The sequence below is a fragment of the Scylla paramamosain genome, chromosome 35 (genome assembly GCF_035594125.1).
Source record: "Scylla paramamosain isolate STU-SP2022 chromosome 35, ASM3559412v1, whole genome shotgun sequence".
NCBI lineage: Eukaryota > Metazoa > Arthropoda > Malacostraca > Decapoda > Portunidae > Scylla > Scylla paramamosain.
In genome coordinates, this window is record NC_087185.1 from 9987991 (window position 1) to 10132169 (window position 144179).

Here is a 144179-nt window from a genome sequence, read left to right on the forward strand (position 1 = left end):
TGATACGTAACATTATACAAAAAAAAAAAAAGTAAAATAAATAAATAAATAAATAAATAAATAAAAATAGACATTTTTAGTAATGTTGTTCTGTTTCTCCATGTAAAGTGCTCTTCAAGCGTTTTAACGTTTTTGTATTTAAAAAGCTCAGAGACATTTGTAATATCGTTGTAATATCGTAATATCGTTTCGTACGTAAAAACCTCAAACACGGAAAAATATATGTTTTTGTTAATGTTATTCAATTTCTCCATAAATGGCGTTTGCATGGGTTTTTGTGTTTTCGTACGTAAGAAGCTCAAAAACACTCAAAAAGACGTTTTTGTTAAAGACACTCAAAAGACATGTTTTTGGTTATTTCTATACTTTTTACCATTTTGGTGGCTAAGACGATGAAAAACAGTAAAATAGCAAGTTTCTGGCAATGTCCTTTTCTTTCCACATTGAAAGTTCTTTTGCATGCATTTTGAAGTTTTGGTACCTATGTGAAAAAAAAAACACAAAAAAAAACGTTTTTGATAGTATTGCTATATTTCTACATATAGAGTGTTATTCACTCCGTTTACTGTTTTGTTACCTATGGTAACAAACTCATAATAAACGTTTCTGGTAATTACGGTTTGTTTGACTATATCGGGTATCTTGCATGCATTTTCACATTTTTGTACCTAAAAAACTCAAAATTAGTCAAAATACACATTTTCAGTAATGTTATTCTGGTTGTCCGTATTGGGTGTTTTCCATGCTTCCATACCTAAGAAGCTCAAAAAAGACCCAAAATATGCGCTTTTCGTAGAATTTTTTTTTTCCGTATAGAGTGTTATTCAGGCATTTTTGCGTTACTTTTTTTTCATTCCTAAGAACCTCAAAACAATAAAATAAGACCTTTGTGGAAATATCGTTTTATTTCACGATTTTTTTTTTCTTTTTTAGCGTTTTGGTACCTAACACTCTCAAAAGCATTTCCAATACTCATTTCTGATGGTGTCGTTTTGTTTCCCAACATAGGGTGCTTTTCGTGCATTTTTACTTTTTCGTGCCTAACATTATGAAAACTCAAAATACAAGTTTTTAGTAATTTTTTTTTTTTTTTCTACATGGGTATTCACCCATCTTTGCGTTTTGGTACCTAAGAAGCTCAAAAACAATTATTATACACAAGTCTCATAATGTCCCTTCGTTTCCTCATATAAAGTGGTTTGCATGCATTTTCGCGTTTTAATACACGTTTTTAGTAACGTGGTTCTGTTTAAATGGTGTGCTTTGCATGCATTTTGGTATTTTGTTACCTAACAAGATGAAAAAAAAACACTTTAAACGCACGTTTTTGGTATTATTGTTCTTTTTCTCCATATAAAGTGCTGTTCACTTACTTGTTTTAGCGTTTTGTTACTTGAGAAGCTCAAAAACAATCATTATACACGTTTCTTGTAAATTTTTTTTTTTTTTTGTTTCCCATCATAGGGTACTTTGCATGTGTTTCCGCGTTTTTTGTACGTAAGAAGTAAAAAAAAAAAAGAAAACATTCAAAATTCACGATTTCGGTAATGTTTTATATTATGTTTGTCCATAAAGGGTATTTTGCATGCATTTGAGTATTTTACTATGAAAGAAGCTTTAAAACACACACACACAAAAAAAAAAATCGTTTTTGTTAATAATTTTTATTCCTAAAAAGGTTCCACACTTTTATGTTAACCCACTTCATTTCCTACCTAGAATGCTTTCCATGCATTTTGTAGTTTTTGTTACCTAATAATAAAAAAAAAAAACAGCGAAAGTACACGTTTTTCGTAATGTTGTTTTGTTTCTTCTTATTGAATACCATTCATATTAAATGTATTAAAAACATTTATAATGTATGTTTCTGATATCGTTTTGTTTCATGATATAGGGTAATTTTAAAACATTTTGACGTTTTGGTTCCTAACAATGTGAAATACTCTCAAGTTTTTAAGCGTTTTGGTGCCTAAAACGCTCAAAAACAATCAAAATGCTCAATTCTACAAATCTCGATTCTTTTCCCGTATTGGGTGCTTTACATGCATTTTGGCGTTTTGGTACCTAACAATGTGTAATACTTTAAAAATACCTGTTTTTTTTTCATAATGTTTTCCTTCTCCATAATGAGTGTTTTTCATGATTTTTCGCATTTTGGTACCCAAGAATCTCAAAAACACTCGCAATACATGTTTCTCGTAATATCTTTTCGTTTCTCCATATAAGGTAATCTTTATGTACTTTTGCGTTTTTCTTTTTTTTCTATGCAACAAGGTCAAAAACTCTCAAAAACACTCTGTTTTGGTAAAATTATTTTGTTTTTCCATTAAGGGTGTTTTTAATGCGTTTTATAGTTTTGCTACGTAAGAAGCTGAAAAACACTCAAAAGACATGTTTTGGATAATATTGTTTTTCATAACCACATTGAGTGCTAGCCGTGCTTTTTTTAAACGTTCTGGTGCCTGTCATGCACAAATACACTCGAGAGACGATTTTTGCAATGTTTTGTTTCTCATATAAAGGGGGCTTTCCATGCATTTTAGCGCTTTGCTATCTAACAATGTGAAAATAATAAAATATCATATTTTTATCAATGCCATTTTTGTTTCACCATATAGAGTGGTATTAGCGTGTTTTCTCGTTTTGGTACCTAAGAAGCTCAAAAACACTTATAATATACGTTTCTCGAAATGCCTTTTCGTTTCTCCATATAACGTATGTTATATACGTAGTAAGTTCAAAACCAGTCAAAATCCTTTTTCTTTTTTTTTTTTTTTGTAATGTTATTCTCTCTCTTCATAAAAGGTGTTTAGCATGCATTTCAGTGTTTTGGTACGTATGATATTGAAAAACACTATTAAAACACATTTTTTTCGAGTTCTTGTTTAGTATTCCCATATAGGGTAATTTCCATGGTATATAGTGTTTGATGTCTATCAGTCTTAAAAACGCTTAAAAGAAATATTCCTCGTAATTCCGTTTCGTTTCCCCGTATAGGAGGCTTTGCATGTATTTTGGATTTTTGTAACTAACAATGTGAAAACACTATATATACACGATTTTGGTAAGTTGTTCTCTTTCTCCATATAGAGTTTTATTCATGCGACAGACAAAACAGTGAAAATACTCGTTTTTGGCAATGTTACGGTCTCCATAAAAGATGTTTTGCGTGCGTTTTAGCATTTTGTATGTAGCACAAAAAATATAAAATAAAATAAAATATATTCAAAAGACATGTTTTGTTTTTCCGTATAGAGTGCTTTCCTAACTTTCTTTTTAACGTTTTGTTGTCTTACATGCACAAAAATACTCAAAAGATACGTTTCTTTTAATGTCGTTTCTTTTTCCCATATAGGGCACATTGCATTTTGTTACTTAACAGTGTAAAAAGACATTCAAAATACACGTTTTTGGTAATATTGTTGTTTCTCCACATGGACTGTTATTCATCTCTTTTTTGCTTTTGAGTACCTAAGAAGCTCAAAAACACTACTAAACCACGTTTTTCGTAATTTCCTTTCGTTTTGCTATATAGGATACTTTGCAACCATTTTGGCGTTTATGTACGTAACAAGCTGAAAAACACTGAAAATCCTTGTTTTTGATAATGTTACTCTGTAACTCAGTAAAAGGAAGTTTTGCATCCTTTTTAGCGATTTGCTACGTAAGTACCTCAAAACACTCAAAAGGAACGTTTTTGGTAATGTTATTTTGTTTTTCAATGGCGGGTGTTTTCGATACATTTTAGCGTTTTGTTGTCAAACATGCACAACAACACTCAAAACGTTTCCTGCAATGTTGTTTTATATCATCATTAAAGTTATTTTGGATGCATTTTGGCGTTTTGTTATCTATCGGTCTGAAAACACAGAAAATACACATTTTTTGTATTGCTATTGTCTATTCATGCGTTTCAGCGTTTGGTACCTAAGAAGCTCAAAACACTCAAAATACACGTCTCTCGTAATGTTCTTTAGTTTCTCTATTTAGTGTACTTTCCATACATATTTTGTGGTTTTGTATTTTAAAAAGATGAAAACACTGAAATGGATGTTTTGTTAAAGTTATTATTGTTTCTCCATAAAAAGCTGTTTTGTAAATGTTTTAGCATTTCGGTAGGTAACTAGCTAAAAAAAAAAAATCTCAGACGTTTTGGTATTTTTTTTTTCACAAACACAGTTTTTTCCATGCTTTTTAGTGTTCTCATGCCTTCAAAGGGCACTCAAAAGACATGTTTCTGTAAATGAAATTTCAGTTCACAATTGAGGGTGATTTCTTTGCATTTTGGCGTTTTAGTACCTAAGAATGTGAAAAAAAACCCTCAAAATATAGTTTTTTATAATGTTCTTTTTCCGAGAAAGAGTGCTATTCATGCGTTTTAGCGTTTTGGTACCTAAGACAATCCAAAGGAATAATAATACGTATTTCTAGAAATGCTCTTTCATTACCTCAAATGGGGTTCTTTCCATGCATTTAGTCGTTTTTATATGTAACAAGCTAAAAAAAAAAAATCCTAATGGTAATGCTATTATTTCTCCATAAGGTGTGTTTTGCATGCATTTTAGCATTTTAGTACGTAAGAAGCTAAAATCACTCAAAAGATACGATTTTTTTTGTTTTTTTTTGAGTAATATATTCCCTTAATGCATGATTTCCCTTCATTTCAGCACTTTGGTGCATATCATGCTCACACACACTTCAAGGACATATTTTTGGAAATATCGTTTATTTTCCCCATGCATTTTTGGCTGTTTGGTACTGAACAATGCAAAAAACACTCAAAATACACGTTTTAGGTAAAGTTCTATTTCTCCACATATAGTGCATTTGAAGTATTTTTGCGTTTTGGGACGTAAAAAGCTCAAAAGCACTCTCAGTACAATTGTATCTTAATTTCCTTTCGTTATTCATATAAGATCACGTAAATAACTCAAAAACAGTGAAAATAGACTTTTTTTTTATAATATGTTTTCTTACATAGAGTGCTTTACTTGTTTTGTATTTTTACTTGTTTTTGAATCCCACAAGGTCATAAACACTCAAAGACACGTTTCTGAAAATCTCTTTCTTTCCTCATTTAGGGTGGTTTGCATACATTTTTGCATTTTGGCACCTAACAATGTGAAAAACACGCAAAATACACGCTTTTGATAATGTTCTTTTGTTTCTCTATAAAGTGCTATTCATTACTTTTAGCATTTTGCTATCTAATACGCTCATAAACACTCATAATGCACGTTTCTGGTAATGTTCTTACGTTTCCTATAATTTCCATGCATTTTGGCGTTACTTTACGTAAAAAGTTCAAAACACCCAAAATATTTTATTTTAGTATTGTTATTCTCTTTCTTCATAAACAGTGTTTTGCATGTGTTATAGTGTTTTGGTACGTAAGTAATAAAAATAAAAAAAAATTTAATGGTACGTTCTTTGTAAAATTTTGTTTCCCTACATAGGGTGCTTTACCTTCTTTTCACCATTTTGGTTCCTAACACGCTCATAAACACTAAAAAGATACGTATCTAGAAAAGTCGATTCTTTTAGCCATATAAGTGTTTTACTTGCATCTTGGCGTTTTTGCACCTAACAATGTGAAACACACTGAAAATATTCGTTTCCTATGTTATTTCTTTTTTCTCCATATTTTTTTTTTCAAACTTTTTAGAGTTTTAGTACCGAAGAATAATAAAAACCATAATACACGTTTCGCGTACTGTCTTTTCGTTTCCTAATTTGGGCACTTTGCATGCATTTTGGTGTTTTTATACATAACAAGCTCAAAAACGCTCAAAATACTTTTCTTATAATGTTGTTATGTTTCTCAATAAAGGGTGTTTTTGCGTGCGTTTTCCCGTTTTGGTGTGTAAACGAAGCTGAAAAAACTAAAAACACAAGTTTTTGGTAGTTTTTTTTTTTTCTACTTCCATATATATGGTGCTTTCCATGTTTTTTAGCGTTTTGGTTTCTAACATGCATTAAAACTCGCAAAATGTTGTTTCGTTTTTCCATATAAGCTGCCTTTTTGTTTTGGTATCTAACAATGGGAAAAACACTCAATTTACACTTTTTTTGGCAATGTTCCTTTGTTTCTAAATATAGAGCGGTATCAACGCAATTTTGCGTTTTGCTACAAAGATACTGAAAAACACTCATAATACACCTTAATCGTAGTCGCTTTTTTTTCTCATTATGGAGTATCTTGTATTAACGTCAATTTTATATGTAAGAAGCTGAATAAACACTCTAAATACTTCTTTTTTGGTAATGTTATTATATTTCTTTTATAAAATTTGTTTTCCATGCATTTTGTCGTTTTGGTACGTAAGAAGTTCGAAAACTCTCGAAAGATACGATTTTTTATTTTATTTTTTTTTATTTTAATGTTTTGTCCTCTCATACAAAGTGACTTCCATACTTTTTAGCATTTTGGTGCCTAACACGCTCAAAACACTCGAAGGACACGTTTCTTCTGGTAGTGCCGTTTCGTTTCGCAATATTGGAGGCTTTGAATCGATTTTGGCGTTTTGGTATCTAATAATGTGTAAACACTCAAAATACACGTTTTTCTTTACTTTATTCAGTTTTTTTTTTCGTATATAACGGTATTTATGAGTTTTAGCTTTTTGATACTTAAGAACCTTAAAAACTCTCACAATAAATGTTTTTCGTAATGTCTTTTCGTTTCCCTACGAAGAGTATTATGCATTGCATTTTGGGATTTTTCTACGTAACTCAAAAATAAAAATACTCGTTTGGTTGTTTCTCCATAAGGCTTTTCTTTTTAGAGTTTTGGTACATAAATAGCTGAAAAAAAAACATTAAAAAGTGACGTTTTTTGTAACATTGTTTTCTTTTTCCATATAGAGTGTTTTCCGTGCTTTTCATTGTTTTGGTGCCTAGAACGCACATAAGCATTCAAAAAATACGTTTCTGGAAATCTCGTTCCCTTTCCCCATATAGAGTGCTTTGCATGTATTTTGGCATTTGGATACCAAACTGTGAAATACACGTTTTTCGTCATGATAATATGTTTCTCCATATAGAGTTGTATTATTACTTTTTATCGATTTCGTACCTAAAAAAAAAGTTAAAAACACTCATAATAAACATTTCTCATAATGTCTTTCCTTTTCCTCACATAAGTCATTTTAGATTTTTTTTTCGTTTTTGTACGTAACAAGCATAAAAAGTCAAAATAGTTATTTTAGGTATTCTTGTTCTGTTAATCATATTCTCCATAAAGGTTTTTTTTTTTCTATGTATCAGCGTTTTAGTACGTAAGTACATCAAAAAGACATTGAAAACATATTTTTCTCTAGATTTTGTTTTCCATATGTTTTTCATGGATTTTGGCGTTTTGGTATCTAATTATTAGAAAAAAAAAACACTCAAAATACATGTTTTTCGTAATGCTGTTCTGTTCCTCTATATAATGTGCTATTAATGCGATTTATGATTTTTGTACCTAAGAGGCTAAATAAAAACATAATACACATCTCTCGTAATGTTGTTTCGTTACCACATATATGGTCCTTTCCCTCCATTTTAGCGTTTTTTGTACGTAAAAAAACTCAACAACAATCAAAATACCATTTTTTTTCTTTTTGGTAATGTTATTCTGTTTATCATAAAAGGTCTTTTAAATACGATTTAGCGTTTTGGTAGGTAAGAAGCAGAAAACAATCAAAAGACACGTTTTTGGTAATGTTTTCTTTTATCATATAGGGTGATATCCATGCTTTTTAGCGTTTTCGTGCTTAACATGTATAAAAACACACAAAATATGTCTTCTGGAAGGTTTCGTTTCCAAGTATTTTTCTTCGTAACAAGCTAAAAAAGTACTCGAAATACTTTTTTTTGGGGGGGCTAAAAAACCTCATCATAATGAGGTTTTTTACATGTTTTCAGTGTTTTGGTACATATCCAGCGCAAAAACACTAAAAAGACTAGTTTTTAGTAATATGGTTTTCTTTACCATATAAGGTTGTTTGCAGACTTTTTATCGTTTTGGTGCCTAGAACGTTCATAAACGCTCTATTTTAGGGTTTTCATACATAACTGTGATATATACTGAAAATACACGTTGTTGGTCATGATGTGTTTGTCCATATAGAGTGCTATTGATGCGTTTCTTTGTTTAGGTACCTAAGTAGCTTAAAAACACCCTTAATACACGTTTCTCGTAATGTCTTTTTGTTTCCCCTTATACTTTGGATGCATTTTGGCGTTTTTGCACGTAATAAGCAGAAAAAAACACAAAAATAATTGTTACTCCGTTTCTCCATAAATTGTTATTTGTATGCTTTTTAGCGATTTGGTAAGTAGATCAAAACACTTAAAAGACACGTTTTTTTTTTTTTTTCATATGGTTGGCTTTGCATGCATTTTTGGTGTTTTGGTACCTGATAATGGGAAAATACTCAAAATACGCGTTTTTTTTTATATTGTTTATTGATATAAATTGGTATTCATGTGTTTTACCATTTTGGTAACTAAGAAGCTCAAAAGTTCTCATGATACACTTTTTTTATTTTCGTTTTCCCATATAAAGTGCTTTGCATGTATTTTGTCATTTTTGTACGTAACATTCAAAATATACGTTTTAAGAAAAGTTATGATGTTTCTCCATAATCTTTTTTTTTTTTGCATGATTTACTGTTTTGGTACATAAGTACGTTGGGATATTGTTTTGTTAGAATATTGTTTTATTTTCGCATATAGGGTGTTTTTCATTTTTTTTTTTTTGTATCGTTTAGATGTCTAACACGCTTGTAATAACTCAAAGTACACGTTTCTGGAAATTTCGTTTTCTTTCCTTATATAGAGTGTTTTGCATGCAGTTTAGCATTTTTGTACTTAACAATGTGAAATACACTCAAAATACACGTTTTTGGTATTGTTGTTCTTTTTCTCTCTATAGAGAGCTATTCATCCATTATAGCATTTTGGTACCTAAGATCAAATTCTTTTTTGGTAATGTTATTCTGTTTCTCAATATAGAGTGCAATTCATGCGTTTTATCGTGCTGGTACCTAAGAAGCTCAAAAAGACTTATAATACATGTTTCAACTAAGGTCTTTTCGTTTTTCCATAGTTGATCATTTTGTCTTTTTTTCTACGTAACAAACTCAAAAGACCTCGAAACCTTTTTTTTTTTTTTCCTATTCTAGTTTTCTGTTAAGGGTGTTTTGCACGCGTTTTTTTTTTTCTGTTTTTATACGTAAGTTACTCAAAAGCACTGAAAAGAAACAATTTTTATTTATTTATTTTTTCTCACGAGGGATGCTTTCCATGAGTTTTTTACCGTTTTGGTCTTTAGCACGTTTATAAACACTCAAAAGAGAATTTTTTTGAAATATCGTTTCCTTACCCCATATAAAGTGTTTTCATGCATTTTGACGTTTTCTTACCTAATAATGTGAAATACACTCAAAATACACGTTTATGGTAATGTTGTTCTCATTCTTCATATATAGTTCTCGAGTTCTAGTACCTAACAAGCATAAAAACTCACGTTTCTATATGGAAAAAAAGAAACATTACCAAAAACATGTACTTTGAGATTGTTTTATATTGTTAGATGATATAACGCAAACGCAAAAACCAACCTATATGAAAAAAAAATAAAAATTCCAGAACCGTTTCTTTTTAATGCTTATGAGCATGATAGGCACCAAAACGTTAAAAAGCATCAGAAGCACCCTTTGTGGAAAAAAAAAAATATTGATTTTTTTTCCACCCTTTGTGGATAAAAAAAAAATATTGATTTTTTTTTTTTTCCACAAAGGGTGCTTCTGATGCTTTTTAACGTTTTGGTGCCTATCATGCTCATAAGCATTAAAAAGAAACGGTTCTGGAATTTTCTCTTTTTTTTCATATAGGTTGGTTTTTGCGTTTGCGTTATATCATCTAACAATATAAAACAATCATGTTTTATATTGTTTTTGGTAATGTTTCTTTTTTTCCATATAGACTGCTAGTTATACGTTTTAGCGTTTCGGTTCTTATGAAACTCAAAAAACACTCATAATACCTGTTTCTTGTAATGGTTACTGGGTACTTTGCATGCATTTTGGCTTTTTTTTTTTTGTACGTACAAAGATCAAAAACACCAAATAGGTGATAAACACTCAAAAGACATTTTTTTTTTAATATTGCTTTCTTTTTCCATATATGGTGCTTTTAATGCTTTTTAGCGTTTTGGCGTCTAACACGTTGTTGGTTAACTAATAATACGTTTGTTTGTTTTTAGTAATGTTACTGTATTTTCTCCGTAAAGAGTGTTTTAGAAAAGTTTTAGCGTTTTGGTAGGTAATAAATTCAAAAATACTGATTTTTTTTTTTTTTGTAATGATTTATATTCCTGTATGAGGCGATTTCCATGTTTTTTTAGTGTTTCGTCTTCTACCACGTTGTAAAACACTCAGAAGACTCGTTTCTGGTAATGTCGTTTACTTTACCCATGCATGCATTTTGGTGTTTTGATATATGATAATATGAATAACATTAAGAATACACTTTTTTTTTTTTATGTTTTGTTTCTCTATATAAAGTGCTATTAAAAGGTTTATCATTTTGGCACCTAAGAATCTCAAAAACTCTCGTAATACACGTTTCTCGTGATGCCTTTTCGTTTCCTCATATAGGGTAATCTGCATTCATTTTCCGTTTCTATAATACTCAAAATACACGTTTTAGGTGAAGTTATACTGTTCCTCCATAAATTTTTTTTTTTTTTTTTCTGCATGCGTTTAAAAATCACTAAAAAAAGACTTTTTTGGGTAATATTGTTTTGTTTTCTCAAAGAGTGTGCTCTCCATGATTTTTTGTCGTTTGTTGCCTATCTCGCTCTTAAACACACAAAAGTCACGTTTGTGGTCAAGTCTTTTAATTTCCGCATACAGGAGGCTTTACAAGCATTTTGGCGTTTTGATACCTAACAATATGAATTATACTAAAAAAAAAAAAAATAATAAAAAAGGTTTTTGATTTTATTCTTTTTGTCGATATAGACACCTATTCATGCGTTTTAGCATTTTCGTACTTAAGAAGCTAAAAAAAAAAAAAACACTCATTATACACGTTTCTCATAATGTCCCTTCCTTTGGCTAGATAAGGTGGTTAGACAGCAAAACACTATGATGCATGGAAAGAACTCTGTATTGCAGTACAAAAATACATTAAAAAACCGTGTCTTTTGAGTGTTTTTGAGGTTTTTATGTATCAAAATGCTAACTGGTATGCAAGACCTCCTTTCTGGAGAAAAGAATAACATTACCAAAAAATGTGCATTTTGACTATTTTTGCGCTCGTTAAGTACAGAAACGGGAAAAATACATGCAAAGCCACAGAACGCCTGACTTCTGATCTTTCTAAAATTTCTGATTGGGGCAGAGCAAACTTGGTATTGTCAATGCCTCAAAAACTCAATTCCTCCATCTATCAACTCGACACAACCTTCCAGACAACTATCCCCTCTTCTTCAATGACACCCAACTGTCCGCCTCTTCTACACTGAACATCCTCGGTCTGTCCTTTACTTATAATCTGAACTGGAAACTTCACATCTCATCTCTAGCTAAAATAGCTTCTATGAAGTTAGGTGTTCTGAGACGTCTCCGCCAGTTTTTCTCACCCCCCAGCTGCTAACTCTGTACAAGGGCCTTATCCGTCCATGTATGGAGTATGCTTCACATGTCTGTGGGGGGGTTCCACTCATACTGCTCTTCTAGACAGGGTGGAATCAAAAGCTTCTCGTCCCATCAACTCCTCTCCTCTAACTGACTGTCTTCAGCCTCTCTCTCACTGTCGCAATGTTGCATATCTAGCTGTCTTCTACCGCTATTTTCATGCTAACTGCTCTTCTGATCTTGCTAACTGCATGCCTCCCCTCCTCCCGCGGCCTCGCTACACAAGACTTTCTTCTTTCTCTCACCCCTATTCTGTCCACCTCTCTAACGCAAGAGTTAACCAGTATTCTCAATCATTCATCCCTTTCTCTGGTAAACTCTGGAACTCCCTGCCTGCTTCTGTATTTCCACCTTCCTATGAATTGAATTCCTTCAAGAGGGAGGTTTCAAGATACTTATCCACCAATTTTTTACCACTGCTTTGACCCTTGTATGGGACTGGCATTTCAGTGGGCATTTTTTTTATTAGATTTTTGTTGCCCTAAAAATTGTTGTTTCTAAAAATTTGTTTCCTTTCCTCATATATGGTTTATTGCATGCATTTTGGCGTTTTCATACCTAACAATGTGAAATACACTCAAAATACACGTTTTTTGCAAGGTTGCTCTATTCCTTCATACAAAATGCTATTCATGTTTTTTTTTTTTTTTTTTTTTTTTGCGTTTTGGTGCCTAAGAAACTCAAAATACTTATAACGCATGTCTTTGGTAATTTTGATTTTGGCTCTTTATATAGAGCATTTTGCATGAATTATTTGATTATTTTTTTTTTAATATTGTTCTGTTTTCCCAAATAGGATGATTTACTTGCTTTTTATTGTTTTTGACCCTCGCAATATCATAAACACACATACTTTTCTGGAAATCTCTTTCCCTTTCCCCATATAAGGTGGTTTTGCATTCATTTTGGCAGTTTGGTATATAACAATGTGAAATGCACCCAAAATACACGTTTTTGGTAATGTTCTTCTTTTTGTCACTATAGAATGCTATTAATTCCTTTTACATTTTGTAACCTAAGACGCTCAAAAACACTGATAATGAGCGTTTCTCGTAACGTTCTTTCGTTTCCCATATAGCATAGTTTCCATGTATTTTACGTAAGAAGTTCAAAACACCTAAAATACTTGTGTTTAGTAATGTTATTCTCTTTCTCCATAAACGGTGCTTTGCATGTGTTTGAACGTTTTGGTACGTAAGTAGCTAAAAAGACTTTAAGGGCACGTTTTTTTTTTTTACTTGTTTTTGTTTCCCTATATAGGATGCTTTCCTTTCCTTTTTCGCATTTTTTCCTAACACCCTCATTAACACTCAAAAGACACGTTTCTAGTAATGTCGATACTTTTACCCATATATGGGGCTTTACCTGCATCTTAGCGTTTTCGCATCTAGCAATGTGAAACACTGAAAATACTCGTTTTTGATAATGTTATTCTGTTTCTCAGTATAGAGTGCTCTTTAGGAATTTTAGCGTTTTCGTACCGAAGAATTAAAAAAAAAAAAACGTATAAGACACGTTTCTCGTAATGTCTTTTCGTTTCCCAATTTCGGGACTTTCCATGCATTTTGGCGTTTTTTACGTTACAAGCTCAAAAACACTCAAAATGCTTGTTTCTCGTAAAAAAAAAATTTTTGTCAAAAAAAAGGGTGTTTTTTTGTCAAAAAAAAGGGCGTTTTAGCGTTTTGGTGCGTAAGAAATTGAAAAAAATTAAAAGACACTTTTTGGTAATGTTTTCTACTTGCATATATGGCACTTTCCATACTTTTTAGCGTTTTTGTGCCTAACATGCACAAAAACACGCAAAAGATGCGTTTTTTTTTCTTTTTTAATATACCGATTTTCTATGCATTTTGTCGTTTTGTTATCTAATAATGTGAAAAAAACACTCAATTTTACGTTTTTTTTTTTTGTAATATTGTTGTTTCTAAATATAGAGTGGTATCAAAAACGTTTTCACTTTTTAGTACATAACATGTTGAAGAACAATCATAATACACGTTAATCTATATGAAAGAAAAAAAAAAGCCATTACGGCTTTTTTTTTCATCCATACAGAGTATTTTCTATTTGCTGCAGTTTCCTACGTAAGAAACTGAAAAAAAAAACACTAAATACTTGTTTTTGGTAATGTTATTATATTTCTTTATAAAGTGTGTTTTCCATCCGATTTGTCGTTTTGATACGTAACAAGTTCCAAACTCTCAAAGATAATTTTTTCGGAATGTTGTTTTCCATACGCATACAGAGTGATTTCCATGCTGTTTAGCATTTTGCTGTCTAACACGCTCAAAAACACTCGAAAGACACGTTTCTGATAATGTAGTTTCGTTTTGCATTTTGGCGTTTTGGTACCTTATAATATATAAACACTCAAAATACGTTTTTATATATTTTATTATATTTCTCTATATACAGTGATATTTATGCGTTTTAGCGTTTTGATAGCTAAGAAGCTAAAAAAAAAACTCTCTTAATACCTATGTTTCGTTATGTCTTTTCGTTTTCCTATAAAGAGTGGTTTGCATTGCATTTTTTTATACGTAACAAGCTCAGAAACAAAATAAAAAAAATTCGTAAAGGTGTATACTGTTTCTCCATAATGGATATTTTTCATGGTTTTCATGGGTTTGGTACATAAATACCCGAAAAACACTGAAAAGTGACTTTTTTGCAACATTGTTTTCTTTTACGCGCTTTTTATCGTTTTGGTGCCTAGAACGCTCATAAACACTCAAAAGACACATTTCTGGTAATCTCAATTCCTTTTCTCACATAGAGAATTTTACATGTATTTTGGCATTTTGATATCTAACTGTGAAATACACTCAAAATACATGTTTTTTGTCATGATAATATGTTTCTCCATATAGACTCATATTATTACTTTTTTATCCTTAAAAACACCAATAATACACGTTTGTCTTATTTTTTTTTTCCATATCAGGTACTTTACGTGCGTTTTTTTTTCGTTTTTTTGTACATAAGCTGAAAAACACAAAATAGTTGTTTTAAGTAATATTATTCTATTTCTCTAAAAAAGGTTGTTTTACTATGTATTTTAGTCAAAAAACACTGGAAACACGCTTTTATGTAAAATTTTTTATCCCATATGATAGGTTTTCAATGCATTTTGGCGTTTTGATAATTATTGGGAAAACACTAAAAAATACATGTTTTTGGAATTCTTTTCTGTTCCTCGATATAATGCGTTTTAGGATTTTTTTTTACTTAAGAAGCTAAAAAAAACACTCATAATACACATCTCTCGTAAAGTCCTTTAGTTTCTCCATATATGATCCTTTGCATCCATTTTAGTGTTTTTGTGCGTAACATGCTAAAAAAAAAAAACTTTTTTTTTTTGTAATGTCATTCTGTTTCTCCATAAAGGGTCTTTTTAAATACGTTTTAGCGTTTTTGGTAGGTAAGCTGCAAACACTCAAAAGACATGCTTTTGGTAATGTTTTTTTTTTATTTTCTTTATTCTCATATTGGGTGATTTCCATGTTTTTTCTTTTTTTTCTTTTTAGCGTTTTAGTGCCTAACATGAATAAAAAAAAAACACGCAAATGATATGTTTCTTGGAATGTCGTTTTGTTTCCCTTTATAAGTACTTTTCCATGCATTTTCCTAAGTAAGAAGCTCAAAACACTAGTTTTTGGTAAAATTACGCTGTTTCTCGACGCAGGGTTTTTTTTTACATTGTTTTCAGCGTTTTGGTACATATCTAGCTCGAAAACACTAAAAAGAGACGTTTTTGGTAATATTGTTATATTTTACCATATACGGTTCTTCCCATGCTTTTTTTTTTTATCGTTTTGGTGCCTAAAACGCTCATAAAAACCCTCTAAAGACACATTTCTGAAAATCTTGTTTCCTTTCCCCAATACAGGGTGCTTTGCATGCATTTTAGGGTTTTGATACCTAACTGTGAAATGTACTCAAAATACACGTTATTGGTCATGATATTGTGTTTCTCCACATATTGATGCGTTTCATTGTTTAGGTACCTATGAAGCTCAAAAACACCCATAATACACGTTTCTCGTAATGTCTTTTCGTTACCCATTATAAAGTACTTTGGATGCATTGTGGGCGTTTTTTGTACGTAACAAGCTAAAAACACTCAAAAATACTTGTTTTTGTTATTGTTACTCCGTTTCTCCATAAAGTGAGTTTTTGCATACATTTTATCGTTTTGGTAGGTAAGTCAAAAACTCTCAAAAATACACTTTTCCTGTAAAGTTCTTTCCTCATTTGGTCGGCTTTGGAAGCATTTTGGCGTTTGGTACCTAATAATGGAAACAAAAAAAACATTAAAATAACGCGTTCTTGGTGATGTTTCTCGATATAGAGAGTTGTTTCTGCATTTTACCATTTTAGTAAGGGAAGAAGCTCAAAAGCTCTCACAATACACGTTTCCTGTTGTCGTTTTCCTATATAAAGTGATTTTCATGCGTTTTGTCATTTTTGTACGCAGCAAGCTCAAAAACATTCCAAACATACGTTTTTTGGTAAAGTTATGATGTTTTTCCACACACACACAAAAAAAAATGCATTCTTTTCAGAGTTTTGGTACATAAGTTTGATAGAATATTGTTTTGTTAGAATACAATATTTTTTTTTTTTATCGTTTAGAGGCTCAAAATACAAGTTTCTGAAAGTATTTTTTTTTCCTCATATATAGAGTGTATTAAAGAGTTTTCGCGTCTTCGTACCTAAGGAAATCAAGAACACTCATAATGCTCTTTCCTCGCAATGTCATTTCGATTCTTCATAGGAAATACTTTGCATTGCATGCATTTTGGCGTTTTTCTACGTAAAAAGCTCAAAGACACTCAAAATAGTTTTTTTTTTTTTTTTTTTTTTTTTGTTTTTTTTTTTGTAATGTTATCATGAAAGGTCTTTTGCATATGATTTTGGATTTTGGTAGGTGAAAAGCTCAAAAGTACATTTTTTTTTTTGTAATGGTATTTTGATTTTCTTTTTAGGGTGCTTTCCATGCTTTTTTTTGGTGTGTGTGTTTTCGTACCTAGCACGCTCATAAAAACTCAAAAGACACGTTTCTGTAATTTTCGTTTCTTTTCCCATATAGAGTTCTTTGCATACATTTTGGCGTTATGGTAACTAACAATGTGAAAAACACAATTTTTCGTCGCTATTTTTCTCCATATAGAGTGGTTTTCATGTGTTTTTTACGCGTTTTGGTAAATAAAAATCTCAAAAATACTCATAATACACTTTTTTCGTACTGTCTTTTTGTTTCCATATAGGTTAATTTCATGATCTTGGCATTTTTCTACGTATGAAACACAAAAACACTTAATATACACGATTTTTTTTGGGGGTAAATTTATACATTTCTTTTTTATTACATACGTTTTAGCGGTTTAGTACGTAACTTTACAAACAATGAAAAGACACGTTTTTGGTAATGTTATTTTGTTTTCATAAACACTAAAAAGACATTTCTTAAAATATCGTTAACTTTGCCAAATATAGGGTGCTTTGCATGCATTTTGGCGTTTTGTCACTTCAAAATATGAAATGCACTTAAAATACACGTTTTTGATAATGTTGTTCTGTTTCTTTCTTTATAGAGTCCTACTCATGCAAATCTGAAAAAAAAACACTCAATACAAGTTTCTCGTTATGCCTTTTCCATTCCCTATTGCATTGTACATTGCATGCATATTGACCTAATATGCAGAAAAAGACACAAAATTTTTATTTATTTTTTTTTTTGGTAATGGTAATGTTTCTACAGTTTTTTTTCATGCGTTTTATCGTTTTGTTACCTAAATAGCTGAAAACAAACTCAAAATGTACAATATTAGTAATATTGTACAATTATTAGTAATGTTGTTTTTCCATATAAGGTGTATTCCATTCTTTTTAGCATTTTCGTGCCTAACATGCACAAAAACACACACACACAAAAAAAAAAACATTTCTTGTAATGTTGCTTCGTTCCTGAATATAAAGAGTTTTGCATCCATTTTGTCGTTTTCATATCTTACAATACGAAAAACAATTAAAATACACGTTTTTAGTAATGTTATTATGTTTCTGAATAGGAAGTGTTATTCTTGCTTTTCCTCATTTTTGGTACCTAAAAGGCTGAAAACATCCATTATACATGTTTTTTCGTAATGCATTTTTCTTTCCCCATATAGAATAATTTGTATGCGTTTCTGAGTTTTCCAAGTAACAAGCCGAAAACACTCAGAACACTTTTTTTTTATGTTATTCTGTTTCTCCATAAAAGGTGTTTTGCATGAGTTTTAGCGTAAAAAGTAAAAACAAAACTCTCAAAAGACTCGTTTTTCGTAACGTTTTGCATTCCGCTATAAGGTAATTTTCCATGCTTTTTAGCGTTTTGTTGCCTAACGTGCTGAAAGACACATAAATACACGTTTTTCGTTTCTTGTAATCACGTTTCATTTTCGTATATAAAGGCTTTTCAGGTATTTTGGTAATGTAAAAAGCACTCAAAATGCGTGTTTTTAGTAATATCGTTCTGTTTCTCCATATATAGTTGTATTATCGCCTTTTTCCGTTTTGGTACCTAAGAAGCTTAAAAACACTTTCTCGTAATGTCTTTTCGTTTCATCACAGAGAGTACTTTGCACGGTTTTTTTTCTTTTTTGTACGTAACAAACTCAGAAAACAATTGAAATACAAGTTTAAATAAAGTTATTGTGTTTCTGAATAAAGCATATTTATATGCGTTTTAGCTTTTGGAAACGTAAGTAGCTCACAAACACTGAAAAGAGACATTTTTTGTAATGTTTTGTTTTCCCACATATAGTGGACATACAAAGCGTTTTCGCTTTTATCGTTTTGGTGCCTAGCACGCTCATCAACATTGGAAACACACTTCTGGAAAACTCGTTTCGCCATTTAGGGTGCATTACATAGACAATGGCGTTTTGGTACCAAACAATGTGAAATATACTTAAAATACACGCTTTTGGTAATGTTGTTTTGTTTCTCCAAAGAGATCGCTAGTCATGCGATCTCTCGTTTTTGTACCTAAGAAGCCCAAAAAAAACACTCTTAAGAAATGGTTCTCGCAATGCCCTTTCGTCTAAACATATAGGGAATTTTGGATGCATTTTGCCGGTTTTGTACGTAAAAAACCTGAAAACAGTCAAAATACTTTTTGGTAAAATTATTTTGTTTCACCATGAACTGTGTTTTATATGGGTTTTATCGTTTCAGTACGTAAGAAGATCGAAAACACTCAAAAGACATGTACGTAACGTTGTTTTGTATTCTTATATAAGGTGATTTCCATGCTTTTAAGCGTGTTGGTGCCTAACACACTCAAAAGCACTGAAAAGACACGTTTCTGGTAATGCTGGTTCGTTTCCCCATATATGAACCTTCCTTGCCTCGTGCTGTTTTGCTACCTAATAATGTGAGAAAACACTCAAAATACACGTTTTTGGTAATGTTGTTAGTTTTTCGACATAGAGTACTATTCATTTGTTTTAGGATTTTGGTACCTAAGAAGATAAAAAAAAAAAAAACTCATAATACACGCTTCTCGTAATTTCTCGTTTCCCCGTATAGAGTAAATTGCATTCATTTTTACTTTTCAACGTAACAAGCTCAAAACATTTAAAAAACATATTTTTTGATAAAGTTATTGTGTTTATGAAGGATGTTTTTGCATGTAATTTAGAGTTTTGGTACGTAAGAAGCTGAAAAACACTCATAAGATACGTTTTTTTTTGTAATGTTTTGAATTTTAATACATAGTGATTTTAAGCACCTTGGTGCCTTACATGCTCAGAAACCCTCAAAGCACTATTTTTTTTTTTTCTGAAAAATGTCGTTTCCTTTCCTATTATAAAGGGCTTTGCATGCATTTTGGCGTTTTGGCGGGTAACAATGTGAAACACACTCAAAATGCATGATTTCTCTATTTCGAAAAATAAAACAACATTATATTAATCGTGCCTTTTAAGTCTTTTCATCTTTTTACGTACCAAAACGCTAAAACGCATGCAAAAAACTTTAATGTAGAAACAGAATAATATTATCAAAATCATAATTTAATTTTTTTTTTTTTTATATAGCTTGTTACGTAGAAAAAGCAAAAATGCATGCAAAGTACCCTATATAAGGAAACAAAAAGACTTTATGAGAAACTTGTATTATGAGTATTTTGAGGTTCTTAGGTACCAAAATGTTAAAGTGCATGGATAACACTCTATATGGAGAAACAGAAAAGCATTATCGAAAACTTGTATCTCGACTGTATTTCATATTGTTAGGCAACAAATCACCAAAAGCATGCAAAGTGATATTTCCAGAAACGTGTCTTTTTGAGTGTTTATGAGCGTGCTAAGCACCAAAACCCTAAAATGTATGTAAGCATCCTGTATGAGTAAACAAAATAATATAACTACATACATCTCTTTTCAGTGTTTTTTGAGGTATGTACCAAAGTGTATGCAAAAAAAAAAAAAACGTATGGAGGAATACTAAAAAAATTACAAAAGAAACGTGTTTTTAGTGCTTTTAAATTCAATACGTAGAAAACGCCAAAATGCATGTAAATTACCCTATATCTGGTAACGAAAATATATTCCAAGAAACGTGTTTTTTAGTGTTTTTGAGCTTCTTTGGTACCAAAACGAGAAAAAGTATGCATAGCACCTTATATAGAGAAACATAATAAGATAACCAAAAATTGGTATTTTGAGTGATTTTTCACATTGTTAGATACCAAAACGCCAAAATGTACGGAAAGTACCTTATATCGGGATAGGAAACGAGATTTCAAGAAACGGGTCCTTTGTGTGTTTGTGAGCGTGCTAGGCACAAAAATGCTAAAAAAAAAAAAACCGTAAAACAAATATTAATGAAACATCTTCTGAGAGTTTCTGAGCTACTTACGTCGTAAAATGATAAAACGCATGCATATGCTTTATGGAAAAACAAAATAACTTTAGCAAAAAACTTGTATTTTTTTCAGCTTTTTACGTACAAAAACGCTGAATTGAGTGGAAAATAGTTTATAAGGGGAAACGAAAGAACTTTACGAGAAACGTGTATTATGATTGTTTTTGAGCTTCTTAGGTACCAAACCAGAAAAAAATGTATGAATATCACACTATATAAAAGAAACATAAATTATTATAAAAAAACTTCTATTTTGAATGTTTTTAACATTGTTAGGTATCAAAACGGCGAAGTGCATGGAAATATCCCTATAAGGTGAAACAGAACTACGTTTCCAGAATCATATATTTTCAGTGTTTTTAACGTATTAGCAAAGAAAATGGTTTAAAAAAAAACAACAACGAAAAAAAAATCCTTATGGAAAATAAGTATCGAGTGTTTTTGAGTTATTTTTTACGTCAAAAACACCAAAATGCATACAAACTATCCTATATGGGGAACCGAAACGACATTACAAGAAACGTTTATTATCATTTTTTTTTTTTTTTTTTTAGCTTCTTAGGTGCCAAAACGTTAAAACGCATGAATAGCGCTTTATTTGGAGAAAAAGATTAATACCAAAAACGTGTATTTTAAGTGTATTTCACATTATTAGGAGATATAACAGCGAAATGCATGCAAAGCACTCGATATGGAGAAACGAAAAGTCTTTATGAGAAATCTGTTTTTTGAACTTCTTAAGTACCAAACTCTAAAACGCATGAATAGCATTCTATATGAAAAAAAAAACAACAAAAAAAAACAGAACAATAGTACCAAAAATCGTGTCTTTTGAGTGTTTTTTTTCAGTATCTTACGTACCAAAAACGCAAAAAACGCATGCAAAACACAATTTATGGAGAAAAAAGACTAATATTACCAAAAACAATTTTTTTTTTAGTGTTTTGTGAGCTTAGGTGGAAAAACGCCACCTTAGGTACGAAAATTTTATATGGAGAAACGAAAAGTCATTACAAGAAACGTGTGTTATGAATGTTTTTGAGCTTCTTAGGTACCAAAACGCAATAAACCATGAATAACATTCTATATGAAGATACAAAACAACATCACCGAATACGTGTTTTGAGTGCTTTTTTTTTCACATTCATAGATACCAAAACACCAAAATGCATCCAACGATCCCTATATAGGGAAAAGAAATTAAATTTCTAGTAACGTGTCTTTTATGAGTTTATTAGCGTGTTAAGTACCAAAACGAAAAAAAATAAAATAAATAAATAAAAAAAAAACACCCTATATGGATAACAAAACGCCACCGAAACCGTCTCTTTTCAGGTAATTACGTATCATAATGCTAAAACGCATGCAAAAAAAAAAAAACACATTTATGGCGAAACATTATATATTTGCGAAAAAAAAATGTTTTTTGAGTTTGTTACAAAAACGACAAAATGCACACAAAGTACACTATGGGAAACGAAAGGGCATTACCTGAAACGTGTATTATTAGTGCTTTTGAGCTTCTTAGGTACCAAAATGTTAAAAGGCATTAATAGCACTCTATGGAAAAAAAAAAAAACATTACCAAAAACTTGTGTTTTATGTGTATTACACATTATTAGGTGCCAAAAAGCCAAAAAAACAGGAAAAATAGGCTATAGTTAAGAAAGAAAATGATATTTCGTGAAACGTGTCGGTTGAGTGTTTATGATCGTGTTAGGCACCAAAATGCTTTTGAGCTACTTATATACCAAAAAGCTAAAACGCACGTGAAACATGATTTATGGAGAAACACAATAAAATTACGAAAAACAAGTATTTTAAGGGTTTTCAGTTTGTTACCTACGAAAACGCCAAAATGCATGCAAAGTACCTAATATTAGGAAACGAAAAGACATTACAAGAAAAGTGTATTATCAGTGTTTTTAAGCTTTTTATGTATTTTAAGTGTTTATGAGCGTGTTAGGAACAAAAACGCTAAAAGGCATGGAAAAGTTCCTCTATGGGGAAAGCAAAACAACATTTCTAAAAACGTGTGTTTGGTGTGTTTTGAGCTATTTATGTACAAAAACCATAAAACGAATGGAAAACACCCTTTTAAATAGAAAGAGAATAACCTTAACAAAAACAAGTATTTAAATGTTTTTGAGCTTGTTACGTACAAAATCGCCAAAATGCATGCAAAGAATGAGGAAATGAAAAGGCATTGCGAGAAACGTGTGTTATGAGTGTTTTTGAGTTTCCTGTCTACGAAAACGCGAAAACCCTGTAATAACACTCTAAATGGAGAAACAGAACAACATCAAAAGAAAAAAACAAACGTGTTTTGTGTATTCTTTTACACTGTTAAGTAATTAAATGCATAAATACATGTAAGGTACCCTATATGAGGAAAAAAAAAAAAAAAAGACATTTTCAGGAACATGTTTTTTGAGTGATTATGATCTTGTTAAGTACCAAAATGCAAAAATGCATGTAAACACTCTTCATATAGAAAACATGATAATATTACTGAAACCAAGTATTTCGAAAGTTTTTGAGCTTATTACGTAGAAAAACGCCAAAATGCTTGATACACGATCTGAGGAAACAAAAACACATCACGAGAAACTTGTGTCATGAGTGTTTTTTTTCAGTTTCTTAGGTATTAAAAACGCTAAAATGCCTAAATATATGGAGAAAATTAACATTATAAAAAACTTACATTTTGAGTGTATTTCACATGGTTAGGTACCAAAATGCCAAAATGTACGCAAAGCACACTTTATAGGAAAATGAAACGATATATCCAGAAATGTGTTTTTTGACTGTTTATGAGCGTGTTAGGCACCAAAACGGTAAAAATAAGCATGAAAAGTACCCTATATGGAAAAAAGAAACATCATTACCAAAAACGTTTCTCTTCGGTCTTTTTGAGCGAAATACACTCAAAATATATGTTATTAATAATGTTATATGTCTTCATATAAAGTGTTATTCATGCGTTTTAGCGTTTTTGTACCTAAGAACCAAAAACTTTCACAATACACGTTTCTCGTAAAATCTTTTCGTTTCGAAACATGCTTTCCTGTAACAATTTAATTTCCCCATATAAAGGGCTTTCCATGCATTTTGGTGTTTTGGTACCTAATAATATGAAATATGCTCAAAACACACGTTTTTCTTAATGTTGTTCTGTTTCTTCATAGAGGGCTGTTTATAAGTTTAGCGTTTCAATACCTAAAATGTTAAAAAATAATTATAATACATGTTTTTCGTAATGTCTTTACGTCTACTATTAAGAGTATTTTGCATCCATTTTAATGTTTTTCTATGCAACAAACTCAAAAAACTCTCAAAATACTTGTTTTTGGTAATGATATTCTTCTACATAAAAGGTGTTTTGCATGCTTTTTTAGGGTTTCGGTACGTAAGAGGCTGAAAAACACTTAAAAGACACGTTTTTTGGTAAAGTTGTTTTCTATTCCCATTTATGGTGTTTAGCATTGCATTTTAAACACTCAAAAAAACACATTTCTTGAAATGTATTATCGTTTCCAAATATATTGGTACTTAACAATGTGGAAAAAAAAAAGCACTCAAATTACGCGGTTTTTGCTTATGTTGTTCTGTTTCTTCGTATAAGGTGGTATTAACGCGTTTTCGCATTTCGGTACCTGGGAAGCTCAAAAACACTTATAATACACTTTTCTTCTAATGTCTTTTTTGTTTCCCCGCATAGTATACTTTTCATATATTTTGGTGTTATTCTGTGTAACAAGCTCAAAAACACTCAAAATACTTGTTTTTGGTAATGTTATTCTATTTCTGCATAAAGGGTGTTTTGCATGCATTTTACCTTTTTGGTACATAAGAAGTTCAAAAACACTCAAAAAGTCATGCTTTTCGTTAAGTCGTTTTGTATTCCCAAATAAGGTGATTTCCATGCTTTTTAGCGTATTGGTGCTTAACACACTCAAAAACATTTAAAAGATACGTTTCTGGAAATCTCGTTTTTACCCATATAGAGGATTTTCAATGCATTTTGGCGATTTGCTATTTATTAATGTGAAAACACTCAAAATACACGTTTTTTGGTCTCGATATCGAGTACTATTCCTGAGTTTCAGCATTTTGTTACCTAAGATGTTCAAAAACACTTGTAATAGATTTTCTTCGTAATGTCCTTTCGTTTCCCCATATAACGTTATTTTCATGCATTTTTGCATTTTTGTACGTAACACGCTAAAAACACTCGAAATAGTTATTTTTTTATAATATTATTCTTTTTCTCCATAAAGTGATTTGTATTCGTTATAGCGTTTTGTACGTAGGAAGCTCTATAACATTCAAAAGACGTTTTTCGTAATGATGTTTTATATTGCCATATACGTTGCTTTGCATGCATTTTGGCGTTTTGTTAAATACACTCAAAATATACGTTTTAGGTAATGTTTTTTTTTTCATATTAAGTGCTGTCAATGCGTTTTAGCGTCTATGTACCTAAAAAGGTAAAAAAAATAAAACGATTATAATAGATCTCTCATAATGTCCTTTTCTTTCCCAAAATAGACAACTTTGCATATATTTTGGCGTTTCTTTACGTAACAAGCTCAAAAAAACTCAAAACACTTCTTTTTCGTAAGGTTATTCTCTTTTTTTTTTCATAAAGTGTGTTTTTTATGTTTTAGAGTTTTGGTGCTAAAGAAATTCTAAAACCCTGAAAAGACACTTCTTACATGTATATTCCCATATAGGGTGATTTCTATGCTTTTTAGCGTTATGATGCCTAACACGAAAAAAAAAAATAATGAATAAATAAAAACCCTCAAAAAACATTTTTCTAGTAATGTAGTTTTGTTTCCATATATAGGTGACTGTGAATATATTATGGCATTTTGGTACCTAATAATAAAAAAAAAAAACACCCAAATACAAATTATTGTTAATGTTGTTCTGATTTGTCGATATAAAGTGCACTATAAAATCCATGCGTTTTAGTATTTTGCTACCTAAGAAGCTCTAAAACTCTCATAATGCACGTTTTTCCTAATGTCTTTTCGTTTAATATTACAGAGTCTTTTGCTTGCATTTTGGCATTTTTCCAGATACTAAGCTCAAAAACAAACAAAAAACACGTTTTTGATACTTATACTGTTTCTTCATGTTTTTTTTTTTTTTTGCAAGCGTTTCAGCGTTTTTGGTACGTAAGTAGCTCAAAAACACTATAAAGAAAGGTTTGGTAATGTCATGTTCTCCCATATAGGGTACTTTCTCTCCTTTTTTATCGTTTGGGTGTTTGCACGCACATAAATATATATAAAAAAAAAAAAAGAAAACACGTTTCTGAAAATATCGCTTCCTTTCTCTATATAGGGTGCTTTCCACGGATTTTAAATCCTAACATCATATCGTTTTGGTACCTATGAAACTAATGAAATACTCATAATACACGTTTTTCGTAATGTTTATCCATTTCCCCATTTAGGGTACTGTGCTTACTTTTTGGCGTTTTTCTACGAAACAAGTTGAAAAAAACACTTAAAATACTTATTTTCTTAATGTTATCAATAATATTTTGCATGCGTTTCAAAGTTTTGGTACATAAGTTGCTCAAAAACAGTGGAACAAAAACGTTTCTGGTAATGTGTTGTTTTCCCATATAGGGTGCTTTTTTGTTTCTTTTTTTTTTTCGTTTTGTTGTCTAACACGCTCATTAACAATCAAAAGACACTTTTCTTGAAATCTCGTTTTCTTTCACCATATAGGGTGTTTTGTTTGCATTTTGGAGTTTTGGTACCTGACGATGTGAAATACACTCAAAATACATGTTTTTGGAAATATTGTTCTGTTTTTTTTTTTTTTTTTCTATAGAGTACTAATTATTGCCTTTTAGCGGTTTGTTACCTAAGAGGTAAAAAAAAAAAAACCTTTCTCGTAATATTTTTTTTTTTTCATTTTAACCTAATAGGGTACTTGGAATGTATTTTGACGTTTTTCACGTAACAGCCTCAAAAACAATCAAAAAACTTGTTTTTGGTAATGTTATTCTGTTTCTCCATCAAGAGTGTTTTGCATGCGTTTTAGCGTTCTGATACCTAAGTTGCTCAAAAATACTGAAAAGAGACATTTTTGTTAATGTTTTCTTTTCCATTACAGTGTGAATTCCATGCTTTTCATCGTTTTGGAAGTAGAACACTCATAAACACTCAAAAGACACCTTTCTGGAATACTCGTTTCCTTTCGCATGCTTTGCATGTGCACCTAACAATGAGAAATACACTCCAATTACAAGTTTTTGGTAATGTTATTATGTTTCTCCATGTTTTTTTTTTTTTTGCATGCGGCTTAGGTTTTTGGTATGTAATAAGATCAAAAACACTTAAAAGACACGTTTTCCTTAGTGTTGTTTTGTTGTTCAAATCAAGTGATTTCCAAGCTTTATATCGGTTTAGTGTCTAAGCACTCAAAAAACACATTTCTGGAAACATCGTTCCATTTCCTCATAAAGGTTACTTTGCATGCATTTTTGCGTTTTCTATGTAACAAGCTCATAAACACATAAAATACTTGTTTTTGGCAATTTTATTCTGTTTCTCCATAAAGAGTGTTTTGCAAACGTATTAGCGTTTTGGTACGTAAGAAGCTCAAAAAGATTGAAAAGACATGTTTTTGATAATTATTTTTATTCCCATATGGTGATCTTTCCATGCTTTTTAGCATTCTGGTACCTAGCAGATTCATAAACATTCAAAAGACACGTTTCATTAAATTTAGTTTCGCTTGTTAGTGGGCTTCCATACATAACAATATGAAAAAACACTCAAAATACACGTTTTTGGTAATGTTGTTATGTTTATCCATACAGAGTGCTATTCATGCGTTTTCACATTTTGCTACCTAAGAAGCTCAAATTTACTCATATTACACGTTTCTCGTAATGCCTTTTTCTTTCTTCATATAGAATACTTTGCATACATTATGGCGTTTTTCTTTCTAACAAGCTCAAAAACTCTCAAATGATTTCAATTTGGTGATATTATTCTGTTTTTCCATAAAGGGTGTTTTTCATGCATTTAACCTTCTTGGTACGTAAGAAGCTGAAAAAAAAAAAACTCATGACACGTTTTTGGCAAAGCAGTTTTTTTTTTTTTTTTATTTCCATGTATATGTGTATATGAACTTGTTAACCACAAAACAGTAAAAAGCATGAAAACTTCCCTATACTGGAAAAGCAAAAACAACATTTCCCCCAAAAAGACGTATTTTTGGGGGTATTTTTCAGCTACTAACGTACAAAAACGCTAAAATGCTTGCAAAACTCCCTTTATGGAAAAAACAAATAACCTTACCAGAAACTAGTATTTCATTTTATTTCTTAAGCTTGTCACGTACAAAAGCGTCAAAATGCATGCAAAGTACACTATATATGGATACGAAAGTACATTACGAGAAACGTGCAGTATGAGTGTTTTCAACTTATTAGGTACCAAAACGCTAAAGCGAATGAATAGCACACTATATGAAGAAACAAAAACGCTAAAATGCATGCAAAGCATCATATATGAGGGAAAATACAACACTTTTAGAAACGTGTCTTTTCAGTGTTTGTAAGCGTGTTAGGTACCAAAACGCTAAAAAGCAAGGAAAGAACCACACATGGGAAAACAAAATATTACAAAAAAGTCTTTTCATTGTTTTGAGCTACTTACATACTAAAACGCAAAGGCGCATGCAAAACACCTTTTATGGAGAAAGAGGAAAACGTGTATTTTTAATGTTTTAAGCTAATTACATAAAAAAGATTCAAAATTCATGTAAAGTTCCCAATATGGGGAAACGAAAAGACATTACGAGAAACGTATATTATAAGTTTTTTACACCTTATTAGGTTGAAAAATACAAAAATGCATGAATTCCACTCTATATGGAGTAACAGAGCAACATTACTAAAAACGTGTAATTTGTTTTCACAATGTTATGTACCAAAACGTCGTAATTCATGCAAAGTGCAATCTATGGGAGAAACGAAACGAAATTTCCAGAAACGTGAATTTTGAGTGTTTATGAGCGTGTTAGGCACCAAAACTCAAAAAAAAATAAAAATGGAAAGCATCCTATATGAGAATATAAAACAAAATTACCAAAAATTAGTATTTTTTTGGTGTTTTTGAGCTACTTTTATATAAAAAAAACTTGAACAGACGCAAAACACGCTTCATGGAGAAACAAAATAACAATACAAAAAAAAAAAAAAAAACATTTTCAGTGTTTTTGAGGTATGTAAGTAGAATAACGCAGAAATATATGCAAAGTTCCCCATGCCGGGAAACGAAGACACTTCGAGAAACGTGTATTATGAGAACTTTTGAGCTTTTTAGGTACCAAACACAAAGATACCTTAATAGTAATGTATATGGAGAAACAAAACAACACGAATGAAAATATATATTTTGAGTGGTTTCCATATTATTATGTACCAAAATGCAAAAATACATGCAAAGACCTCTAAAAGACGACCCAAAACGACATTACAAGAAACCTATCTCTTGAGAGTGTTTCTACGTGTTAGGCAACAAAACACGAAGAAGTATGAAAAAAGCACTATGTTGGAAGGGAAAAAGAAATAACCAACAAAGTGACTTTTCACGTGCTTGAAAGTTTTTAAATTTATAATGTAACAAAACGATAAAACAAGCAAAACACCATTCCTGCAGAAACATAAAAACATTACCAAAAACGAGCATTTTGACCGATTTTTCAGCTTGTTATGTACAAAAGCGTCAAAATGCATATAAAGTACCCTATATAAGAAAACGAAAAGGCATTAAGAGAAACCAGTATTGTTTTTTTTTTTTTTTTTTTAGCTTATTAGGTGCCAAAACAATAAAACGCATGATTTCCATTCTGTATGGAGAAAACGTGTATTTTAAGTGTATTTAGCTTTGTTAGGTATCAAAACGCCAAAATGCATGCAAAGCACCCGATATGGAGAAAATTAACGACATATCCAGAAACATGTCTTTTGAGAGTTTATGAGTGTGTTAGGCACAAAAAACTCTTAAAAAGCATGGAAAGTACCGTAAATGGGAAAACATTGTTTTGAGCTACTTACGTACCAAACCGCTAAAACGGTTGCAAAACACACTTTATGGAGAAACTCAACAGCTTTACCAAAAAACATGCATTTTGAGAGATTTTGTGCCTGTTACGTACAAAAACTATAAAATACATGCAAAAAACCCTAAAAGGGGAAAAGAAAATATTAAAAGAAACGTATATTTTGAGTGCTATTTAGCTTCATAGGTACCAGAACACTAAACCGTATGAATAATACTCTATATGGAGAAACAGAACAAGATTAATCAAAACTTGTGTTTTAAGACTTTTTTTTCGCGTTATTAGGTATCGCAACGCGAAAATGCATGCAAAGCATACTATATGGGGAAAGGAAACATTTCCAGAAACATGTCCTTTCAGTGTTTATGAGCGTGTTAGGTACCAAGAAGCTAAAAACCAAGGAAAGCACCCTATAGGAGAAAACAAAAGATTACAAAAACTTTTCATTTCAGTGCTTATGAGCTACTTACATACAAAAACACTTAAACGCATCCAAAACGCCTTTTTTTTTTTAACTGAATTACCAAAACATTACCAAAAAAAAACGTGTATTTTCAATATTTTGAGCTTGTTACCCCCTCAAAAAAAAAAAACACATAAAAAGTAACCAAAGACATTATGAGAAACTTATATTAAGAGCGTTTTTGAGCTTCTCAGGTACCAAAACGCGAAAATGCATAAATAATACTCTCTTTGGAGAAATACAACAATATTAGATACCAAAACGCTAAAAAGCAACGAAAGCTCCCTACTTGGAAAAGCAAAACATTACCAAAAGCGTGTCTTTTGAGAGTTTTTACAGCTACTTACGTACCAAAACGCTAAAATGCATGCAAAGCACATTTTATGGAGAAACAGAATAACATTACCAGAAACGTGTATTTTGAGTTTTTTTTTTATCTTCTTACGTATAAAAAAAAGCAAAAATGCATGCAAAGTATCCTAAATGGCGATACGAAAAGAAATAAAACGACACTTCTTTTGTCAGTGTTTTGAGATTCTTAGGTAGCAAAATGCACAAACACATGTATAACATTATATATGAAGAAACAGAAGAACATTACCGAAAACGTATATTTTGAGTGTTTTTTCACATTGTTACGTAACAAAAACGCCAAAATGCATGGAAATCACCAAATATGGATAATATAAAGGACATTACGAGAAAGATGCCATTAGTGTTTTTCAGCGTCTTAGGTACCAAAGGCGAAAACTATTTAGTACCACTGTATATGGAGAAACAGAACATTACCAAAAACGTTTATTTTGAGTGTTTTTTACAATTTTATGTACCAAAACGTCAAAATGGCTCCAGAGCACCATCTATGGGGAGATGAAACGACATTTCCAGAAACATGTCTTTTGAGTGTTGATTGTTGTTGTTAGGTACCAAAGTTATAAAAAAGCATGGAAAGCTACCTATATAAAAGAACAAGTCAGCCAAAAATTTATCTTTTGGGTATTTTCAGCTACTTACGTACCATAACGCTGAGATCTATGCAAAACACCCTTTATTACCAAAAACAATTTTTTTTTTCTTTTTACATATATAAAAAAAAAAAAAAACATAAATGCATGCAAAATAATTTGCATAAGGAAACGAAAAGACATTAGAAGAAACTTTTATAATGTGTTTTTTTTTTCTTAGGTACCAAGACCAATTTGACGCATTGAAGAACACTCTATATGGAGAAAAGAACAAGATTACCAAAAATGTGCTTTTTGAGTGTTTTTCACATTGTTAGGTACGAAAACACTCTATAAAGAGTGTTATTTGTGGGTTTTAGCTTTTTCATACTTAACGAACTTAAAAAAAAAACTCAAAATACACGTTTCTCATAACATCCTTTCATTTTCCAAACATAGGGTTCTTTCCATGTATTTTAGCTTTTTTATACGTAACATGATAAAAAAAAAACACTCAAAATACATGTTTTTTGGTAATGTTATTCTGTTTCTCCATAAAGGGTGTTTTGTATGCGTTTCAGCGTTTTGGTATGTAAGGAGCTCAAAAACACTTAAAGGCAAGTTCTTGGTAAAAATTCGTTTTATTCCCATGTAATGTGATTGCCCTGCTTTTTACTGCTTTATTGCCTATCACGTTCAAAAACACTCAAAAGACACTTTTCTGGTAATGTCATTTTTTTCCTACATAAAAGCTAATTTCGCATGCAATTTTGGGTTTTGGTAACTAAGAATGTGAAAAACACGCAAAATACACGCATTTGGTAAAGTTGTTCTGTATTCTTAATTAATAGTGTTATTCCTGAGTTTCAGCATTTTAGTATCTAAGAAACTTATCCATATACACGAGTTTTTTGCGTTTTTTGCCTTGTGGTTTTTGTGAAACTATAAAACGCTCATTATATACGTTTCTCGTAATGTCCTTTTGTATCCCAATATAGAGTGGTTTCCATCCATTTTCGCGTTTTTTTGAAGGTAAGAAGCTCAAAAACATTAAAATTATATTTTTTTGGTAATGTTATTCTATTTCTTCTTATTCGTTGGTTTGCATCCGTTTTAGCGTTTTTCTATGTAAAACACTTGAAAGACACTTTTTTCAGTAATTTTGTGATGGATTCCCATTTTGAGTGACTTCCATATTATTTATCGTTTTGGTGCCTACCATGCTGAAAAACACTCAAAAGACAGGTTTCTGGTAAAGTCGTTTAATTTCCCCATATAGGTGGCTTTGCATGCACTTTAGGGTTTGGTACATAACAGTCCGAAAAAAAAAAAAGCTAAAATTAACTTTTTTTTAGTAATGTTCTTTTTTCACATAATTTACCTGAATTTCGCCAGAATTTTGGCATCTCGGTACCTATGAAGATGAATAACAAAAAAAAAAAATACTATTTTCTTATTTATTTATTTTTTTTCTCTATAAAAAGTGTTATTTGTGGGTTTTAGCTTTTTGGTACTTAAAGAACTTAAAAGCACTCATAATATACGTTTCTCGAAATGTCCTTTCGTTTCTTAAACATAAGGTTCTTTGCATGTACTTAAGCGCTTTTATAGGTTACATGATCAAAAGCACTCAAAATAAATGTTTTTGGTAATGTTACTCTGTTTCTCCATAAAGGGTGTTTTGCATGCGTTTTAGCGTTTTGGTATATAAGGAGCTCAAAAACACTTAAAGGCAAGTTCTTGGTAAAAGTTGGTTTTATTCCCATATAATGTGATTGCCCTGCTTTTTAGTGCATTATTGCCTATCATGCTAAAAAAAAAAAAAAACACTTAAAAGACACTTTTCTGGTAATGTCATTTTTTTCCCACATAAAGCTACTTTCACATGCAATTTGGGATTTTGGTAACTAAGAATGTGAAAAAACACTCAAAATACACGCATTTGGCAAAGTTGTTCTGTTTCTCAATTAAGTGTTATTCAGGAGTTTCAGCATTTTGGTATCTCCATATATACGAGTTTTTGCATGTTTTGCCTTGTGGTTCTTGAGAATCTATAAAACACTCATTATACACGTTTCTCGTAATGTCCTTTTGTTAACCAATATAGAGAGGTTTGCATCCATTTTCGCGTTTTTTGTAAGTAAAAAGCTCAAAAACACTCAAAATTTACCTTTTTGGTAATATTCTATTTCTTCATATTGGTTGGTTTGCATCCGTTTTAGCGTTTTTCTGCGTAAAACAAGAAAAAGACATTATGTGGGAAAAATTACAGAGAAATTATGTGAAAAAAGAACATTATCAAAAAAGTTAATTTTAGCTTTTTTTTTCAGTGTTATGTACCAAACCCTAAAGTGCATGGAAAGCCATCTATATGGGGAAATTAAACGACTTTACAAGAAAACTGTCTTTTGACTGTTTTTCAACAAGTTAGGCACCAAAACGATAAATAATATGGAAGTCACTCTATATGGGAATCCAAAACAAAATTACTAAAAACGTGTTTTTTCAGTGTTTTACGTAGAAAATCGCTAAAACGGATGCAAACCAACTAATATCAAGAAATAGAATAATAATACCAAAAAGATATATTTTAAGTGTTTTTGAGCTAGTTACCAACAAAAAAAAAAAAAACGCGAAAATGGATGCAAAGCACTCTATACAGGGAAACAAAAAGACATTACGAGAAACGTGTATGAGTGCTTTATAGTTTCACGACAAGGGAAAAAAACGCAAAAACTCGTGTATATGGAGAAATTTTTTAGATACCAAAATGCTGAAACTCCTGAATAACACTCTTAATTGAGAAACAGAACAACCTTACTAAATGCGTGTATTTTGAGTGTTTCTCACATTCTTAGTTACCAAAACCCCAAATTGCATGCGAAACTAGCTTTATGTGGGAAAAAAAATGACATTACCAGAAAAGTGTCTTTTGAGTGTTTTTCAGCGTGTTAGGCAATAAAGCACTAAAAAGGAGAACAATCACATTACATGGGAATAAAACCAACTTTTACCAAGAACTCCCCTTTAAGTTTTTTTGAGCTCCTTATATACCAAAACGCTAAAACGCATGCAAAACACCCTTTATGTAGAAACAGAATAACATTAACAAAAATATGTATTTTGAGTGTTTTTGATTGTTACCTATAAAAACGCTAATTAAATCCATGCATAGAACCTTATGTTTGGGAAACAAAAGAACATTTGGAGAAACGTGTATTATGAGTGTTTTTAATTTTTTTAAGTACCAAAAAGCCAAAACCTAAAAATAACACTCTTTAGAGAGAAAAAATAAATAAATAAAAAAATAGGAATTTTTTTTTTTTGTTATTCATCTTCATAGGTACCGAGATGCCAAAATTGTGGCAAAATTCAGGAAAATTACGCGAAATAGAACATTATGAAAATAAGTTAATTTTAGCTTTTTTTTTCGGACTGTTATGTACCAAACCCTAAAGTGCATGCAAAGCCACCTATATTGGGAAATTAAACGACTTTACAAGAAACCTGTCTTTTGAGTGTTTTTCAGCACCTTAGGCAACAAAAAGATAAATAATATGGAAGTCACTCAATATGGGAATCCATCACAAAATTACTGAAAAAGTGTTTTTTCAGTGTTTTATGTAGAAAAACGCTAAAACGGATGCAAACCAACCAATACGAAGAAATACAATAATATTACCAAAAAGGTATATTATGAATGTTTTTGAGCTTCTTACCTACAGTAAAAGCGAAAATGGATGGAAAGAACTCAATATTGTGATACAAAAGGACATTACGAGAAACATGTATAATGAGTGTTTTATAGTTTCACAAGAACCACAAGGCAAAAAACGCAAAAACTCGTGTATATAAAGAAGTTTCTTAGATACCAAAATGCTGAAACTCAGGAATAATTAATTAATAATTAATTAAGAATACAGAACAACCTTACCAAATGCGTGTATTTTGAGTGCTTTTCACATTCTTAGTTACCAAAACCAAAAATTGCATGCAAAACTAGCTTTGTGTGGGGGAAAAAAATGACATTACCAGAAAAGTGTCTTTTGAGTGTTTTGAGCGTGATAGGCAATAAAGCACTAAAAAGCATGGTAATCACATTACATAGGAATAAAACCAACTTTTACCAAGAACTTGCCTTTAAGTGATTTTGAGCTCATTACATACCAAAACGCTAAAACGCATGTAGAACACCCTTTGTGGAGAAACAGAATAACATTACCAAAAACATGTATTTTGAGTGTTTATGATCATGTTACCTATATAAAAGCTTCAATACATGCAAAGAACCCTATGTTTGGAAAATGAAAGGACGTTACGAGAAACGTATATTATAAGTTTTTGTTTAAGTTCGTTATGTATGAAAAAGCTAAAACCCACAAATAACACTCTTTATAGAGTGTTTTCGTACATAACAATGTGAAAAACATTCAAAAAGCACATTTTTGGAAATTTTGTTCTTTTCTCCATATAGAGTGCTCTTCTATGCGTCAAATAGGTCTTGGTACCTAAGAAATAGAAAAAAAAAACACTCATTATAAAAGTTTCTTCTAATGTCTTTTCGTTTCCTTATGCAAAGGGTGTTTTGTATACATCTCAGCGTTATGGTACGTAAGTAGCTGAAAATACCCAAAAGATAAATTTTTGGTTGTCTTGTTCTTTCAAATAGATAGCTTTCAATGTTTTTTATAACTTTGGTACCTAACACGTTCATCAACACTCAAAAGACATGTTTCTGGAAATGTCGTTTCATCTCCCCATAGATGGTGCTCTGGAGGCATTTTGACGTTTTGGTACATAAAATTGTGAAAAACACTCAAAATAGACATTTTTGGTAATGTTCTGTTTCTCCATATACAGTGGTACTAAATAGTTTTCGCGTTTGGTACCTAAGACGCTCAAAAACACTAATAATACATCTTTCTCGTAATGTCCATTATTTTATCCATATTGGGTGATTTCCATGCATTTTGGCGTTTTTGTTACGTAACAATGTGAAAAAAAATACTCAAAATATACGTTCTCGGTAATGTTCTTCTGTTTCTCCATATATAATGTTATACATGCGTTTGTGCATTTTGCTACCTAAGAATCTGAAAACACTGATAAAAGAAGTGTCTTTTTATTTCTTTTCTTATCGCCGTTTAGGATACTTTGTATATGTTTTTGCTTTTTTTTTATATGTAAGAAGATAAAAAAGAAAAAAAAGCTCAAAATACACGTTTCTGGTAATGTTATTCTATTTCTCCATAAAATGTGCTTTGCATGCATTTTAGCGTTTTGGTACGTAAGTAGCTGTAAAAACTCTCAAAAGACACGCTTTTGGTAATGTTTTGCTTTTCCAAATAGGGAGCTTTCGTTGCTTTTTAGCGTTTTGGTATCTAATATTGTTGTATTTCTCCAAAGAGAGTATTATTTATGCATTTTCGCGTTTTGGTACCTGAGAAGCTCAAAAACGCTCTTAATATAAGTTTCTCAAAATGTCTTTGGTTACTTTTTATGTGTTTTTTTTTTGAGGGGGTAACAAGCTCAAAATATTGAAAATACACGTTTTTTTGGTAATGTTATTCAGTTTTTCCAAAAAAAGGCGTTTTGGATGTGTTTAAGTGTTTTTGTATGTAAGTAGCTCATAAGCACTGAAAAGAAAAGTTTTTGTAATCTTTTGTTTTCTCCTATAGGGTGCTTTCCTTGGTTTTTAGCTTCTTGGTACCTAACATGCTCATAAACACTGAAAGGACATGTTTCTGGAAATGTTTCCTTTCCCCATATAATATGCTTTGCATGCATTTTCGCGTTGCGGTACCTAATAACGTGAAAAACGCCTTAAAACACAAGTTTTGGTTAATCTTGTTCTGTTTCTCCATATAGAGTATTATTCATACGGTTTAGTGTTCTGGTACCTATGAAGCTCAATAGCACTCAAAATATTCGTTTCTTTTAATGTTTTCTTTTCCCGTTTTAGGCTTATTTGCATGTATTTTATCGTTTTTGTACGTAACAGGCGCAAAATCTCTCAAAATGCATGTTTTTTGGCAAACCTGTTGAGTTTCTCCATAAAGTGTGTTTTGCAACCGTCTTAGCAGTTTGGTACGTAAATAGCTCAAAACAATGTTTTCCCATTTACGGTACTTTCCATGCTTTTTAAGAGTTTTTTGTGCCTAACACACTCATTAACTCTCAAAAGACATGTTTCTGGAAATGTCGTTTATTTTCCCCATATCGGGTGCTTTGCATGCATTTTGGCGTTTTGATACCTAACAAAGCTAAATATACTTAATATACACGTTTTCTCCATACAGAATGCAAATCATGCGTTTTATTGTTTTGGTACCTAATAAGCTAAAAAAAAAAAAACATAATACTGGTTTCTCTTAATGCCTTTTCGTTTTCTTATATAGGGTACTTTATATGCATTTTGACGCTTTTGTACATAACAAGCTGAAAAATCGGTCAAAATGCTCGTTTTTGGTAATGTTTTTATGTTTCTGCAGGAATGGTGTTTTGCATGTTTTATCGTTTTGGTAGATTATAAATTTAAAAACTTCCAAACACGTGAAAAGTCACTTTGTTGGTTATTTCTTTTTCCCTTCCAACATAGTGCTCTTTTCATACTTCTTAGTGTTTTGGTGCCTAACACGTAGAAACACTCTCAAAAGATAGGTTTCTTGTAATGTCGTTTTGTGTCGTCTTTTAGGGGTCTTTGCATGTATTTTTGCGTTTTGGTACCTAATAATATGAAAACCATTCAAAATATATATTTTCATTCATGTTGTTTTGTTTCTCCATATAGATTACTATTAAGGTACCTTTGTGTTTGGTACCTAAAAAGCTCAAAAGCTCTCATAATACACGTTTCTCGAAATGTCTTCGTTTCCTGGCATAGGGAACTTTGCATACATTTCGGCGTTATTCTACTGACATACCTCAAAAACACTGAAAATGTTTTTTTTTTTTGTATTGTTATTTTGTTTCTCCATAAAGCGTGTTTTGCGTCTGTTCAAGCTTTTTGATATAAAAGTAGCTCAAAAACACCAAAAAAATACAAATTTTTGGTAATTTTGTTTTATATTCTCATATAGGATCCTTTCCATTTTTATTTTTCAGAGTTTTGGTGCCTAACACGCTCATAAACACTCAAAACTCACGTTTCTGGAAATTTCGACGTTTTGGTACATAACATTGTGAAAACAAACAAAATACACGTTTTTAGTAATGTTGCTCTGTTACTCCATATAGAGAGGTATTCATGCATTTTCGTATTTTTCAACCTAATAAAGTGTAAAACACTTATAATATACGTTTCTCGTAATGTCTTTTCGTTTCCCCATATTGGGAACTTTACATGAATTTTGAATTTTTTTTATGTAATTAGCTTAAAACATTAAAAATACACGTTTTCCTCTTTCTCCATAAAAGGTGTTTTGCATGCGCCTTTGCGTTTTAGTATGTAAGTAGGTCAAAACAATGAAAAGACTTTTTTGTAATGTTTTGTTTTCCAATGTATGGTTCTTTCTTTGCTTTTTAGCATTTTGGTACCTAATACGCTTACAAACACTGAAAAGACACGTTTCTAGAAGTGTCGTATTTTCCCTCATATATGACGCTTTGCATGCATTTTAGCGTTTTTGTTTCTCCATATAGAGTGCTATTCATTCGCTTTAGCGTTTTGGTACCTAATAAGTTGAAAACACTCATACTGCACGTTTCTCGTAATGTACTTTCGTATCCATATATAGTGTACTTTGCATGCATTTTGGCGCTTTTGTACGTGACAAGCTTAAGAAATAAAATGAAATACTAGTTTCTGGTAAGGTTATTTGTTTTTTCCATGAAGGGATTTTTGCAAGCATTTTAGCGTTTTTGTACGTAAGTAGTTGAAAAATACCCCCAATAATACGTTTTTTGGGGGAATGTTGTTTTTTTCTTTTCCAGTATAGGGAAGTTTTCATGCTTTTTACTGTTTTGTGGTTAACAAGATCATATACACATATACGTGAAAAAAAAAAAAAACTGCCAAAAATGTGTCGAGTTTTTTTTTTTTTTCCAGCTCCTTACGTACCAAGAATGTAAAATGCATGAAAAACACCCTTTATGGAAAAACAGAATAATATCACCAAAAAGAAATCATTTGAGAGTTTTTGAGCTTGTTAGGAAGAAAAACACCATAATGTATGCAAAGTATTCTATATGAAGAAAGAAAAAGACATTACGAGAAACGTGTATTATGAGTAAATTTGATCTTCTTCGGTAGCAAAATGTTTTTGAAAACGCATGAATAGCACTCTGTATGGATAAACATAACAACATTACCAAAAAACGTGTATTTTGAGTGTTTTTTCATATTGTTAGGTGCCAAAACGCCAAAATGTATGGAAGCCCACTAACTAACAAACGAAACTAAATTTAATGAAACGTGTCTTTTGAATGTTTATGAATCTGCTAGGTAGCAGAATGCTAAAAAGCATGGAAAGATCACCATATGGGAATAAAAAACATTATCAAAAACATGTCTTTTCAATCTTTTTGAGCTTCTTACGTACCAAAACACAAATACGTTTGCAAAACACTCTTTATGGAGAAACAGAATAAAATTGCCAAAAACAATTATTTTATGTTTTTATGAGCTTGTTACATAGGAAACGCAAAAATACATGCAAAGTAACCTTTATGAGGAAATGAAACGATGTTTCCAGAAACGTGTCTTTTGAGTGTTTAGATACTAAACTGATATAAAGCTTGGGAATCACTTGATTTGAACAACAAAACAACACTAAGGAAAACGTGTCTTTTAAGTGTTTTTTGAGCTTATTACGTACCAAAAACCTAAGCCCTATGCAAAAAAAAAAAAAAATCTTGATGGAGAAACATAACATTACAAAAAAACTTGTAATTGGAGTGTATTTCTCATTGTTAGGTACGCATGCAAAGCATGCAAAAGGAAACGAGTTTTCCAGAAAGGTGTCTTTTGAGTGTTTATCAGTGTTCTAGTTCCAAAACGATGAAAAGCATGGAAATCACACTGTAATGGAAAAGAAAACATTAACAAAAATGTTTCTTTTCAGTATTTTTGAGCAACTTAGGTATCAGAACGCTAAAACGCTTGCAAAACACCCTTGATGGAGAAACAGAATAACATTACCAAAAACAAGTTTTTTGATTGTTTTTGAGGCTGTTACGTGAAAAACGTCAAAATACATTCCAAGTACCCTATTTGGTTAAATGGAAAAAAATAATATTACGAGAAAGGTGTCTTTTTTTTCTTCTTAGGTAAAAAACCGCTAAAAGGCATCCATTTTCTCGTTTTTTGTAAGTAAAAAGCTCAAAAACATTTAAAATATTCCTTTTTGGTAATCTTATTCTATTTTTTCATATTGGTTGGTTTGCATCCGTTTTAGCGTTTTTCTACGTAAAACACTGAAAAGAAACGTTTTCAGTAATTTTGTTTTGGATTCCCATATAGAGAGACTTCCATATTATTTATCGTTTTGGTGCATAACGTGCTGAAAAAAACACTCAAAAGACTGCTTTCTTTTAAAGTCGTTTAATTTCCCCATATAGATGCACTTTGCATGCACTTTATAGTTTGGTACATAACAATCCAAAAAAAAAGCTAAAATTAACTTTTTTCGATAATGTTCTTTGATCCGCATAATTTCCTTGAATTTTAACAGAATTTTGGCATCTCGGTACCTATGAAAAAGAATAAAAAAAAAAATGCTATTTTTTAAATTTATTTTTTATATTTATTTTATTTTTTTTCTCTATGAAGAGGTTTTAGATTTTTGGTACTTATGGAACTTAAAAACACTCATAATACACGTTTCTCGTAATGTCCTTTCGTTTCCCAGACATAGGGTTCTTTGCATGTATTTAAGCTTTTTTAGAGGTAACATGATCGAAAACAATCAAAATACATGTTTTTGTAATGTTAATCTGTTTCTCCATAAAGGGTGTTTTGCATGCGTTTTAGCGTTTTGGTATATAAGGAGCTCAAAAACACTTAAAGGCAAATTCTTGGTAAAAGTTGGTTTTATTCCCATGTAATGTGATTGCCCTCCTTTTTAGGGCTTTATTGCCTAACATGCTCAAAAACACTCAAAAGACACTTTTCTGGTAATGTCATTTTTTTTTCCCACATAAAGCTAGTTTCGCATGCAATTTGGGGTTTTGGTAACTAAGAATGTGAAAAACACTCAAAATACTCGCATTTAGTAGGGTTATTTTGTTTTTTAATTAAAAGTGTTATTCAGGAGTTTCAGCATTTTGGTATCTAAGAAACTTCTCCATATACACGAGTTTTTGTGTTTTTTGTCTTGTTGTTCTTGTGAAACTATAAAACACTCATTATACACGTTTCTCGTAATGTCTTTTTGTTTCCCAATATAGAGTGCTTTGCATCTATTTTCGCGTTTTTTTTTTTTTTGTTGGTAACAAGCTCAATAACACTTAAAATATACCTTTTTGGTGATGTTATTCTTTTTCTTCAAATTGGTTGGTTTGCATCCGTTTTAGCGTTTTTCTACGTAAAACACTGAAAAGACACGGTTTCAGTAATTTTGTTTTGGATTCCCATTTAGAGTGACTTCCATATTATTTATTGTTTTGGTGCCTAACATGCTGAAAAACACTTAAAAGACAGTTTTCTTGTGAAGTCGTTTAATTTCCTCATATAGATGGCTTTGCATGCACTTTGGGGTTTGGTACATAACAGTCCGAAAAAAAAGGTAAAATTAACTTATTCGATAATGTTTTTTTATCCACATAATTTCCCAGAATTTTAACAGAATTTTGGCGGGATCTCGGTACCTATGAAGATGAATAACAAAAAAAAAAAAAATATTGCTATTTTTTTTTTCTTTTTTGGGGGTAGGTTTCTTTATAAAGAGTGTTATTTGTGGGTTTTAGATCTTTGGTACTTAAGTAACTTAAAAACACTTATAATACACGTTTCTCGTAATGTCCTTTCGTTTCCCAAACATAGGGTTCTTTGCATGTACTTAAGCGTTTTTATAGGTAACATGATCAAAGGCACTAGAAATACATGTTTTTGGTAATGTTATTCTGTTTCTCCATAAAGGGTGTTTTGCTTGCGTTTTAGCTCAAAAACACTTAAATTCAAATTCTTGGTAAAAGCTGGTTTTATTCCCATGTAATGTGATTACCGTGCTTTTTAGTGCTTTATTGCCTAACACGCTCAAAAACACTCAAAAGACACTTTTCTGGTAATGTCATTTTTTTCCCACATAAAGCTAGTTTCGCATGCAATTTGGGGTTTTGGTAACTAAGAATGTGAAAAACACTCAAAATACACCCATTTGGTAAGGTTGCTCTGTTTCTCAATTCAGAGTGTTATTCATGAGTTTCAGCATTTTGGTATCTAAGAAACTTCTCCACATACACGAGTTTTTGCGTTGTTTGCTTTGTGGTTCTTGTGAAACTATAAAATACTCATTATACACGTTTCTCGTAATGTCCTTTTGTTTCAAAATATAGAGTGGTTTGCATGCATTTTCGCGTTTCTTGTAGGTAACAAGCTCAAAAACACTCAAAATATACCTTTTTGGTAATGTTATTCTATTTCTTCATATTGGTTGGTTTGCATCCGCTTTAGCATTTTTCTACGTAAAACACTGAAAAGACATGTTTTCAGTAATTTTGTTTTGGATTCCCATATTCCATATTTATCGATTTGGTGCCTAACATGCTAAAAAAAAAAAAAAAAATACTCAAAAGACAGGTTTCCGGTTAAGTCGTTTAATTTCCACATATAGGTGGCTTTGCATGCACTTTAGGGTTTGGTACACAATAGTCCCAAAAAAAGATAAAATTAACGTTTTTGATAATGTTCTTTTTTTCCATATAATTACCCGGAATTTTGCCAGAATATTGACATCTCGGTACCTATGAAGATGAACAAAAAAAAGCTATTTTTTATTTTTTTTTTTTTCTCTATAAAGAGTGTTATATATGGGTTTTAGCTTTTTGGTACTTAAGGAACTTAAAAACACTCATAATACACGTTTCTCGTAATATCCTTTCGTTTCCCAAACATAGGGTTCTATGCATGTATTTAAGCGTTTTTATAGGTAACATGATCAAAAACGCTCAAAATACATGTTTTTGGTAATGTTATTGTGTTTCTCCATAAAGGGTGTTTTGCATTCGTTTTAGCGTTTGGTATGTAAGGAGCTCAAAAACATTTAACGGCAAGTTGTTTGTAAAAGTTGTTTTTTATTAACATGTAATGTGGTTGCCCTTTTTTTTAATAATTTATTGCCTAACACGCTGAAAAAAAAACTCAAAAGACACTTCTCTGTTAATATAATTTTTTTCCCACATATTGCTAGTTTTGCATGCAATTTCGGGTTTTGGTAACTAAGAATGTGAAAAACACTCAAAATACATGCATTTGGTAAGGTTGTTCTGTATCTCAATCAAGAGTGTTATTCATGAGTTTCAGCATTTTGGTATCTAAGAAACTTTTGACTTGTGGTTCTTGAGAAACTATAAGACACTCATTATACACGATTCTCGCAATGTCCAATGTTTCCCAATATAGAGTGCTTTGCATCCATTTTCGCGTTTTTTGTAGGTAACAGGCTCAAAAACACTCAAAATATACCTCTTCGGTAATGTTATTCTATTTCTTGATATTGGTTTGTTTGCATCCGTTTTAGTTTTTTTTTCTACGTAAAACAATGAAAAGACAAGTTTTTAGTAATTTTGTTTTGGATTCCCATATAGAGTGACTTTCATATTATTTATTGTTTTGATGCCTAACATCCTGAAAAAACACTCAAACGACAGGTTTCTGGTAAAGTCGTTTAATTTCCCCATATAGGTGGCTTTGCATGCAATTTAGGATTTTTTACATAACAGTCCAAAAAAAGCTAAAATAACTTTTTTGATAATGTTCTTTTTTCCACATAATTTCCCTGAATTTTGCCAGAATTTTGGCATCTCGGTACCTATGAAAAAGAATAACAAAAAAAAAGAAAATTACTTTTTTTTTTGTTTTCTATAAAATAGTGTTATTTGTGGGTTTTATCTTTTTGGTACTTAAGGAACTTAATAACACTCATAATACACGTTTCTTGTAATGTCCTTTCGTTTCCCAAACATAGGGTTCTTTGCATGTATTTAAGCGTTTTTATAGGTAACATGATGAAAAACACTCAAAATACATATTTTTGGTAATGTTATTCTGTTCTCCATAAAGGGTGTTTTGCATGCGTTTTAGCGTTTTGGTATGTAAGGAGGTCAAAAACACTTAAAGGCAAGTTCTTGGTAAAAGTTGGTTTTATTCCTATGTAATGTGATTGCCCTGCTTTTTAGTGCTTTATTGCCTAACACGTTCAAAAACCCTTAAAAGACACTTTTCTCGAAATGTCTTATTTTTTTTTCACATAAAGCTAGTTTCACTTGCAATTTGGGGTTTTGATAACCAAGAATGTGAAAAACACTCAAAATATACGCATTTGGTAAGGTTTTTCTGTTTCTAAATTAAGAGTTTTGTTCATGAGTTTCAGCGTTTTGGTATCTAAGAATCTGAAAAACACTCATAATGCACGTTTCTCGTAATGTCCTTTTTTTTTTCCTTATTTAGGGTGCTTTGCATGCATTTTGGCATTTTTTTTCACGTAATACCTGAAAAACACTGAAAATTCATGCTTTTGGTAATAAGAATATAAGAACATAAGAAATAAGTAAATCTCTGAGAAGGCATCAGGCCTACACGTGGCAGTACTTGTATGAAATATTTCCACCTATCACCCCCATCCATAAATGTCTAATTTTCTCTTACAGTTCCCAAATGCCTCAGCACTAACAGCTTGATTACTACGTCCGTTCCAATCATCTATTACTTTATTTGAGAACCAATTCCTTCCTGTCTTCTTTTTGAACATCAAGTTTTCAGGCTTGAACCCATTTTTCTTGTTCTATCATGGTTACAGATTCTACGAATTTTCCTTATGTTCCCTTTGTTATAACCCATATACCACTTAAAGACTTCTATCAGGTCCACTCTTAACCTACGTCTCTCTAAAGAATGTAAATTTAACAGCTTGAATCTCGCTTCGTAAGGAATACTCCTCATCCCCTGTATCCTTTTAGTCATTCTCCTTTGGACTTATTCTAATAGACCTTTATCCTTCCTGTGATGTGGTGACCAGAATTGGACAGCGTAGTCTATATGAAGTCTGACCAGCGCCAAATGTTACTTTAATATTACTTCGGGAGTTCTCCTTTTATCACTCCTGAAAATGAATCATAATACACTATTTGCTTTGTTTCTGGCCTCTTTGCATTGCTTTCTTAGACGGAGTTCAGAGCTAACTTTAAATCTCAAATCTTTTTCTTACCCTGAACCTACCAGAACTTGGTTGTTCATTGCGTAACTAATGTGTGGGTTTCTTCTACTTACGCTAAGTGCTTTCAATTTGTTAATATTAAACTGCATTTGCCATCTGTCTGTTCATCCTATCCAAATCTGCCTGCAAGGCGATGGTATGCAATTCTGACCTAATTAATCTACATATTCTCGTGTCATCCGCAAATTTACTAACAACACTACTAATTCCACTATCCAAGTCATTGACATATATTACAAACAACATCGGCCCTAATACTAATAATTCCTTTGTCACCCCACTAATTACTTGACCCCACTCGGGTTTAGAGCCGTTTATTACAACACTCTGTCGCCTGCCGCTTAGCCATGACCTTATCCAATCTAAACACCTCATCTCTCTCGTGCTCCCTAACCTTTCTCAGTAGCCTCTGATGGGGTACCTTGTCAAATGCTTTACTAAAGTCCTGATATAGGATGCCATAACTATCACCATTATCTGCCTCCACATTACCGATACCTCACATGACTAAAGTGATTTCCTAAGGACAGAAACTAACAGATTACTTATAACCTTTTTCCATTCCTTAAATACTCTGGAATATATTTCATCTGGTCTAGGTGACTTGAACTTTTCAGCTTATCTATCTCCTGTTCCACTATCTCTTTAGTTATGGCTGACTATCTGTCAGCTTCTCATTCTCTTCTATTCTAAATATCTTCTCACTATTCGGGAAATCCAGCATGTTTTCCTGGGCAAAGACTGTAAAAAAATACTCGTTCACAATTTTACTAATCTCCTCCCAACAACTAAGCAGGTCCCATTCTGCTGTCTTTAAGGAACTATTGTTTCTCTATTCTTCGTCTTATATGCCTGATAAAATCCCTTGGGGTCCATCTTCGCTTGGCTGGCTACCTTTAATTCATAACTATTTTTAGCTTTCCTTGTTAAACTCCTGACTTTTCAAATTCATTATATTATGGCCTTAAAACCACTTCTGTCTTTAATCTCATATTTACTTCTCTTTCGCCCTATGTAGTATTTTAACCTTAGTCATCCATTTAGAACCATTCTTCTGCGATCTTATTCTTCTGTAAGGGATGTTCCCTGTCCTGAATGTAATTTATCAACGAAATATTTATTTCGCTTCTCCATAAAGGGTGTCTTGCTTGGGTTTTAGCGTTTCTGTACATAAGAACCTATAAAACACGTTTTTAGTAATGTTGTTTTGTATTCCTTTTTTTGTTTTTTAGTAAATAAAAAGCTCAAAAATACTCATAATACACTTTTTTCGTAATGTCTTTTTGTTTTCATATAGGGTAATTTCATGATCTTGGCATTTTTCTAGGTATGAAACTCAAAAACACTCAATATAAACGATCTTTTTAATGGGGTAAATTTATATATATATATTTTTTTTTATTGCATACGTTTTAGCGTTTTAGTACGTAACTTTATAAACATTGAAAAGACACGTTTTTTGGTAATGTTGTTTTGTTTTCATAAACACTAAAAAGACGTTTCTTAAAATATCGTTACCTTTGCCAAATATAGGGTGCTTTGCATGCATTTTGGCGTTTTGTCACTTTAAAATATGAAATGCACTTAAAATACACGTTTTTGATAATGTTGTTCTGTTTCTCTCTACATAGAGTCCTACACATGCAAATCTGAAAAAAAAAACACTCAATACAAGTTTCTCGTTATGCCTTTTCCATTCCCTATTGCATTGTACATTGCATGCATATTGACCTAATATGCTGAAAAAGACACTAGAATTTTTTTTTTTTTTTTTGGTAATGGTAATCTGTTTCTAGTTTTTTTTTCATGCGTTTTATCGTTTTGTTACCTAAAAAGCTGAAAACAGACTCAGAATGTACAATATTAGTAATGTTGTTTCGTTTTCCCATATAAGGTGTATTCCATTCTTTTTAGCATTTTCGTGCCTAACATGCACAAAAACACAAGAAAATACATTTCTTGTAATGTTGCTTCGTTCCTGAATATAAAGAGTTTTGCATCCATTTTGTCGTTTTCATATCTTACAGTACGAAAAACACTTAAAATGCACGTTTTTAGTAATGTTGTTGTGTTTCTGAATAGGAAGTGTTATTCTTGCTTTTCCTCATTTTTGGTACCTAAAAAGCTGAAAACATCCATTATACATCTTTTTCGTAATGCATTTTTCTTTCCCCATATAGAATACTTTGTATGCGTTTCTGAGTTTTCCAAGTAACAAGCCGAAAACACTCAGAACACTTTTTTTTTTTTTTAATGTTATTCTGTTTCTCCATAAAAGGTGTTTTGCATGAGTTTTAGCGTAAAAAGTAAAATAAAACTCTCAAAAGACTCGTTTTTCGTAACTTTTTGTATTCCGCTATAAGGTAATTTTCCATGCTTTTTAGCGTTTTGTTGCCTAACGTGCTGAAAGACACATGAATACACGTTTCACGTTTCTTGTAATCACGTTTCATTTTCGTATATAAAGGCTTTTCAGGTATTTTGGTAATGTAAAAAGAATTCAAAATGCGTGTTTTTAATAATTTCGTTCTGTTTCTCCATATATAGTTGTATTATCGCCTTTTTCCGTTTTGGTACCTAAGAAGCTTAAAAACACTTTCTCGTAATGTCTTTTCATTTCATCATGGAGAGTACTTTGCACGGTTTTTTTTCATTTTTGTAACAAACTCAGAAAACAATTGAACAAGTTTAAATAAAGTTATTGTGTTTCTGAATAAAGCATATTTATATGCGTTTTAGCTTTTGGAAACGTAAGTAGCTCACAAACACAGAAAAGAGACATTTTTTGTAATATTTTGTTTTCCCAGATATATTGGACACACAAAGCGTTTTCGCTTTTATCGTTTTGGTGCCTAGCACGCTCATCAACATATGGAAAGACACTTCTGGAAAACTCGTTTCGCCATTTAGGGTGCATTACATAGACAATGGCATTTTGGTACCTAACAATGTGAAATATACTTAAAATACACGTTTTTGGTAATGTTGTTTTGTTTCTCCAAAGAGATCGCTAGTCATGCGATTTCTCGTTTTTGTACCTAAGAAGCCCAAAAAAAACACTCTTAAGAAATGGTTCTCGCAATGCCCTTTCGTCTAAACATATAGGGAATTGTGGATGCATTTTGCCGGTTTTGTACGTAAAAAACCTGAAAACAGTCAAAATACTTGTTTTTGGTAAAATTATTCTGTTTCACCATGAACTGTTTTATATGGGTTTTATCGTTTCAGTACGTAAGAAGATTAAAAACACTCAAAAGACATGTACGTAACGTTGTTTTGTATTCTTATATAAGGTGATTTCCATGCTTTTAAGCGTGTTGTTGCCTAACACGCTCAAAAGCACTGAAAAGACACGTTTCTGGTAATGCTGGTTCGTTTCCCCATATATGAACCTTCCTTGCCTCGTGCTGTTTTGCTACCTAATAATGTGAGAAAACACTCAAAATACACGTTTTTGGTAATGTTGTTAGTTTTTCGACATAGAGTACTATTCATTCGTTTTAGGATTTTGGTACCTAAGAAGATAAAAAAAAAAAAAAAAACTCATAATACACGCTTCTCGTAATTTCTCGTTTCCCCGTATAGAGTAAATTGCATTCATTTTTACTTTTCAACGTAACAAGCTCAAAACATTTAAAACACATATTTTTTGATAAAGTTATTGTGTTTATGAAGGATGTTTTTGCATGTAATTTAGAGTTTTGGTACGTAAGAAGCTGAAATACACTCATAAGATACGTTTTTTCCGTAATGTTTTGAATTTTCATACATAGTGATTTTAAGCACCTTGGTGCCTTACATGCTCAGAAACCCTCAAAGCACTAGTTTTTTTTCTGAAAAATGTCGTTTCCTTTCCTATTATAAGGGGCTTTGCATGCATTTTGTCGTTTTGGCGGGTAACAATGTGAAACACTCAAAATACATGATTTATCTATTTCGAAAAACAAAACAACATTACATTAATCGTTCCTTTTGAGTCTTTTCATTTATTTACGTACCAAAACGCTAAAACCCATGCAAAAAAACTTTAATGTAGAAACAGAATAATATCAAAATCATAAATTAATTTTTTTTTATAGCTTGTTACGTAGAAAAAGCGAAAATGCATGCAAAATACGCTATATAGGGAAACAAAAAAGTTTTCATGAGAAACTTGTATTATGAGTATTTTGAGGTTATTAGCTACCAAAATGTTAAAGTGCATGAATAACACTCTATATGGAGAAACAGAAAAGCATTATCGAAAACTTGTATCTCGACTGTATTTCATATTGTTAGGCAACAAATCACCAAAAGCATGCAAAGCGATATTTCCAAAAACGTGAGTGTTTATGAGCGTGCTAAGCACCAAAACCCAAAATGTATGGAAACCATCCTGTATGAGTAAACAAAATAATATAACTACATACATCTCTTTTCAGTGTTTTTTGAGATATGTACCAAAACGCCAAAATGCATGCAAAAAAAAAAAAAAAAACGTATGGAGGAATAGTAAAAAATTACAAAAGAAACGTGTTTTTAGTGCTTTTCAACTCAATACGTAGAAAACGACAAAATGTATGTAAATTATCTTTTATCTCGTAACGAAAAGATATTACAAGAAACGTGTATTTTTTTTGGTGTTATTGTGCTTCTTTGGTACCAAAACGAGAAAAAAGTATGCATAGCACCCTATATATAGAAACATAATAAGATAACCAAAAATTGGTATTTTGAGTGATTTTTCACATTGTTAGATACCAAAACGCCAAAATGTATGGAAAGTAACTTATATCGGGATAGGAAACGAGATTTGAAGAAACGGGTCTTTTGTGTGTTTGTGAGCGTGCTAGGCACAAAAATGCTAAAAAAAAAAAAAAACGTAAAACAAACATTAATAAAACATCTTCTGAGAGTTTTTGAGCTACTTACGTTGTAAAATGATAAAATGCATGGAAATGCTTTATAGAAAAACAAAATAACTTTAGCAAAAAACGTGTATTTTTTTCAGCTTTTTATGTACAAAAACGCTGAATTGCATGGAAAATAGTTTATAAGGGGGAAACGAAAGAACTTTACGAGAAACGTGTATTATGATTGTTTTTGAGCTTTTTAGGTACCAAACCAGAAAAAAATATTTATGAATATCACACTATATAAAATAAACATAAATTATTATCAAAAAACTTGTATTTTGAATGTTTTTAATATTGTTAGGTATCAAAACGGCGAAGTGCATGGAAATATCCCTATAAGGGGAAAATCATATATTTTCAGTTTTTAACGTATTAGCAAGGAAAACGGTAAAAAAAAAAACACACATGAAAAACATCCTTATGGAAAATAAAAAACGAGTGTTTTTGAGTTTTTTTTTTTAAGTCGAAAACACCAAAATGCATACAAACTATCCTATATGGGGAACCGAAACGACATTACAAAAAACTTTTATCATTATTTTTTTTTTTTTATATTCTTAGGTACCAAAACGTTAAAACGCATGAATAGCGCTTTATTTGGAGAAAAAGAAGATTAATACCAAAAACGTGTATTGTAAGTGTATTTCACATTATTAGGAGATATAACAGTGAAATGCATGCAAAGCACTCGATATTGAGAAACGAAAAGTCTTTACAAGAAATCTGTTTTTTTGAGCTTCCAAAGTATCAAAACTCTAAAACGCATGAATAGCATTCTATATGAAAAAAAAAAAAACAATAGTACAAAAAAACGTGTCTTTTAGTGTTTTTTTCAGTATCTTACGTACCAAAAACGCAAAAAGAAACGCATGCAAAAAACAATTTATGGAGAAAAAGACTAATATTACCAAAAACAAGTTTTTTGAGTGTTTTATGAGCTTAGGTGGAAAAACGCCAAAATACATCCTTCTTAGGTACGAAAATTTTATATGGAGAAACGAAAAGGCATTACAAGAAACGTGTTATGAATGTTTTTGAGCTTCTTAGGTACCAAAACGCAATAAACCATGAATAACATTCTATATGAAGATACAAAACAACATTGCCAAATACGTGTGTTTTGAGTGTTTTTTTTTTTCACATTCATAGATACCAAAACACCAAAATGCATCCAACGATCCCTATATAGGGAAAATAAATTAAATTTGTAGTAACGTGTCTTTTATGAGTTTATTAGCGTGTTAAGTACCAAAACGATAAAAAAATAAACAAATAAAAATAAAAAACACCCTATATGGATAACAAAACGTCACCGAAACCGTCTCTTTTCAGCGTTTTTTCAGGTAATTACATATCATAATGGTAAAACGCATGCAAAAAAAAAACATTTATGGCGAAACATTATATATTTGCGAAAAAAAAAAATTGTTTTTGAGTTTGTTACAAAAACGGCAATATGCACGCAAAGTACACTATGGGAAATGAAAGGGCATTACCTGAAACGTGTATTATTAGTGCTTTTGAGCTTCTTAGGTACCAAAATGTTAAAAGGCATTAATAGCACTCTCTATTGAAAAAAAAAAAAAAAAACATTACCAAAAACTTGTGTTTTATGTGTATTACACATAAAACACAAAAACAGGAAAAATAGGCTATAGTTGGAAAAGAAAATGATATTTCGTGAAACGTGTCTATTGAGAGTTTATGATCGTGTTAGGCACCAAAATGTTTTTGAGCTACTTACGTACCAAAACGCTAAAACGCACGTGAAACATGATTTATGGGGAAACACAATAAAATTGCGAAAAAGAAGTATGTTAAGGGTTTTCAGTTTGTTACCTACGAAAACGCCAAAATGTATGCAAAGTACCTAATATTAGGAAACGAAGAGACATTATAAGAAAAGTGTATTATCAGTGTTTTTAAGTTTTTTGGTACCAAAAAGTTAAAAGACATAAATAGTAATACTCTATATGGAAAAAAAAATAAATAAAAACACTTACCAAAAAACGTGATTTTTGAGTTTTTTTTTACATTGTAAGATAGCAAAAACGCCAAAGTGCATGCAAAGTGCCCTCTCTAGGGAAACGAAACGACATTTCCAGAAACATGTATTTTTCTTTTTTTTTTTTAAGTGTTTATGAGCGTGTTAGGCACGAAAACGCTAAAAGGCATGGAAAAGTTCCTCTATGGGGAAAGCAAAACATATCTAAAAACGTGTGTTTGGTGTGTTTTTGAGCTATATATGTACAAAAACCATAAAACGAATAGAAAACACCCTTTTAAATAGAAAGAGAACAATCTTAACAAAAACAAGTATTTAAATGCTTTTGAGTTTGTTACGTACAAAATCGCCAAAATGCATGCAAAGAATGAGGAAATGAAAAGACATTGCGAGAAACGTGTGTTATGAGTGTTTTTGAGTTTTCTGTCTACGAAAACGCGAAAACTCTGTAATAAAACTCTAAATGGAGAAACAAAACAACATCAAAAGAAAAAAAACAAACGTGTTTTGTGTATTCTTTTACACTGTTAAGTAATTAAATGCATAAATACATGTAAGGTACCCTATATTAAGAAAAAAAAAAAAAAGACATTTCCAGGAACATGTTTTTTGAGTGATTATGATCTTGTTCGGTACCAAAACGCAAAAATGTATGCAAACACTCTTCATGTAGAAAACATGATAATATTAGTGAAACCAAGTATTTCGAGAGTTTTTGAGCTTATTACGTAGAAAAACGCCAAAACCCTTGATTACACGATCTGAGGAAACAAAAAACACATTACGAGAAACTTGTGTTATGAGTGTTTTTTTTTTGTTTCTTAGGTACTAAAACGCTAAAACGCCTAAATATATGGAGACAATTAACATTATAAAAAAAACTTGCATTTTGAGTGTATTTCACATGGTTAGGTACCAAAATGCCAAAATGTACGCAAAGCACACTTTATAGGAAAAGAAAACGATATTTCCAGAAATGTGTTTTTTGAGCGTTTATGAGCGTGTTAGGCACCAAAACGGTTAAAAAAAACATGAAAAGTACCCAATATGGAAAAAAAGAAACATCATTACCAAAAACGTTTCTCTTCGGTCTTTTTGAGCGACTTACCAAAACGCTAAGAAGCATGCAAAACAACTTTTATGGAGAAACAGTATAAGTAATAAAATCGTGTGTTTTGAGTGCTTTTTCAGCTTGTTTCGTAGAAAAATGCCAAAATTCATGCAAAAACGAAAAGACATCACGAAAAAGCTAAAACGGGTGTAAATAACCTTTATATAGGAACACAACATTAACAAAAGCGAGTATTTTTATTGCTTTTCACATTTTTAGGTAACAAAAAAGCCTAACAATTTGAAATAGACTCAAAATATATTTTGGCGTTTCGGTACCTAATAATGTGAAATATGCTCAGAACACACGTTTTTGTTAATGTAGTTCTGTTTCTTCATAGAGTGCTGTTTATAGGTTTAGCGTTTTAATACCTAAAATGTAAAAAAAAAAATAATTATAATACAGGTTTTCGTAATGTCATTACGTCTCCCTATTAAGAGTATTTTGCATCCATTTTAATGTTTTTGTATGCAAGAAACTCAAAAAACTCTCAAAATACTTGTTTTTGGTAATGATATTCTTCTACATAAAAGGTGTTTTGCATGCTTCTTTTTTAGGGTTTCTGTACGTAAGAGGCTGAAAAACACTCAAAAGACACGCTTTTTGGAAAAGTTGTTTTCTATTCCCATTTACGGTGTTTACCATTGCATTTTAGTGTTTTGGTGACAAACATACAAAGAAACACTAAAAAAACACACATTTTATCGTTTCCAAATATATTGGTACTTATCAATGTGAAAAAAAAACTCAAATTACACGGTTTTTGGTAATGTTGTTCTGTTTCTTCGTATAAGGTGGTATTAATGCGTTTTTGCGTTTCGGTACCTGGGAAGCTCAAAAACACTTATAATACACTTTTCTTCTAATGTCTTTTTTGTTTCCCCACATAGTATACTTTTCATATATTTTGGTGTTATTCTGTGTAACAAGCTCAAAAACACTCAAAATACTTGTTTTTGGTAATGTTATTCTGTTTCTGCATAAAGGGTGTTTTGCATGCATTTTACCTTTTTGGTACATAAGAAGTTCAAAAACACTCAAAAAGTCATGTTTTTCGTTAAGTCATTTTGTATTCCCAAATAAGGTGATTTCCATGCTTTTTAGCGTATTTGGTGCTTAACACGCTCAAAAACATTTAAAAGATACGTTTCTGGAAATCTCGTTTTTACCGATATAGAGGATTTTCAATGCATTTTGGTGATTTGCTATTTATTAATGTGAAAACACTCAAAATACACGTTTTTTTTTTTTTGTCTCGATATCGAGTACTATTCCTGAGTTTCAGCATTTTGTTACCTAAGATGTTTAAAAACACTTGTAATAGATTTTCTTCGTAATGTCCTTTCGTTTCCCCATATAACGTTATTTTCATGCATTTCTGCATTTTTGTACGTAACATGCTAAAAACACTTGAAATAGTTATTTTTTGTAAAATTATTCTTTTTCTCCATAAAGTGTTTTGTATTCGTTATAGCGTTTTGTACGTAGGAAGCTCTATAACATTCAAAAGACACGTTTTTTCGTAATGATGTTTTATATTGCCATATACGTTGCTTTGCATGCATTTTGGCGTTATGTTAAAAAATACACTCAAAATATACGTTTTAGGTAGTTTTTTTTTCATATTAAGTGCTGTCAATGCGTTTTAGCGTCTTTGTACCTAAAAAGGTAAAAAAAAAAATATATATATATATATATATATACTCGTATATATATATATATATATATATATATATATATATATATATATATATATATATATATATATATATATATATATATATATATATATATATATATATATATATATATATATATATATATATATATATATATATAAAGTGTGTTTTGCATGTTTTACAGTTTTGGTGCTAAAGAAATTCTAAAACCCTGAATAGACACTTGTTACATGTATATTCCCATATAGGGTGATTTCCATGCCTTTTAGCGTTATGATGCCTAATAGGAAAAAAAAAAATAAATAAATAAATAAATAAAAAACCTCAAAGGACATTTTTTCTAGTAATGTAGTTTTATTTCCTTATATAGGTGACTGTGAATACATTATGGCATTTTGGTACCTAATAATAATATAAAAAAACACTCAAAATACAACTTATTGGTAATGTTGTTCTGATTTGTCGATACAAAGTGCACTATAAAATTCATGCGTTTTGGTATTTTGCTACCTAAGAAGCTCTAAAACTCTCATTATAGACGTTTTTCCTAATGTCTTTTTGTTTAACATTACAGAGTCTTTTGCTTGCATTTTGGCATTTTTCCACGTACTAAGCTCAAAAACAAACAAAAACATGTTTTTCATACTTAAACTGTTTCTTCATGTTTTTTTTTTTTTTTTGCAAGCGTTTCAGCGTTTTTGGTACGTAAGTAGCTCAAAAACACTATAAAGAGACGTTGTGGTAATGTCTTGTTCTCCCATATAGGGTACTTTCCCTCCTTTTTTTTATCGTTTGGGTGTCTGCACGCACATAAATATAAAAAAAAAAAAAAACACGTTTCTGGATATCTCGCTTCCTTTCTTCATATAGGGTGCTTTCCACGGATTTTAAAACCTAACAATATGATATACACTCAAAATAACACGTAATGTAATTCTGTTTCTCTCTATAGAGTGTTATTCATACTCATTCATAGCGTTTTGGTACCTATGAAACTAATAAAATACTCATAATACACGTTTTTCGTAATGTTTATATCCATTTCCCCATTTAGGGTAATTTGCTCACTTTTTGGCGTTTTTCTACGAAACAAGTTGAAAAAATACACTCAAAATACTTATTTTCTTAATATTATTAATAATATTTTGCATGCGTTTCAAAGTTTTGGTACATAAGTTGCTCAAAAACAGTGGAAAAAAACGTTTCTGGTAATGTATTGTTTTCCCATAGAGGGTGCTTTTTTTGTTTCTTTTTTTTTTCGTTTTGGTATCTAACACCTTCATTAACAATCAAAAGACACTTTTCTTGAACTCTCGTTTTCTTTCACCATATAGTGTGTTTTGTTTGCATTTTAGAGTTTTGGTACCTGACGATGTGAAACACACTCAAAATACATATTTTTGGAAATATTGTTCTTTTTTTTTCTATAGAGTACTAATTATTGCCCTTTAGCAGTTTGTTACTAAGAAGTAAAAAAAAAAAAAAAACCTTTCTCGTAATATTTTTTTTTTCCATTTAACCAAATAGGGTACTTGGAATGTATTTTGACGTTTTTCACGTAACAGCCTCAAAAACAATTAAAAAAAAAAACGTTTTTGGTAATGTTATTCTGTTTCTCCATCAAGAGTATTTTGCATTCGTTTTAGTTGATAAAAAAATACTGAAAAGAAACATTTTTGTTAATGTTTTGTTTTCCATTACAGTGTGATTTCCATGCTTTTCATCGTTTTGGAGCTAGAACACTCATAAACACTCAAAAGACACCTTTCTGGAATACTCGTTTCCTTTCGCATGCTTTGTATGCGTACCTAACAATGAGAAATACACTCCAATTACAAGTTTTTCGTAATGTTATTATGTCTCCATGAAGATTTTTTTTTCTTTTTTTTTGCATCCGGCTTAGGTTTTTGGTATGTAATAAGCTCAAAACACTTAAAAGACATGTTTTCCTTAGTGTTGTTTTGTTGTTCAAATCAAGTGATTTCCAAGCTTTATATCGGTTTAGTATCTAAACACTCAAAAGGCAAGTTTCTGGAAACATCGTTTCATTTCCTCATAAGGGTTACTTTGCATGCATTTTTGCGTTTTCTACGTAACAAACTCATAAACACTTAAAATACTTGTTTTTGGCAATTTTATTCTGTTTCTCAATAAAGAGTGTTTTGCAAATGTATTAGCGTTTTGGTACGTAAGAAGCTCAAAAAAATTGAAAACACACGTTTTTGATAATGTTTTTTATTCCCATATGGTCATCTTTCCATGCTTTTTTAGCATTCTGGTACCTAGCAGATTCATAAACATTCAAAAGACACGTTTCATTAAATTTAGTTTCGTTTGTTAGTTAGTGGGCTTCCATACATTTTGGCGTTTTGGCACCTAACAATATAAATAAACACTCAAAATACACGTTTTTGGTGATGTTGTTATGTTTACCCATACAGAGTGCTATTCATGCGTTTTCACATTTTGCTACCTAAGAAGCTCAAATTTACTCATAATACTCGTTTCTCGTAATGTCTTTTTCTTTCTTCATATAGAACACTTTCCATACATTATGGCGTTTTTCTACCTAACAAGCTCAAAAACTCTCAAACGATTTCTTTTTGGTGATATTATTCTGTTTTTCAATAAAGGGTGTTTTTCGTGCATTTTACCTTCTTGGTACGTAAGAAGCTGAAAAAAAACCTCAAAAGTAGTTTTTTTTCCTTGTATATGTGTGTATGAACTTAACCACAAAACAGTAAAAAGCATGAAAACTTCACTATACTGGAAAAGCAAAACAACATTCCCCCCAAAAACGTATTTTTTTGGGTATTTTTCAGCTACTTACGTACAAAAACGCTAAAATGCTTGCAAAACTCCCTTTATGGAAAAAAAACAAATAACCTTACCAGAAACTAGTATTTCATTTTATTTCTTAAGCTTGTCACGTACAAAAGCGCCAAAATGTATGCAAAGTATACTATATATGGATAAGAAAGTACATTATGAGAAACGTGCAGTAAGAGTGTTTTCAACTTATTAGTTACAAAAACGCTAAAGCGAATGAATAGCACTCTATATGGAGAAACAAAAACGCTAAAATGCATGCAAAGCATCATATATGAGGGAAAATACGAAACTTCTAGAAACGTGTCTTATCAGTGTTTTGTAAGCGTATTAGGTACCAAAACGCTAAAAAGCAAGGAAAGAACCATACATGGGAAAACAAAACATTACAAAAAAGACTTTTCATTGTTTAGAGCTACTTACATACTAAAACGCAAAGGCGCATGCAAAACACCTTTTATGGAGAAACAGGAAAACGTGTATTTTTAATGTTTTAAGCTAATTACGTAAGAAATTGTCAAAATTCATGTAAAGTTCCCAATATGGGGAAACGAAAAGACATTACGAGAAACGTATATTGTAAGTGTTTTAGACCTTACTAGGTTGAAAAATACGAAAATGCATGAATACCACTCTATATGGAGAAACAGAGCAACTTTACTAAAAACGTGTATTTTGTTTGTTTTCACAATGTTATGTACCAAAACGTCGAAATTCTTGCAAAGTGCAATCTATGGGAGAAACGAAACGAAATTTCCAGAAACGTGAATTTTGAGTGTTTATGAGCGTGTTAGGCACCAAAACTCTAAAAAATAAAAATGGAAAGCATCCTATATGGGAATACAAAACAAAATTACCCAAAAAATAGTATTTTTTTTTTGTGTTTTGAGCTACTTTTATATTAAAACGCTTGAATAGACGCAAAACACGCTTTATAGAGAAACAAAATAACAATACAAAAAAAACTATATTTTCAGTGTTTTTGAGGTATGTAAGTAGAATAACGCCGAAATGTATGCAAAGTTCCCTATGCCAGGAAACGAAGACATTTCGAGAAACGTGTATTATGAGAGCTTTTGAGCTTTTTAGGTACGAAACACAAAGGCACCTTAATAGTACTCTATATGGAGAAACAAAACAACACGAATGAAAATATATATTTTGAGGGGTTTTCATATTATTAGGTACCAAAACGCAAAAATACATGCAAAGACTTCTAAAAGACGATAAAAAACGACATTAGAAGAAACCTATCTTTTGAGAGTGTTTCTACGTGTTAGGCACCAAAACACTAAGAAGTATGAAAAGAGCACTATGTTGGAAGGGAAAAAGAAATAACCAACAAAGTAACTTTTCACGTGTTTGGAAGTTTTTAAATTTATAATGTACCAAAACGATAAAACATGAAAAAAAAACACCCTCTCTGCAGAAACATAAAAACATTACCAAAAACGAGCATTTTGAGCGATTTTTCAGCTTTTTATGTACAAAAGCGTCAAAATGCATATAAAGTATCATATATGAGAAAACGAAAAGACTTTAAGAGAAACCAGTATTATGATTATTTTTTTTTTAGCTTATTAGGTACCAAAAACGATAAAACGTGTGATTTGCATTCTGTATGGAGAAAACGTGTATTATAAGTGTATTTAGCTTTGTTAGGTATCAAAACGACATTTCCAGAAACATGTCTTTTGAGAGTTTATGATTGTGTTAGGCACAAAAAGCTCTTAAAAAGCATGGAAAGTACCGTAAATGGGAAAAACATTAAGTGTTTTGAGCAACTTATGTACCAAACCATAAAAACGATTGCAAAACACACTTTATGGAGAAATTCAAAAACCAAAAAAAATGCATTTTGAGAGATTTTGAGCCTGTTACATACAAAAACGATAAAATACATGCAAATAACCCTAAAAGGGGAAAAGAAAACATTAAAAGAAACGTATATTTTGAGTGCTATTGAGCTTTATAGGTACCAGAACACTAAAACGTATGAACAATACTCTATATGGAGAAACAGAACAAGATTAACCAAAACTTGTGTTTTAAGGCTTTTTTCACGTTATTAGGTACCGCAACGCGAAAATGCATGCAAAGCATACTATATGGGGAGAGGAAACATTTCCAGAAACATGTCCTTTTAGTGTTTATGAGCGAGTTATGTACCAAGAAGATAAAAACCAAGGAAAGCACCCTATAGGAGAAAACAAAAGATTACAAAAACTTTTCTTTTCAGTGCTTATGAGCTACTTACATACAAAAACACTTAAACGCATCCAAAACGCCTTTTTTTTTGGAAAAACTGAATAACATTACCAAAAAAAAAACGTGTATTTTCAATGTTTTTGAGCTTGTTACACACACAAAAAAAAAGAAGTAACCAAAGACATTATGAGAAACTTATATTAAGAGCGTTTTTGAGCTTCTCAGGTACCAAAACGCGAAAATGCATGAATAATACTCTCTTTGGAGAAACACAACAATATTACATACCAAAACGCTAAAAAGCAACGAAAACTCTCTATTTGGAAAAAGTAAAACATTACCAAAAACGTGTCTTTTGAGAGTTTTTACAGCTACTTACGTACCATAACGCTAAAATGCATGCAAAGCACATTTTATGGAGAAATAGAATAACATTACCAGAAACGTGTTTTTTTTTTTATCTTACGTATAAAAAAAATGCATGCAGAGTATCCTAAATGGCGATACGAAAAGAAATAAAACGACACTTCTTTTATCAGTGCTTTGAGATTCTTAGGTACCAAAATGCACAAACGCATGTATAACATTATATATGAAGAAACAGAAGAACATTACCGAAAACGTATATTTTGAGTATTTTTTTCACATTGTTACGTAACAAAAACGCCAAAATGCATGGAAATCACCCAATATGGATAAATAATGGAGATGGACATGGATAATGGACGAGAAAAATGTATTAATAGTGTTTTTGAGCGTCTTAGGTACCAAACGCGAAAACTGTTTATTACCACGGTATATGGAGAAAAAGAACATTTCCAAAAATGTTTATTTTGAGTGTTTTTCACAATTTTATGTACCAAAACGTCAAAATGCCTCCAGAGCAGCATCTTTGGGGAGATGAAACGACATTTCCAGAAACATGTCTTTTGAGTGTTGATGAACGTGTTAGGTACCAAAGTTATAAAAAAAAAAAACATTGAAAGCTACCTATATGAAAGAACAAAACAACCAAAAATTTATCTTTTGGGTATTTTCAGCTACTTACGTACCATAACGCTGAGATGTATGCAAAACACCCTTTATTACCATAAACAATTTTTTTTCTTTTTACATATAAAAAGAAACATAAATGCATGCAAAATACTTTGCAAGGGGAAACGAAAAGACATTAGAAGAAACTTTTATTATGAGTGTTTTTTTTTTTTTTTCTTAGGTACCAAGACCTATTTGACACATTGAAGAGAACTCTATATGGAGAAAATAACAAGATTACAAAAATGTACTTTTTGAGTGTTTTTCACATTGTTAGGTAAGAAAACACTCTATAAAAAGTGCTATTTGTGGGTTTTAGCTTTTTCATACATAACTAACTTAAAAAAAAAAATCATAATTCACGTTTCTCGTAACGTCCTTTTATTTTCCAAACATAGGGTTCTTTGCATGTATTTAGGCGTTTTTATAGGTAACATGATCAAAAACACTCAAAATACATGTTTCTGGTAATGTTATTCTGTTTCTCCATATAGGGTGTTTTGCATGCGTTTTAGCGTTTTGGTATGTAAGAAGCTCAAAAACACTTAAAGGCAGGTTCTTGGTAAAAGGTGGTTTTATTACCATGTAATGTGATTGCCCTCGTTTTTAGTGCTTTATTGCCTATCACGCTCAAAAACACTCAAAAGACACATTTCTGGTAATGTCATTTTCTCCCACATAAAGCTAGTTTCGCATGCAATTTTTGGTTTTGGTAACTAAGAATGTGAAAAGCACTCAAAATACACGCATTTGGTAAGGTTGTTCTGTATTCTCAATTAAGAGTGTTATTCCATAGTTTCAGCATTTTGGTATCTAAGAAACTTATCCATATACACCGACTTTTTGCGATTTTTGCCTTTTGGCTGTTGTGAAACTGTAAAACACTCATTATACACGTTTCTCGTAATGTCTTTTTGTATCCCAATATAGAGTGTTTTCCTTCCATTTTCGCTTTTTTTGTAGGTAAGAAGCTCAAAAACAATCAAAATATACTTTTTTGGTAATTTTATTTTATTTCTCCATATTCGTTGGTTTGCATCCGTTTTAGCGTTTTTCTACGTAAAACACTGAAAAGACACTTTTTTTTCAGTAATTTTGTGATGGATTCCCACATTGAGTGACTTTCATATTATTTATCGTTTTGGTGCCTAACATGCTGAAAAAAAACTCAAAAGACAGGTTTCTGGTAAGGTCGTTTGATTTCCCCATATAGGTGGCTTTGCATGCACTTTAGGGTTTGGTACATAACAGTCCGAAAAAAAAGCTAAAATTAACTTTTTTTTAATAATGTTCTTTTTTTCACATAATTTCCCTGAATTTTGCCAGAATTTTGGCATCTCGGTACGTATGAAGATGAATAAAAAAAAAAAAAAACTATTTTTTTATTTATTTTTATTTTTTTTCTCTATAAAGAGTGTTAATTGTGGGTTTTAGCTTTTTGGTACTTAAAAAAATTAAAAACACTCATAATACACGTTTCACGAAATGTCCTTTCGTTTCCCAAACATAAGATTCTTTGCATGTATTTAAGCGTTTTTATAGGTAACATGATCAAAAAACACTCAAAATGCATGTTATTGGTAATGTTATTCTGTTTCTAAATAAAGGGTGTTTTGCATGCGTTTTAGCGTTTTGGTATATAAGGAGCTCAAAAACACTTAAAGGCAAGTTCTTGGTAAAAGTTGGTTTTATTCTTATGTAATGTGATTGCCCTGCTTTTTAGTGCTTTATGCCTATAATGCTAAAAAAAAAAAAACTTAAGACACTTTTCTGGTAATGTCATTTTTTTTCCCACATAAAGCTACTTTCACATGCAATTTGGGGTTTTGGTAACTAAGAATGTGAAAAACACTCAAAATACACGCATTTGGTAAAGTTGTTCTGTTTATCAATTAAGAGTGTTATTCAGAAGTTTCAGCATTTTGGTATCTAAGAAAATTCTCCATATATACGAGTTTTTGCGTTTTTTGCCTTGTGCTTCTTGAGAATCTACAAAAAACTCATTATACACGTTTCTCGTAATGTCCTTTTGTTAAACAATATAGAGAGCTTTGCATCCATTTTCGCGTTATTTGTAAAAAGCTCAAAAACACTCAAAATATACCTTTTTGGTAATCTTATTATATTTTTTCATGTTCGTTGGTTTGCATCCGTTTTACCATTTTTCTACTTATAACACGGAAAAGACACCTTTTTAGTAATTTTGTTTTGGATTCCCATATAGAATGACTTCCATAATATTTATTGTTTTGGTGACTAACATGCTGAAAAACACTCAAAACACAGGTTTCTCGTAAAGTCGTTTAATTTCCCCATATAGTTGGCTTTGCATGCCCTTTAGGGTTTAGTACATAACAGTCCGAAAAAAACAGGTAAAATTAACTTTTTTGATAATGTTCTTTTTTCACATAATTTCCCTGAATTTTACCAGAATTTTGGGATCTCGGTACCTATGAAGAAGAATAAAAAAAATAAAAAAAACCTATTTATTTATTTACTTTTTTTTTCTCTATAAAGAAGTTTTAGCTTTTTGGTACTTATGGAACTTAAAAACACTCATAATACATGTTTCTCGTAATGTCCTGTCGTTTCACAGACAGGGTTTTTTTGCATGTATTTAAGCGTTTTTAAAGGTAACATGATCAAAAACACTCAAATTACATGTTTTTGGTAATGTTAATCTGTTTCTCCAAAAAGCGTGTTTTGCATGCGTTTTAGCGTTTTGGTATATAAGGAGCTCAAAAACAATTAAAGGCAAGTTCTTGGTAAAAGTTGGTTTTATTCCCATGTAATGTGATTGCCCTCCTTTTTAGTGCTTTATTGCCTAACACGCTCAAAAACACTCAAAAGACACTTTTTTGGTAATGTCATTTTTTTACCACATAAATCTAGTTTTGCATGCAATTTGGTGTTTTGGTAACTAAGAATGTGAAAAACACTCAAAATACACGTATTTCGTAAGGTTGTTCTGTATTCTCAATTAAGAGTGTTATTCTTGAGTTTCAGCATTTTGGTATCAAAGAAACTTATCCATATACACGAGTTTTTGCGTTTTTTGCCTTGTGGTTCTTGTGAAACTATAAGACACTCATTGTACACGTTTCTCGTAATGTCCTTTTTGTATCTCAATATAGATTGCTATCCATCCATTTTCACGTTTTTTGTAGGTAAGATTCTCAAAGCACTCAAAATATACGTTTTTGGTAATGTTATTCTATTTCTCCATATTCGTTGGTTTGCATCCGTTTTAGCATTTTTCTACGTAAAACACTGAAAAGATACTTTTTCAGTAATTTTGTGATGGATTCTAATATTGAGTGACTTCCATATTATTTATCGTTTTGGTGCCTAACATGCTGAAAAACACTCAAAAGACAGGTTTCTGGTAAAGTCGTTTAATTTCCCCATATTTGCATGCACTTTAGGGTTTGGTACATAACAGTCTGGAAAAAAAGCTAAAATTAACTTTTTTTCATAATTTTCTTTTTCCACATAATTTACCTGAATTCTGCCAGAATTTTGGCATCTTCGTACCTATGAAGATGAATAACAAAAAAATAAATAAATAAATAAAAATAAAATAAATTGCTATATTTTTATTTATTTTTTTCTATATTAAGAGTGTTATTTATGGGTTTTAGCTTCTTGGTACTTAAAGAACTTAAAAAAACACTCAAAATGCACGTTTCTCGAAATTTCCTTTAATTTCCCAAACATAAGGTTCTTTCTATGTATTTAAGCGTTTTTATAGGTAACATGATCAAAAACACTCAAAATACATGTTTTTGGTAATGTTATCCTGTTTCTCCATAAAGGGTGTTTTGCATGCGTTTTAGCGTTTTGGTATATAAGGAGCTCAAAAACACTTAAAGGCAAGTTCTTAGTAAAAGTTAGTTTTATTCCCATGTAATGTGATTGCCCTGCTTTTTAGTGCTTTATTGCCTATCATGCTAAAAAAGAAACACTTAAAAGACACTTTTCTGGTAATGTCATTTTTTTCCCACATACAGCTACTTTCACATAAAATTTGGGGTTTTGGTAACTAAGAATGTGAAAAACACTCAAAATACACGCATTTGGTAAGGTTGTTCTGTTTCTTAATTAAGAGTGTTATTCAGGATTTTCAGCATTTTGGTATCTAAGAAACTTTTCCATATATACGAGTTTTTCGTTTTTTGCCTTGTGCTTCTTGAGAATCTATAAAACACTCATTATACACGTTTCTCGTAATATCCTTTTGTTAACTAATATAGAGAGCTTAGCATCCATTTTCGTGTTTTTGTAAGTAAAAAGCTCAAAAAAACACTCAAAATATACCTTTTTGGTAATATTCTATTTCTTCATATTGGTCGGTCTGCATCCGTTTTAGCGTTTTTCTACGTAAAACACGAAAAAGACACGTTTAAAGTAATTTTGTTTTGGATTCCTATATAGAATGACTTCCATATTATTTTTTTTTTTTTGACTAACATGCTGAAAAACACTAGAAACACAGGTTTCTCGTAAAGTCGTTTAATTTCCCCATATAGTTGGCTTTGCAAGCACTTTTTGGTTTGGTACATAACAGTCCAAAAAAAGCTAAAATTAACTTTTTTTATAATATTCTTTTTACATATAATTTCCCTGAAATTTGCCAGAATTTTGGCACCTCAGTACCTATAAGGAAGAATAACAAAAAAAAGATATTTTCATTTATTTCGTTTATTTTTATTTTATTTTTTATTTTTTTGGTTTCTTTATAAATAGTGTTATTGGTGGGTTTTAGCTTTTTGGTATTTAAGTAATTTAAAAACACTTATAATACACGTTCCTCGTAATGACCTTTCGTTTCCCAAACATATGATTCTTTGCATGTATTTAGGCATTTTTATAGGTAACATGATGAAAAACGCTCAAAATACATGATTTTTGTAATGTTATTGTGTTTCTCCATAAAGGGTGTTTTGCATTCGTTTTAGCGTTTTTGGTATGTAAGGAACTCAAAAGTATTTAACGGCAAGTTCTTGGTAAAAGTTTGTTTTATTCACATGTAATGTGATTGCCCTTCTTTTAAGTACTTTATTGCCTAACACGCTCAAAAACACTCAGAAGACATTTTCTGGTAATATAATTTTTTCCCCACATCAACCTAGTTTCGCATGCAATTTCGGGTTTTGGTAACTAAGAATGTGAAAAACACTCAAAATAAACGCATTTGGTAAGGCTGTTCTGTATCTCAATCAAGCGTGTTATTCATGAGTTCCAGCCTTTTGGTATCTAAGAAACTTTTGCCTTGTGGTTGTTATGAAACTATAAAACACTTATTATACACGTTTCTCGTAATGTCCTTTCGTTTCCCAATATAGAGTGCTTTGCTTTTGGCAATGTTATTCTATTTCTTCATATAGGTTTGTTTGCATCCGTTTTATTGTTTTTCTACGTAAAACACTGAAAAAACAAGTGTTAAATATTTTTATTTTGGATTCCCATATAGAGTGATTTTCATATTATTTATTGTTTTGGTGCCTAACATACTGAAAAACACTCAAAAGACAGGTTTCTGGTAAACTCGTTTAATTTCCCCATAGAGGTGGCTTTGCATGCAATTTAGGTTTTGGTACATAACTGTCCAAAAAAAAGCTAAAATTAACTTTTTTTAATAATGTTCTTTTTTCCACATATTTTCCAGAATTTTGCCAGAATTTTGGCATCTTGGTACCTATGAAGAAGAATAACAAAAAAGAAAAAAGAAAATTACTTTTTTTTTCTTTATAAAGAGTGTTATTTGTGGGTTTTAGGTTTTTGGTGCTTAAGGAACTTAATAACATTCATAATACACGTTTCTCGTAATGTCACCTTTCGTTTCCCAAACATAGGGTTCTTTGCATGTATTTAAGCGTTTTTATAGGTAACATGATCAAAAACACTCAAAATACATGTTTTTGGTATTGTTATTTTGTTTCTTCATAAAGGGTGTTTTGCATGCGTCTTACATACGTTTTGGTATGTAAGGAGTTCAAAAACACTTAAAGGCAAGTTCTTGGTAAAAGTTGGTTTTATTCCCATGTAATGTGATTGCCCTGCTTTTTAGTGCTTTATTGCCTAACACGCTCAAAAACACTCAAAAGACACTTTTCTGGAAATGTCTTTTTTTTTCTTTCCACATAAAGCTAGTTTCGCATGCAATTTGGGGTTTTGGTAACCAAGAATGTGAAAAACACTCAAAATACACGCATTTGGTAAGATTGTTCTGTTTCTCAATTAAGAGTGTTATTCATGAGTTTCAGCGTTTTGGTATATAAGAATCTCAAAAACACTCATAATGCACGTTTCTCTTAATGTCCCTTTCTTTTTCCTCATTTAGGGTGCTTTGCATGCATTTTGGCATTTTTTTTTTCACGGAATAGCTGAAAAACACTGAAAATACACGCTTTTGGTTATAAGAACATAAGAACATAAGAAAAAAGTAAATATGCAAGAAGGCATCAGGCCTACGCGTGGCAGTACTTGTATGAAATATGCTTACGTATTTCCACTATCATCCTCATCCATAAATGTGTAATTTTCTCTTACAGTTACCATATGCCTCATCACCAACACCTTGATTAATAAGTCCGTTCCAATCATCTACTACTGTATTTGAGAACCAATTCCTTCCTGTTTCCTTTTTGAACATCACGTTTTCAGGCTCAAGCCTGAAAACTTGACGTTCCATTTTTCTTGTTCTATCATGGTTACAGATTCTACGAATTTTCCTTATGTTCCCCTTGTTATAACCCATATACCACTTAAAGACTTCTCTCAGGTCCACTCTTAACCTACGTCTCTTTAAAGAATGTAAATTTAACAGCTTGAATCTCGCTTCGTAAGGAATACTCCTCATCCCATGTATCCTTTTAGTCATTCTCCTTTGGACTGATTCTAATAGACCTTTATCCTTCCTGTGATGTGGTGACCAGAATTGGACAGCGTAGTCTAGATGAAGTCTGACCAGCGCCAAATGTAACTTTAATATTACTTCGGGAGTTTTACTTTTAACACTCCTGAAAATGAATCATAATACACTATTTGCTTTGTTTCTGGTCTCTTTGCATTGCTTTCTTAGACGGAGTTCAGAGCTAACTTTAAATCTCAAATCTTTTTCTTACCCTGAACCTACCAGAACTTGGTTCTTCATTGTGTAACTACTGTGTGGGTTTCTTCTACTTAAGCTAAGTGCTTTGCATTTGTTGATATTAAACTGCATTTGCCATCTGTCTGTCCATTCGTTCATCCGATCTAAATCTGCCTGCAAGGCGATGGTATGCGATTCTGACCTAATTAATCTACATACTCTCGTCATCCGCAAATTTACTAACAACACTACTAATTCCACTATCCAAGTCATTGACATATATTACAAAAAACATCGGCCCTAATACTAATAATCCCTTTGTTACCCCACTAATTACTTGACCCCATTCGGATTTAGAGCCGTTTATTACAACACTCTGTCGCCTGCCGCTTGGCCATGACATTATCCAGATTACTTATAACCTTTTTCCAATTCTTAAATACTCTGGAATATATTTCATCTGGTCCTGGTGACTTGAACTTTTCAGCTTATCTATCTCCTGTTCCACTATCTCTTTAGTTATAGTAATATCTGTCAGCTTCTCATTCTCTTCTACTCTAAATATCTTCTCATTATTCGGCAAATCCTGCATGTTTTCCTGGGCAAAGACAGTTAAAAAATACTCGTTCACAATTTTACTAATCTCCTCCCAACAACTAAGCAGGTCCCATTCTGCTGTCTTTAAGGAACTATTGTTTCTCTATTCTTCGTCTTATATGCCTGATAAAATCCCTTGGGGTCCATCTTCGCTTGGCTGGCTACCTTTAATTCATAACTATTTTTAGTTTCCCTTGTTAAACTCCTGACTTTTCTAATTCATTATATTATGGCCTTAAAACCACCTCCCCTGTCTTTAATCTCATATATACTTCTCTTTCGCCCTATGTAGTGTTTTAACCTCAGTCATCCATTTAGGACCATTCTTCTGCAATCTTATTCTTCTGTAAGGGATGTTTCCTAACTGTCCTGAATGTAATATATCAACGAAATATTTATTTCGCTTCTCCATAAAGGGTGTTTTGCTTGGGTTTTAGCGTTTCTGTACATAAGAACCTATAAAACACGTTTTTAGTAATGTTGTTTTTGTATTCCTTTATAGAGCGCTTTCCATGCTTTTTTAGCGTTTTGGTGTCTAACACGTTCAAAGACACTGAAAAGACACGTTGATGATAATGTCGTTTCATTTCCCGATAAAGGGGGCTTCCAATGCATTTTGACTTTTGGTACTTAACAATATGAAAAAAGTTTAAGTAAAAGCTTTCCGTAGAGTTGTTTTTCCATATAAAGTGCTAATCACGAGTTTTTGAGTTTTGGTACCTAAAAAGCTCAAAATCTCTCATAATACACTTTTCTCGTAATGTCCTTTCTTTTCTCCATGTAGGATGCTTTGCGTGTAATTTGGCAATTTTATACTTAACAAGCACAAAAACAATCAAAATACAAGTTTTTGGTAATGTTATTCTGTTTCTCCGTAAAGGTTGTTTTGCATGTATTTTAGCGATTTCGGACGTAAGAGGGTTAAAAAACACTCTAAAGATACTTTCTTGGTAATGTTATTTTATATTGCCAAATAGGGTGCTTTCAATGCTTTTTAGCATTTTGATTCCTAACACTCAAGTAAACACTCAAAAGACACGTTTCCTGTAATATTGTTTTGCTTCTTCATATAGGGATCTGCATGCATTATGATGTTTGCTACATAATATGAAAAACGCTCAAAATAAAGGTTTCAGGTAATGTTGTTCTTTTTCTCTATATAGGGTGCTATTCATGCGTTTTAGCGTTTTGGTACTTAGGAAGCTCAAAAACACTAATAAAACTTGTTTCTCGTAATGTCTTTCTATTTCCCCATATATGATGCTTCGTATGTATTTTGACGTTTTGGTACATAACAAGGTAAAAAAATAAAAATAAATAAATAAAAACACGTTTTTGGTGATGTTCTGTTTCTCTATTAAGAGATATAGGATATATTCAATTTTCATTCAAGCAGTTTAGTGTTTGGTACCTAAGCGACTCAAAACACTGACAAAGCACGTTTCTCGTAATGTTCTATCGTTTCCCCATACAGGATGCTTTACATGCATTTTTAATATCATGTACGTAACAGACTGAGAAAGACTCAAAATACACGTTTTTGGTATGGTTTTTCTATTTGGTAAGGTCATTCGTGTTTGTTGCACGTGTGTTAGCGTTTTGGTACTTAAAAGACATTTTATTTTATTTTATTTTTATTTTTTTATGTAGGAAGGATACTGGCCAAGGGCAACAAAAATCTAATAAAAAAAAAATGCCCACTGAAATGCCAGTCCCATAAAAGGGTCAAAGCAGTTATCAAAAATTGGTGGATAAGTGTCTTGAAACCTCCCTCTTGAAGGAATTCAAGTCATAGGAAGGTGGAAATACAGAAGCAGGCAGGGAGTTCCAGAGTTTACCAGAGAAAGGGATGAATGATTCAGAATACTGGTTAACTCTTGCGTTAGAGAGGTGGACAGAATAGGGGTGAGAAAAAGAAGAAAGTCTTGTGCAGCGAGGCCACGGAAGGAGGGGAGGCATGCAGTTAGCAAGATCAGAAGAGCAGTTGGCATGAAAATAGCGGTAGAAAACAGCTAGATATGCAACTTGCGGCGGTGAGAGAGGGGCTGAAGACAGTCAGTTAGAGGAGAGGAGTTGATGAGACGAAAAGCTTTTGATTCCACCCTGTCTAGAAGAGCAGTATGAGTGGAACTCCCCCAGACATGTGAAGCATACTCCATACATGGACGGATAAGGCCCTTGTACAGAGTTAGCAGCTGGGGGGGTGAGAAAAACTGGCGGAGACGTCTCAGAACACCTAACTTCATAGAAGCTATTTTAGCTAGAGATGAGATGTGAAGTTTCCAGTTCAGATTATAAGTAAAGGACAGACCGAGGATGTTCAGTGTAGAAGAGGGTGACAGTTGAGTGTCATTGAAGAAGAGGGGATAGTTGTCTGGAAGGTTGTGTCGAGTTGATAGATGGAGGAATTGAGTTTTTGAGGCATTGAACAACACCAAGTTTGCTCTGCCCCAATCAGAAATTTTAGAAAGATCAGAAGTCAGGCGTTCTGTGGCTTCAATGCGTGATATGTTTACATGCTTATTATTTTGCATTTCTATATAAGGTGCTTTCCATGCTATTTAGCATTTATGTGAAAAACACATAAAAACACATTTCTTACATTATTGTTAAATTTTCTCGTATAGCGCAAGCATTATGGTGTTTTGCTATCTGACAATGTGAAAAACATTCAAATTACACGATTTTGGTAATGTTTTTCTCTTTCTCCATAGAGTTTGCTACTCATTTATTTTAGCATTTTGGTACCTAAGAAGCTAGAAAAAAAAACCCCTCATAATACACGTTTTTTGTTATGTCCTTTCATTTCCTCATATAGGGTCTTTTTGGTGCTTTGGTACCTAACAGGGTGTTTGCATTTATTTTGACATTATAGTTCGTAAGAGCCTAAAAAAAACACTCTAAAGACACGTTTTAGTAATGTTGTTTTGTATTCCCCTATAGGGTGATTTCGTTGCTTCTTACTTGATTTGGTGCCTAACACGCTCAAAAAATAACAAAAGACAAGTTTCTAGTGATTTCGTTTCGTTTCTTCATATAGGTTGCTTTACATGCATGTTGGGATTTTGGTAATTATCAATGTAAAAAAATACACGTTTTTGGTAAGGTTGTTCTTTTTCTTCAGAGGAGTATTGAAGCTTTTTACTGATTTGGTACTTAAGAAAGTAATGAAAAAAAGATAACATAACAAACGTTTCTCGTAATGTCCTTTCATTTCCATATGCAGGGTGTTTTGTTTGATGATAGGCGATTTTGTTCATAATACGCTCAAAGACACTCAAAATACACGTTTTTGGTAAATGTATTCTGTTTCTCTATATAGAATATTTTCATGCGTTTTTAATGTCGTTTCATATATCTATTTCTCCATATAGGGTGTTATTCATGAGTTTTACCCTTTTGATAATAAAAAGGTCAAAAACACTCATAATACACGTTTCTCGTAATGTCTTTTCATTTTTCCCATATAGGGTATTTTCGATTCATTTAGGTATTTTTTTTAGTAACAATCTTACAAAACACTCAAAATACTTGTTTTTGGTAATGTTATTCTGATTCTCCATAAAGGATGTTTTCTATGTTTTTTTTTTTTTTTATCGTTTTGGTACGTAGGACACTCAAAAGAAACGTTTTCTTAATGTTGTTTTGTATTCCCATATCAGGTGATTTGTATGCTTTTTGGCATTTTTTGCCTAACACGCTGAAGAACACATTTTAGATACGTTTCTGAAATCTCGTTTCCTTTCCCCAAATAGGGTGCTTTACATGCATTATGGCGTTTTGATTCATAACAATGTGAAAACACTGAAAATTAACGTTTTTGGTAATGTTATTTCATATAGAGTGTTATTCATGCATTTTAGCGACTTCGTACCTAATAAGTTAAAAAAAAACACTAATAGTACACATTTTAGTAACGTCTTTTCATTTTCCCATTTAAGATATTATATATGCATTTTAGCGTTTTTCTACTTAACTAACTCAGAAACACTCGAAATATTTGTTTTTGATATTATTTCTCCATGTTTTTTTTTCACGCGATTTAGCGTTTCGGTACGTAAGAAACTCAAAAATAATGAAAACACACGTTTATGGTAAAGTTGTTTTGTTTTCCTTTATAGGGTGCTTTCCCTGCTTTTTTGCGTTTTGGTGCCTAGCACGCCAATAAACATTCAAAAGGCACTTTTCTGGAAATCGCGTTTCCTTTCCTCATATAGGGTACAAAAACATGTATTAGTAGTGTTTTCGAAAACGCCAAAGTGCATGCAAAGTAAGCTATACGTGAGAAACAAACAAAAACGTGTCTTTAGAATGTTTTCAGCTATTTACGTACCAAAACACTAAAATGCATGGAAAAGAAACTTCATGGAGAAACAAAATATTATTGCCAAAAACGTGTATTTTTTAATGTTTTTTTTAAGCTTATTACGTACCAATACGCAAAAATTCATCCATTTCATTTTATTTCGGTGCTTTTCAGCGTTAGCACCAAAACTCTAAATAGCATGGAAGACACTCTATATAGAAATGAAAACAAAATTATCAAAATGGTGTCTTTTGAGTGTTTTTGAGCTTCTTACGTTCCAAAATGCTAAAACGCGTGCACAATAGCCTTTATCGGGAGACATTACCAAAAACGTATGATTTAAGCGTTTTCCAGCTTTTTAGAAACCAAAACGCCTAAATGTATGTAATAATCACGTGTTTCAGTATTTTATTAGCTAAGAAGCTCAAAAGCACTTATAATATACGTTTTTGGTAATGTCGTTCTGTTTTTCATATTATGGTATTCTGTATAGATTGTCGTACCTAACATGAGGCAAACACCCATTTTTTTGGTTAATGCTTTTTTCTCCATATAGAGTGATATTCACGTGTTTTAGTGTTTTCGTACATAAGAAGCTAAACACTCATAATAATATTTTTTTCTTCATAACTTATAGTTCGTCAATGTCCGTTAATTTGTGTGCATTTTGGCGTTTTCGTACCCAACAAGCTCAAAAAAACTCAAAACACACATTTTTGGTAATGTTCTATTTCACCATAAAGGATGTTTTGCACGCTTTTTAGAAATTTGGTACGTAAGAAGCTCAAAAACATTCAAAAGACACGTTTTCGATATTATATATATATGTATATATTTTTTTTGTTGGGGTTGGCTTCTATTATGCTCAAAACACTGAAATGACACGTTTCTGGTAATATAATTTCTTTACATCAAATAGTGTGCTGTCTGCATTTTGGCGTTTTGGTACCTAATAATCTGGAAAACTCTCAAAACACGTGTTTATAGTAATATTGTCCTCTTTCTCCATAAAGGGTGTTTTTCATGCGTTTTAGAGTTTTAGTACGTAAGAAACTGAAAAACACTCAAAAGACAAATTTTGTTAATATTGATTGTTTTTCCTATACAGGTTGTCTTACATGTACTTTGGTGTTTTTGTATCTAACAAGCTCAAAAACACTCAGCATACAAGTTTTTCGTAATGTTGGTCTGTTTCTTTATATGTTTATGTTTATATGTTTCTTTATATGTTCACTATGCTTTTAGGCGTTTTGGTACCTATCATGGGTAAAAAAACTCATAAAGTACGCTTTTGGTAATGTTGTTTTGTTTCTGCAAATATAGTATTATTTACGTGTTTTAGACTTTTGGTATCTATGAAGCTGGAAAAGACATAATACACCTTTATGTTAATATCGTTTCATTTACCTATATAGGGTAATTTGCATACATTTTGGCTTTTTGTTACCTAACAAGCTAAAAAAATCTTAGAACTTACGTTTTTGCTAATATTGTTTCGGACATCTTTTATCGTAAGAAGCTCAAAAACACTCGATTTTGTTAAGGTTATCTCGTTTTCCCATATAGGGTGTTTTCCTTGCTTTTTAAGCGTTTTGCTGCCTAATACGCTCAAAACACTTAAATGACAAGTTTCTGGTGATGTTTTGCTACTGGTTTTGTTAATGTTTTTTATTTTTTCCTCATATAGAGTAATATTCACGTGTTTTAGTGTTTTGGTACACAAAAAAAAATAAATAAAAACACTCATAATACACGTTTCTGTTAATATCGTTTCGTTTCCTCAAATACGGTCATTTGCATGCAATATGGGGTTTATGGGGCAATATGGGTACCTAACAAGTTAAAAGACTGAGATAAGAATTTTTTGCTAGTTTCCCATAAATGTTTCTTTGCTCACATTTTAGCGTTTTGTACGCTCAAAAACACTAAATAGAAACGTTTTTGACAATGTTGTTTTCTTTTCTCATATAGAGCTATTTCCATGCTTTTTAGCTTTTTGTTGCCTAATTTACTCGAAAATTTGTAAATGGCACGTTGCAGGTACTATCTTTTAGTTACTCCAGACAAGGTATTCTACATGCATTTTGTCGTTTTGGTACCTAACTTAAAAACACTTAAAACACACGTTTTTGTTAATGTTCTATTTCTCAGTAAAGTGCGTTTTCAATCCCTTTTAGAGTTTCGGTACGTACGAAGCTGAAAAACACTCAAAAGATATGTTTTTGGTAATGTTTTTTTTTGTCTTCTTCTATAAGGTGCTTTGCACCTTATATACGTAAAACACTGAAAAGACATGTTTTCAGTAATTTTGTTTTGGATTCACATGTTGACTGACTTCCATATTATTTATCGTTTTGGTGCCTAACATGGTGAAAAACACTGAAAAGACAGGTTTCAGGTAAAGTCGTTTACCTTCCCTATATAAGTGGCTTTGCATGCACTTTAGGGTTTGGTACATAACAATCCGAAAAAAAAAACTATAATTAACTTTTTTGTTAATGTTCTTTTTTCCACATAAATTCTCTGAATTTTATCAGAATTTTGGCATCTCGATACCTATGAAGATGAATAACCCCCCCAAAAAATCCCTTTTTATTTAATTTTGTTATTTATTTTAAAAAAAGTGTTATTTGTGTGTTTTAGCTTTCTGGAACTGAAGGAAGTTAAAAAAACATTCATAATACACGTTTCTCGTAATGTCCTTTCGTTTCCCAAACATAAGGTTCTTTGTATGTATTTAAGCGTTTTTATAGATAACATGATAAAGAACACTCAAAATATATTTATTTGGTAATGTTATTCTGTTTCTCCATAAAATGTGTTTTGCATGCATTTTAGCGTTTTGGTATGTAAGGAGCTCAAAAACACTTAAAGGCAAGTTCTTGGTATAATTTGGTTTTATTCCCATGTAATGTGATTGCTCTTCCTTTTAGTGCTTTATTGCCTAACACGCTCAAAAACACTCAAAAGACATGGAAAGCCTCCCATATGAGGAAATTAAAGACATTTCCAGAAATCTGTCTTTTGAGTGTTTTTCAGCATGTTAGGCACCAAAACGATAAATAATAAGGAACTCACTCTATATGGGAATCCAAAACAAAATTACTGAAAACGTGTCTTCTCAGTGTTTTACGTAGAAAAAACGCTAAAACTGATGCAAACCAACCAATATCAAGAAGCAGAAAAACATTACCAAAAATGTATATTTTGAGTGTTTTTTAGCTTGTTACCTACAAAAAAAAACGTAAAAATTGATATAAAGCACTCTATATTGGGAAACAAAGGGACATTGCGAGAAAAATGAATGTTTTATAGTTAAAAAAAAAACACACAAGGCAAATAACGCAAATCACATTATGTGGGAATAAAACCAATTGCTGAAAAAAATACTTAAAAAACAGGTAAAGTCGTGTAATTTCTCCATATAGGTGGCTTTGCATGCACTTCATGGTTTGGTATATATTTCCGGAAAAAAGCTAAAATAATTTTTTTTATAATGTTTTTTTTATCTAATTTCCTTGAATTTTGCCAGAATTTTGGCATCTCGGTACTTATGAAGATGAATAACAAAAAAAAAAAATTCAATTTTTTTATATTTATTTATCTTATTTTATTTTATTTATTTTTTTGTCTATAAAGGGTGTTATTTGTGGGATTTAGCTTTTTGGTACTTATGGAAGTTAAAAACACTCATAATACACAATTTTCGTAATGTCCTTTCGTTTCACAAACATAGAGTTCTTTGCATGTATTTAAGCGTTTTTATAGGTAACATTATCAAAAACACTCAAAATTCATGTTTTTGGTAATGTTATTTTGTTTCTCCATAAAGGGTGTTTTGCATGCGTTTTAGCGTTTTGGTATATAAGGAGTTGAAAAACAGCTAAAGGCAAGTTCTTGGTAAAAGTTTTATTTCCATGATTCTTCTGCTTTTTAGTGCTTTGTTGCATAGCACGCTCAAAAGACACTTTTCTGGTAATGTCATTTTTTTCCCCACATAAAGCTAGTTTTGCATGTAATTTGGGATTTTCGGAACAAAGAATGTGAAAAACACTCAAAATACTCACATTTGGTAAGATAGTTCTGTTTTTCAATTAAAAGTGTTATTCCATAGTTTCAGCATTTTGGAATATAAGAAACTTCTCTATATACACGAGTTTTAGCGTTTTTTGATTTTTGATTCCCATATAGATTAACTTCCATGTTATTTATCGTGTTGCTTCCTAACATGCTGAAAAACACTCATAAGACAGTTTTCTGGCAAAGACGTTTAATTTCTCCATATAGGTGGCTGTGCATGCACTTTAGGGGTTTGGTACATAACAGTCCGAAAAAAAAAGCTAATTTTAAATTTTTTTCTTAATGTTCTTATTTCACATAATTTCCTGAATTTTGCCCGAATTTTGGCATCTATGTACCTGTGAAGATAAATAAGAAAGAAAAAAAATATCGTATTTTTTTATTTATTAATTGTTTCTCAATAAAGAGTATTATTTGTGGTTTTTAGTTTTTTGGTAATTAACGAATTTAAAAACACTCATAATACAGGTTTCTCGTTATGTCCTTTCGTTTTCCAGAAATAGGGTTCTTTGCATGTATTTAAGCGTTTTTATTGGTAACATGATCAAAAACACTCAATATACATGTTTTTGGCTATGTTATTCTTTTTCACCATAAAGTGTGTTTTGCATGCGTTTTAGTGTTTTGGTATATAAGGAGATCAAAAACACTTAATTAAAGGCAAGTTCTTGGTAAAAATTGGTTTTACTCCAATGTAATGTCATTCACCTGCTTTTTAGTGCTATCACGCTCAAAAACACTTAAAAGACATTTTTCTGGTAATGTCATTTTTTTTCCCACATAAAGCTGGTTTCGCATCCAATTTGGGGTTTTGGTAACTAAGAATGTGAAAAGCACTCAAAATACACGCATTTAGTAAGGTTTTTGTTTCTGAATTAAGAGAGATCTTCATGAGTTTCAGCATTTTGGTATCTAGGAAACTTCTTCATATACACGAATTTTTGCATTTTTTGCCTCGTGGTTCTTTTGAACTATCAAACACTTTTCTTGCAATATCCTTTTTTTTTCCCATTTTAGAGTGCTTTTCATCAATTTTCGCGTTTTTTATAGGTAACAAGTTAAAAAACACTCAAAATATACCTTTTTGGTAATGTTTTTCTATTTCTTGATATTGGTTGATTTGCATCCGTTTTAGCGTTTTTCTACGTAAAAAAATAAGAAGACACGTTTTCAGTAATTTTGTTTTGGATTCCCATATAGAGTGAGTTCCTTATTATTTATCGTTTTGGTGCCTAACATGCTGAAAAACACTCAAAACACAAATTTCTGATAAAGTCGTTCAATTTCTTCACATAGGAGGCTTTGCATGCACTTTAGGGATTGGTACATAACAGTCCAAATAAAAAACCTAAAATTAACTGTTTTGATAATATTCTTTTATAATATAATTGCCCTGAATTTTCCAGAAATTTGGCATCTCGGTACCTATGAAGAAGAATAACAAAGAAAAAAAAAAACTAATTTTTAAATTTTTTTTATTTATTTATTTATTTATTTTCTAAATAAATAGTGTTATTTGTGGGTTTTAGCTTTTTGGTACTTAGGCAACTTAAAAACACTTATAATACACATTTCTTGTAATGTCCTTCCGTTTCCCAAATATAAGGTTCATTGCATGTATTTAAGCGTTTTTATAGATAGCATAATCAAAAACACAAAAAATATATGTTTTTGTTAATTTTATTCTGTTTTTCCATAAAAGTTGTTTTCCATGTGTTTTAAGGTTTCGGTATGTAATGAGCTCAAAAACACTTAAAGCAAGTTCTTCGTAAAAGTTGTTTTTATTCCCATGTAATGTGATTCCCCTGCTTTTTAGTGCTTTATTGCCTAACACGCTCAAAAACTCTCAAAAGACACTTTTCTGTTAATATCATTTTTTTTCCCACATAAAGCTAGTTTTGCATGGAATTTGGGGTTTTGGTAACTAAGAATGTGAAAAAAAAAACACTCAAAATACAGGCATTTACTAAGCTTGTTCTGTTTCTTAATTAAAAGTGTTATTCATGAGTTTTAGCATTTTGGTATGTAAGAAAATTTTCTAATACACACATTTGGTTAGGTAGTTCTGTTTCTCAATTAAAAGTGTTATTCATGAGTTTCAGCATTTTGGTATGTAAGAAACTTCTCTATATACACGAGTTTTTGAGTTTTTTGCCTTCTGGTTCTAGTGAAACTATAAAACACTCATTACATACGTTTCTCGTAATGTCCTTTTCTTTCCCAATATAAAGTGTTTTCCATCCATTTTCGCATTTTTTTGTAGGTAACAAGCTCAAAAACACATCAAAATATATCTTTTTGGTAATGTTATTCTATTTCTTCATATTGGTTGGTTTACATCCGTTTTAGCGTTTTTCTACGTAAATCACTGAAAAGACACGTTTTCAGTAATATTGTTGAAATTGTTAAAAAGCACTCAAAAGACAGGTTTCTGGTAAAGTCGTGTAATTTCCCCATATAGGTGGCTTTGCATGCACTTCCGGGTTTCGTACATAACTCCGGAAAAAGCTAAAATTATTTATTTTATAATGATTTTTTTTTACAAAATTTCCCTGAATTTTGCCAGAATTTTGGCATTTCGGTAACTATGAAGATGAATAACAAAATAAAAAAAAAAATTCTCTCTAGTGTTATTTGTGGGTTTTAGCTTTTTGGTACTTAAGGAACTTAAAAACACTCATAATACACGATTTTTGTATTGTCCTTTTGTTATACAAACATAGGGTTCTTTACATGTATTTATGCGTTTTTATAGGTAACATGATAAAAAACACTCAAAATTTATGTTTTTGGTAATGTTATTTTGTTTTTCCATAAAGGGTGTTTTGCATGCGTTTTAGCGTTTTGGTATGTAATTAGTTTAAAAACACTTAAAGGCAAGTTCTTCGTAAAAGTTGGTTTTATTCCCATGTAATGTGATTGTTCTGCTTTTTAGTGCTTTGTTGCATATCACGCTGAAAAACACTCAAAAGACACGTTTCTGGTAATGTCATTTTTTTTCCCACATGGAGCTAGTTTCGCATGTAATTTGGCATTTTCGTAACTAAGAATGTGAAAAACACTCAAAATACACAATTTGGTAAGGTAGTTCTGTTTATCGATTAAAAGTGTTTTTCATGCATTTCATCATTTTGGTATGTAAGAAACTTCTCTATATACCCGAGTTTTTGCGTTTATTGCCTTGTGGTTCTTTTAAAACTATAAAACACTCATTATACACGTTTCTCGTAATGTCCTTTTCTTTCGTAATATAGAGTGCTTTACATCCATTTTTTCATTTTTTGTATGTAACAAGCTCAAAAACAATCAAAATATATCTTTTTGGTAATGTTATTGTATTTCTTCATATAGGTTGGTTTGCATCCGCTTTAGCGTTTTTCTACGTAAAACACTGAAAAGACATGTTTTCAGTAATTTTGTTTTGGATTCACATATTGACTGACTTACATATTATTTATCGTTTTGGTGCCTAACATGCTGAAAAACACTGAAAAGACAGGTTTCTAGTAAAGTAGTTTAACTTCCCTATATAGGTGGCTTTGCATGCACTTTAGTGTTTGGTACATAAAAATCCGAAATAAAGCTATAATTATTTTTTTTTTGATAATGTTTTTTTTTTTTCCATATAAATTCCCTGAATTTTGGCAGAATTTTGGCATCTCGATACCTATGAAGATGAATAACAAAAAAAAAATTTATTTTTTATTTTTTAATTATTTATTTATCTTTTTTAAATAAAGTGTGTTATTTGTGTGTTTTAGCTTTTTTGGTACTGAACGAACTTAAAAAATTACTTATAATACACGTTTCTCGTAATGTCCTTTCGTTTCCCAAACATAAGGTTCTTTGTATGCATTTAAGCGTTTTTATAGATAACATGATAAAAAACACTCAAAATACCTGTATTTGGTAATGTTATTTTGTTTCTCCATAAAAAAAATGTTTTGCATGCATTTTAGCGTTTTGGTATGTAAGGAGCTCAAAAACACTTAAAGGCATGTTCTTGGTATAATTTGGTTTTATTCCCATGTAATGTGATTGCCCTGCCTTTTAGTGCTTTATTGCCTAACACACTCAAAAACACTCAAAAGACATGCAAATCCTCTCATATGAGGAAATTAAAGACCTTACCAGAAATCTGTCTTTTGAGTGTTTTTTCAGCATGTTGGGCACCAAAACGATAAATAATAAGGAACTCACTCTATATGGGAATCCAAAACAAAATTACTGAAAACGTGTCTTCTCAGTGTTTTACGTAGAAAAACGCTAAAACTGATGGAAACCAACCAATATCAAGAAGCAGAAAAACATTACCAAAAATGTATATTTTGAGTTTTTTTGAGCTTGTTACCTACGCGAAAATTGATATAAAGCACTCTATATTGAGAAACAAAGAGACATTGCGAGAAAAGTGTATAATGAATGTTTTATAATAAAAAATAAAAAAACACAAGGCAAAAAACGCAAAAACTCGTGTATATGGTGAAGTTTCCTAGATACCAAAATGCTGAAACTCATGAATAACACTCTTAATTGAGAAACAGAACAACCTTACTAAATGCGTGTCAAAAAACACTTAAAGGCAAGTTCTTGGTAAAAGTTGGTTTTATTCCCATGTAATGTGATTGCCCTGCTTTTTAGTGTTTTATTGCCTAACACGTTCAAAAACACTCAAAGACACTTTTCTGGTAATGTCATTTTTTTCCCACATAAAGCTAGTTTCGCATGGAATTTCGGGTTTTGGTAACTAAGAATGTAAAAAAACTCTCAAATACATGCATTTAGTAAAGTTGTTCTGTTTCTTAATTAAGAGTGTTATTTCATGAGTTTCAGCATGTTGGTATCTTAGAAACTTCTCTATACACACGAGTCTTTGCGTTTTTTGCCTTATGATTCTACTGAAACTATAAAAGAGTCATTATACACGTTTCTCGTCATATCCTTTTTTTTCCTAATATAGAGAGCTTTGCATCCATTTTCGCGTTTTTTTTTTATGTAACAAGCTCAAAAAACACTCAAAATATACCTTTTTGGTAATGTTATTCTATTTCTTCATATTAGTTGGTTTGCATCCGTTTTAGCGTTTTTCTACGTAAATCTTTTAAATGACACGTTATCAGTAATTTTGTTTTCGATTTCCATATAGAGTGACTCATATTATTTATCGTTTTGGTGCCTAACATGCTGAAAAACACTCAAAAGACAAGTTTCTTGTAAATTCGTTAAATTTCCCCATATAGGTGGCGTTGCATACACTCTAAGGTTTGGTACATAACTCCGAAAAAAACCTAAAATTAACTTTTTCGATAATGTTCTTTTTTTCCACATAATTTCCCTGAATTCTGGCAGAGTTTTGGCATCTTGGTACCTATGAACATCAATAACAAAAAAATAAAAATGCTATTTTTTATTTATTTTTTTATTTTTTTTCTCTATAAAGAGTGTTATTTGTAGGTTTTAACGTTTTGCTACTTAAGGAACTTAAAAACATTCATAATACACATTTCTCTTAATGTCCCTTCGTTTCCCAAATATAAGGATCTTTGCATGTATTTAAGCGTTTTCATAGGTAATATGATAAAAAACACTCAAAACACTTGTTTTTGGTAATGTTATTCTGCTTCTCCATAAAGGAGTGTTTTGCATGCGTTTTAGCGATTTGGTATGTAAGGAGCTGAAAAACACTTCAAGGCAAGTTCTTGGTAAAAGTTGGTTTTATTCCCATGTAATATGATTGCCCTGCTTTTTAGTGCTTTATTGCCTAACACGCTCAAAAACACTCAAAAGACACTTCTGGTAATGTCATTTTTTTCCCACATAAAGCTAGTTTCGCATGCTATTTGGGGTTTTGCTAAGAATGTGAAAAAACACTCACAATACACGCATTTGGTAAGGTTGTTCTGTTACTCAATTAACATTGTTATTCATGAGTTTCAGCATTTTGGTATCTAAGAAAGCTCTTTATATACAAGAGTTTTTGCGGTTTTTGCCTTGTGGTTCTTGTGAACCACAAGTTCTTTTGCCCGAAAATAATAAGACACTCATTATACACGTTTCTCGTAATGTCCTTTTGTTTCCCAATAGGGAGTGCTTTGCATCCATTTTCGCGTTTTTTGTAGGTAACAAGCTCAAAAACTCTCAAAATATACCTTTTTGGTAATGTTATTCTATTTCTTCATATTGGTTGGTTTTCTTCCATTTTATCGGTTTTCTACGTAAAATACCGAAAAGACACGTTTTCAGCAATTTTGTTTTCGATCCTCAAAGAATTTTGCCAGAATTTTGGCATCTCAGTACCTATGAAGATGAATAACAAAAAAAAAAAAAAATTTATTTATTTATTTTTTTTTCTCTCTATAAAGAGTGCTATTTGTGGGTTTTAGCTTTTTGGTACTTAAGGAACTTAAAAACACTCATAATACACGTTTCTCGTAATGTCCTTTCGTTTCCCAAACATAAAGTTCTTTGCATGTATTTAAGCGTTTTTATAGATAACATGATCAAAAACACTAACAATACATGTTTTTGGTAATGTTATTCTGTTTCTCCATAAAATGTGTTTTGCATGCCTTTTAGCGTTTTGGTATGTAAGGAGCTAAAAACACTGAAAGGCAAGTTCTTCGTAAAAGTTGGTTTTATTCCCATATAATGTGATTGTTCTGCTTTTTAGTGCTTTGTTGCATGTCACGCATAAAAACACTCAAAAGACACTTTTCTGATAAAGTCATTTTTTTTTCCACATAAGGCTAGTTTCGCATGTAATTTGGGATTTTCTGAACTAAGAATGTGAAAAACACTCAAAATACACACATTTGGTAAGGTACTTCTGTTTCTCAATTAAATGTGTTATTCATGTATTTCAGCATATTGGTATGTAAGAAACTTCTCTCCATACACTAGTTTTTGCATTTTTTGCTTTGTGGTTCTTGTGAAACTATAAAACACTCATTTTACACGTTTCTCGTAATGTCCTTTTGCTTCCCAGTATAGAGTGTTTTCCATCCATTTTCGCTTTTTTTGTAGGTAAAAAGCTCAAAAACACTTTTTGATAATGTTATTCTATTTCTTCATATTCGTTGGTTTGCATTTGTTTTATCGTTTTTTCTACGTAAAACACTGAAAACACACGTTTTTAGTAATTTTGTTTTGGATTCACATATTGACTGACTTCCATAATATTTATCGGTTTGGTGCTTAACATGCTGAAAAACATTGAAAAGACAGGTTTCTGATAAAGCCGTTTAATTTCCTCATATAGGTGGCTTTGCATGCTAAGGGTTTGGTACATAACAATCCGAAAAAAAGCTATAATTAACTTTTTTGATAATGTTCTTTTTTTCCACATAATTTCCCTGAATTTTGGCAGAATTTTGGCATCTCGGTACCTATGAAAATAAAATAAAAAAAATGCGATATTTTTATTTATCTATTTTTTTTATTGATTTTTTTTCTCTTTAAAGAATGTTATTTGTGGGTTTTAACGTTTTGGTACTTAAGGAACTTAAAAACAGTCATAATACACGTTTCTCGTAATGTCCTTTCGTTTCTCAAAGATAGGATTCTTTGCATGTATTTAAGCGTTTTTATAGGTAACATGATCAAAAAACACTTAAAACACATGTTTTCTGTAATGTTTTTCTGCTTCTCCATAAAGGAGTGTTTTGCATGCGTTTTTGCGTTTTGGTATGTATGGAGCTCAAAAACACATAATGGCAAGTTCTTGGTACAAGTTGGTTTTATTCCCATGTAATGTGATTGCACTGCTTTTTAGTACTTTATTGCCTAACACGCTCAAAAACACTCAAAAGACACTTCTGGTAATGTCATTTTTTTCCTACATAAAGCTAGTTTCGCATACTTTTTTGGATTTTGCTAATAATGTGTAAAACACTGAAATTACACACATTTGGTAAGGTTGTTCTGTTTTTCAATTAAGATTGTTATTCATGAGTTTCAGCATTTTGGTATCTAAGAAACTTCTTTATATACACGAGTTTTTGCGTTTTTTACCTTGTGGTTCTTGTGAACCACAAGTTCTTTTGCCCGAAAATAATAAGACATTCATTATACACTTTTCTCGTAATGTCGTTTTGCTTTACAAAAGGGATTTGCATCAATTTTCACCTTTTTTGTAGGTAACAAGCTCAAAAACACTCAAAGTATACCTTTTTTGGTAATGTTATTCTATTTTTTCATATTGGTTGGTTTGCATCCATTTTAGCGTTTTTCTACGTAAAACACCGAGTAGACGTGTTTTCACTAATTTTATTTTGGATTCTCATATAGAGTGACTTCCATGTTATTTATCGTTTTGGTGCCTAACATGCTGAAAAATACTTATAAGACAGTTTTCTGGGAAAGACGTTTAATTTCCCCATATAGGTGGCTTTGCATGCACTTTTAGCTAAAATTAACGTTTTTAATAATGTTCTTATTTTACAAAATTTTCAGAATTTTGCCCGAATTTTGGCATCTTGGTACCTGTGGAGATGAATAAGAATGAAAAAAAAATATCGTATTTTTTTATTTGTTTTTTTTTTCTCAATAGAGAGTGTTATTTGTGGCTTTTAGCTTTTTGATACTTAATGAATTTAAAAACACTCATAATACACGTTTCCCGTAATGTCCTTTCCTTTCCCACAAAAAGGGTTCTTAGCCCTATTGTGTGGGTTTCCTCTACCTACGGTAAGCACTTTGCATTTATTGATCTTAAATTGCATTTGCCATCTATCCGTCCATTCATTCATTCTATTTAAGTCTGCCTGCAAGGCGATGGCATCCGATTCTGACCTAATTAATCTACCTATCTTTGTGTCATCCGCAAATTTACTAACATCACAACTAATTCCACTATCCAAGTCATTGATATACATTAGAAATAACAATGGCCCTAATAATGATCCATGTGGCACCCCACTAATTACATGACCCCACTCGGATTTCGAGCCGTTTATTACCACTCTCTGTCGCTTGTCACTAAGCCATGACCCTATCCAGCCTAACACCTTCCCATCTATCCCGTGTGCCCTAACCTTTCTCAGGAGCCTTTGATGGGGTACCTTGTCAAATGCTTTACTAAAGTCCAGATATAAGATATCATAACTATCACCATTATCTGCTGCCTCGTACACCTTACTGTAAAACCTTAACAAGTTTGTCAGGCAAGACTTCCCCTTCGTGAAGCCATGCTGTGACTGATTTATCAAGTTATTTTTGTCTAAATGTTCCCTAATGTTCCTCGCTATTATTGACTCTAACATTTTATCTACAACTGAAGTTAAGCTGACAGGTCTATAATTAGACGCTAAAGTTTTATCTCCTTTCTTAAAGATGGGTACTACATTAGCCTGCCTCCACATTACTGGTACCTCACCCGACTCCAGTGATTTCCTAAAGACAGAAACTAACGGCTCACTAATAATCTCTTTACATTCCTTAAGTACTCTGCGGTATATTTCATCAGGTCCTGGTGACTTGAACATTTTTAGCCTATCTATCTCCTGTTCCACTATCTCCCTAGTTATGGAAATATCTGTCAGCTCCTCATTCTCATCTGCTCTAAACACCTGTTCACTATCTGGCATATCCTGTATGTTTTCCTGGGTGAAGACAGTTAAAAAATAATCATTCAGAAGTTTACTAATCTCCTCCCCAGAACTAACCAGCTCCCCATCTGCTGCCGTTAATGGACCTACAATATCCTTATTCTTCGTCCTGTATACCTGATAAAATCCCTTGGGGTCCGTCTTCGCCTGGCTGGCTACCTTTGATTCATAATTGTCCTTAGCTTTCCTCGTTAACTTCCTGACTGTTCTAACTAATTCATTATATTGTGTCCTTAAAACTTCTTCACCTGCCCTTAATCTCCTATATATATACTTCTCTTATGCCCTATATAATGCTTTAACCTAGTAGTCATCCATTTAGGGTCATTTTTTTGTGATCTTATTGTTCCATACGGGATATTTGCTAACTGACCTGTATGAACTTTATCTACTAAATATTTATACAATTCATCTACATTTACTTCACCTAGTCCCCTCATCTCGTCCCCTACCATCCTCTCCACTTCCTCATCTACTCGCCTCGACCTCACCTCTCTCATTTCAGCATGACCTGACATTCCAACATACTCACACCTAGCTCCCCTCTTCCTCTTTCCTCCTCCCTTCCGGACACATCTTCCCTCCTCTTGTCCTACACCCTCACGCCTCACCTCACCTCTCTCATCCTGCCTTATCTCTCTGAACTCCGTCCCTGACCTGACCTCACCCTGCATCCTTTGCCAGTCCACTCCTTGGAGGTACCTTTTTAATTCTTCAAAATTTGCTCTCCTAAAGTCAGGTATTTTACTAGTGTTTTTGTTTCTAACTGTTTCTTCCCATTCTAAATTGTACCTAATATCCCTATGGTCACTGTTTCCTAGCTGTCCTCCAACCTCTACCTGCGTGACTGCTTCCTCCCTGCTAGTAAGAATTAAATCTAGAATATTATTCCCCCTTGTGGGTTCTACGACTACCTGTTTTAAAAAATTATCCTGAATTACCTTAAGAAATTCCTCTGCTTCCTTGTTACCCACCATCAGACTCCAGTCGATATTCCTAAAATTAAAATCTACCACACATACCTGACTGTACCTGCCTGCTCTATTTAATTCCTGCCACAGTGAGGTGTTAATTTCCTCTGTACTGGTCGGTGGTCTGTAAACGATCCCTAGTACTACTGATTGCGATCCTACTTTAATATCTACCCATGTCGACTCTGCTTTGTTATCTGTTTTAATTCTACTGTTGATACAACACTGTAATGTGTCCCTAACGTATAACGCGACGCCTCCTCCTCTCCTGTTTTCCCTATCTTTATAGAACATTGTATACCCATCTATCTTAACCTCTGGATTAAATACTTTTCCTGACATATCTAACCAACTTTCAGTTAAAGCAATGATATCAAATTTCTCAACGCTCGCTATTGCTCTAAGCAAGTCTATTTTATTCAGAATACTTCTACAGTTTGTGTAGTAAACACTTAAGCTATTTCTCACCATACAGTTTTAGTGTTTTGATACCTATGAGGCTCAGAACCTCTAAATATACACGTTTCTGATAAACTCATTTTGTCTCCAAATGCAGAGTACTTATTTTACATTTTGGCGTTTTTGTAAGAAGCTCAAAAAGAATAAAAATTTACGGTTTAAGTAATGTTATTCTGTTGGTCGATAAAGGGTGTTGTGCATGCGTTTAAGTGTTTTGGTATGGAAGGAGCTTAAAAACATTGAAAACAGACGTTTGTAGTAATGTTTTGTATTCCCATATAAGGTAATTTCCTTGCTTTTTTTTTAACATTTTAGTGGCTAACACCCTGAAAAACGTTTAAAAGACACCTTTCTGATGATTACCATTCTTTTCCCTATATCAAGTGATTTCAATATATTTTGACGGAATATGAATTTTGGTACAATATGAAAAACACTCAAATACACGTTTTTAGTATTTTTTTTTTCACTTTCGAATATAGAGTGCTATTCACGCGTTTTTTTGCGTTTTGGTACCTAATAAGCTAAAAAAAACAATCATAATACAAGTTTCTGGCAATATCATTTTATTCCCATGAATTTTACCGTTTTGCTATCTAATACGCTCAAAAACACAAAACAACATGTCTGGTAATGTTTCGTTTTCCAGTAAAGTAGTTTATATGCAATTTGGGTTTTTTTGTACTAACAGTGCGAAAAACACTGAAAATAAATGTTTTCAGTAATATTGTTCTTTTTCTCTATATAAAGTGCTATTGACGCAATTTAGAATTTTGCTACCTAAGAAGGTTAAAAATATTCACAAAACACGTTTCTGATAATGTTTCGTTTCCCCGGGTGATTTGCATACATTTGACGTTTTGATACTTAATAATGTAAAAAAAATACTCAAAACAGATGTTTTTTGGTAATGTCTTTCAGTCTCCATATAAAAAGCTATTCACTTGTTTTAGCGTTTTGGTAACTAAGAGACGTTTCTTGTAATATCGTTTCCTTTCCCATATAGGGTACTTTGCATGAATTTTGGCGTTTTTATATGTAACAATCTCAAAAATACTGAAAATACACACTTTTGGTAATGCTATTCTGTTTCTCCATAAAAAAAGAGTTTTGGATGTGTTTTAGCGTTTTAGTTCGTAAGAACCTAAAAAAAAAACCCTCAAAAGATGCGTTTTTGATATTTCTGTTTTGTATTCAATAAAGGGTGCTTTCCATGCTTTTTCGTATTTTGGTTGACAAACCGCTGAAAACACTAAAAAGGCATATTTCTGGTAATGTCCTTTCGTTTCCCAGTATAAAGCACTTTGCATTCATTTTAGCTTTTTGGTATCTAAGAATGTGAAAATTACTAAAAATACACGTTTTTGGTAATGTTGTTCTCTTTCTCTATATAGAGTGCTATTCACCAGTTTTAACGTTTTGGTACATAAGAATCTCAAAAAAAAAAAAAAAACACCATAAAACTTTTTGGTAATATCATTTTGTTTCACTACATATAATACTTAGAAGGTATTTTGCCATTTCTGCACATAAGTAGCTCAAACATACTCAAAATATACATTTTTGGTAATGTTATTCTGTTTCTCCATAAAGCGTATTTTCCACGCGTTTTGCGGTTTTTTTTTTTTTCGTAAGAAGCATAAAAACACTCAAAAGAAACGTCTTTGTATTCTAATAAAACACATAAACAATGTGTTTTAGCGTTTTAGTGCCTAAAATACAGGAAAAAATTGAATATTTTAGTAATGTCACTTCGTTTCCTCATATAAATAATGTATTTTGTTGTTTTGATACCTAAGAATGTGAAAAAAAACTTTTTTTTAAGAATGTGAAAAAACGTTTTTTTTTTTTTTTACAACAGGACAACGTTTAATGTTGTCTTGTTCCATATAGAGTATAGTTTACATGTTTTAGCATTTTTGGTATATATAAAAAATATATATATCGTATTGTTTCATCATATAGGGCACGTTGCATGCATTTCGCCGTTTCTCTACCTAAGAAGGTCAAAAATACTCAAAATACACATTTTTGGTAATCTTTTCTTTTGGTGTTTTGGACGCCTTTTAGCATTTTGATAAGGTAGAATCTTCTAAATTCTTGAAAATCAGCTTTGGTAATATCGTTTTGTATTCTAATATAGGGTGATTTCCATGCATTTTGGCGTTTTGATGCCTAAAACGATCAAAAACACTAAAAACACACGTCGTCGGGTATTATCGTTTCCTTTCCCCATATACAGTTCTCTGCATCCATTTTGGCCTTTTGGTATCTAAGAATGTGAAAAACACTCAGAGTTTTTGGTAATATTACACTGTATCTTCATATAGAATACTATTCACGCGTTTTTGGTTTTTGATCAAAATAATAAAAAAAAAAAACAACTTTAGAATGCACAGTTCTGATAATATATTTTTTTTCTTTTTTATCACATAGGATATTTTGCATGCATTTTGACGTTTCTTTTCCTAACAAGTTGATAAATACTCAAAACACACATTTTTTGCTGATGTTATTCAACTTTTCTATATCGTTTTTTTTTTTTTTTTTGCATGCGTTTCAGGGTTTCCGTACATGAGAAACTCAAAAACACTCAAAAGACACGTTTTTTAGTAATGTTCTTTTTGTATTCCATTAAAGGGTGCTTTCGATGGGTTTTTTTTAGCGTTTTCGTATCTAAGAACCTCAAAAACACTCAAAAGACACGTTTCTGGTAATGTAATTTCGTTTCCCCATATGGAGTGCTTTAAATTCATTTTGGCGTTTTGGTGACTAACAATGTGAAAATAAATAAATAAATAAATAAATAAATAAACAAGCTTTTTTGGTGGTTATGTTTTTCCATATAAAGTGCTATTCACGCATTTTAGAGCTTTGGTACCTAAGAAACTTAAAAACTTAAAATACATGTTCCTCGTAATATCTTTTTATTTCCGTATATACAGTGCTTCGAAAGCATTTTAGTATTTTGGTATTTTATAATAAAAAAAAAAAAAACACGTTTATTATAATGTTCTGTTTTTCATTACGAAGTGCTTTTCACGCGTTTTTGCATGTTTGTGCCTTAGAAGCTCAAAAAAAAAAAAAAAAAAAAGATACTCATTATAGACTTTTCTCGTCATGTCTTTTCGCTTCCCCACATAGAGTGGTTTGCATGTATTATGACGTTTTGCTACCTAGCGAACTCAAACACACAATACACATTTTTGGTAATATTGTTCTGTTTCCTAAAATAACTTGTTTTGTATGTATTTTGCCATTTTGGTGCCTAACAAAACACGTTTTTGGTAATGTTCAGTTTCTTCATATAGGATACTTTTCAAACATTTTAGTGTTTGCTTCCTAAGAAGCTCACAAACACTCATTATACACGTCCCTGATAATATCGTTTCGTGTCTCATTATGGGGTACTTTGCATGCATTTTGGCGTTTCTCTACGTAAGAAGTTAAAAAAAAAAAAAAAAAAAACACTCCATCCACGATTTTGGTAATGTTATTGCTTGTGTCCATAAAGAGTGTTTTACACCCGTTTGAGCTTGTTGATAATGGAAGAAGCTTTAAAACATACAAAACAAAAGTTTTCTTAATGTTGATTTGCGTTCTCATATAAGATCCTTTCCATGATTTTTTTTAGAGTTTTGGTGTTTAACAAGCTCAATGGCACTCAAAAGTTATGAGTCTGGTAATGACATTTCGTTAAACCTTTTTGAGTCCATTGCATGCATTTTGTCGTTCTAATACCTAACAATGTAAAAAACACACCAGAAACGTGTGTTTTCAGTGCATTTGAGTGTGTCAGATACAAAAAACGCAAAAAATTATGTGAAAAAAAAATTTAAAAAATCGTGTATTGTTACTATTTTTTCAGCTTTTGAAGTAGTTTCCTTCAATTTATTTTATTACCGCTTCGGACCCTTTTTGGGGACCGAAATCTCAGTTTTTGGTGCCCTTGGCCGGTTTCCCTCCTACAGAAAGAAAAAAGAAAATGCAAAATCGCGTTAATGGCAGAACATTACCAAAAAACGCTTACTTTGAGTGTTTTTGAGATTCTTACGTAACATAACGATAAAAAGCATGCAAAATACCCTTTAAGGAGGAATAGAATAACATTACGAAAAATGTGTAATTTGAGTATTTTTTGAGCTTGTAAGGTATAAAATGGGAAAAATGCAAGAAAATATCCGATATTGTAAAACGAATTATAATTAACAGAAACGTTTATTATGAGTGTTATTGACCTTAGGTAACAAAACGCTAAAACGCATGGATAGCACTCTGTATGTAGAAACAGAACAACATTATCAAAAACGTGTGTATTGAGTGTTTTCCACTTTGTTAGGTTCCAAAATGCCAAAATATTTGCAAACCACATTCTATGGAGAAAGGAAACGACATTATCATTGACAAAACGTTAAAAAGCATGGAAAGCACCCTATATGGGAACACAAAACAAATTTACCAAAAATGTTTCGATTGAGAGTTTTTAAGATCCATATCAAGACGTGCAATTGTATGCAAAACACCTTAATGGGTAAACATACTAACATTACAAAAAATTTGGATTTTTTTGTGTTTTCGAGTTTCTTAAGTACAAAAACGCCAAAATGTATGCAAAGAACCCTATATAGGAAAACAAAATTATATTACCAGAAATGTGTATAATGAGTGTTTCTAAACTTCTTATGTATTAAAACAATAAAACTCTTGAAAAAAACAGTCCATATATTCAAAACAGAGATAAAATACATTACCCAAAAAACGTGGACTCTGTGTTTTTCAGTTAGGTACCAAAACGCCAAAATGCATGCAAAGTAAGTAATTTGGAAAAACTGAATAACGTTACCATAAATGTGTATTGTAAGTGTGTTTGAGCTGGTTAAGTACGAAAACGCCGAACTCTATGGAAACTACTCTATATTGGTAAACGATAGGACATTATAAGAAACGTGTATAGTGAGTGTTTTTACCATCTTAGGTACCGAAAAGCAAAAATGCGTAAATAGCACTCGATATGGAGAAACAGAACTATATTACCAAAAACGTGTATTTTGAGACGATATTACCAGAAATGTGAGTTATGAGTGTTATTAATCTTAGAAAAAAAAATTCTTAAAGGCATGAATGTGTACAAATAGACTATTACCAAAAAATTTGGAGAGTTCTTATTGTTAGTTACCAAAACGCCAAAATGCATGCAAAACACTTTATATGAGGAAACAAAACGACATTACCAGATACGTGCCTTTTCAAAGTTTTCAGCCACCAAAATTCGAAAATGTATGGAATAAAAAAAAAAAATACCAAAAACGTGCCTTTTGAGTGTTTTTGAGCTTTTTACGTATGAAAACGCTAAAAAGCATGATAACTCTATTTATATAAAAAAAAATAATAAAATAAGTAACATTACGAAAAAACTATTTTCAATGTTTTTGGTGGCTTTTACGTATAAAAATAACAAAATGCATGCAAATTTCCCTATATGGGAAACTAAGTGATATTAGAAAAATCTGTATTATAAGTGTTTCTGAGCCTCTTACATACCAGAACGCTAAAATGCATCTTTGGCACTTTAGGTGGAGAAACAGAACAAGATTACCAAAAAAAGACTATTACATTAACATTGTTAGATAGCAAAACGCCAAAATGGATCCATAGCACCTTATATGGGTAAATACAAGGACATTATGATAAACGTCTATTATGGGTAATTTTGAGCTTCTTAGTTACCAAATCTCAAAAATTCGTGAAGAGCAATCTTTATTGAAAAAAAATAAATAAATAAAAAAAAATGACTAAAAACGTTTATTTTTATTTATTTATTTTTTTTTTTAGGTACCAAAACGCCAAAATGCACGCAACGAACTATATATGGGAAAGGAAATGACATTACTAGAAACGTGTCTTTTAAGTGTTTTTGAGCGTGTTAGGCACCAAACGCAAAAAAAAAAAAATAGTATTTAAATCACCATATATAGGAACAGAAAACATCATTATCAAAAGCGTGTCTTTTGACTGTTTTAAGCTTCTTACATATCAAAACGCTGAAATGGATTCAAAACACCCTTTATGGAGAAACCGAATAACATTACCAAAAATGTGAAGTTCGAGTGTTTTTCAGCTTGTTAGGTATAGAAACGGCAACATTATTACAAAACAAAATGGTATTACCAGAAACGTGTATTATGAATATTATTGACCTTCTTAGGTAACAAAAAGCAAACACGCGTGAATAGCACTGTATGTGTAGAAACACCAAAAAGGTGTTTTCAGTGTTTTCACTTTGTTTACACGAAAACTGGAAAATACATGAAACGCAGTTTATATGAGGAAATTAATCAACATTAGCATAAATGTGTCTTTACAGTGTTTTCAACGTTTTAGGAACCAAAAATCTAAAAAACATGGAAAGCACACTATATTGAAAAAAAAGATACTTAAAACGTCTTTTTTTTTTTTTTTTTAGCTTTTCATATACCGAAACGCTAGAATCTATGCAAAGCATCCTTTATGGAGAAACATAATATATATATATATATATATATACATATATATACATATATATATATATATATGTATATATATATATATATGTATATATATATACATATATATATATATATATATATATATATATATATATATATATATATATATATATATATATATATATATATATATATATATATATATATATATATATATATATATATATATATATATATATATATATATATATATATATATATATATATATATATATATATATATATATATATATATATATATATATATATATATATATATATATATATATATATATATATATATATATATATATATATATATATATATATATATATATATAAACTTAAACGTGCATTTCATGTGTTTTTCATCTTTTTATGTAAAATAATTCCTAAAACGCGTGAATAGCACTCCGTATGTGGAAACTGAATAATATTACCAAAAAAAAAAAAAAGCTTTGATTTCCAAACTACCCTCATACGGTTTCTATCCTTCTCTCTGTAACTTCATCTCAAGTTTCCTTTCTGACCGTTCTATTGCTGCTGTGGTAGTCGGTCACTGTTCTTCTCCTAAATCTATTAACAGTGGTGTTCCTCAGGGTTCTGTCCTGTCACCCACTCTCTTCTTACTATTCATTAATGATCTTCTAAACCAAACTTCTTGTCCTATCCACTCCTATGCTGATGATACCAACCTGCACTTTTCCACGTCTTTTCATAGACGTCCAACCCTTCATGAGGTAAACATATCACGCAGGGAAGCCACAGAACGCCTGACTTCTGATCTTTCTAAAATTTCTGATTGGGGCAGAGCAAACTTGGTATTGTTCAGTGCCTCAAAAACTCAATTCCTCCATCTATCAACTCGACACAACCTTCCAGACAACTATCCCCTCTTCTTCAATGACACTCAACTGTCCCCCTCTTCTACACTGAACATCCTCGGTCTGTCCTTTACTTATAATCTGAACTGGAAACTTCACATCTCATCTCTAGCTAAAACAGCTTCTATGAAGTTAGGTGTTCTGAGACGTCTCCGCCAGTTTTTCTCACCCCCCCCCCGCTGCTAACTCTGTACAAGGGCCTTATCCGTCCATGTATGGAGTATGCTTCACATGTCTGAGGGGATTCCACTCATACTGCTCTTCTAGACAGGGTGGAATCAAAAGCTTTTCGTCTGATCAACTCCTCTCCTCTAACTGACTGTCTTCAGCCACTATCTCACCGCCGCAATGTTGCACATCTAGCTGTCTTCTACCGCTATTTTCATGCCAACTGCTCTTCTGATCTTGCTAACTGCATGCCTCCCCTCCTTCCACGGCCTCGCTGCACAAGACTTTCTTCTTTCTCTCACCCCTATTCTGTCCACCTCTCTAACGCAAGAGTTAACCAGTATTCTGAATCATTCATCCCTTTCTCTGGTAAACTCTGGAACTCCCTGCCTGCTTCTGTATTTCCACCTTCCTATGACTTGAATTCCTTCAAGAGGGAGGTTTCAAGACACTTATCCACCAATTTTTGACCACTGCTTTGACCCTTTTATGGGACTGGCATTTCAGTGGGCTTTACTTTTTTTTTATTAGATTTTTGTTGCCCTTGGCCAGTATCCTTCCTACATAAAAAAAAAAAAATAATATATATATATATATATATATATATATATATATATATATATATATATATATATATATATATATATATATATATATATATATATATATATATATATATATATATATATATATAAAGCACACTATATTGAAAAAGAAAACATTACGAAAAATGTTTTGTTTTCAACTTATTACGTAACAAAGCGTTAAAAGGCAAGCCGTTCATGAAGAAACACAATAATATCATCAAAAGTGTGTATTTTCAATGTTTTGAGCTTGTAATGTAGAAAAATACCAAAATTCATGAAAGTACCCTCTTTCGGAAATGATACGATATTACAAGAAACAGGTATTATAAGTGTTCCTGAGTTTCTTAAGTACCAAACAATAAAATGCATTAATAGCACTTTATATGTAGAAAAAAAAATAACGATACCAAAAAAGTCTTTCTTTTAAATGCTATTTCCATTGTTAGGTAAAAAAAAACGCAAAAAAGCATGCAAAGAATTATATATGAGGAAACGAAATGACAAGACCAGAAACGTGTCGTTTGAGTGTTTTTGATTGTGTTAGGCACGAAAACGTTACAAAGCATGAAAAGCAATTCATATGAGAATACAAAATAATATTACCAAAAACGTGTCTTTGGAGTGTTTATGAGTTTTTTACGTACCAAAAAAACGCATACAAAACATTTTTTTTATTGAGGTAAAGAATAGCATTACCAAAAATGCTTATTTTATATTTTTTATTTTTTATATTGTTATGAACAGAAAAAAATAAAGATGCCTGCAAAGTACCCTACATTATGAAACAAAACGATATTATCAGAAACGTGTATTGAATGTTTTTTTTTTATACTAAGATGCTAAAACGTATGAATAACATTCAATATTAGGGAATATAAATACATTAAGAAAAACGTGTTTTTTACATTGTTAGGTACCAGAATGACAAAATGTATTCAGAGGACTCTAAATGGTGTAACGAAATGCCATTACCAGACACTTGACTTTTGAGTGCCTTTGAGAGTGTTACATACCGAAACTCTAAAAAAAAAAACATGGAAAGTATCATGTATGGGAATACAAATCAACATTACCAAAAACTTGTCTTTTGTATGTTTTAAAGCTTTCATACCAACACACTCAAACGCGTGGAAAACACCCTTCATGGATGGAGTAATTGTTTCTTTAACTTCTTATGTACATAGAAGCCAAAATGCAAGCAAAGTACCCCATAATGAGTAAAGAAACGATATTAACAGGAACGTGTTTCTGAGCTTCTTAGGTACCAAAACACTAAAACGCTTGAAAAGTATTCTATATGAAGAAACTTAACATTACCAAAAAGGTGTGTTTTGTTAGGTACCAAAGCGGTAAAATGCTTACAAAGAAAGTTATTTAAAGAAACAGAACAACATTATGATGAACGTGTTTTTTTTTTTTTTTTTTTTAAAGGTAACAAAGCACTAAAATGCTTTCGATGATCTCTGTATAAGGAAACAGAAAAACATTACAAGGAATATGTATTATAAGTGCTTTTGAGCTTGTTCGGTATCAAAGCTCTAAAACGCATGAATAGCAGTTTATATGGAGAAATATAACATCACCAAAAACGTTTATTTGTTATTTATTTTCACATTGTTAGGCACCGAAACAATAAAATGTCCCCAAAGCACTCTATATCGTGAAACGAAATGACATTACCAGAAATGTGTCTTTTGAGTGTTTTTTTTTTGAGCTTGTTAGAGAAAGAGAAAAACATTACCAAAATCGTGTAATTTGAATGTTTTTCACATTGTTAAGCAACAAAAACACCATAATGCTTGCTCGCTATACGAGAAAATTAAACAACAATGTAAGAAATGTGTTTTTATGTGTTTTTTCAGCGTGTTAGGCACGAAAACGCTAAATAGCATGGAAAGCACCTTATATAGAAATGCAAAATAACATTACTAAAAGCGTGTCTTTTAAGTGTTTTAAACTTTTTACGTTCCAAAACGCTAAAACACGTGCAACAAACACGAATAACCTTACCAAATAGAAAAACCTTACCAAAAACGTGTATTTTGAGTCTTTTTGAGTCTGTTACGTACATCAACTTAAAAATGCATGTAAAGCACCCTGTATGGGGAAACGATAGGACATTACGAGAAGCGTGCATTATCAGTGTTTTGAGTCGCTTGCATATATATTGAATATATCCTATTTCTCTTAATGGAGAAACAGAACATCACCAAAAACGTGTTTTTGAGTGTGTGTTTTTTTTTACCTTGTTATGTACCAAAACGTCAAAATACATACGAAGCATCCTATATGGGGAAATGAAAAGACATTAAGAGAAACAAGTTTTATTAGTGTTTTTGAGCTTCCTAAGTACCAAAACGCTAAAACGCACAAATAGCACCCTATATAGAGAAAAAGAACAACATTAGCTAAAACCTTTATTTTGAGCGTTTTTCACATTATGTAGCAAAACATCATAATGCATGCAGATCCCTATATGAAGAAGCAAAACGATATTACAGGAAACGTGTCTTTTGAGTGTTTACTTGAGTGTTAGGAATTAATATGCTAAAAAGCATTGAAAGCACCCTATTTGGCAATATAAAATAACATTACCAAAAAAGTATCTTTAGAGTGTTTTTCATCTTCTTACGTCCGAAATCGCTGAAACGCATGCAAAACAACCTTTATGGAGAAAGAGAATAACATTACCTAAAACTTGTATTTTGATTGTTTTTGTGCTAGTTAAGTATAAAAATGCCAAAATACACGTAAAACATTACGAGAAAAGTGTATTATGAGAGATTTTTAGCTTTTTAGGTACCAAGACGCAAAAACACGTCATTAGCACTTTATATGGAAAAACAACTCTACCGAAAACTCTTACTTAAACTTTTTTGATATTGTTAAGTACCAAAAGACAAAATGCATTGAAAGCTCCCTTTATCGGGAAACAAAATTATATTATCATCAACGTGTCTTTTGAGTGTTTTTGATTGTGTTAGACACCAAAAGCGCTCTATAAAGGAATACAAAACAACACTACTAAAAACGTGTTTTATAGGTTCTTATTTACAGAAACGCTAAAACCCAAGCAAAACACCCTTTATGGAGAAGCGAAATAAATATTTCGTTGATAAGTTACATTCAGGACAGTTAGGGAACTGTATAAACTTACCAAGTTTGTCAGGTGAGACACAGCATGGCTTTGTGAAGCCATGCTGTGACTGATTTATCAAGTTATGTTTGTCTAAATGCTCTTAAATGTTCTTCGAATGACTCCATTATTTTACATTCAACAGAAGTTAAGCTGACAGGTCTATAATTAGACGTTAAAGTTTTATCTCCTTTCTATATTCGCCTGCCTCCACATTACCGATATCTCACATGACTAAAGTGATTTCCTAAGGACAGAAACTAACAGATTACTTAAAACCTTTTTCCATTCCTTAAATACTCTGGAATATATTTCATGTGGTCCTGGTGACTTAAACTTTTCAGCTTATCTATCTCCTGTTCCACTATCTCTTTAGTTATGGTAATATCTGTCAGCTTCTCATTCTTTTCTACTCTAAATATCTTCTCACTATTCATCAAATGTTTTCCTGAGCAAAGACAGTTAAAAAATACTCGCTCACAATTTTACTAATCTCCTCCTAACAATAAAGCAGGTCCCATTCTGCTGTCTTTAAGGAACTATTGTTTCTCTATTCTTCGTCTTATATGTCTGATAAAATCCCTTGGGGTCCATCTTCGCTTGGCTGGCTACCTTAAATCATAACTATTTTTAGCTTTCCTTGTTAAACTCCTGACTTTTCTAACTAATTCATTATATTATGGCCTTAAAACCACTTCCTCTGTCTTTAATCTCATATATACTTCTCTTTCGCCCTATGTAGTGTTTTAACCTCAGTCATCCATTTAGGATCATTCTTCTGCGATCTTATTCTTCTGTAATGGATTGTTTTATAGTTTCGTAAGAACCACAAGGCAAAAAAACGCAAAAACTCGTGTATATGGAGAAAAAGAAAAAAAAAACTTTGCCAAATAACGTGTAATTTGAGTATTTTCACATTTTTATGTAGCAAAACGCCTAAATGCATGCAAAGTTATATAATGAAAGGAAAGACCATTACAAAAAAAAACGTGTATTATGAGTATTTTTTATTTTCTTAAGTACTAAAACGCTAAAACGCATGAATACCACTCTTTTATAGAGAAAAGAACATATCCAAAAACGTATATTTTATTTATTTATTTTTTTCTTACCTTAGGTACAGAAACGACAAAATGTATACCAAAGATCCTATATGGTTAAACAAAATGACATTACGAGAAACATGTATTATGAGAATGAATAGCTCTATATATGGATAAACAAAACAACTTTACCAAAAATGTGTATTTTGAGTGTTTTTCACATTATTATTTACCAAAACGCCAGATTGCATCGAAAGACACCTAAATGGCTTTCGACATTACCAGAAACGTGTCTTTTAGGTTTTTAAGGAATGTTATGCACCATAGCGCCAAAAACCAGGGAAATCACCATATATGGGAATAAAAATATTATTACGAAAAGGTGTCTTTTGAGTGTTTTGACCTTTTTACGTACAGTAAATATAAAACACATATAAAACATCCTTTATGGAAAATAAATATCAATATAACAAAAATCGTCTATTTTAACTTTTTGAGCTCATTAAGTACAAAACTGCAAAAATGTATGCACATGGGTAAAGGAAAGAACATTACGAGAAACGTCTAAATGTTTTTTTTTTTTTCCAGGTATGAAAACTCTAAAACGCTTAAATAGCATTCTATTTGGAGAAACTGAACAACATTACTTAAAATTTGAATTTTTTTTTTTTCACATTGTCAGGTTCCAAACGCAGAAATGAATGCAAATACGGTTAAACGAAAAGACTATATAAAAATGTCATCATGGTATGTACCAAAATATTGAAGAGGGGCATGGAAAACAGCCTATATGGGAATTTAGAGTGTTTCTGACGTCCTTACGAACTAAAACGCTAAAACGCATACAAAACACCCTTAACGGAGAAACAGAATAACATTACCATAAACGTGTATTTTGAGTGTTTTTAAGCTTATTACATAGAGAAAAAAAAATGGTAAAGGGCATGCAAAGTACTGTATATGAGAAAACAAATGAACATTACAAGAAACGTGTATAATGAGTGTTTTTCAGTTTCTTAGGTAAGAAAACGATGACGAAAGGACATTTATATGGAGAAACAGAACATTACCAAAAACATGTATTTTGAGTGTTTTTCACCTTGTTAGGTACCAAAATTCCAAAATGCATGTAATACATCCTATACGAGGAAATGAAAGGACATTACGAGAAATGTTTCTGAGCTTCTTGCGTACCAAAACGATAAAATGCACGTAACGGACTCTGTATGTTACCAAAAACTTGCATTTTGAATGTTTTACACATTGTTAGGTAACAAAACACCAAAATGTATGCAAAGCTTCCTATATGGGGAAACGAAACGACATTACAAGAAACATATCTTTTAAATGTTTTTTGTGCATGTTAGGCATCAAAACACTAAGAAGCATGGCAAGCACCCTATATGGTAGTATAAAACATTACCCAAAACATGTCCTTTGAATGTTTTTCAGTTTCATACAAATGAAAACCCTTAAAAAGCATGCAAAACACTCTTTATGGAGAAACATAAAAACATCAAAAAACAAGTATTTTGAGTGTTTTTGAGATTCCTACGTACAAAAACAACAAAATCCATGCAAGTACCCTAAATGGGGCAACGAAAGAACATTACGAGAAACCTGTATTGTGAGTGTTTCTGAGCTTCTTAGGTACCAAAACGATAAAAAGCATGAATAGCACTCTATATGGAGAAAAAGAAAAACATTACCAAAAACGTGTATTTTCATGTGTATTTCACATTCTTTGGTACCCAAAACGTGAAATGCATGTAAAGCACCATATATGCGGAAAAGAAACGACATATAAAAAAACGTGTCTTTGGGTGTTTATGAGCGTGTTATGCACCAAAACGCTAAAAACATTGTAAGAACCCTATATGGGAAAACAAAACTACATAACAAAACAACCAACAAAACAACTTTTATGGAGAAACGGAATAACATTACCAAAACCGTGTATTTTCATTATTTTTCAGCTTGTTACATAGAAAAACGCCAAATGCATGCAAAATTGCCTATATGGAAAACAAAAAGAGATTACGACAAACGTGTGTTGTTTTTTTTGTTTTTTTAGCTTCTTTGGTGCCGAAATGATTAAACATGTTAATAGCACGCTATATGGAGAAACAGAACAATATAACCAAAAAAAGTGTGTTTTGAGTGTTTTTAAAATTTTTACCTACCAAAACGTCAAAAGGCATGCAAAGCCCACTACATGGGAACACGAAACGACATTACAAGAACCGTATATTTTTTCTTGCATGTTAGGCACCATAACATTAAAAAGGTTTTATTTTAAAGCTCCCTGAGTAGAAAATAATATTACAAAAAAAAACGTGTCTTTTGAGTGTATTTCAATTTCTTACGTACGAAAACGCTAAAACGTATGCAAAACACCCTTTATATATATATATATATATATATATATATATATATATATATATATATATATATATATATATATATATATATATATATATATATATATATATATATATATATATATATATATAAAAGAAAAGCTACCAAAAAAAAAAAATATTTAGAGTGCTTTTGAGCTTGTTACGTACAAAAACGTCAAAATGCATGCAAAATACTCTATATAGGAAAATAAAAGGACATTACGAAAAACATGTACCATGTATTATGAATTTTTTTTTTTATGCTTTTAAGTACCAGAAGGCTAAAGCGCATAAATAAAACGCTATATGAAGAAACAGAACATTACCAAAAACGTGTATTTTGAATGTATTTCGCATTCTTAGGTACCAAAATGCCGAAATGCATGCAAAGCACCATCCATAGGGAATCGAAACGACATTTCCTGAAATATGTAATTTTAGTGTTTATAAGTGTGTTATGCAGAAAAACGCTAAAGAAAAAAAAAACACGGAAAAAATAAATCAACATCATCAAAAAACTTGTCCTTTGAGTTTGTTTTGAGCTACTTACGTGCCAAAACGGTAAAACACACACACACACACAAAAAAAAAAAAACTTTTATGTAGAATTTTTTTTTTTTTTTACGAAAACGTCTATGTTCAGTGTTTTTGAGCTTGTCACGGAAAAAAAAAAAAAAACGTTTTATTACATGCAAGAAACCCTATATGGGTAATAAAAAGACATTAAGAGAACCGTGTATTATGAGTATTTTTAAGCTTCTTAGGTACTAAAACACTAAAATTAATGAATAGCACTCCATACGGAGGAACAGAACAATTATTTCGAGTGTTTTATTTTATTTTATTTTTTTTCGCATTGGTAGGTACCAAAACGCAAAAAATCTATAAAAAGCACACTATACAGCGACATTTCCAGAAGTGTGTCTTTTCACTGTTTATGAGAGTGTTTCTCACCAATATGCTTAAAAGCATGGAAAGCAACCCATATGGGAAAACAAAACAATATTACCAAAAATGTGTCTTTCCAGTGTTTTTTTGAGCTAGTTACGTACCAAAACGCTAAAACGCATTAAAAAAAAAAAAAGCTTATGGAGAAAAAATAATATTACCAAAAACATTAATTTTCAGTTTTTCTGAGTTTATTACGTAGAAAAATGTCAAAAAATGCATGTAAAAATTGGATATTTTGGGAAACGAGAAGTCATTACGAGAAACGTGTATTATGAGTGTTTTAGTTCTTCTCAGGTAAGAAAACGCGAAAAAAACATGAATAGCTCTCTATATGGTGAAACAGAACAACATCTATTTTGAGTGTTTGTTAGGTCCAAAACGCAAAAATCAATGGGGAATAGAAACGACATTATAAGAAATGTATCTTTTGAGTCTTTTTGTGCATGTCAGGCACGAAAACATAAAAAAAAAAAAAAAAAAACATGAAAAGCATCCTATGTGGGAATAGAACACGATATAACTAAAAACGTGAGTTTTGAGTGTTTTCTATTTTTTAAGTCCTAAAACGCTAAAACGCATGCAAAACATCCTTTTGTGGAGAAACCGAAAATCATTACCAAAAACAAACTCAAAACAAACTCAAAGGACAAGTTTTTTGATGATGTTGATTTATTTTTTCCGTTTTTTTTTTCTTTAGCGTTTTTGTGCATAACACACTTATAAACACTAAAATTACTTATTTCAGGAAATGTCGTTTCGATTCTCTATGGATGGTGCTTTGCATGCCTTTCGGCATTTTGGTACCTAAGAATGCGAAATGCATTCAAAATACACGTTTTTGGTAATGTTCTGTTTCTTCATATAGCGTTTTATATATGCGCTTTAGCCTTTTGGTACTTAAAAGCATAAAAAAAAAAAAATTCATAATACATGGTACATATTTCTCGTAATGTCCTTTTATTTTCCTATATAGAGTATTTTGCATGCATTTTGACGTTTTTGTACGTAACAAGCTCAAAAGCACTCTAAATATTTTTTTTTGGTAGCTTTTTTTTTTTTTTTTTTTTTATATAAAGGGTGTTTTGCATACGTTTTAGCGTTTTGGTACGTAAGAAATTGAAATACACTCAAAAGACACGTTTTTTTTTGTAATATTATTTTCTACTCAGGGAGCTTTAAAATAAAACCTTTTTAATGTTATGGTGCCTAACATGCAAGAAAAAATATACGGTTCTTGTAATGTCGTTTCGTGTTCCCATGTAGTGGGCTTTGCATGCCTTTTGACGTTTTGGTAGGTAACAATTTTAAAAACACTCAAAACACACTTTTTTTGGTTATATTGTTCTGTTTCTCCATATAGCGTGCTATTAACATGTTTAATCATTTCGGCACCAAAGAAGCTAAAAAAACAAAAAAAGCAACACACGTTTGTCGTAATCTCTTTTTGTTTTCCATATAGGCAATTTTGCATGCATTTGGCGTTTTTCTATGTAACAAGCTGAAAAATAATGAAAATACACGGTTTGGTAATGTTATTCCGTTTCTCCATAAAAGTTGTTTTGTTGGTTGTTTTGTTATGTAGTTTTGTTTTCCCATATAGGGTTCTTACAATGTTTTTAGCGTTTTGGTGCATAACACGCTCATAAACACCCAAAGACAAGTTTTTTGATATGTCGTTTCTTTTCCGCATATATGGTACTTTACATGCATTTCACGTTTTGGGTACCAAAGAATGTGAAATACACATGAAAATACACGTTTTTGGTAATGTTTTTCTTTTTCTCCATATAGAGTGCTATTCATGCTTTTTATCGTTTTGGTACCTAAGAAGCTCAGAAACACTCACAATACAGGTTTCTCGTAATGTTCTTTCGTTGCCCCATTTAGGGTACTTGCATGGATTTTGTTGTTTTTGTACGTAGGAATCTTAAAAACACTCAAAATACTTGTTTTTTGATGTTTTTATGTTTCTCCATAAAGAGTGTTTTGCATGCTTTTTAAGGGTTTTCATTTGTATGAAACTGAAAAACATTCAAAGGACATGTTTTGGGTAATGTTTTATACTACCATATAGGGTGCTTGCCATGCTTCTTAGTGTTTTGATGCCTAACATGCACAAAAACATTTAAAAGATATGTTTTTTGTAATGTCGTTTCGTTTCCCCGTATAGGGAGCTTTGCATACATTTTGGTGTTTTGTTACCTAACAATGTGTAAAACATTCAAAATGCAAGTTTTTGGTAACATACAGAGTTCGTTACGTGCATTTTATCGTTTTGGTACGCAAGAAGCTCAGAAACACTCATAATACACATTTCTCGTAATGTCCTTTCATTTCCTCGTATAGGATCTATTACATGCATTTTGGAATTTTGGTACCTAACAAGGTGAAAAACACTCAAAATACATGTTTTTGGTAATGTTCTGTTTCTCCATATAAATGTCCTTTCGTTATCGTTTTCTTACCTAAGAAACTTAAAAACACAAATTATGCACGTTTCTTGTAATGTTCATTTGTTTTCTCATATAGAGTACTTTGCATGCCCTTTGGCATTTTTTTTTCTATATAGTAAGCTTAAAAACACTCAAAATACACGTTTATGGTAATGTTATTCTGTTTCTCCGTTAAGGGTGTTTTGTATGCGTTTTAGCGTTTTAGTTCGTAAGGACGTCAGAAACACTCTAAATTCCCATATAGGTTGTTTTCCATGCCTTTTCAATATTTTGGTACATACCATGATGACATTTTTATATAGTCTTTTCGTTTAACCGTATTTGCATTCATTTCTGCGTTTGGAACCTGACAATGTGAAAAAAAAAAAAACTAAAAAATACAAATTTTAAGTAATGTTGTTCAGTTTCTCCAAATAGAATGCTATTTAAGCGTTTTAGAGTTTTCATACCTGGAAAAAAAAAAACCATTTAGACGTTTCTTGTAATGTTCTTTCCTTTACCCATGTGTGCTTTGCATACATTTTTGCAGTTTTGTACTTAATGAGCTCAAAAAGTTAAAATACACGATTTTTGTTATATTGATATTTGTTTTCCATAAAGGATGTTTTATATGTGTTTTATATTTACTGTACGTAAAAAGGTCAAAACACTCAAAAGACACCTTTTTCGTAATAATATTTTTATTCCCATATATGGTGATTTCCCTGGTTTTTGGCGCTATGGTGCATAACATTACTTAAATACCTAAAAGACACGTTTCTGGTAATGTCGAAAGCCATTTAGGTGTCTTTCGATGCATTCTGGCGTTTTGGTAAATAATAATGTGGAAAACACTCAAAATACACATTTTTGGTAAAGTTGTTTTGTTTATCCATATATAGAGCTATTCATTCTCATAATACATGTTTCTCGTAATGTCATTTTGTTTAACCATATAGGATCTTTGGTATACATTTTGTCGTTTCTGTACCTAACAAGGTGAGAAAAAATAAATAAATAAATAAATAAAATATACGTTTTTGGATATGTTCTTTTCTCTATAAAAGAGTGCTATTCATGCGTTTTAGCGTTTTAATACTTAAGAAAATCAAAAATACTCATAATACGTTTTTTTTTTTTGTAATGGTCTTTCCTTTCATTATATAACTTTGCATGCATTTAAGCGTTTTGCTACATAAAAATGTGAAAATACTCAAATTACACGTTGTTTGGCATAGTTTTTTTCCTGTTTCTCCATATACACGAGTTTTTGCGTTTTTTTTGCCTTGTGGTTCTTACGAAACTATAAAACAATCCCTTACAGAAGAATAAGATCGCAGAAAAATGATCCTAAATGGATGACTGAGGTTAAAACACTACATAGGGCGAAAAAGAAGTATATATGAGATTAAAGACAGAGGAAGTGGTTTTAAGGCCATAATATAATGAATTAGCTAGAAAAGTCAGGAGTTTAACAAGGAAAGCTAAAAATAGTTATGAATTAAAGGTAGCCAGCCAAGCGCAGATGGACCCCAAGGGATTTTATCAGACATATAAGACGAAGAATAGAGAAACAATAGTTCCTTAAAGACAGCAGAATGGGACCTGCTTTATTGTTGGGAGAAGATTAGTAAAATTGTGAACGAGTATTTTTAACTGTCTTTGCCCAGGAAAACATTTGCCGAATAGTGAGAAGATATTTAGAGTAGAAGAAAATGAGAAGCTGACAGATATTACCATAACTAAAGAGATAGTGGAACAGGATATAGATAAGCTGAAAAGTTCAAGTCACCAAGACCACATGAAATATATTCCAGAGTATTTAAGGAATGGAAAAAGGTTTTAAGTAATCTGTTAGTTTCTGTTCTTAGGAAATCACTTTAGTCATGTGAGGTATCGGTAATGTGGAGGCAGGCGAATATAGAAAGGAGATAACTTTAACGTCTAATTATAGACCTGTCAGCTTAACTTCTGTTGAATGTAAAATAATGGAGTCATTCGAAGAACATTTAAGAGCATTTAGACAAACATAACTTGATAAATCAGTCACAGCATGGCTTCACAAAGCCATGCTGTGTCTCACCTGACAAACTTGGTAAGTTTATACAGTTCCCTAACTGTCCTGAATGTAACTTATCAATGAAATATTTATTTCGCTTCTCCATAAAGGGTGTTTTGCTTGGGTTTTAGCGTTTCTGTAAATAAGAACCTATAAAACACGTTTTTAGTAGTGTTGTTTTGTATTCCTTTATAGAGCGCTTTCCATGCTTTTTAGCGTTTTGGTGTCTAACACAATCAAAAACACTCAAAAGACACGTTGATGATAATATCATTTTGTTTCCCGATAAAGGGGGCTTTCAATGCATTTTGTCTTTTGGTACTTAACAGTATTAAAAAAGTTTAAGTAAGAGTTTTCGGTAGAGTTGTTTTTCCATATAAAGTGCTAATCACGTGATTTTGCGTCTTAATCTCTCATAATACACTTTTCTCGTAATGTCCTTTCTTTTCTCCATGTAGGATGCTTTATGTGTAATTTGGCATTTTTATACTTAACTAGCACAAAAACAATCAAAATACAAGTTTTTGGTAATGTTATTCTGTTTCTCCATAAAGGTTGTTTTGCATGCGTTTCAGCGATTTCGGACGTAAGAAGGTCAAAAACACTCTAAAGATATCTTTTTTGGTAATGTTATTTTATATTGCCAAATAGGGTGCTTTCAATGCTTTTTAGCATTTTGATTCCTAACACTCAAGTAAACACTCAAAAGACACGTTTCCTGTAATATTGTTTTGCTTCTTCATATAGGGATCTGCATGCATTATGATGTTTTGCTACATAATGTGAAAAACGCTCAAAATAAAGGTTTTAGCTAATGTTGTTCTTTTTCTCTATATAGGGTGCTATTCGTGCGTTTTAGCGTTTTGGTACTTAGGAAGCTCAAAAACACTAATTAAACTTGTTTATCTTAATGTCTTTTCATTTCCCCATATAGGATGCTTCGTATGTATTTTGACGTTTTGGTACATAACAAGGTAAAAAAAAAAAAAGAAAAAAAAAAAACACACTCAAAAACATGTTTTTGGTGATGTTCTGTTTCTCCATTAAGAGAAATAGAATATATTCAATATATATTCAGGCGACTCAAAACACTGATAATGCACGCTTCTCGTAATGTCCTATCGTTTCCCCATACAGGGTGCTTTACATGCATTTTTAAGTTGATGTACGTAACAGACTCAAAAAGACTCAAAATACACGTTTTTGGTAAGGTTTTTCTATTTGGTAAGGTTATTCGTGTTTGTTGCACGTGTTTTAGCGTTTTGGAACGTAAAAAGTTTAAAACACTTAAAAGACACGCTTTTAGTAATGTTATTTTGCATTTCTATATAAGGTGCTTTCCATGCTATTTAGCGTTTTCGTGCCTAACACGCTGAAAAACACATAAAAACACATTTCTTACATTGTTGTTTAATTTTCTCGTATAGCGAGCAAGCATTATGGTGTTTTTGCTGCCTAACAATGTGAAAAACATTCAAATTACACGATTTTGGTAATGTTTTTCTCTTTCTCTAACAAGCTCAAAAAAACACTCAAAAAACACATTTCTGGTAATGTCATTTCGTTTCACGATATAGAGTGCTTTGGGGACATTTTATTGTTTCGGTGCCTAACAATGTGAAAATAAATAAATGAATAAACGTTTTTGGTGATGTTATATTTCTCCATATAAACTGCTATTCATGTGTTTTAGAGCTTTGATACCGAACAAGCTCAAAAGCACTTATAACTCATATTCCTTGTAATGTCTTTCTCTTTCCTTATATAGAGATCATCGAAAGCATTTTAGTGCTTTGTTACCTAAAAAAAAAAAAAAAAACACGTTCATCATAATGTTGTTCTGTTTCTTTAAATAACTTTCTTTGTAAGAAGCATTTTACCGCTTTGGTACCTAACAAAACACACCTTTTTGGTAATATTAAGTTTCTTCATATAGAATACTTTTCAAGCGTTTTAGTGTTTCGGTACCTAAGAAGCTCACAAACACGTTCCTGTTAATATCGTTTCTTTACTCATTATGGGGTACTTTGCTTGCATTTTGGCTTCTATGTACATAAGAAGTTAAAGAAACAATACTCCATCCATGAAGGGTGTTTTCCACGCGTTTGAGCATGTTGGTATGGAAGCTTTAAAACATAAAAAAGACAAGTTTTTTGTAATGTTGATTTGTATTCCCATATATGATAGTTTCCATGTTTTTTTTTGAGTTTCGGTATTTAACACTCTCAAAAGCACTCAAAAGTCAAGTGTCTGGTAATGGCATTTCGTTACACCATTTAGAGTCCTCTGCATACATTTTGTCATTCTGGTACCTAACAATGTAAACAACACGTTTTTCTTAATGTATTTATATTCCCTAATATTGAATGTTATTCACACGTTTTAGCATCTTAGTATAAAAAAAAAAAAACATTCAATACACGTTTCTGATAATATCGTTTTGTTTCATAATGTAGGGTACTTTGCAGGCATCTTTATTTTTTTTCTGTTCATAACAATACAAAAAAAAAAAAAAATCTAGAATAAGCATTTTTGGTAATGGTATTCTTTACCTCAATAAAAAAATGTTTTGTATGCGTTTTATCATTTTGGTACGTAAAAAACTCAAAAACACTTCAAAGACACGTTTTTGGTAATATTATTTTGTATTCTCATATGAATTGCTTTTCATGCTTTGTAACGTTTTCGTGCCTAACACAATCAAAAACACTCAAACGACACGTTTCTGGTCTTGTCATTTCGTTTCCTCATATATAATTCTTTGCATGCTTTTTTGCGTTTTGTTACCTAACAATGGAAATAGCATTTAAAAGAAAGAGTTTTTTGGTATCGTTATTTTTTTTTTCTCCATATAAAGTGCTATTAACGCATTTTATTCTTTGGTACTTAAGAAACTCAGGAACACTTATAATACCTGTTTCTTGTAATATCGTATCATTTCCGAAATAGGGTACTTTCATGAATTTTGGTATTTTTCTACATTACAAGCTCAAAACATTGAAAATACACACTTTTGATGATATTATTGTGTTTCTTCATGAACGGCTTGCCTTTTAACGCTTTGTTACGTAATAAGTTAAAAACAAAACATATTTCGTAATGTTTTCTTTTCCAATATAGTGTATATATATATATATATATATATATATATATATATATATATATATATATATATATATATATATATATATATATATATATATATATATATATATATATATATATATATATATATATATATATATATATATATATATATATATATATATATATATATATATATATATATATATATATATATATATATATATACGAGGTGTGTCATTAAAGTTCCAGGACTGGTGTCCTAAAAGATGAATTTCAAACCCAAGCCACAAACCACCATACGAGTATTTCCCCTTCAAAGTAATCCTTCTGGAGTATACAACTGCGCTCCCAACCCTCTACAGTCACTAATCTTTTTCTTACGTGCTTTTAAAATCATGTCCTCTGTTGCAGGTCGTTTAACAATGAGCGCTGAACAGCGAACAAACTTGAAGTTTTTGGTGCAGTTGGGGAAAACGCCGTCAGAAGCACTGGGTATGCTGCAAAAAGTGTACGGGGATGAGACAATGTCACGCTCACGTGTTTTTGAGTGGTGCAAGAGGTTCAAAGAGGGCCGGGAGGACGTGGAAGATGACCCCAGGAGTGGAAGACCCTCAACGAGCAGGAATGAGGCCAATGTTGAGCGTGTCAAGCAGATGGTGCGTGACGATCGTCGGTTGACTGTTCGAAAGATCGCAGATGAGCTTGGCATGAACCACAACAGCGTGTGGAAGATTATCACTGAAGATCTGGGCATGCGGAAAGTCTGTGCGAAGATGGTGCCGAGACTCCTGAACGATGACCAGAAGGGACGACGCATGCAGGTGTGTCAGGACATCCTCGAGCGTCTGGAAACTGAACCAGACTTGCTCAGGAGAGTCATCACCGGCGATGAGTCCTGGGTATTTGAGTACGACCCGGAGACCAAACGCCAGAGCCTTCAATGGAAGAGTCCGGCGTCGCCACGGCCGAAGAAAGCAAGGCAGTCCAGGTCCAGCTTCAAGGTCATGTTGATCGCTTTCTTCGATGTGAGGGGCATCGTCCACTGCGAGTTCTTGCCACAGGGCCAGACAGTCAACCAACATGTGTACAAAGAAGTACTGCGGCGTCTGCTTCGTGCAGTGCGCGAGAAGAGGCGGGAGTTGTGGCAGGGCAACTCGTGGCTGCTTCACCACGACAATGCGCCTGCTCACAATGCCCTGAGCATCAGAGAGTTCTTGGCCAAGAAGAACATCGCCGTGCTGGAGCAACCGCCCTACTCACCTGACCTCGCTCCGTGCGACTTCTTCCTCTTCCCCAAGCTCAAGGAGGTCATGAAGGGGACCCGTTTTGATGATGCGGACGACATCAAAAAGGCCGTGACGACGGAGCTGAGGAGCATCCCGCAAGAATCCTTCCAGCAGTGCATGCAAGCCTGGCAGAGAAGGATGGACAAGTGCATGCGGTGCCAGGGGGATTACTTCGAAGGAGATAACCTATAGTTTGTAGCCTGGATGTGAAATAAAACTTGTGTGGCACCAGTCCTGGAACTTTAATGACACACCTCGTATATATATATATATATATATATATATATATGTGTGTGTGTGTGTGTGTGTGTGTGTGTGTGTGTGTGTGTGTGTGTGTATGTGCGTGTGTGTGTATTCGTTTCCCATATAAATTCCTTTATAAATATTTTGGCGTTTTGGTACCTAACACTGAGAAATAATCGAAACACTTTTTTGGTAATATTATTGAGTTTCTACATATGGAGTGCTATTCACGCGTTTTAGGATTTATGTTACATAAGAAGATCAAAAACACATGAAATGCACCTTTGAGTTAATGAAGTTTTGTTTCACCATATGAAGTACTTTGCATACATTTTTTTTCCGTTTCTGTAGCTAACAAGCTTAAAAGCACCCAAAAAGCACATTTTTTGTAATGTCATTCTACACAAAGAATGTTTTGCATAAGTTTTAACGTCTTGGTACGTAAGAAGATGAAAAACACTCAAAAGGTACGCTTTTTCTAATGTGTTTTGTATTGCAATATAGAGTGCTTTCAATGCATTTTAGCGTTTTGTTGCCTGAACAGGCTCAAAAATACTCAAAAGACATGTTTTTGCCAATGTCGTATCGTTTCCCCATATAGAGTGTTTTCATACTTTTTGGTACATAACAATGTGAAAAAAACACTCAAAAGAAATGTTTTTGGTAATGTTGTTTTGTTACTCTATATAGACTGCTATGAAGGCATTTTAAAGTTTCGGTACTTAAAAAGATTAAAACACCAGGCACGTTTCACGTCATATCTTTTCGTTTCCTCGTAAATGGTGCTTTGCATGCATTTTGGCGTTTTGGTACGTAATATTGCAAAAAACACTCAAAATAGACGTTTTTGGCAGTGTTTTAACATTTACAGTTATACTAAGTTCAGAAACACTTGTAATACACATTTCTTGTAATGTCATTTCGTTTCCCATAAAGGGTACTTTGTATACATTTTGGTGTTTTTGTACATAGGAAGCTGAAAACAGAGAATACACACGTTTTGATAATGTTATTATGTTTCTCCATAAAGGATGCTTTGCATAGATTCTAGCGTTTCGGTACGTAAAAAGCTAAAAAAAGAAAAAAAAGACGTTTTTAGTATCTTTTTTTTCAATATAGTGTGCTTTCCATGTTTTTTAGATTTTTGGTTCCTAAAACGTTGAAAACACTGTAAAGACACATTTATACTAATGTTGATTAATTTCCTCATATAAACTGCGTTTCATGTATTTTCCAGTTTTCGTACTAACAAAGTGAAAACACTGAAAACACCTTTTTGGTGTTTCTACACATACAGTGCTATTCACGCGTGTTTGCTTTTTGTTACCTAAGAAGGTCAATAATATTCATAATACACGTTTCTGGTAATACCATTTTGTTTTGTAATAATGTTGCCGTTTCTATACCTAACAAGCTGAAAAACACTCGAACTTCACATTTTTGGTAATGTTATTTGGTTTCTCTATAAACGGTGTTTTGAATCCATTTCAGCGTTTTGATATGTAAGAAGCTTAAAACAGTCATAAGACACGCTTTTGATATAGAGTTTTCTGATGATTGATATAGATGTTTTCTGTTCCTATATATGGTGATTTAAATACTTTTTTTTTTTTTTTTTGCGTTTGGTGCCTAACACGCTCAAAAACACTTAAAAGACACGTTTCTAGTAATGTCATTTCCTTTCCCATATATAGTTCGATGCGTGCATTTTGGCATTTCGGTACCTAAAAAAAATGAATAAATATATAAAAATAAACGTTTTTAGTCATTTTTTTATATATATATTTATTTTTTTTTTCAATAAAGATTGCTCTTCACGAATTTTTGAGATTTGGTAACTAAGAAGCTCAAAATTACTCATAATAGACGTTTATCATAATGTCCTTGTATTTACCCATATAAGATGCTATGGATCCATTTTGGCGTTTTGCTCTCTAACAATGTTAATGTAATAGTCTTTTTTTGGTAATCTTGTTCTGTTTCTCCACCTAAAGTGCCAAAGATGCGTTTTGGCGTTCTGGTACGTAAGAGGCTCAGAAACACTTATAATACAGATTTTTCTAATATCGCTTAATTTCCCATATAGGGAAATTTGCATGCATTTTGTTATTTTTATACGTAAAACCCACCAAAAAAATTGAAAATAATTTTTTCGTAATGTTATTTATTTTATTATTTTTTTTTTTATAAATAGAGTTAGCATGCTTTTTAGTGTTTTCATACGTAAAAAGCTCAAAAACACTCAAAAGGCACGTTTTTGGTATTTTTTTTTTTTTATTCCTTACATTTTCGAATTTTGGTGGCTGAAAACTTTGAAAAGGCACGTATCTGGTAATGTCGTTTTGTTTCTTCATATAAAGTGTTTTACATGCATTTTGGCGTTTTGGTAACTAACAATAAGAACTCTCCAATTTTTTTGGTAATAGTCTAATTGTACACATGAGTGTTATTCATGCCTTTAACAATTTTGTTTTCTAAGATTAATATCACTCATAACTCACATTTCTGGTAATATCGTCTCAAAATACACGTTTTTGGTAATATAGTTCTGTTTCTCCATATCGAGTGCTATTTACGCATTTTTGCTTTTCGGTACTTAGGATGCTAAAAACACTCATTATACACATTTCTTATAATATCCTATCGTTTACCAGTATAGAGTAGTTTCCATAGAGTTCGGCGTTTTCGTACTTAATCAGCTCAAACACACTTACAATACATGTTTATGGTAACGTTATTCAGTTTCTCCAAATTACTTGCTTTGCATGCATTTTGGCGTTTTGGTACCTAACTGAAAAACACATAGAATCCACGTTTTTGGGTAATGTATTTTTTCTCTGTTTTGAATATATAGACTGTTTTTTTCAAGAGTTTTATTGTTTTAATACATAAGAAGTTCAAAAACACTCATTATACACATTTCTGGTAATATAATTTTGTTTTCCAATATAGGGTTCTTTGCATACATTTTGGCGTTTTTGTACTTAAAAAACTCGAAAACACAAAAAAATCCAAATTTTTTGTAATGTTAGTATGTTTACCCATTAAGGTGTTTTGCATACGATTGCACGTCTTGATATGGATCTTAAAAACTCTCAATCGAAACATTTTTGGTAAATTTGTTTTGTGTTCCCATATAGGGTGCTTTCCATGCTTTTTAACGTTTTGTCAATGATAATGTCGTTTCCTTTCTCCATAGAATGTGGTTTGCAAATATTTTGGCATTTTGGAACCTAACAAAGTGGAAAACACTCAATACACACGTTTTTGATAATGTTGTTCTGTTTCTACATACAGAGTGCTATCCATGCGTTTTAGCGTTTTGTTACCTAAGGTCAATAACACTCATAATAAACGTTTCTGTTAATTATGTTTCGTTTTACAATATTGGATATTTTCTTGCATTTTTCCCATTTTATATCTTACAAGCTCAAAAAATACTCAAATTACACATTTTTCGTAATGTTATTCTATTCCTCCTTAAAGGGTATTTTGCATGCTTTGTATCGTTATGTTACGTAAGAATCACAAAAACACTCAAAGTAAGCTTTTTTGGTAATGTTGTGCCATTAACGCGATTTTGCATTTTTTTTTTCTTTCTGTAGGAGGGAAACCGGCCAAGGGCACCAAAAACTGAGATTTCGGTCCCCAAAAAGGGTCCGAAGTGGTAATAAAATAAATTGAAGGAAACTACTTCAAAAGCTGAAAAAATAGTAACAATACACGATTTTTTATTTTTTTTTTCACATCATTTTTTGCGTTTTTGTACCTGACACGCTCAAATGCACTGAAAACACACGTTTCTGGTGTGTTTTTTACATTGTTAGGTATTAGAACGACAAAATGCATGCAATGGACTCAAAATGGTTTAACGAAATGTCATTACCAGACTCATAACTTTTGAGTGCCATTGAGCTTGTTAAACACAAAAACTCTAAAAAAAAAATCATGGAAAGGATCTTATATGAGAACGCAAATCAACATTAAGAAAACTTTTGTTTTGTATGTTTTAAAGCTTCTTCCATTATCAACAACTTCAAACGGGTGTAAAACACTCTTTATGGACACAAGCAATAACATTACCAAAATCGTGGATGGAGTGTATTTTATTTTTTTTAACTTCTTACTTAGATAAACACCAAAATGCATGCAAAGTACCCCATAATGAGACACGAAACGATATTATCAGGGACGTGTATAATGAATGTTTGTGAGCTTCTTAGGAAGCAAACACTAAAATGCTTGAAAAGTGTCCTATATGAAGAAAGTGAATATTACCAAAAACGTGTTTTGTTAGGCACCAAAATGGCAAAATACATACAAAACAAGTTATTCTAAGAAACAGAACAATATTACCAAAAATGTGTATTGTGTGTTTAAGCTCGTTAGGTAGCAAAACGTCATAATACATGCAAACCACTCTATATGGGGAAGCGAAAAGACATGACGAGAAAAGTGTATAATGAGTATCTTTTTTTTTTTTTTGAGCTTCTAAGGCACAAACATGCAAAAATGCGTGAAAAGCACTTCATAATGAAAAACAGAACATTATAATAACGTGTTTTTTTTATTATAAAATACCAAAACACTAAAATGCTTTCGAAGCACTCTATATACGGAAATAAAAAGTTATTACGAGGAACATGTATTTTAAGTTTTTAAGTTTCTTAGGTGCCAAAGCTCTAAAATTCATGAATAGCACTTTATATGGAAAAACATAACCACCAAAAAAGCTTGTTTATTTATTTATTTATTTATTTATATATTTTCACATTGTTAGGCACCAAAACGCCAAAATGAATTTAAAGCACTCCATATGGGGAAACGAAATTACATTACCAGAAACGTGTCTTTTGAGCGTTTTTGAGGTTCTTAGATACGAAAACGCTAAAAAAAACCCATCGAAAGCACCCTTTATTGGAATACAAAAAGAACATTACCAAAAAACGTGTCTTTTGAGTGTTTTTGAGTTTCTCATGTACCGAAACCCTGAAACGCATGCAAAAAAAAAAAAAAAAAACGATATAGAAAAGTTGAATAACATCAGCAAAAATGTGTGTTTTGAGTATTTATGAACTTCTTAGGAAAAGAAACGTCAAAATGCATGCAAAATACCCTATGTGATTAAAAAAAAAATATATATATATTATCAGAACTGTGCATTCTAAAGTTGTTCTACCTTATCAAAATGCTAAAAGGCGTCCAGAACACCAAAAGAAAAGATTACCAAAAATGTGTATTTTGAGTATTTTTGACCTTCTTAGGTAGATAAACGGCGAAATGCATGCAACGTGTCCTATATGATGAAACAATACGATATATATATTTTTTTATATATATACCAAAAACGCTAAAACATGTAAACTATACTCTATATGGAACAAGACAACATTAAACGTTGTCCTGTTGTAAAAAAAAAAAAAACGTTTTTTCACATTCTTAAAAAAAAAGTTTTCTTTCACATTCTTAGTATCAAAACAACAAAATACATTCTTTATATGAGGAAACGAAGTGACATTACTAAAAATATTCAATTTTTTTCTGTATTTTAGGCACTAAAACGCTAAAACACATTGTTTATGTGTTTTATTAGAACACAAAAACGTTTCTTTTGAGTGTTTTTATGCTTCTTACGAAAAAAAAAAAAAACGCAAAACGCGTGGAAAATACGCTTTATGGAGAAAGAGAATAACATTACCAAAAATGTATATTTTGAGTATGTTTGAGGTACTTATGTGCAGAAATGGCAAAATACCTTCTAAGTATTATATGTAGTGAAACAAAATGATATTACCAAAAACTTTTATGGTGTTTTTTTTTGTTTTTTTTTGAGATTCCTATGTACCAAAACGTTAAAACTGGTGAATAGCACTCTATATAGAGAAAGAGAATAACATTACCAAAAACGTGTATTTTTAGTAATTTTCACATTCTTAGATACCAAAAAGCTAAAATGAATGCAAAGTGCTTTATACTGGGAAACGAAAGGACATTACCAGAAATATGCCTTTTTAGTGTTTTCAGCGGTTTGTCAACCAAAATACGAAAAAGCATGGAAAGCACCCTTTATTGGAATACAAAACAGCAATATCAAAAACGCATCTTTTGAGGGGTTTTTTTTTGAAGTTCTTACGAACTAAAACGCTAAAACACATCCAAAACTCTTTTTTTATGGAGAAACAGAATAGCATTACCAAAAGTGTGCATTTTCAGTATTTTTGAGATTGTTATATATAAAAACGCCAAAATTCATGCAAAGTACCCTATATGGGAAAGGAAACGATATTACAAGAAACGTCTCTTAGTTACCAAAACGCTAAAACAAGTGAATAGCTTTTTAAATGGAGACTGAAAAACATTACCAAAAACCATCTGTTTTGAGTATTTTTTTACATTATTAAATATCAAAACGTCAAATGCATGCAAATCACCCGGGGAAACGAAACATTATCAGAAACGTGTTTTGTGAATATTTTTAACCTTCTTAGGTAGCAAAATTCTAAATTGCGTCAATAGCACTTTATATAGAGAAAAAGAACAATATTACTGAAAACATTTATTTTCAGTGTTTTTTGCATTGTTAGTACAAAAAAAACACAAATTGCATATAAACTACTTTACTGGAAAACGAAACATTACCAGACGTTGTTTTGTGTTTTTGAGCGTATTAGATAGCAAAATGGTAAAATTCATGGGAATAAAACGATATTGCCAGAAACTTGTATTATGATTGTTTTTTTAGCTTATTAGGTACCAAAAAGCAAAAAACGCGTGAATAGCACTCTATATTGGAAAGTGAAAAAAAAAAAATACTAAAAACGTGTATTTGAGTGTTTTTCATATTGTACCAAAATTCATATTCCGTCAAAATATATTGAAATCACTTGATATAGGGAAAAGGATGGTAATCATCAGAAAGGTGTCTTTTAAACGTTTTTCAGGGTGTTAGCCACTAAAATGTTAAAAAAATCAAGGAAAGCACCTTATATGGGAATACAAAACATTACTACAAACGTCTGTTTTCAGTGTTTTTAAGCTTCTTCCATACCAAAACACTTAAACGCATGCACAACACCCTTTATCGACCAACAGAATAACATTACTTAAACCGTAAATTTTTATTCTTTTTGAGCTTCTTACAAAAACGCCAAAATGTAAAATAAGTACTCTGCATTTGGAGACAAAATGAGTTTATCAGAAACGTGTATATTTAGAGGTTCTGAGCCTCATAAGTATCAAAACACTAAAACTGTATGGTGAGAAATAGCTTAAGTGTTTACTACACAAACTGTAGAAGTATTCTGAATAAAATAGACTTGCTTAGAGGAATAGCGAGCGTGGAGAAATTTGATATCATTGCTTTAACTGAAACTTGGTTAGATATGTCAGGAAAAGTATTTAATCCAGAGGTTAAGATAGATGGGTATACAATGTTCTATAAAGATAGGGAAAACAGGAGAGGAGGAGGCGTCGCGTTATACGTTAGGGACACATTACAGTGTTGTATCAACAGTAGAATTAAAACAGATAACAAAGCAGAGTCGCAGTCAGTAGTACTAGGGGTCGTTTACAGACCACCGACCAGTACAGAGGAAATTAACACCTCACTGTGGCAGGAATTAAATAGAGCAGGCAGGTACAGTCAGGTATGTGTGGTAGATTTTAATTTTAGGAATATCGACTGGAGTCTGATGGTGGGTAACAAGGAAGCAGAGGAATTTCTTAAGGTAATTCAGGATAATTTTTTAAAACAGGTAGTCGTAGAACCCACAAGGGGGAATAATATTCTAGATTTAATTCTTACTAGCAGGGAGGAAGCAGTCACGCAGGTAGAGGTTGGAGGACAGCTAGGAAACAGTGACCATAGGGATATTAGGTACAATTTAGAATGGGAAGAAACAGTTAGAAACAAAAACACTAGTAAAATACCTGACTTTAGGAGAGCAAATTTTGAAGAATTAAAAAGGTACCTCCAAGGAGTGGACTGGCAAAGGATGCAGGGTGAGGTCAGGTCAGGGACGGAGTTCAGAGAGATAAGGCAGGATGAGAGAGGTGAGGTGAGGCGTGAGGGTGTAGGACAAGAGGAGGGAAGATGTGTCCGGAAGGGAGGAGGAAAGAGGAAGAGGGGAGCTAGGTGTGAGAATGTTAGAATGTCAGGTCATGCTGAAATGAGAGAGGTGAGGTCGAGGCGAGTAGATGAGGAAGTGGAGAGGATGGTAGGGGACGAGATGAGGGGACTAGGTGAAGTAAATGTAGATGAATTGTATAAATATTTCGTAGATAAAGTTCATACAGGTCAGTTAGCAAATATCCCGTATAGAACAATAAGATCACAAAAAAATGACCCTAAATGGATGACTACTAGGTTAAAGCATTATATAGGGCGTAAGAGAAGTATATATAGGAGATTAAGGGCAGGTGAAGAAGTTTTAAGGACACAATATAATGAATTAGTTAGAACAGTCAGGAAGTTAACGAGGAAAGCTAAGGACAATTATGAATCAAAGGTAGCCAGCCAGGCGAAGACGGACACCAAGGGATTTTATCAGGTATACAGGACGAAGAATAAGGATATTATAGGTCCATTAAAGGCAGCAGATGGGGAGCTGGTTAGTTCTGGGGAGGAGATTAGTAAACTTCTGAATGATTATTTTTTAACTGTCTTCACCCAGGAAAACATGCAGGATATGCCAGATAGTGAACAGGTGTTTAGAGCAGATGAGAATGAGAAGCTGACAGGTATTTCCATAACTAGGGAGATAGTGGAACAGGAGATAGATAGGCTAAAAAAGTTCAAGTCACTAGGACCTGATGAAATATACCCCAGAGTACTTAAGGAATGTAAAGAGATTATTAGTGAGCCGTTAGTTTCTGTCTTTAAGAAATCACTGGAGTCGGTTGAGGTACCAGTAATGTGGAGGCAGGCTAATGTAGTACCCATCTTTAAGAAAGGAGATAAAACTTTAGCGTCTAATTATAGACCTGTCAGCTTAACTTCAGTTGTAGATAAAATGTTAGAGTCAATAATAGCGAGGAACATTAGGGAGCATTTAGACAAACATAACTTGATAAATCAGTCACAGCATGGCTTCACGAAGGGGAAGTCTTGCCTGACAAACTTGTTAAGTTTTTACAGTAAGGTGTACGAGGCAGCAGATAATGGTGATAGTTATGATATCTTATATCTGGACTTTAGTAAAGCATTTGACAAGGTACCCCATCAAAGGCTCCTGAGAAAGGTTAGGGCACACGGGATAGATGGGAAGGTGTTAGGCTGGATAGGGTCATGGCTTAGTGACAGGCGACAGAGAGTGGTAATAAACGGCTCGAAATCCGAGTGGGGTCATGTAATTAGTGGGGTGCCACAGGGATCAGTATTAGGGCCATTGTTATTTCTAATATATATCAATGACTTGGATAGTGGAATTAGTAGTGATGTTAGTAAATTTGCGGATGACACAAAGATAGGTAGATTAATTAGGTCAGAATCGGATGCCATCGCCTTGCAGGCAGACTTAAATAGAATGAATGAATGGACGGATAGATGGCAAATGCAATTTAATATCAATAAATGCAAAGTGCTTAGCGTAGGTAGAGGAAACCCACACAATATGTATACATTAGACAACCAAACTCTGGTAGGTACAGGGTACGAGAAAGATTTAGGAGTTATAGTTAGCTCTGAACTCCGTCTAGGGAAACAATGCATAGAAGCCAGAAACAAGGCAAATAGGGTACTAGGATTCATTTTTAGGAGTGTTAAAAGTAGAAGGCCGGGAGTAATATTAAAGTTATACTTGGCGCTGGTCAGACCTCATCAAGACTACGCGGTGCAGTTCTGGTCCCCACATTACAGGAAAGATATAGGTCTATTAGAATCAGTACAAAGGAGAATGACTAAAAGGATACAGGGGATGAGGAGTATCCCTTACGAGGCGAGGTTGAAGCTGTTAAATTTACATTCTTTAGAGAGACGTAGGTTAAGAGGGGACCTGATAGAAGTCTTTAAGTGGTATAAGGGTTATAACAAGGGAGATGTAAGCAAAATTCTTAGGATCAGCAACCAGGGTAGAACAAGAAATAGCGGGTTCAAGCTTGAAAAATTTAGGTTTAGGAAGGAGATAGGAAAAAATTAGTTCTCAAATAGAGTGGTAGATGAGTGGAACGGACTCAGTAATCATGTAGTTAGTGCTAGGACACTAGAGAGCTTTAAGAGAAGATTAGACAAGTTTATGGATGGGGATAGCAGATGGAAATAGGTAGGTGTGTTTCATACAGGGACTGCCACATGTAAGCCTGGTCGCTTCTTGCAGCTTCCCTTATTTCTTATGTTCTTATGTTCTTATAACAATGCGAGTAACACTCATAAGACACGTTTTTTTTTTAATGTGTTTGTTTCTACATATAGAGTGCTAATGAGCCTTTTTTTACCTAAGAAAAAAATCATAATACATGTTTCTGGTAATTTTTTTTTTTCACCATATATTTTTTCCACATATAGAGTTGTTTCCATACACTTTGGCGTTTCGGTCCCTAACCAGGTCAAACATACGTAACATGCACGATTTTGCTAACATTTTTTTTTCTTGAAATTACTTGCCTTGTATACATTTTGGCGTTTTGGTACCTAACAAGGCGAAAAAACACTCAAAACACTTATTTTTGGTATTTTTTTTTTGTTTCTCCTTATAGAGTGCTTTTCACGCATTTTGGGGGTTTGTGACCTAAGAAGCCCAGAAACACTCATTATTCACGTTTCTGGTAATTTCGTTTCTTTTTCCCAATAAATGTTACTTTGCATCTTTGCATCTCTTATCTACGTAAAAAGTTTAAAAACACTTAAAAATCTACGGTTTTCGTTGGGTTGTCTGGTTGGTGTTGGTAAGGAAGAAGCTTAAAAACACACAAAAGACACGTTTTTCTTCATGTTGATTTGTATTCCAATTTACAGTGCTTTCTAAGATTTTTAGCTCTCAAAAACGATCAAAAAGATACCTTTCTTGTATTGACAATTAATTTCTTTCTTTCATTTCTTTGCATGTATTTTGGCGCTTTGGTACCGAACAATGTGAAAAACACACACACACACACACACAAAAAAAAAACGTTTTTCCTAATGTTGTTTTGTTTCTCCATATTGAATGTTGTTCACGCGTTTTATAATTTTGGTAAGTAAGAACAAAAAAAAAATAAATAAATAAATTGATTAATTAATAAATAAATAATAACTCATATAATACTTTTTTTCTGATAATATCGTTTTCTTTTGTCATATAAAGTACATTGCATGGATTTTCACGTTTCTGTTCCTAAGAAGCTAAAGAATACTGAAAATACACATTTTTGGTGATGTTATTATGTTCCTACATAAGAAATGCATACCTTTTAGCAATTTGGTACATAAGAATCCCCTAATTTTTCCAAAGACACGTTTTTGGTAATGTTTTGTTTCCCCATATATGACGGTTTCCATGCTTTTTAACGTTTTTTGTACTTAACACAATCAAAACACTCATACGACACGTTTCTTGTTGTATTATTATTATTATTTTTTTTTTTTTACAATATAGACTAATTTTTATTCATTTTGGCGCTTTGCAACTTAACAAAGTGAAAAACACTCAAAATACACGTTTTTTAAAATGTTCTCTTTCTCTGTATAACGTGCTATTCAAGCGTTTTACGATTTTGGTACCAAAGAATCTCAAAAACTCATAATAAACATTTCTTTGTAATGTCCTTTTCTTTCCCCCACATATAAGGTGCTTTGCATGCCTTTAGGCGTTTTGTTATTTAACAATGGAAAAAGCACTGAAAACAGACGTATTTTAGCAATGTTCTTTTTCTTCATATAAAGTGCTCTTCATACGTTTCAGCGTTTTACTGTGGAAGAAGCTCAGAACTACTTGTAACAGAAGTTTCTTGTAATATTGTTTCTTTTCTGAAAAACTGTACTTTCGATGTATTTTGGTATTTTTGTACGTAACAAACTCAAAAGATTGAAAATACACGTTTTTGGTAATATTATTTCGTTTCTCCATGAACATAGTTTTTAAGCGTTTTGGTATGTAAAAAAACTTAAAACACAAAACACTTAAAAGGCACATTTTTCGTTACGTTATCTTGTATATAAGGTGCTTTCTATGTGTTTTAGCGTTTTTGGGGCCTTATACATAAAAAAAAACTAAAAGACGGCTTTCTGGTAATGTAGTTTCGTTTCTCCAGATGAAGTGCTTTTTATGCATTTTAACAATTTGGTACCTAACATTGTAAAACATACTCAAAATACACTTTTTTTGTAATGTTCTTTTCTACATATAGATTGTTATTCATGCCTTTTAGTGTTTTGGTACCTAAGAAGCTCAAAACTCTCAAAATGCATAATTCTCGTAATGTCTTTTCGTTTCCCCATATAGGGTACTTTCTATGCATTTTTGCGTTTTTGTTTGAAAGAATCTCATAAACACTCATAATACATCTTTTTGGCAAAGAAAGGGTGTTTTGGAAGCGTTTTAACGTTTTAGTACGGAAGTAACTCAAAAACACATAAAAAATTTTTTTTTTATTTTTTTCCTCCATATACGGTGCTTTCCTTTGTTTCTTAGCGATTTGGTGCTAAACACATTTATAAACAACACTCAAAAGACAATTTTCTGGAAATCTCGTTTCTTTTCATACCTAACCATGTGAAATACACTGAAAATAAACGTTTTTAGTAATGTTATTCTGTTTCTTCATATACTCGTAATAGGTACCTAAGAAACTCAAAAACACTCTTAACAGACGGCTCTGGTAATGCCCTTTTATTTCCCCATATAGGGTACATTACTTCCGTATTGCGTTTATTCTATGCACAAGCATGAAAATATTAAAAAGACTTGTTTTCATATTGCTTCATAATCTCTCTCAATAAAAGGTGTTTGGATGCGTTTTAGCGTTTTGGTAAATAATATGTTAAAAATACTGAAAAGATATACTTTTTGTAAGCTTTTTTTTATATTCCTATATAGCGTGATATCCATGCTTTTTTAACACGCTTAAAAACACTCAAAAGACACGTTTCAGGTAAAGCAGTTTTGTTTCTTTTCATACATTTTGGCGTTTTGGTACATAATAATGTGAGAAGCAATCAAAATACACGTTTTTGGTAATGTTCTGTTTTTCAATATAGAATGTTTTTCATGTGTTTTAGCATTTTGTACCTAAGAAGCTTAAAAACTCTCATAATACACTCTTCTCGTAATGTCTTTTCGTTTCCCCATTTGAAGTAATTGTCACGTATTTTGGCATTTTTTCTACGTAACAAGCTCAAAACACTCAAAATAAGGTTTTTGGTAAAAGATACTGTTACTCCATAAATTATTTTTGCATGGGTTTCAGCGTTTTAGTACGTCAGTAGCTCCAAATCACTGAAAAGACACGTTTTGTTTTCACATATAGGATTCTTACCATGCTTTTGCCTAAAACGCTCATAAACACTCAATAAAATCATTTCTGGATATGGCTTTTATTTCATCATATAGGATGTTTTGCACGCATGTTGGCGCTTTGGTACCTAATAATGTGAAATACACTTAAAATACACGTTTTTTCTAATGTTCTCTTTCTCCATAAAGAAAGCTGTTCATGCTTTCAAGCGTTTAAATACCTAAAAAGATGAAAAAAAAAATAATACAAGTCTCCAGTAATGACCATTCCTTTCCTTATACGGGGCAATTTGTATACATTTTGGCTTTTTTACGTAACAAGCCCAAAAACACAGAAAATACTTATATTTGGTAATGGTAATGTCTTATATATATATATATATATATATATATATATATATATATATATATATATATATATATATATATATATATATATATATATATATATATATATATATATATATATATATATATATATATATATATATATATATATATATATATATATATATATATATATATATATATATTATAGACAAGACAACGCTAAAAAGCAAAGAAAGCGCACTATGTGGGAAAACTGAAGAATATTACAAGAAACGTTCTTTCCAATGGTTTTAGGTAATTACCTCCCATAACGCTAAAACTCACGCAAACTTACTTAGTTGAGACAGAGTAATATTACCAGAAGCAAGTATTCTGAGTGTTTTTCAACTTGTTACGTGCATAAACGCCAAAATGCATGTAAAGTACCCTATATGGAAAAAAAAAAAAAAGAGAAACGTGTATCAAGCGCGTTTTTCAGCTTATTAGGTACCAAAATGCGAAAACGCCTTGACGCGCACTCTATATGAGGAAACAAAACATTACCAAAAACGTGTATTTTGTGCTAAAACTCATGCAAACCTACGTAATTGAGACAGGAAGTAATATTACCAGAAACAAGTATTTTGAGTATTTTTTTCAGCTTCTTACGTGCATAAACGCCAAAATGCATGTTAAGTACCCTGTATGGGAAAATGAAAAAAAAAAAAAGAAAAGAAACGTGTATTAGGAGCATTTTTGAGCTTATTAGGTACCAAATTGCGAAAACGCCTTGACGCGCACTCTATATGAGGAAACAGAACATTACCAAAAACGTGAATTTTGTGCTAAAACTCATGCAAACCCACTTAATTGAGACAGAGAGTAATATTACCAGAAACAAGTATTTTGAGTGTTTTTCAGCTTGTTACGTGCATAAACGCCAAAATGCATGTAAAGTACCCTATATGGGGAAAAAAAAAAAAAAAACATTAAGAGAAACGTGTATTAGGAGCGTTATTTTATTTTATTTTTTTAGCTTATTAGGTACCAAAATGCGAAGACGCCTTGACGCGCACTCTATATGAGGAAACAGAACAACATTACCAAAAACGTGTATTTTGTGTTTTTACATTGTTAAGTACCAAAAACGCTAAAATGTATGCAAAGCACTCTATATAAGGAAAATAATCAACATTACCAAAAAAAGAGTCATTTTATTGTTTTTAACAATTTTAGACAGCAAAACGCTAAAATTCATGACAAGCACTCTACTTTGCAACACAGTTACCAAAAAGGTGTCTTTCCTGTCTTTTTGAGCTTATCATGCATGAAAAAGAAAAAAAAATACTCATGCAAAACACCTGTTATAGAGAGAAAAAGAAAAAATGTTTTTTTTCTTTTATATAGGAAGGATACTGGCCAAGGGCAACAAAAATCTAATAAAAAAAATGCCCACTGAAATGCCAGTCCCATGAAAGGGTCAAAGCAGTGGTCCAAAATTGGTGGATAAGTGTCTTGAAACCTCCCTCTTGAACGAATTCAAGTCGTAGGAAGGTGGAAATACAGAAGCAGGCAGGGAGTTCCAGAGTTTGCCAGAGAAAGGGATGAATGATTGAGAATGCTGGTTAACTCTTGCGTTAGAGAGGTGGACAGAATAGGGGTGAGAGAAAGAAGAAAGTCTTGTGCAGCGAGGCCGCGGAAGGAGGGGAGGCATGCAGTTAGCAAGATCAGAAGAGCAGTTAGCATGAAAATAGCGGTAGAAGACAGCTAGATATGCAACATTGCGGCGGTGAGAGAGAGGCTGAAGACAGTCAGTTAGAGGAGAGGAGTTGATGAGACGAAAAGCTTTTGATTCCACCCTGTCTAGAAGAGCAGTATGAGTGGAACCCCCCCAGACATGTGAAGCATACTCCATACATGGACGGATAAGGCCCTTGTACAGAGTTAGCAGCTGGGGGGGGTACTGATTTTCCTTGAAATGACTACTGCTTCCGTGTCAGAGACCCGTCTTTGTTTGCTGAGCGCATAACAGAGGTGATAATGTCTGGCATGGAGGCGTACATTCCTCACTCTTTTTCTCGTCCTAAACCTTCTAAACCTTGGTTTAACACAGCTTGTTCCCGTGCTATACATGATAGAGAGGTGGCCCACAAAAGGTACTTAAGCCTTCCATCACCAGAATCTCATGCACTTTATATTTCTTCCCGGAACCATGCCAAGTCTGTTCTCCAACTAGCCAAAAACTCCTTCATTAACAGAAAATGTCAAAACCTTTCAAGATCTAACTCCTCTCGTGATTTCTGGCATCTAGCCAAAAAATATCTCCTTCTCCATAAGAGTGCTATTCATGCCTTTTAACGTTTTAATACCAATGATTTTCTAAAACACTCACAATAAAAGTTTTTAGTAATGTTTTTTTTTTTTTAGTTTCCCCATATAGAGTACTTTGCATATATTTTGGCATCTTTCTACGAATAAAGTTCAGAAACACCAAAGTACACGTTTTTGGTAAACTTATACTGTTTCTCTATAAAGAGTTTTTTTTTTTTTTTTTGCATCCGCTTTAGCTTTTCGTTCGGAAATAGCTCAAAAACACTGAAAAAGAGACGTTTTTGGTAATGTTTTCTTTTCTATACAGTGTGTTTTCCAAGATTTTTAGTGTTATGGTGCCTCTCACGCTCATAACCACTCAAAAGACAAGTTTCTGAAAATCACGTTTCCTTTCCCCACATAAGGTGCTTTGCATGGATTTTGCCAATTTTGTACCTATCAGTGTAAAATACACTCAAAATACACGTGTTTGGTCATGTTGTACTGTTTCTCCATATAGGGTGCTATTCATGTGCTTTAGCATTTTGGTGCCTAAGAAGTAAAAAAAAAAAAACTCATAATACACTTTTCTCGCAATGTCTTTTCGTTTCCCTTTATAGTGCACTTTGCATGCATATGGGCATTTTTATACGTAACAAGCACAAAAACAATCAAAATACACGTATTTAATAAGGATATATTGTTTTTCCATTAAGGGTTTTATGCATGTGTTTCAGCGTTTTGGTACGTAAGTACCTCAAAACACTGAAAACACATTTTTTTTTCTGTCTTTCTTATTTTTTCTCATATAGTCTACTTTCCAGGCTTTTTATCGTTTTCGTGCCTAGCACGCCTATAACACTTAAAAGACACGTTTCTGGAAATCTAGTTTCGTTTTCCCATATAGGGTGCTTTGCATGCATTTTGCCGTTTTCGTACCTAACTGTGAAATGCACTCAAAATACACGTTTTTGTCAATGTTGTGATTTTCCATATACAGTGATATAGATATAAAAGTGACAGATCTAAGAAGATCAAAAACACCTAATGTCCTTTCTTTTCCCCATATAAGGTATAAAGTATTTTGGATTTATTTATTTATTTATTTTTTTTTTTTTTACGTAATAAGCTGAAAAACACATGTTTTCCTGTTTCTCCATTAAAGGTTTTCTTGCATCCGTTTTAGCGTTTTGGTTCGTAACCGGATCAAAAACACTGAAAAGAGACGTTTATGGTATTTCATATATATATATATATATATATATATATATATATATATATATATATATATATATATATATATATATATATATATATATATATATATATATATATATATATATATATATATATATATATATATATATACTTTTTATAGAGAAACAGTATAAGTTTACCAAACATGTGTACTTTGGTGTTTCTGAACTTTATTCGTAGAAAGATGCCAAAATATATGCAAAGTACTCTTTATGGGGAAACTAAAAAAAAAAAACATTACTAAAAACTTTTATTGTGAGTGTTTTAGAAAATCATTGGTATTAAAACGCTAAAAGGCATGAATAGCACTCTTATGGAGAAACAGAATAATATTACCGAAAACGTGTTTTTTTTTGTGTGTTTTTTTCTTTCACATAGCAAACGAAAATGCAAGCAAAGGGGAAATGATACGACATGTTCAGAAACGTATCTTTTGAATATTTTTGAGCTTGTTACTTACCAAAACACTAAAACGCATGGAAAACACCCTTTTATAAAGAAAATAAATAACATTATCAGAAACGTGCATTTTGAATGATTTTTACATTATTAGGTACCAAAACGCCGAAATACACACAAAACCGTTATATGGGGAAATGAAACGACAGTACCATAAAAGTGTCCCATTTTTTTTTTCAGCGTGTCAAGCAGAAAAACGCTAAACTACATGAAATGCACCTTATAAGGGAATAGAAAAAAAAAAAAAAACATTACTAAGAAAAATGTGTTTTTCAGTATATTTAAGTTTCTTCCTGAAACGCTAAAATGCATCAAAAATATTGTTTTGCGAAAAACGTGTATTTTGAATGGTTTTCAGATTTTACGAACCAAAGCCAAAATACATACAAAGCAAAGCAAAGGAAATAACGAGAAACATGTAATATGACATATTTTATGATGTTTATGTTCCAAAAGGCAAAAAAAAAAAAAGTGTGAATAGCATTCTATATGGAAAACAACAACTTTACAAAAACTTGTGCTTTGAGTATTTTTCAAATTGTTACGTATCAAAGCGCCAAAATGCATGCAAAGTATCCTATACGAGGAAAGGAAAGAACATTACGAGAAACATGTATTATGAGTGTTTTTTACTTTTTTTTTAGTTACCAAAACGATTAAACGCATGAATATGGAGAAAAACAACAACAATACCAAATACGTGTATTTTGAATGTTTTTCACAATGTTAGGTATGAAAAGCTAAAACGCATGCTAGTCTTTTTATCCGCAACGTGTCTTTTCAGTTTTTTTTTTTTCAGCTTGTTAAACACCAAAGTGCTAAAGAAAAATGGAAACCACTAAAAATGGGAACAGGTACCAAATCACGAAATATCATTCTATATGGATAAAAAGAACAGCATTACCCTAAAACACGCATTTTTTTTTTCACATTCTTAGGTACCAAAACGCGAAAATGCATGCAAATACTCCATTATAGATAAACGAAGCGACAATACTAAAACTGTGTCTTTTGAGTGTTTTTCAGTGTGTTATTTTCCAAAACACTAAAAGCTATCGAAAAGACTCTATATGGAAATAAAAATTAACATTACGTGTGTTTAGAGTGTTTTTGATCTCCTTACGTACCAAAACTCTAAAACGCATGCAAAACACTCTTAATGGAGAAATAGAATAACATTACCATAAACGTGTATTTTCAGTTTTTGAGTTTATTAAGTAGAAAAAGATAAAAAAGACAAAACCGTCCATAAAAACCGTTTATCATGAGTGTTTCTTTTTTTTTTATTCTCTTAGTATCAAAACGCTTAAACGCGTGAATAGCTCTTTTTATGAAAAACCAGAACAAAATTACCATGAACGGGATTTTAAGTGCTTTTCACCTTGTGAGGTATCAAAACGCCGAAATGCATGTAATGCATCTTGAATGGGAAAAAGAAAGGACATAACGAGAAACGTGTATTATGAGTGTTTTTAAGCTTCTTAGGTATAAGAACGATAAAATGCATGAATAGGACTCTATATGGAGAAATAGAAAAACATTACCAAAAACGTGTATTTAGAGTGTTTTTTCACATTTTTAGATAGCAAAACGTCAAAAAGCATGCAAAATCCCTATATGGGGAAATGAGTAGCAATACAAGAAACGTATTTCTTTTTTCTGCACATTAGGGACCAAAACACTGAGAAACATGTAAAAACACACTATATGGAAATAGAAAATAGCATTACCAAAAACATGTCTTTTAACCGTTTTTGAGTTTCATATATAAGAAAACCCTAAAACATGTAAGACACCCTTTATGGAAAATATAAATGAATAAATAAAATAAATAAATAAATAAATAAAACTATCAAAATCAAATATTTTGAGTGTTTTGATACTGTTGCGTATAAAAACGTCGCAAAGTACCCTATATGCGGAAACAAAAGTATATTAAAAGAAACCTGTATTATGAGTGTTTCTGAACTACTTAGTTACGAAAAGAATAAAACGCATGAATAACTCTCTATATGGACAAATAAGAAACATTACCAAAAATATGTATTTTTAATGTGTATTTCACATTCTTAGGTACCAGAACGGAAGCTGTATGGAAAGCACTCTATATGCGGAAAAGAAACGACATATCTAAGAACGTGTCTTTCAGTGTTTATTATGATGTTATGCACAAAAAAAAAAACGCAAAAAAAAAAAAGATAAATAACAAAGGAACCCTATATAGGAAAAAAAAAAATCAACTCGAAAAAACTGGTCTTTTGGGTGTTTTTGAACAACTTATATACCAAAACACTATAACGTATGCAAAACAACCTTGAAGCAGAAACATAATAACATTACCAAAAAACGTGTATTTTCATTATTTTTTTTATTTTGTTTAGAAAAATACCAAAATGCATGGAAAAACACCCAATATGCAAAGCACTCTATATGGGAAACGAAACGTCATAACCAGAAACGAGTCTTAAGTATTTTTGAGCGAGTCAGTCCCAAAACTGTGAAAATCATGTAAAAAAGCGATATTACCGGAAAAGTATATTATGATCGTTTTTGAGCTTCTATAGTATTAAAACACAAAAACGTGTAATTAGCACACTGTATGCAGAAAAAAAAAGAATATCACGAAAAAAAAAAACTGTATTTTGAGTGTTTTTCACATTAGTAAGAAAACGCCAAATGCTTACAAAGAACTTTACATAGGTAAAAGAAATGACATTATCAGAAAGGTGTCATTCTTTTTTTTTTCAGGCATCATAATGCTAAAAAGCATAGAAAGAACTCTATATAGGAATACAAAGCAACATTAAAAAAAGTTCTACTTAAAACACTGAAAAGACACGTTTTCAGTAAATTTGTTTTGGATTCACATATTAACTGACTTCCATATTATTTACCGTTTTGGTGCCTAACATGCTGAAAAACACTGAAAAGACAGGTTTCTGGTAAAGTCGTTTAACTTCCCTATATATGTGGCTTTGCATGCACTTTATGATTTGGTACATAACAATCCGGAAAAAAAGCTATAATTAACTTTTTTGGTAATGTTCTTTTTTCCACATAAATTCCCTGAATTTTGGCAGAATTTTGGCATCTCGGTACCTATAAGGATGAATAACAAAAAAAAAAGTATTCCAATTTTTTTTTTCTAAATAAAGAGTGTTATTTGTGGGTTTTAGCTTTTAGGTACTGAAGGAACTTAAAAAAAAACACTTATAATACATGTTTGTCGTAATGTCCTTTCGTTTCCCAAACATAAGGTTCTTTGCATGTATTTAAGCGTTTTTTATAGATAACATGATCGAAAAACACTCAAAATACATGTATTTGGTAATATTATTCTGTTTCTCCATAATATGTATTTTGCATGCGTTTTAGCGTTTTTGTATGTAAGGAGCTCAAAAACACTTAAAGGCAAGTTCTTGGTAAAATTTGGTTTTATTCCCATGTAATGTGATTGCCTGGCTTTTAGTGCTTTATTGCATAACACGCTCAAAAACACTTAAAAGACATGCAAGGCCTCGCATATGAGGAAATTAAAGACCTTACCAGAAATCTGTCTTTTGAGTGTTTTTTAGCATGTTAGGCACCAAAATGATAAATAATAAGGCACTCACTCTATTTGGGAATCCAAAAGAAAATTACTGAAAACGTGTCTTCTCAGTGTTTTACGTGGAAAAACGCTAAAACTGATGCAAACCAACCAATAGAAAGAAGCAGAAACACATTACCAAAAATGTATATTTTGAGTGTTTTTGAGCTTGTTACCTAAAATAAAACGCAAAAATTTATACAAAGCACTCTATATCGGGAAACAAAGGGACATTGCGAGAAAAGTGTATAATGAATGTTTTATAGTTAAAAAAAAAAAAAAAACACATGCCAAAAACGCAAACACTCGTGTATATGGAGAAGTTTCCTAGATACAAAAATGCCGAAACTCATGAATAACACTCTTAAATGAGAAACAGAACAACCTTACTAAATGCGTGTCAAAAACACTAAAAGGCAAGTTCTTCGTAAAAGTTACTTTTATTCCCACATAATGTGATTGCCCTGCTTTTTAATGCTTTATTGCCTAACACGCTCAAAAACACTCAAAGACACTTTTCTGGTAATATCATTTTTTTCCCACATTTCGCATGGAATTTGGGGTTTTGGTAACTAAGAATGTAAAAAACACACTCAAAATACACGCATTTAGTAAAGTTGCTCTGTTTCTTGATTAAGAATGTTATTCATGAGTTTCAGCATTTTGGTATCTTAGAAACTTCTCCACACAGACAAGTTTTTGCGTTTTTTGCCTTATGATTCTGGTGAAACTATAAAACACTCATTATACACGTTTCTCGTTATGTCCTTTTTTTTCCTAATATACAGTGCTTTGCCTCCATTTTTTTTTTATGTAACAAGCTCAAAAACACACAAAATATACTTTTTTGGTAATGTTATTCTATTTTTTCATATTGGTTGGTTTGCATCCGTTTTAGGATTTTTTTACGTAAATCTTTTAAAAGACACGTTTTCAGTAATTTTGTGTTGGATTTCCAAATAGAGTGACTTTCATATTATTTATCGTTTTGGTGCCTAACATGCGGAAAAATACACAAAAGACAGGTTTCTTGTAAAGTCGTTAAATTTTCCCAAATAGGTGGCTTTGCATTCACTTTATGGTTTGGTACATAACTCCGAAAAAAAAGGTAAAATTAACTTTTTCGATAATGTTCTTTTTTCCACATAATTTCCCTGAATTTTGGCAGAATTTTGGCATTTTGGTACCTATGAACATCAATAATAACAAAATAAAAATGCTATTTTTTTATTCTATTTATTTATTTTTTCTCTATAAAGAGTGTTATTTGTAGGTTTTAACGTTTTGGTACTTAAGGAACTTAAAAAAACATTCATAATACACATTTCTTGTAATGTCCTTTTTTCCCAAATATAGGGATCTTTGCATGTATTTAAGCGTTTTTATAGGTAACATGATAAAAAACACTCAAAAACACTTGTTTTTGGTAATGTTATCCTGGTTCTCCATAAAGAAGTGTTTTGCATGCGTTTTAGCGATTTGGTATGTAAGGAGCTGAAAAACACTTCAAGGCAAGTTCTTGGTAAAAGTTGGTTTTATTCCAATGTAAAATAATTGCCCTGCTTTTTAGTGCTTTATTGCCTAACACGCTCAAAAACACTCTGGTAATGTCATTTTTTCATACTTAAAGCTAGTTTCGCCTGCTATTTGGGGTTTTGCTAAGAATGTGAAGAAAAAAAAACACTCAAAATACACGCATTTGGTAATATTGTTCTGTTTCTCAATTAGGATTGTTATTCATGAGTTTTAGCATTTTGGTATCTAAGAAACTTCTTTATATACACGAGTTTTTGCATTTTTTTGCTTTGTGGTTCTTGTGAACCATAATTTCTTTTCCCTGAAAATAATAAGACACTCATTATACACGTTTCTCGTAATGTCCTTTTCTTTCCCAATAGGGAGTGCTTTGCATCCATTTTCGCGTTTTTTGTAGGTAACAAGCTCAAAACACTCAAAATATACCTTTTTTTGTAATGTTTTTCTATTTCTTCATATTGGTTGGTTTGCATCCGTTTTTTCTTTTTTTCTACGTAAAACACTGAAGAGACACGTTTTCAGTAATTTTGTTTTCGATTCCCAAAGAATATTGCCAGAATTTTGGCATCTTAGTACCTATGAAGATGAATAAAAAAAATAATTTTTTTTTTTTTCTCTGTAAAGAGTGTTATTTGTGGGTTTATAGCATTTTTGGTACTTAAGTAACTTAAAAACACTCATAATACACCTTTTGTCGTAATATCGTTTCGTTTCCCAATTATAAGGTTCTTTGCATGTATTTAAGCGTTTTTATGAATAACATGATCAAAAAACCTAAAAATACATGTTTGTGGTAATGTTACTCTGTTTCTCCATAAAGGGTGTTTTGCATGCGTTTTAGCGTTTTGGTATGTAAGGACTTAAACAAAAACACTTAAAGGTAAGTTCTTTGTAAAAGACGGTTTTATTCTCTTGCAATGTGATTGTTCTGTTTTTTAGTGCTTTGTTGCATATCACGCTCAAAAACACTCAAAATACACTTTTCTGGTAATTTTTTTTTTTTCCCACATAAAGCTAGTTTCGCATGTAATTTGGGATTTTCGTAACTAAGAATGTGAAAAACACTCAAAATACACACATTTGGTAAGGTAGTTCTGTTTCTCAATTAAAAGTGTTATTCATGCATTTCAGCATTTTGGTATGTAAGAAACTTCTCTATATACACGAGTTTTTCCGATTTTTACCATGTGATTCGTGTGAAACTATAGAACACTCATTATACACGTTTCACGTAATGTTCTTCTGTTTCCCAATATAGAGTGCTTTCCATCCATTTTCGCATTTTTTGTAGGTAACAAGCTGAAAAACACTCAAAATATATATTTTTGGTATTGTTATTCTATTTTTTCATATTGGTTGGTTTGTATCCGTTTTAGGGTTTTTCTTCGTAAATCACTGAAAAGACACGTTTTCAGTACTATTGTTGAAATTGCTGAAAAACACTCAAACGACAGATTTCTGGTAAAGTCGTGTAATTTCACCATAATGGTGGCTTTGCATGCACTTTTGGGTTTGGTACATAATTCCGGAAAAAAGATAAATTTTTTTTTATAATGTTTTTTTTTTTTACATAATTTCACTGAATTTTGCCTTAATTTTGGCATCTTCATACATATGTAGATGAGTAACAAAAAAAAAAAAATTTGTTTATTTTTTTCTCTATTTGTGGGTATTAGTTTTTTGCTACTTGAGGAACTTAAAAACAATCATAATACACTATTTTCGTAATGTCCTTTCGTTTCACAGACATAGAGTTCTTTGCATGTATTTAAGCGTTTTTATAGGTATGATCAAAAACACAAAATACATGTTTTTTGGTAATGTTATTCTGTTTCTCCATTAAGGGTGTTTTGCATGCGTTTTAGCGTTTTGGTATGTAAGGAGTTAAAAACACTTAAAGGCAAGTTCTTCGTAAAAGTTGGTTTTATTCCTATATAATGTAATTATTCTGCTTTTTTAGTGCTTTGTTGCATATCACGCTCAAAAACACTCAAAAGACACTATTCTGATAATATCATTTTTTTTCCCACATAAAGCTAGTTTCGCACGTAATTTGGGATTTTCGTAACTAAGAATTTGAAAAAAAACACTCAAAATACACACATTTGGTAAGTTAGTTCTGTTTGTCAATTGAAAGTGTTATTCATAAGTTTTAGCATTTTGGTATGTAAGAAACTTCTCTATATACACGAGTTTTTGCGTTTTTTGTCTTGTGGTTCTTTTGAAACTATAAAACAATCATTATACACGTTTCTCTAAATGTCCTTTTGCTTCCTAATATAGAGTGGTTTTACATCCATTTTCCCGTTTTTTTAGGTGAAAAGCTCAAAAACACTTTTTGGTAATGTTATTTTATTTCTTCATATTCGTTGCTTTGTATCCGTTTTAGTGTTTTTTCTACGTAAAACACTGAATAGAAACGTTTTCAGAAATTTTGTTTTGGATTCACATATTGACTGATTTCCATATTATTTCTCGGTTTGGTGCCTAACATGCTGAAAAACACTGAAAAAACAGGTGTCTGGTAAAGTCGTTTAATTTCCTCATATAGGTGGCTTTGCATGCTCTTTAGGGTTTCGTAAATAACAATCCGAAAAAAAAAGCTATAATTAACTTTTTTGATAATGTTCTTTTTTCCACATAAATTCCCTGAATTTTGGCCGAATTTTGGCATCTCGCTACTTATGAAAATCAATACAAAAAAAAAGTGTTATTTTTTTATAATTTGTTTCATATTTTTTCTCTTTAAAGAGTGTTATTTGTGGGTTTTAACGTTTTGGTACTTAATGAACTTAAAAACAGTTATAATACACGTTTCTCGTAATGTCCTTTCGTTTCCCAAACATAGGGTTCTTTGCATGTAATGTTTTTCTACTTCTCCATTAAGGAGTGTTTTGCATGCGTTTTAGCGTTTTGGTATGTAAGGTGCTCAAAAACACATAATGGCAAGTTCTTGGTCAAAGTTGGTTTTATTCCCATGTAATGTGATTGCCCTGTTTTTTAGTGCTTTATTGCCTAACACACTCAAAAAAAATGAAAAGACACTTCTGGTAATGTCATTTTTTCCCACATAAAGCTAGTTTTGCATGCTATTTGGGATTTTGCTAACTAAGAATGTGAAAAACACTGAAAATACACGCTTTTGGTAAGGTTGTTCTGTTTTTCAATTAATATTGTTATTCATGAGTTTCATCATTTTGGTATCTATCTTTATATACACGAGTTTTTGCGTTTTTTGCCTTGTGGTTCTTGCGAACCACAAGTTCTTTTGCTCGAAAATAATAAGACACTCATTATACACGTTTCTCGTAATGTCTTTTGGTTTCCCAATAGGGAGTGCTTTGCATCCATTTTCACCTTTTTTCTAGGTAACAAGCTCAATAATACTCAAAATATGCCTTTTTGGTAATGTTATTCTATTTTTTTTCATATTGGTTGGTTTGCATCCGTTTTAGCGTTTTTCTACGTAAAACACAGAAAAGACCCGTTTTCAGTAATTTTGTTTTGGATTCCCATATAGAGTGACTTCCATGTTATTGATCGTTTTGGTGCCTAACATGCTGAAAAACACTCATAAGACAGTTTTCTGGCAAAGATGTTTGATTTCCCCATATAGGTGGCTTTGGATGCACTTTAGGGTTTGCTACATAACAGTCGGAAAAAAAATAAATAAAATTAACTTTTTTGATAAAATTCTTATTTCACAAAATTTCATGAATTTTGCCCGAATTTTGGCATCTCGGTACCTGTGAAGATGAATAAGAAAGAAAAAAAATATCGTATTTATTTTATTTATTTATTTATTTTTCTCAATAGAGAGTTATTTGTGGCTTTTAGCTTTTTAGTACTTAATGAATTTAAAAACACTCATAATACACGTTTCTCATAATGTCCTTTCGTTTCCCACAAATAGGGTTCTTAGCATGTATTTAAGCGTTTTATTGGTAACATGATCAAAGACACTCAAAATACATGTTTTTGGTAATGTTATTCTGTTTCTCCACCAAGTGTGTTTTGCATGCATATAGCACTCAAAATACACGCATTTTTGTTATATAAGGAGCTCAAAAACACTTAAAGGCAAGTTCTTGGTAAACATTGGTGTTATTCCCATGTAATGTGATTGCCCTTGTTTTTAGTGTTTTACTGCCTATCACGCTCAAAAACACTCAATAGACACTTTTCTGAAAATGTCATTTTTTTTAGCACATAAAGCTGGTTTCGCAATCAATTTGTGTTTTGGGTAACTAAGAATGTGAAAAGTACTCAAAATACACGCATTTAGTAAGTTTATTCTGTTTCTCAATTAAGAGTGTTATTCATGAGTTTAAGCATTTTGGTATCTAGGAAACTTCTCCATATACAGGAGTTTTTGCGTTTTTTACCTTGTGGTTCTTTTGATTATAAAACACTCATTATACAATTTTCTCGCAATGTCCCTTGCTTTCCCAATATAGAGTGTTTTGCATGAATTTTCGCGTTTTTTTTTTAAAGTAACAAGCTCAAAACACTCAAAATGTACCTTTTTGGAAATGTTTTTCTATTTCTTGATATTGGTTGGTAATTTTGTAATTGTAAGTAATTTTCTTTTGGATTCCCGTATTGAGTGAGTTCATTATTATTTATCGTTTTGGTGCCTAACATGCTGAAAAACACTCAAAAGACATATTTCTGGTAAAGTAATTCAGTTTCCTCATATAGGAGGCTTTGCATACTCTTTAGGGTTTGGTTCATAACAGTCTGAAAAAAAAACTAAAATCAACTTTTTTGATAATATTCTTTTATCATATAATTGCCCTGAATTTTCCCAGAATTTTGTCATCTCGGTACCTATGAAGATGAATGACAAAAAAAAAAAAAAAATTATATATATATATATATATATATATATATATATATATATATATATATATATATATATATATATATATATATATATATATATATATATATATATATATATATATATATATATATATATATATATATATATATATATATATATATATATATATATATATATATATATATATATATATATATTTTTTTTTTTTTTTTTTATTTATTTATTATTTTCTAAATAAAGATTGTTATTTGTGGGTTTTAGCTTTTTGGTACTTAAGGAACTTAAAAACACTCATAATACACGTTTCTCGTAATATCCTTTCGTTTCCCAAACATAAGGTTCTTTCTATGTATTTAAGCGTTTTTATAGATAACATGATCAAAAACACTCAAAATACATGTTTTTGGTAAAGTTATTCTGTTTCTCCATAAAGAGTGTCTTGCAGGCGTTTTAGCGTTTTGGTATATAAGGAGCTCAAAAAACTTAAACGCAAGTTCTTGGTAAAAATTGGTTTTATTCGAATTTAATGTGATTCCCCTACTTTTTAGTGCTTTATATCCTATCACGCTCAAAAACACTCAAAAGACACTTTTCTGGTAATGTCATTTTTTCCCACATAAATCTGGTTTCGCATGCAATTTGGGGTTTTCGTAACTAAGAATGTGAAAATCTCTCAAAATACACGCATTTAGTAAGGTTGTTCTGTTTCTAAATTAAGAGTGTTATTCATGAGTTTTAGCATTTTGGTATCTAAGAATCTTATCCATATATACGAGTTTTTACGTTTTTTGCCTTTTGGTTCTTGTGAAACCATAAAACACTCATTATACACGTTTCTCGTAATATCCTTTTCTTTCCCAATATAGAGTGCTTTGCATCCATTTTCGCGTTTTTTGTGGTTAACAGGCTCAAAAACACTCAAAATATACCGTTTTGGTAATGATATTCTATTTCTTCATATTGGTTGGTTTGCATCCGTTTTAGCGTATTTCTATATAAAACACGGAAAAAACACGTTTTCAGTAATTTTGTTTTGCATTCCCATATTGAGTGACGTGCATATTATTTATCCTTTTCATGCCTAACATGCTAAAAAAGAAAACACTCAAAAGAGAGGTTTCTGGTAAAGTTGTGTAATTTCCCTATATAGGTGGCTTTGGATGCACTTTAGGGTTTGGTACATAACAGTCCGATAAAAAAGCTAAAATTAGCTTTTTTTGATAATGATCTTTTTTCCACATAATTTCCCTGACTTTTGCTAGACTTTCGGCATCTCAGTACCTATGAATATGAATAACAAAAAAAGAATTGCTATTTTTTTATTTATTTATTTATTTTATTTTTTTTCTCTATAAAGAGTGTTATTTGTAACTTTAAGCTTTTTGGTACTAAAGAAACTTAAAAACACGTAATCCACGTTTCTCGTAATGTTTTTTTTTTCGTTTCCCAAACATGTATTTAAGTTTTTTTTATAGGTAACATGATCAAAAACACTCAAAATACGTGTTTTTGGTAATGTTATTCTGTTTCTCCATAAAGGGTGTTTTGCATGCTTTATAGCGTTTTTGTATGTAAGGAGCTCAAAAATCTTAAAGAGAAGTTCTTTGTAAAAATTGGTCTTATCCCTATGTAATGTGATTGCCCGGCTTTTTAGTGCTTTATTTCCTAACACGCACAAAAACACTCAAAAAAACATTTTTATTGGAGTCATTTTTTCCATTTTTATCCCACAATATTTCGCATGCAATTTGGGGTTTTGGTAACTAAGAATGTGAAAAACATCCAAAATACACTCATTTGGTAAGCTTTTTCTTTTTTTTTTTATTCCTGGTAAAATATGGTTTTATTCCAATGTAATGCTTTTTAGTGCTTTGTTGCATATAACGCTCAAAAACACTCAGAAGACATTTTTCTGGTAATGTCATTTATTTCCCACATAAAGCTAGTTTGCATGTAATTTGAGGTACACGAGTTTTTGCGTTTTTTGCCTTTTAGTTCTTGTGGAACTATAAAACACTCATTATACACGTTTCTCAGAATGTCCTTTTGTTTTGCAATACATTACATAGAAAAACATTACCAAAAAGATATATTTTGAGTGTTTTTGAGCTTGTTACCTATAAAAAAACGCGAAAATTGATACAAAGCACTCTATATTGGGAAACAAAGTGTCATTGCGAGAAAAGTGTATAATAAATGTTTTATAGTTCAAAAGAACCACAAGGCAAAAAACGCAAAAAACTCGTGTATATGGAGAAGTTTCCTAGATACCAAAATGCTGAAACTCATGAATAACACTCTTAATTGAGAAACAGAACAACTTTACTAAATGCGTGTATTTTGAGTGCTTTTCACATTCTTAGTTACCAAAATCCCAAATTTCATGCGAAACCAGCTTTATGTGGAAAAAAATGACATTATCAGAAAAGTGTCTTTTGAGTGTTTTTGAGCGTGATAGGCAATAAAGTACTAAAAAGCAGTGGAATCACGTTACATGGCAATAAAATCAATTTTTACCAAGAACTTGCCTTTAAGTGTTTTGAGCTCCTTATATACTAAAACGTTAAAACGCATGCAAAACACACTTTATGGAGAAAGAGAATAACATTACCAAAAACATTTATTTTGAGTGTTTTTGATCATGTTACCAATAAAAACGCTTAAATACATGAAAAGAACCCTATTTTTGGGAAACGAAAGGACATTACGAGAAATATGTCTTATGAGTGTTTCTAAGATCATTATTTACCAAAAAGCTAAAAGCCACAAATAACACTCTTTATTGAGAAAAAAAAAATTAATAAATAAAAAAATACGATATTTTTTTCTTTCTTTTTCATCTTCACAGGTACCGAGATGCCAAAATTTGGGCAAAATTCAAGAAATTATGAGTCAATAATAAAAAAAGTTAATTTTAGCTCTTTTTTTTCGTACTGTTATGTACCAAACCCTAAAGTGAATGGAAAGCCACTTATATGGGGAAATTAAACGTCTTTGCCAGAAAACTGTTTTATGAGTGTTTTTCAGCTTGTCAGACACCATAACGGTAAATAACATGCAAGTAACTCTATATGGGAACCTAAAATATAACGACTGAAAACGTATCTTTTCGGTGTTTTACGTAGAAAAACGCTAAAACGGATGCAAACCAACCAATAAGAAGAAAAAAAAAAAACATTACCAAAAAGGTATATTTTGAGTGATTTCGAGCTTGTTACCTACAAAAAACGCGAAAATGGATGCAAAAGACTCCGTATTGGAAAACAAAAGGACATCACGAGAAACGTGTA